The sequence below is a fragment of the Zeugodacus cucurbitae genome, chromosome 4 (genome assembly GCF_028554725.1).
Source record: "Zeugodacus cucurbitae isolate PBARC_wt_2022May chromosome 4, idZeuCucr1.2, whole genome shotgun sequence".
Taxonomy (NCBI): Eukaryota; Metazoa; Arthropoda; class Insecta; order Diptera; family Tephritidae; genus Zeugodacus; species Zeugodacus cucurbitae.
Window position 1 is genome coordinate 40,837,253 of NC_071669.1, and position 144,179 is coordinate 40,981,431.

At 34.1% G+C, this 144,179-nt stretch overlaps 3 protein-coding genes across 17 annotated transcripts in view; 2 read left to right on the plus strand and 1 right to left on the minus strand.

Annotated features, from left to right (window-relative positions):
* LOC105214858 (ras-related and estrogen-regulated growth inhibitor) overlaps positions 1-11,151 on the minus strand; it is a 15,835-nt gene extending 4,684 nt beyond the window's left edge. The window contains exons 1-3 of one of the 9 annotated variants that reach the window (XM_029042076.2): positions 11,001-11,151; positions 7,629-8,007; positions 1,634-1,690 (exon numbers count right to left, since the gene is read on the minus strand). In XM_029042076.2, the coding sequence (XP_028897909.1) occupies positions 1,634-1,690; positions 7,629-7,716 (145 nt within the window). In that variant the 5' untranslated portion in view covers positions 7,717-8,007; positions 11,001-11,151. Of the gene's footprint in view, positions 1-1,633; positions 1,691-7,628; positions 8,040-10,870; positions 10,945-10,966 lie in introns of those variants that run through there. The other 8 variants (XM_054229402.1, XM_029042078.2, XM_054229399.1 and 5 more) reach the window with 8 other exon arrangements.
* Positions 11,152-20,057: 8,906 nt separating this feature from the next.
* LOC128921772 (uncharacterized) lies at positions 20,058-23,968 on the plus strand. Its single transcript, XM_054229965.1, has 3 exons — positions 20,058-20,483; positions 20,940-23,602; positions 23,666-23,968. The coding sequence occupies exons 1-2, from the start codon at positions 20,249-20,251 to the stop codon at positions 23,552-23,554; spliced, it is 2,850 nt and encodes a 949-aa protein (XP_054085940.1). The 5' UTR covers positions 20,058-20,248; the 3' UTR covers positions 23,555-23,602; positions 23,666-23,968.
* A 1,852-nt stretch (positions 23,969-25,820) lies between these two features.
* On the plus strand, positions 25,821-79,539 carry Mfsd6a_1 (Major facilitator superfamily domain-containing protein 6-A). Of its 7 annotated transcripts, none has more exons than XM_054228642.1 (8): positions 25,821-26,202; positions 41,788-41,850; positions 49,231-49,265; positions 74,102-74,452; positions 74,518-75,357; positions 76,923-77,071; positions 77,199-77,982; positions 78,326-79,539. In XM_054228642.1, the coding sequence occupies exons 4-8, from the start codon at positions 74,374-74,376 to the stop codon at positions 78,670-78,672; spliced, it is 2,199 nt and encodes a 732-aa protein (XP_054084617.1). In that variant the 5' UTR covers positions 25,821-26,202; positions 41,788-41,850; positions 49,231-49,265; positions 74,102-74,373; the 3' UTR covers positions 78,673-79,539. The 7 variants fall into 7 exon arrangements, with proteins under 7 accessions (XP_054084617.1, XP_054084615.1, XP_054084619.1 ...); XM_054228640.1 differs by having other exon boundaries at positions 41,788-41,846; XM_054228644.1 differs by having other exon boundaries at positions 41,788-41,846; positions 74,106-74,452.
* The last annotated feature ends 64,640 nt before the right edge of the window (positions 79,540-144,179 follow it).

Genomic DNA, 144,179 nt, shown 5'->3' on the forward strand with positions numbered 1-144,179 from the left:
TCATTTATTTGCTTCAATAAAACATATGGATTTACATGAAAAACATATTTACATTTACATACATACATATGTATTTACTATGAAGAGAAAAAATCTTGAATATTCTTTTGTTTTTTTTCTTTTGCAATATATTTTCTGACCATTTTTGTACGACAATTCAAAAAGTCTGACACCTGATTTGCATCGTTTTCATTTTTAAACCAGTGGATGAAGTAGGAGAGTTTATTTACTAAAAAGACGCGATAAACAAGAGAGTAAGTGTTTTTGCAACATCGTAAAAAACGCTGCTTGCTTCGTTTCGAATTTTTTATCACACTCTCTGAAAAGTAAATTAAAAAATTTACTTTTTCGAGGTGCATGTGTAATCTTAAATGTGATTAACTTTTCCGCGATTATTTACTTTCTGAGAATTTACTTTTCGAGAGTATACTGTATAACTCTTTGCTTATTACTCAATAATTTAAGTGTGTCCATACGGACCATTCTTAATTAATTTTGATAACTATATTATCAGTCAGTTCAATTGCTTTTCAGAACATATAGTAGTTATCAAAGTTTTTTCCGCAATTATCCCATATTTCCTGATAGATTACATAACTGATATACAAGTGGCGCTAAATAACGGAAACATTTTCGAACAAATTCAGAGCTGGCTCTTAATATACTTTTAGTTTATGATAAATTAATTGTATTCATCCTACGTATTAAGAGATTTTTATTTATTTTTTATAAAAAATTTAAACTTAGTTTAAACAAATAAGAAAAGTCCAATAGAAAAATGAAAATCATCATATATTGTATATGAGGGCTGAGGTAATTCCTAAACTGGTTCTACTCATTTTCACGACCATGGTATATCCAAGACTATATGCTCCCTTAGATTTTGCTAAGATATATCACATATTATTACCGATATATGCGGTATAAGCCCACAGGAAGTTTGATAATCTACCTGATTGTAAAGTTTTATTCAATTGTTCCTAATTTATATACATATAAAGTGAAGGAATCAGATGGAATTCGAAATTGAGTTATATGGGAAGTAAGCGTGTTTCTGAACCGATTTCACCAATTTTTGATACGTGTTATCAGGGTGTAATAAAATATTATATATCGAATTTCATTGAAATTGATCGAGCAATTCCGAAGATATGGTTTTTGAACCATAAGTAGGCGACGTCACGCCCACTTTCCATTTTTTCCAAACCTGAGTGCAGCTTCTTTCTGCCATTTCTTCTGTGAAATTAGTTCAGAATTACTATTAATACTAAATCTTTTTTCATAACTGAATTAAAAACGTTCACTGAAATGGAGGGGCTTGACTTTCATATTATAAGTATTCGAGGATAATAGACACAGACATTATTATACTTATTACGGAATTTATGTCAATTGGCTGATATTATTTTGTATTTTACATGTACGGAAATCCAATTTTTCCCCTGATTTACATGGATTTCCAAAAATTGCATTTCATCTTTGAATTGTCTCATTCCTAAATCAATATTTTCAAATACATCACGGGAATTCAAATAATCACTAGAAATAAATGAAAACCACTCATGTTGTACTCGTTTAAAAGTGATTCAATTTCAAATTGCATTTGAACCTTAAATACTAAATAATCGCTTACCCGTTTGATGATCATATTCGCCGATATAACGTTTGGTGAGGAAACGCACAATTAAAGCTGAAACGGAAACGGGAAAACAATGAGTTGTTTATACTTAATTAATTAGCGCTAGTAATATATAATTAATGCAATGGCATGATATATGCATATGTACGCTCATCACCTGAATCAAAAAAAAAAATCCACACACATATATGTATGTAATACATAAAATCATGTGAGTTTAATGTAAATTAAATGAGCAATAAAACGCACAAACGCCTACAAAAGTGCCGGCATAAAGACACACCAATAACCGCTCACCTGCCTGTGGGCGCTTCATGCACTAGAGGGAACAATTTGCTTGCGGCGGAAGGTGAGAAAAGGTGGCGGCGATGAATTCAGGTCAACGAGTGTGAATTGCACAAAAAGTAAGAGTAAGATTAAAAGCGAAATGAAAAGAACAGGAGTTCGGTAAGCAAAGCCGAAATGTGAATTTGAGCGCTTGGCTTCATTATAAAGACACACAAGCATAGGTGCGTATGTATCTATGTCGAATGCATAGCTCGTAATGTATATGGACTAAAGGACAAATAAACGGTTAAACAAATAAACAAACTCCTGTTAAAGAAACAAAAAAACAGCCAAAACGAAAAGTTGCACGCGCATACACACCTGTCAACATATCCTGTAGGAAATATGAAACTAATTTCACGAATTTGTATTTAATGAATAATAGTTGTAATTATAGTACCCTAAAAATATAACATTATCATTTAATGCTTAAAATTAGTTAAACGAGTTAAGATAAGACCTTATAGGGAAATAATGCAAAGGCATCAAAGCAAGAAGTAGAAGTATATCTATACTACTATTATAAAGAGGAAAGATTTGTAAGTAATGAATAAACTCAAAAACTACTGTGCCGATTTCAAAAATTTCCTTCACCATTATAAAGCTACATTCATCCCCGGGTAACATAGGCTATATTTATTGCTATCATCTAAACTTTAATAGTTCCCAGGTGAGGGTATCAAAAAGACTCCGTGATGGAGAATCTTAATCTGAAACTGAAAGTCGTCTTGCAAGTCATTCTCTTCGCATAGCCATCGCGTGCCAGAAAGTCTAGGAACGAGCGCTCGCAGCTGTTTGCTAAACAAAAAAGTACAAATTCTTACTGGGTCTGCCTATGCTTGGGTGTGTTAACATAAAAGCGAAAGCTATTCAGCCTTTCACTGCTGCCAACAGCTGCGTTAGTTTAGCTAGCAACGACACCGACTGTGACGAGGTTGTTAAACTCACAACCTAAAAAAGGACTTCCTCTATCAATTTATGCAGCTATGCCAGGGGGAAGGTGGTGTTGCTGCTAGGCAAACGCAGATATGCATAACCACATACACGCGTAAATGTTAATACAAATGTGTGTGTGTGTATGTATGCATGCATTCTAATGTACTCCGTTCTGTTTGCAGTCAGTTGCAAAGTGTTAGTGCCGCTGAATTGCACCTTAATGTTGCGTGTTTGGCTCACACAAAGACGGACATGGCGCACAGTCGAATGAGAGACAAAGTTAGTAGTGCAAGTAAGGTTGTTGCATATTTTAGGGCGTTAGAACGTGCATTTGCACGAAAAATACAAACTCGAATGTGCAAGTACATGAATGTGTGTATGGATGTACGTGGGTGAATAGCAGTAGCACATAGTACAGTTAGTTGGTTGCATGCGAAAGTAGTATAAAGGCAACAAACTCAACTTGATAACCTGAGGTCTAGCAATAGAAAACTGAAAACCGGACAATCGAACACACACACACCAACATTGCAAGGTGTCCGTTATGTGTGTGTGTGTATGTTTCGTAGTGCAAAGCTGTGCCTCAGGCACACATACCAATGGCGTGGGCAGTTACACCACGGCAGTTCTAGCAATTGCATGATGTTGCATGCTTTTATGCAAATGACATTTTGTCCACTTGATTTGAGCAGAGCGAACAACACACCACCACCATCCACACACACTGCACCCTCTTATGCTCAGCACACATAGACTCTGGCCAAAGCCCGTGGGTGAAATTGTGTGCGGGGAAAAGCTGAAGATCGCCAGCGTAGGTAAACGCAATTTGAATGAGGCATACTATTTTGTGGGAAATTGCGAAAATTTGCAGTTGTGTACACAATAACAAGAAATACTGTAAACAATTTCATTCATAGTCTGCATTTAGCCTAATTGTGGTATTATGTCAGAGGCGAATATGAAAGGGGCAGAAAATGTTTGTCTCTAACCGCAATTTTTCCAATTTTCAATTGTTTTTGTTGTTGTGCGGAATTTTTAATGGTATTCAGCAAAACTGAATATTGTATACCGTGTGTTTTTCAAAAGATTTATTTTGTCATTGATTATGTTTCCCTTTTACAGAAAACATCTGTTGTAGTAGGTTGATTATATTGAGTTAAGAACGGTGACTATAGTGTAATGTGACATGACAATAAATTAAAAGATGATATTTAATCTAAATCTAATCGCTTCACATCGAAATAATAAACCGAAACTAGTGACGACATCTTCAACAGTAGGAGATCGTCAACGATCAAAACGCTGGCAGGACTTTATCTAAGACTTTTTTCCCAAAACATAACAGGGTTGATTGATTGACCGACCATATACATCGCTTGAAATACTGACAAAGAGTCTGAGGTGAGCGAATCGATTTGACATCCCAGGCTTGTTTTTATACTCTCGCAACAAAAGTTGCTAAAGAGAGTATTATAGTTTTGTTCACATAACAACAATTAATTACAGAAATCGGATAATAACCACGTCCCCCTCCCATACAAAGGTTAGGTTGAAAATTACTAAAAGTGGGTTAACTCACTAACGGAAAATGGAAAATGGGCGTGGCGTCCCCCACTTATGGGTCAAAATCCATATCTCAGGAACTACTCGACCGATTTCAATAGTTTTAGTTAATAGTAATAGTTTTCTTATAGTATGTTTACATATAAAAATAATCTCGTTCTAAGCTCGTTCAATAATCTAACCGTTTACATATAGCCAAATGAGATTATCAATTGTCAAATGTGTTGCATTTGTTGTTGTATTACACATATTTCTCTCGCTGTCGGCCATTGTTGTTTACATTTTAATTTGACATTTCTCCTTTTCTACGCAAAATTATCGATAAACCTAGGAATAACACCGAAAATCTAGTTGTATAAAACGAGATAATTTTATAATCTCGGATTATCCAGAGAGGAATTTTGTATAAGGAATCTCGTTTCTTAATTACAGATTATCGAGTTAAGCTCGTAAATGGAGATAATCTCGTTATATGTAAATTGTGGTTACATCCCAATGCTATGTTGTGAAAATAGGGCAAATCGCTTCAGAACCGCGCCTACTTCCTATATACCAGAATTATGAAGACTATCTGAATCGCTTACTTTACAATATATAAAGTAAGCACTAGTGAAGATATCGGTGCAGAGCTTTGCACAAATACTATGTTTATAGTGTGGCATTCTAAAAATCGCCGAAATCGGACCATAGGTTTTTAAGGCCCCATATATCGAACACGAGGACGTCGGTGTTTCTAACCTAATATTATGGTTTCCAACTTTCAATAGACTTTATGCACTATATATGACGAATATGTGGGTCAAATTGTGTATTATTAAAATAAATAAAGTTAAATAAATAAATTGCGAGAGTATAAAATGTTCGGTTACACCCGAATTTAGCCCTTCCTTACTGGTTATTATTATATTATTTAAAAAACAAAACCAACCTCAAATTAGTGACGAACTCAGAGCAAATGTTAATAACGAAGACAAGATTTTATAACTCGAAGTCTCTCTAACTCGAAGTTTTTTTTGTGAATTATGGTGATTCACCTGTAGAAACTACTAACGTATCACTAAGATCCTTATGTTTCAACGAAGCGTTTGGAATCAATAATAAAGATATTAAGTCGGCTAATTTCGATTCTAGTCACTTCGCTGGGTTCGCAGAAAATATGCCTACCGAGGTGCTTTAACCAAAGTCTGACGAATGCTGGACATTGAAGGAGGAAGTGCTTGGACGATTCCTCTTCGCCTTCCTCCAAACAGTTTTGGCAACTTGCGTCTGACATGATCCCTAGCCTCATCGCGTGTGTACCTATTGGGCAATGACTAGTAAGCACTCCAATGATGGACGGAGAGATGAGCCTTACTGAGCGACAGTGGCTGCAAAGACCGTTTTCGACCACAGTGGGCCAAAAGGATCTCCCTACTGCGCAGGTGCTGGTTGTTCTCCAGCGCTTGGCGAGCTCACTAAAGACAGTGTGTCCAGCGCTCTGGAGCAAGCGGACCACGGACTGCCCAAACGTTTCCACTACCGCGCCAATATTGCTAGGATACCCTCTCTTGCAAGCTGATCCGCTTTGCAGTTTCCAGCGATTCCGCGGTGACCGGGTACCCACACAATTCTGATTTTAAAGTAATTCGAAGCTACTGATAACGATGTTAGGCACTCCTTTACTAGCTTAGAGAGCACTGTCATCGAATCCAAGGACAGTATTACCGCTCTGCTATCGGAGTGAATACACATCTCTCTGAAGGATACTGCACTTCGAAGCAGTATATCTGCTGCTATTTTGATGGCAGTTACCTCTGCCTGAAAGACGCTGCTATGGTCTGGCAGCCGAAAACTGGAATTAATTGAGAGCTTCCGACTGAACACATTTGTAAAAAAAAACTACATAATTTTTTAACTGTCAGATTCGCTGAGTAATAAGGTTTATTTATTGTGTAAAACTACAAAAATATTAATATTATTATATTCTTTGTATAAGAATATTAATATTTACGAAGCATTAGATGCCACAAACGAGATGCTCATTAGAAAATAATAATAATAAATAATTGAAAATGGCACGGATAAACTTAGATGAACCAAATATATGAAAAATAAAATAATATAAGAATGTGCATTAGCGTATGCAATACGTAGTCGTTGTCTTGTCACGGAATTATTAAGGAAGAGTGGATAAGCAAATGGTTTTTGTCATGTTGTCGGAATAGTTTTGGGTTATCGTTATTACATACATATCATGCTCATATTTATATGGTATATGTGCGAACATTTTTAAAGCAAAAATTAAATTAATTGTCACTTATTCAAACATTTTCTTTGTTTTAAAATCTGTTTTACTTTATTAGTTAATGCAAAATTAAAAGTACAAAGAATGCGTTTACACAATTAGCAGCTGACAATAGATGAATAATACCGAAAGCAGTTAAATTAAATTTTTCATTTCCAAAATATATTATCATTTTTTTTATATATGCTTCAAGGAATGATTTTGTAAATAATAGTGCATTTTCTTGCTGAGTTTTTCAACAACATTTCGAAACATACTACAACATACTAACATGTCATTCAGAACTTTTCTGATGGTCTGCCAATTCCCTTCATTCACTGTTATCAGGATCATGTAAATGCGGTATTTATTATGAGCGGAATGGGAAGGTACGTATACTAGTTCCCGCTATTAAATATGTGATCCTAAAATGGATGAAACTTATTCATATCATACTTTATTTTCCATAGAATGAGTTTACAGATTTCTGTCAGTGCGGTTGACTTTGAAGTTATTATCTCATATAAGAGTTGACACAGACACTTCGGCGATAACTTGGTTCTAATAGGTTTATAATATAATGTTTTGGAGATATATCTAGCATATAAATGAAAACAACATGTCTAAAAAACACCCTTTACTAATTCCGATTTCTAAATGCTAATTTCGGATGAAGATGATTAATAAAATACTAAATAAATTAAATAAATATTTAATGCTTTAAAATCCGATATAACGATGAGTGCATTATTTATATTGTTACTAATAACCGCATGTATGTAGGTGCATATACCATTCATATAATTTGCAATTAATAATTAATATGTACTTGTTTACACATACGAGTCTATGAATATGCAAGTTAATCAAATAATTAACCTTTAATAATGTATAACATACCACTCTTGCCAACGCTCGGCGCTCCAACGACAGCGATTTTTAATTCTGTCAAAGTCGATTTCTTGCGACGAATACCGCGTGTTGTCATTACCGTTAAATTAATATGAACCGAGCCGAAAACCACAAAAACAAACCACAACGAAAACCGCAAACGAAAATCCGCAAACCGAGATGAGTGAATAAATTCAATGTTTATAAGTATTCACATAGAGTCGGGCAGGTGGGACGATTGCGGATGTGTATCATAAACTTGCCGCCTTTGAATGCAGGTTAAAATATTTCCTATGTATACGAGCTACGCTTTGTTTGTTTGTGCTTATTAACCGGCAAAATGTTTGAGTTAGCTAAAGAGATTTCTTTTTTTATTTTTTTCGTACTGCTTTGGTTGCAATAGAAAAGTGTTTATTAGTACTATATTATATATGTATATTGTATACGTATGGTAAATATGTATAAGCTCATTTCATTTCACAACACAACATTTCGTCGAACGTATATATGTACACATGTATTTGCATGTATTGTGGTATTTAGCAGATTTTTATTGCGTACGCTGTGCTAGGCAATACAAATAATGTGAATGAAAGTATTTTAAATGTGGCGGGCAGAAGAAACAATTTTATTGTGGCCATGTATAATTGGATACGTTTCATTTACAAATTTTCAATTTTCTTACACATTTTTGTTGTTTCATCACATTCTTAAGACATTGTGATTGATTTTGACTGCGAAGTAATAAATTCCTGATTTATGAGTAATTTTGAAACATTCTTGAAATAATTGTGTTTGTAAGTTCGTATATGTTGTTTACAAGCTCTTTTTGAATTTTATTTTATTTCGCCTCTATTTCTTATTTGCATAGGTTTGTATTATATTTTATAATAATCATAGATTTTTTTATTTTAAATATGGTTTCATTATGTGAAGCTCCAACTGTAGTATGCTGAGTAAAAATATTATTGCAAAATCACTTTATTTATCTATATCATAGACGCTATAGAAATTTATTCTGAAAATATTAAGAGCCTAAAATATTTGAGTTCATTCCAGAAATGTCCATCCCATAATTGTTAAGAAATGGCAATTCAAATGTGAATATTTCAAGTCAATACTAAATACATACATGCAGCACAACCCTGCTGTATTTTTGGTGTTAAAAAGTGTAAACTCGAACTAACATGTCAATTCTTATGGAATTAGAACGAAATTATTATCGAAAAAGATAAATTTCGGTAAGAGATCTCGCATAGATTATAGAGCGTTTCAGATTTGATATCAGGGGGCTTGAAAAGTTATAGACCGATTCTGACCATTTTTGAATGGTAATAGGGTCATTTATTAGGGTGGCTAAAATCGCAATTGAAAGAAATCCCACGGAAATTGCAATTGGTTAAATGAATAATTCTTAATGTCATATTAAGATTTGCTTTCTTACAAAGAATCTTCTATAGATTTCTACCGTGATTTAATTCGATTTTATAAATAAACCTGTCTTTCAGTCAATCATACTTATGCTTTAGATTACTGCTGTTTGTTTATCCACTTTAACCACCATTCTCCTTAAACATAATTCATTAAAGAAGATCTTTATAGACAAACATTTTTATTTTGCCATAAACTTGACCAGCCCGTTCCGAAAATAGACCCAAATAATTACGCTGCCTCTGCCATGTTCTACACTTCATTTAGAATACTGTAGATTTGACCGTTGCCATCTTTCATTTGGTTACTAGTCTCCATAAATTCGAACCTTTGATTTTAACTTTTTGAACTCTTTCAGTTGTTTAGTTGACTTCATTTTTGTTCAGATCTATCTGTTCTCAGATCTGTCAATTCGTCTTGAATATATCTGAGGTTAAGATCTATACATAATTCACTTCGAATTGATCGGACATATATATAATAATCTTTTGAAAGCGCTGGACAATAGGTTTAAACCTCTCGAGTTAAGGTTTTCCAAGGCATACGATATTTCTGCGATATGAGTGTTAATTCTTCAAGTAGTATTGGAAATTTAGTATATTTGTTTCGGACTTTTTATATATTGTTTTTTTTTTGAATTTCAACTACGCGATTTCACAAAAACACTTTGTTTTCATAACGATTTCTATCAATGAAAAGAAAGAATAAGTAGTATTTTAATGTACTTCCGTTTCGTTACAAAAAACATATGCAGTCGGCATATTTCTCAAAAATAACTCTACCATGTTCTCCTCAAAATAATAAACCAATTCAACAGTAAATATTAAATTGCTTTCCGTTTTTCAACTTTGCACATAAAAAATAAACTTCGTGTTTTGGTTTGGTGAATACTTTTTATATATATAGATATATACGAAAATATGAAGATATATACATATGTATACTATCTCCGCAGACAGTCAAAAATGTATTTAAATAATTTTTAAAAGCACAAAAAAAGTGAAATTATATTTCTATATATACATTTGTCGCCTTTCACACAAATTTCAATGTCACATTCTTGTCGTTTTTTAATACCCGAATTCGCTTTCTGTTTGTGTTATTTAATTGCATTATGGTTCCTTACTGATCGTTGTTTTTTCTACTTTGCTCTGTCATGGTAATTAGATCGCTGATCTGCGCGGTTCATGTCAGTTTGTTTGCGGTGATTTAAGATATTCGTAATACCTTGTTTAACATCAACAATGAAAACACTTTGATCTTTTTAATTTGTCGCAGCCCATATATATTGCTAAGTGGGCACATCGGCCCAATTGTGTATGTACACATGACGAAAAAAATCACTCATACGCCGTGGTGCCGCGATCGCCTGTTGCCGCCGCATGTACTACTTTGTCTGCAATTAATAATTTTCACTATTTAAAATATTTTCGAAAACAAACATTTTGCCCTATATCGGTAATGTCTGCCGCTCTGAGCTTGTCTGCAATGTGTGTACTTCGCTTATTTTGTCTGCCGATCGCTTAGTTTTCAAATTCTTCTCACATATTCTTAAATGTATACGCACACACACATACAAATACATATGTACACAGCCCATTCTAACGCGGCAACGTGTTTCGTTAGCGTGGCACTCGTTTGTTCGGTGTTTGCATATTTTCAATTTATTTTTAATTTTTGCCGACTTTTACGTGTGTTTCGTTGAAAACGAAAATAAAATTTCAAAATCAAAAACACACATAATGCATGGATTTGGAAACTTAAACACGAGCAGGTAGGCGTATAAACAAATATTCGTTCAAATTGCAACCACTGAATACCGAAAATACAAAAATCGTAATTTCCATAATAATATATTAATTATCAAATAACAAATATTATTGATTTCATTTAAACATAATTAACATTTTTTTTACAATTTGTGTTTTGGTTTTTGTTGTTTTTTCTCACTTATTCGATTTCGTCGAACCGGCAAAATTCACCGTGTCACAGTTTCGGCCCACTTTTTACTACTAAAAACATTGTTTTGAACATTGTCGATCAGTTCCTCAACATGTTGTTGCTCTGCGAGTTGATCGCTCGTTTGCTGCTGTTCGTGCGATTGTTTCAAAATGTTAGAAACATTTTTGTATCTTTTCGAAATATGTAATACATTTTGAAATGTTGTTTTAAAAATAGCTCAATGCAGTGAGAATTCAGAACAGAGCGATTTCAGATCAGAGAGAGAGAGACAGTGAGAGGGAGAGAAATCAAACTTGCCTTAACCCTTGAGTGATTGTGTACATTATTGTTTATGCTTAGATTAAAATTTATTTTGACTATAATACTCGATCTTACAATAGTTTTTCATTGCGCATTTCGTTTATTCGTTATGTTATTTATTTCCAAGTATTTCCTTGTCCAAGACGATTTTTTTTTTGGTAATTGAAAGTTTAAGAAATATTTATATTGCCAAGGAAAAGTTCTCATTTAAGTTTAATGCTTTGCACCACACATCGGTTAATAAACTCACTCAATTACGTGCTTTTAACCATGTGGAGGCTAGAAAGCGCTCTCTATAATCGACTCACGCAATTTTGCTACAAAAATGTTTGCTTTAAATATAGCAAACAATTTAGCGCTCTTCACGTATGTACATATATAAACTAACACACAAAAATAATCGGTTGCATTTAGCACATAAGATGTTTGTTACCTGGAGTTTCTAATTTAAACAAATTTTAAATGAGCGCGATAAAAGTGTGACGAGAAGCATTTCTGCCGTGATCGATGATCAAAGATTTCACGCGATCCACTCATATATATATGTATGCACATACAACTCTATATAGACTCATATACTGACATTAAGATGGAGCGATAATATCTGTAATTGTATGTAAAATATTGAAATTCTTCGGATTGAAATTTTTGGGAACAATTTATCATTTCAACTATTCCAAATAGTAGAAATTGTTATACTCTCGCAACAAAAGTTGCTAATGAAGTATTATAGTTTCGTTCACATAACGGTTGTTTTTAAGTCATAAAACTGAACGAGTTAGATATGGGGTTATATATATATAAATGAGCAGGATGACGAGTGGAGTTGAAATCCGGATGTCTGTCCGTCCGTCTATCCGTGCAAGGGATAACTTGAGTAAAAATTACGATATCTTGACGAAACTTGGTACACATATTCCTTGGGACCGTGTGTATGTTTGTATTGAAAATGGGCGAAATCGGACCATTACAACGCCCACAAACCGTAAACCTATAAAGTGTCATAACTCAGCCATAAATAAACCTAGAAAAGAATTTGGTATAAAGGATTGCACTAAGAAGGTGCATATTTGGATGTAATTTTTTTGGAAAAGTGGGCGTGGCCCCGCCCCCAAATAAGTTATTTGTATATATCTTGCAAACCAATGAAGCTATATAAACCAAACTTTCTGCAGTTGGTTCTATTACGTAACGTAATAGTAGAAATCGGATAATAACCACGCCCACCACCCATACAAAGGTTAAGTTTATTTACTAAAAGTGTGTTAATTCACTAATGTAAAAGGTCAGCAACACTAAATTTTACAAAAGAAATGGCAGAAGAGAGCTGCACACAGATTTTTTTACAAAATGGAAAATGAGCGTGGCGTCGCCCACTTATGGGTCAAACACCATATCTCAAAAACTACTCGGCCTATTTCAATGAAATTCGGTACATAATACTTTTTTGACACCCTGATAACACGGATAAAAAATCGGTTCACAACCACGACTACTTTACATATAATTCAATTTTGAATTCCATCTGATTCCTTCACTTTATAATATATACATAAGGAACCAATGAAGATAGCGAAATAAAACTTTACACAAATAGCGCATATCATCTGTGGCTTCACTTCTGGAAAAATTGTTGAAATCGGACTATAACTTTTCAAAGCCCCGAATATTGAACATGAAGTACTCAGTGCCTAAGGGTAATTTTTCTTCTAATAGTGTGTCTCTGTTCCAAAAATTATTAAAATCGGGTTATAACTTCCCCTAGTTCCCATATACCTAATTATAAGTTGTTCAGGAATTAAGTCAGCCCTCACACACTATATATGATGATTTTCGTTATGCGTTATATGCGTCAAATGTTATATGCGTCAAATTGTACGTTATCTGAATAAATTACACCAATCAATTGTGAGAGTATAAAATGAAACAAACAAAACTTTGAAAAAACTTTTTATAGCAGAGAGGTTTCCCCATAGAAAGGTATAATATAATAAGAAACAATACTCGTATATAAGAATATAATTATTTATAAAAACGTTATTATGCATCATGGTTTTTAGACTTGAAGACTATCAGAAAACCGCTACACCCTAACATACGTACAAATAAAAATAAACTAAATTCATTGCTTTAACATTAATATGCGGTTTCATGTTTACTTCTGGTGCAAACGAATCTGAAAGTGTTGATCGCAATGCAGGAGAGAAGTATTGACAGCAGATATGTGGTTGAATATGTGTAAAGGTATGTTAGATACTCGCCTCTATTATTCATTGTTCAATTCACCGACGCATTCTGCTCGACGATTACCAGAGAATTTTATTGAAAACATCTGTGCTGTTAATTACATTGCCCTGAAAGCACTGCAAGTGATTAATGTGTTGCGACTTAATAGCTCAGCGCTTCACTTCTCAATCATATATGGTGGGCGGGTGTTGGTAGACACACTTCAATAACTGTAAATTTAAATGTATACGTATATACATATTCGAGCTGCAACATTTTGTACATTATATCATTTATTGAAAATCGCTGGTTTAGATAGTAAACAAGTTTGTTTTTCATAAAATCTATGTTGATTTACCTACATATAGTTATACTCTACATATTATATATACTAAACTATACCCTGTCGGAATGAATCTGGCCTTTTGTCCTGAAATATCATATATTTTAATGTCAATAAAAAAACTGTAATGGTTTGTATTATAAAAATATTTCTTGGGATAGATTTCAAGCCAGAAAGCATGCTCTATGAAAAAATTTTGAAAAAATCGTACAAGCTAGATAAGCAAACAACAATTAAGACGACCTCTTACCCTATCATAAAGTCTAATCGAAGTGGAAGAATAAGCACAGAGACAACCGTGAGTGAGTAACTCTGAGAACATCATATATAAGGTAAGGTCACTGGTACCTATTTAGTATTTTAATAATGGATAAGAACATATTCAGAGCATAATTGCAATACAATTATTTTGTGGTAGATGACAATTTACCATGGCAACGTGACAAGTATTATTTTGGAATAATGGTAATCCCCAACCTAGCGCCTTGAAAAATCACCACGTATATTCAAAACCTTTTTCGAGAAAGTGACAAAAGAACTTAAATTTGTGCTTAATCTGTTTGGGAAACACTGTGAAAAGCTGAAGTCATTCTATAAAGAATTTATAGAGTTATGTTTCCGGCAAAGTCCCAAAAAGGTTTTTAACTCATAACATGTATTTATATTCTTATTTCTAAGGCCCTGGATAGATTTTAAGTCGAATAAATTTATTGATTGTGCTCGTATGAGATCGATTTTGGGTTTTTATAGTACACAAGAATTTCCTAGAGTTTTCCTAAAATGAAGGCTAGTAGAAGTAAGTATAAAGCTTGCAAGGTTCTTGGTGGTTTCGTGCGAGGATTCCTATTTGGTTACCAATGCCGTAGAGGCGCGCTAGTCAGTTCACATATCATTTCAAGTTTTTAATATCAGATATGAATCGCAGCGTAATCTTGCATGAAATTGTTCGGTTTTCAGATTTCAAAACAAATATTTGTTTATTACACAAAAGCAAAATAGGCCTTAAGGGTGTTCTATATTCATGTAGGTGATTATAAAGTAGATTTTCAGATAAATAAAAGTGAAATTAAAGAATTTAACTCCCGAACTGCCTATGGTGACCACATTGGCGGTACACGATATGCTGCGTTGTTGTTTTTGCTGGCGAGGTAAACATTTTTCGCAAAGTACTCGTAAATGTGGAAATCGTGCGAAGTGATATTGAACAGGCGGCAGCAATTATTACACTGCCGCTTTACACGCGCCAATGCAAAAAATTATTTATCTGTGTGAATCTCTATCTACAGTTGGGAGTTCGTGTGTGTGTATGCGTGTGATTGAGCAAGCAGCTGGACTATCGATATCCGCTGGGATTGACGGCTAGGGTCAAACAATGTGTTTTTGTTATTTTGTAGCTGACGGCTTGTGTATGCGCATATACCACATGTATGTATGAGAGAGGAAGAGCCAAACAGTTTCTGTATAAAAGGTGAGGTCATGCACAGCCGCTGGCAAATAGGTCAAGGTTGCTCGGTATCAATTAGCGTGTAAATGAAAGCAGAGGATATTACAATGCAAAAATACACATACGTACATACACACATATGCATGTATATAGGTATTTATGAAGGCTGGCAATATTATAAACTATTATAATGAAGCAAACAAACGGCAATTATTGCGGAATTATATAATTAAAATGTCGAAGTGCGCACTGCGGTCATTGCTGAACAGCAGCTCAAAGGTCATTACTTTATTTTCACCTTTGACCATACAGCAGAAGTGACAATTGCTGTGCATAAGCAAAATAGCTTTAGAAGCACACTTTCACTAAATTACTTGAATGTGTGTGTGTGTGTATGTATATTCAAATCCTACTTAATGACTTGGCATAAAATGTTGCCGATTTCATCCCTTCGATGCATATCAAAACACTGTTTAACAAACGCTAATGAACATTTTCGAAGCCAAGTGAGACTGGTGCGGGCGAGCGGTAAGCATAAGAGGCGTTACCGACATAAGTTGGGGGTGGATTAGACAAAAGAAAGAAGTGAAAGAATGCACTAATGCATTTCTGCTGCCGACAAGCCGTTATTTATAAACACACGCAGCTGACGACTTCATCTGTGGTCGCGCGCCTAGTGAGACAACAAAGCGGCGCACGCGTCACAAGCAGGAAGCAAAATAAATAAATTCAAAAATAAATTAATATTCAAAAATGAAATATGAAATATGCACATTGCCACTACCCGGAAATTGTGTACAATTAAGCGCTAAATATGTAAAAATGAAAAAATTAAACGAAAATTTTCGTGGCAATTGAAAATGTAACCTTAAAATTCCCAAATAAATTTCTGTTGGAAATAAATATTATCAGAAATTGTATCAAAAACACTTCCAACTCAATTGCGGACATGCACTCACCGCAATGCATACACTCATATATATCTACAGTGGTGGCCATATCATATGCAACTAAAACACGATTTTAGAAAAAAGTATGTTTATCTTACCATTAAACTTGGGAGACTGTTGATTGGTAATGACATTATTTTAATTTGGTATTTTTACTATTATTTAGCGCTTATAAACCAAAAGATTTGCATTCTTAAAAAAAATACGAATACCATTTTGAGATCACCTCTTAAATTACGGGGACAAAGCATAAAAATCTTTGATAACTTAATTGCCTAAATGCCAAGAAGATGTCGTGAAGTGATAAAAAAACAATGGATTTGTAAAAAAATATTAGTAAAACTTATTTTTTACTATTGCTTCCAAAAAGTTGCATATGTTTTGTCCACGTAATTTAAGAGGTGAAATCAAAATGGTATTCGTATTTTTTTTAAGAATGCAAATCTTTTGGTTTATAAGCGCTAAATAATAGTAAAAATACCAAATTAAAATAATTTCATTACCAATCAACAGTCTCCCAAGTTTAATGGTAAGATATACATACTTTTTCTAAAATCGTGTTTTAGTTGCATATGATATGGCCACCACTGTACATGCATGCAATTGCATATGCCGCACAATAAATTCAGGCACTTCACCGGCGACGCCTGCATTCACACTTCACACACAGCCGGCGCTCATCAGGCTGCACGCCCCCATCTGCTAGTTAGTCAGCCAGCCAGTCAGTCAGTCAGCCAGAGAGTAGAGGGTAGAGGCCCATTCATTTAAATAATATTTTGTGTTTTTAAACAAATTTCATACGACGTGCGCAGTGTAAACAAATAAATGCAAGTGTTATTCATTTTCGATTCCGGTCGCCGAATATTCATAAGTACCAAGTATACACCAACTCTCACAAATCGCTTGCTCTCAGCGGTAAAGGGGGAACCGCTTTAGCGGATACGAATCGGACAAGTGACACATTTGGCCACAGCTGCTCGTTCATTCGGCCCATAAAACAGAAACACTTCCTCCTATAGAATACATTCAGGCGCTGGTGAAAAATTGCTCACAGCGCTGCCGACGTTAGCGCCACCGTTGACAGCACCACATCCGCAGTTCATTGTAGTTCGAAAGCCACGAGTTTGTTTGACGTGTTAACTGTGTGTGTGTGTGTGTGTGTGTGACTTCTCTTCAGGGTGGTTTTGCATATTTAATTTGGTCGAACGCACTTTTAATCAGCGCTATTATTGTGTTTGCTGCTTGGCATGGTGGGGGAATTGATTTTAAAATTAATTAAAAATTTGAGTAAAGTTGAAAATGTATTCACTGACCAGAATAAGATTTTTAAGCTAAAGAGTGTTGCTAGTTTATGCATTTGCTTTTTTAGTAAATGGAAATGTTAGGTAGAGAATTTAAATTTTCAAATCGATCCCTATAATTCTTAAAAAATTGTTTCAAAAAATTATGGTTTAGGAAAATTGTATAAACTCCTCTGAAACTTCTTCTTCTGACAGATGGTAATTTCATTGCGTTCGGGCGCTTTGACTGAACTGACACCTGGTAACAGCCCTTCAGCAGACTTCCGATTGGACAAAAATGTGAAATTTTGTATCCATGTTCCATCCATTGTCATAAACCGGGGCACAATCTTCTTATTATTGGATTTGATTGGTGTCTAGTTGTCCATTGAACGTTTGTCTTTTTAATCGATCTTCTAATGCTTGCTAAGGTATAATTTTGAATATAGATTTATAATATTCTTTCAGGTGTCAATGGAATACAGAATTCGCCCAAAATAATTTATGGCCCCCGACAAAATTTCATAAATTGTTTGACCTTTTCTGCCATTACAGCCTCTTGTGGCCTTCTCAAACGAAGTCTAAAAAAATATACGGGCAAATACCTATCTGACGATGTGCACTGCTTAGTTCATACATCATAATAAGTTTAAAACAAGAACAACCTGCAGATTATAACGAAAACGAAACAATTTCAAAATCAATAATCTCTCGGTACATGACAGCTTATATTGTCAAAAAAGAAAAAAAATACTGTCTTATGAAATAATTCGCTTCTACAATAAGGCTATACTTTGAACTCGAATTAATAAATTGATACTCACGCTTCCGGAAGATATGAGGATTAATGTAGTAATCTATGCCACCAATTTCCCCATTCCAAACTCTATATCTCATTGAAATACATCCTTAGATCGATGACATAATTATACATATGTACATATACATATGTATCTCATATGTATTTAAGAGATATAAATTCACAAACTATAGTAGCAATGCTAACTCATGACGTTTTGTACCTAACAATCCAGTGAACACTTAGCTGGTAGCTTCAATTTCATCTAGGTCTACATTATCGAGCCGTATTCGCAAATTAAACCTTAATCACTCGTGAGTGCATATGCAAGAGTAACACTTGCTAACAGGACAACAGGGCTCCTTTGCAGCGAAATAAAAGCTGCACTCTACAGCTCTTCCACCCGCCAAACGTCTTCCGGCGCTTTCTTAAGCGACACCTTTAAACAGCTTCTTGCACTTCGCCTAAACACATCTAAAGCTATTCAAGCGAACAGCCGTTGTGTTGGCGCGCGTCGCGGTCGCTCCAAGCACTGTCGGCGCCGACACCACAAACACGTCGCTGCCGGCTGCGTGAAACAGTGGTGGCGAGCGTATAAGCACAACAGCGAACAAACCTACAAGCTTCAGCGTTTTCGCATTTTTGCCTTGCGTTGCTTTCGCTGAAATACTTGTTTTTGAAACAAACGCTTCTTACTTTGTGCTCACGCGCACTTTGTTTTGCTCTGCTTTCACATTTTGCTTCATTCCTTCCCTTTTGCTTAGCCATTCTTCACATTGGCTTTGCATTGTTTGCAGCTTTTTTGTAGCTTTTCGCTGTTTATTGTTGTTATGATTTTTTGTTGCCTGCTTGCTATTGTTGTTGTTCTTGGTGGTTGACGCGCACGTATTCTTTGCTTGGCTTGTTCGTCTGTTGCTTTTCTGTTTATATTTTCGCCTTTCCGCCGGTCGCTCCATGCGCGTCTGTGTGCGCTTCCAGAGAACTTACAACATAGAGAAGGTGCAGGTTCGACAGCGACTGAAATTCAAGTCTGAAAGAAGTGTACTAGGGAATTTACCACGCTGCTGGGAAACTCACCTCATGAAAAGTTAACAACGATTTCAGTTTTAGCATAGGGAATTCTGTAAAACGAGAAATCGCTGGCACATGAAATAATCATGTGATATTATTATTCAATTTTAATTAAATTTTCATTTCTTTTTATTTTAAGTTATTTTATAAAAATTTATAAATAAATAAAATTGTACTTATTAAAAATATATTTTGTCCGAATTATTAATAGAATGATTAAAAAAGTTATGTTACGATGGGCGTCGAACCATTGCCCTTTCTCAACTTGAACTTCACCGAAAGGGAAAGTAGGAACATATGTGTGAATGTATGTAATGATCTTTCTTTTGTTTTCGCCAATTTCAATATGATATCAATTGTCATTATTGACATATGATATTGCGCCAAAAGTCAATTGCGCGGGATGTATTTAATTACAAGTGTCAAATATGACATGGGGTGATCATTGCGCCAAAAACAAAAAAGGGAATTGCGCCAAAAACAACAAAAGTCAATTGGGCGGGATGTATGTATGTATGTAATGATCTTCCTTTTGTTTTCGCCAATTACCATATGATGTCAAGTGTCAATAATTGATGATAATTGCGCCAAAAACAACAAAAGTGGATTGGGCGGGAAGGTGTGTAATGAATGTACATACATATGGAATGTTCTTTCTTTTTCTTTTCTTTTGGCTGATTACCATATGATGACAAGTGTCAAATATGAATGGGGTGATCATTGCGCCAAAATCAAAAGTTTTTTGTGAATTGTGCGAGACGGTTGTTTTTTGCGTTTTTTGCGATTTCGTACGTTTTTCTGTATTTTTTAAATTTTAATAAAAATGCCAAAAATTAGGAAGTGTCGTGTTCGGGATTGTGAAAGTACCAGCGGGGTACTCCGGTTGTTTCGGTTTCCAAATGAAAGGGAGCTGGCTGCAAAGTGGAAGGAGAATTTACAGATTCTGCCCACTGACCACTTTTCAGCCAGTAACACTTTCATTTGCGAAAAACATTTCGCGAAAGAGGCGATCGGGCAGAGGATGCTGCGGAAGAACGCGATCCCCACTTTATGTCTGGGTAAGTGCTCTGCATTTATATATCTACAAACATATGTCTATAAAAATTGTGCTGGCGGATGTCCACATATGTATGCATGCTTGTGTATCTGTGCATACGTGCATACACATGTGTGGGTGAATGTGCAAATTCCGAACAATACCTTTTTGGTGTTATATTTGCTGTCGAGTGGCCGGCCACATACATATGTGTGCATGCGGGTGATTATATGTGTGCATACGTGCATGCATAGTATGTGTATATTTACGAGTACGTACTCACGAAATGTATGCATTAGGGGTGCACGAATAAATGGATAATTTTATGTATTAGGGGTGTATAATAAAATTAAAGTTTATTTGAAGAAAATTTTTTTTTTAAATTTTACTTTTTTAAATGAATTTATTTATATATTGTATATTTTATTCTTTATTATTGTATATTATACTGTATATTTAATTAATTACTTTTTCATAGGCATTGAGGGGAGCCCAGCCCAACAATATGTGGCAGCAAAATTGTATCGCAGTTGCTGCGTTAGCAACTGCACGGGATGGGAGTCCCGGAAGCTCTTCGAATTTCCGAAAACGGAAGTTGCTGCCAACAATTGGGCTCGGGCCTGCAATTTACAATTGCCATTACAAAAAAATAAACGATTATTTGTATGCGAACGTCATTTCTATAAGAAAGACGTTTCGGCAAAGCGAGTTTTGCACGAAGTTGTGCCGGCACTAAATATTAAAGAAAATGATGATAATAGCGATATATCATCAGAATGGGTTTTGCCGGCGGTAGTAAAAAGCTATAATATAAAAAATGAAAAAGCGGCTTCACCCTCTAGTTTTACTTTTTCCGAAATGGAAAAGATGACAAAACTATGCGAAATCGATATGAAATGTGAAAGTAGTGAAGAGATCACTACTTTTGATCATGAGCATTATGCTCGAGTAGCCAGAGGCTACCAAAAAAATGCGCTGAAGCAAAGCCAAACCATAGCGCAATTAAAAAAACAAATTTATGATTTACAAAAAAAATGTGAAGCTTTAGAAAAAAGCATTGTAATACCCAGCGGTGCAAGCGAATACGCAATAACATTCGCTAGAATGATTCTTAAAAATAAAACCTCCTATGACGAAAAGGAGAAGATAATGGCATTGAACATAAATTATATGTCAACAAAAGCCTATAATTTCATGCGCGATGACCTCTCATTTGCATTACCGCATAAAAAAACGCTTTTGCGTTGGCGGCCGATCCGGTCTGTGTCCCCCGGTATCGATGAGAAGGTATTAAACAATTTAGAGAAAATTGTGCGCAATATGAAAAGAGAAGAGCGCATTTGCCAAATAATTTTCGACGAAGTCTCAATTAAAAAAGATCTGACGTACAATAAAGTACGGGACGTTATAGATGGCTTCGTCGATAACGGAGAAGGTCACCGAGAAAGTGTGATCGGCAATAAGTGCTGTTTTTTCATGGTAAAAGGCTTAGTGTCCAAATGGAAATATATAGTTTCCTACTACGTAGCCAAGGAAGGCGTAAAAAGTGTGCAATTAGAGAAATTGCTAAAGAACAATATTGATGCCTGCGAGAACATCGGGCTCAATATAAAATCAGTAGTATGCGACCAGGGCGGTCAAAATATGAAGTTGAAAGGATTATTGGGCGCAACTTCAGACCAGCCATATTTCTTTTATAAGGAAAAGAAAATTTATTTTATGTTTGATTACTGCCATTTAATTAAATGCATCCGCAATATGTTTTTGAAATACGACTTGGAAACAAGTGATGGCATAGCAACATCCGCTGTTGTGAAACAGATATATGCCATAGACCAAGCGAATGTCAATTTTAAAATGTGCCCAAAATTGACCTATTCTCACGTGTACCCGGGCTGTTTTGAAAAAATGTCTGTGTCCAGAGCCACACAGTTACTCAGCAATTCGGTAGCCGCCGCTATAGAAATGGCTACCAGTCAAAATCTTTTGGGCTCCGATGAGCAATCCAAAGCACGAGCCAAGGCAACCCAATCATTCGTAAAAAAAATGAACGATCTATTTGATGAATTGGATTGCAAAACGCTCCACAATGCGAATCCAATAAGGCGACCAATACAGAGAGATTGTATTGAAAAAATCAATAGATTGAAAAAATATATCGCATATATAGCTGCCATTAAGAGTCCACATATCAATATCATGTGCCTCGACTCTACCAAATTAACTATTACCGCAATGATCGGAATAAGCGAAGACATTTTTAAAGAAAACGATACGATATCGTTTATACTCTTAGGGAAAATGAACCAAGACGCGCTTGAAAACTTTTTTTATAAAATCCGGGCAAATTTGGGGATCAACAGTCACCCATCAGCACACGAAATACAGTACATAGTAGCGAGACTAATCTCTATGCATGTGCTACGTCGGCAATTCTCACATACAGGGAGCAATTGTGAAGAAGATGACGACATAAACCTTGACTGGAATTATGGCCAAGAAGACGACTTGAAAGAAAATTTACAACCAGCAGAGCAACTTGCCGTGGAACAAATAGAGATTCCAGACGAGCACTTTGCTTCTGCTGAAAAACCAGCAGAAACTCAGGTACGTCGATACTACACAGGATACGCCATTTACCAGAAGGTTTTATGCCGGTTAAAATGCCAGAAATGTGTTGCTGTTATGAAGAATACGACGGGCTCACTGGAAGACTCATCGGAAGCCCTTATAAGGTCAAAAAATTATAAAAGTCCCGACGACCTAAGATTGGTAAATCCCGATGATAGAGTTTTTGAAGTATGCCGGCTTCAATTTAATTACTACAAGGAGCTATTCGCAAAACACGCGGCCAAAGTGGGTATCAAATCATTGATGATAGCTCAAATTACGAAAAAGACACAGGAGATTTATCCGCAATGGTATGAGGAGGCAGGGGAATGCCTAGGACACAGGCACACATTCCTCGATTTTTTGATAACTGTTTTGCTATACAAAAACAGTAAGTGGCTGGCTCTTCAAACCGCAGAACAGTGTAAAAAAGTCGCCAAAGCCAGCGCATACCAAAAGAAATTAAAAAAATTGACAACGTAAATTGCAGGTCGGGCTCAAAAAATAGCGGCAACTTCTGTTTTTTTATAGGTAAAATAAATTTATATTAATAAATATGTACAGTAATTAATACACTTTTCTTTTTCTTTTCAGATTATATTCCTATACATATATTAATTATTATTATTTTTTTCTTTCAGGGTAGTCAGTAGTAATTTATTTATGTACATATATGATATTAGATGTAAATTTTAATATTAGTTTTAGTTTGTAGTAAATTAGTATTATAGTTTGTAGTTTAGTTGATTAGAAAACACGAGCCAAGTTTCTATAAAATTAGATTTAATTATGTTAAATCGAGTTTTATAAAACTGGTGAAAATGAAAAAGACCTTTTCTTCATTGATTAGGTTGTGCGAGAATTTGCCATATGTTGGTAGGCAATTCTAAAAATCGTGTATTATTAAATATATATATTATTAATGAATATTTTTATTTTATTTTATTTTAATAATTTTTTCTTTATTTTTCATTTCAGATTTTTCAAATAAATATTTTCTTATTTTTAATCAAAATTAATTTTTTAATTAATATTTGATTATTTTTAAGCAATATGTATATATTAAATATTTATTTTCAATAAAAGTTTGAAATTTCTGCATATAAAAATGTTTCATCTATTTCATTTGATATCAACTTGGTTTCCATATAGAAATTTGACTGGCGTACAAGCAAATTACAAACGTGCTACATAAACACATATATATATTTCCTCATGCGCACTTTGGCAGACGGAGTTACATATGTACACTGCTGACTTCTCGCATGACGAGGGAATAAAATGAAATTGTACTACTGCTTATTCTTCTTAGAATAATCAAACCATAATTGAGAAAAGACAAATGTATCACATAGTTTGGCACGCATGGTGAGTGCTCGCCTTGTTGCCATGAGTGCTTAGGTTCGAATCTCGTGTTGGATCTTATTTTTCGATTTTTATTTTTATACTCCTTGAACAGAATTATTTCAGAAAGACAAAAATTGAAGATTTTATGAATTTTGCCAAGCTCATTACAATGTTGTCACATTTCGATTGACTTCAGCACCAGCAACGAAATATGATTTATAATTTTTGCCATCGTCGCGAGGAAGCAGTTTGTCGACACCGACGTGTGCAGCGGGGAAAAGAGTTGACATATTGTTTCTGCTTCTTGATGTTCATAGTTTTTTGTAGTGAGTTACTCATGTATGTAAGTTTGTATATGCGTTGGTTTGTTTTTTTGACGGTCATTCACATTCACATATTCTAATTGGTGCGTTTGCTGTTGCGCATATGAAGGAATGGTGTTGTTGTTCGTATGACGATTGCCAATTCGTAATATTATACATACATATGTACGTACACTTGTAAGTTTGTAGGTCATTCGCGAATATTTGGGCGTTGGTGATTGCTCATATGAAGGAATTCCCTTGTGCTTACATACAAATATATTTATGAATGAATGTAGTAGATACATACATATGTAGAAATATCGTGTACGTGGTAGGTTTTTTATGTGATCGCGCATATGACAGATAATATATACATGTGTATATGCATATCTATACATACAAATGCTCATTTATACCTATAATTTTTTTAAAATGTAGCAATTTTTTAAATTTTAACACATTTAATTTATAAAACCGAAATATTGAAAAATATTTTTCCTACAAATTCTATTCAATATTTTTCACATTTCATTTATAAATGAAACCGAAATATTGACATAAATTTTTATTTATTTGTCTACAAATTATTTTAAATATTATTTATGAGCTGAAAAAATTCTATTTATCAGTTAAAATTTATAAAAAGTCAAAATAGTTTATCATATCAAAGCATGGGCATATCACATCAAAATGCCAATCATCACTAATGTTCATTCCCCGGCAGTCAATTCTGTTAAATAATAACGAGTAACGAGCGAATGGTGAATTCCCTACTAGCCAATTATAAGCTCTGTAAATGACCGTATCGAGCATCATACAAAAATCAAAATGCTCCTTCTCTATGTTGTAAGTTCTCTGCGCTTCGTAGCTGCGTTTGGTTAGACGGTGGCTGCTTAGGTGGTGTGTGCGTGTGTGCATATGTGTATGTAGTTGTGGTGTTGTTCGTGGTGGCAGCGTTAGCAACAATAGCGTCAGCGCGCCTTTGATGATGACAGCACGCGAGCAGCGAACAGCAGCTAGCAGAGGGCGACCAGCGGCGCGGAGCACCCAACTAGACAACGCTGGCTCTTGGCTGGCTGGCTGGCACGCTAGTTGGTTTGTTCGCTGGTTGACTGGTTCAGTTTTAATTCTGACGGCTGACAGTTAAGTTGATTTCGTGCGCTGAACGCGGAACGTTAAAGCTAACAAAGCTGCCTGCTCTTCGAGTGACTTTTACTGTCTGTGAGACGGCGATTGTGTATGTGTGTGTGTGTTCAAAATAGTTTTTGTGGCTTTTGCCAAACACAGCGGATTGTTTTGCGTTGTTTGAATTAAAATCAAACGATTAACGTTAATAAAAGAGGAAAACAAATATTTGGCAAAGAGATACGCTAAATTAAACTGTGAAGCTTTTTAAATAGAAATAGTGACAGTGAATTTTGGCGAGAAACTTGTGACAAGAGGAGAAGTAGCAGCAGGAAGAAGTGCGCGAAAATTCTGGTGTGTGTTTAATTTTTTTCATTTAATATTTTAATATTAATAATAATTATTATAAATGTGTGATATAAGGAGCTCACAATTGAATTATGTGCATATGTGACTCATATATTTTTGAAAATATTTTATGTCTTTCAACTATACAATTAAAATAAAAATAATTTAAAAAAAAATTTCAAAAGTCTCGTAAAAATTTATATAAATTCTTTGTGAAACTGAAATAAGTTTCGTGTTTATATGCAGTGCATTCTGCGAATAAAAAATATTTATTTAACAATTATTTTAAAGTTATAAATATTAGGGTAAATAAGTAAAATTTACTAAAATAAAGTGAATATTATTGATTTCATTTGGAGTAATAGGAAAAGTTCATGATTTTCGTAATTCTTTCATTTAAGGCAAAAAATTATTTTTTTTTCAAGCGTAAAATAATAAAAAATAACAACATTTTTTTTAAACAAAGTGAGTTCTAATAATATTAATACCATTAAATTATTAAAGTTTTTAGTTCTAACAAAAATTTAGTTTTTGTAAATTTTTTAATAAAAAATAAATTTTTTAAATTTATATTTTTTATATTAAAAATATATCAAAAAATGTCCGAAAAAGTATAATAAAAGATTTTTTCTATAGCAATGTTTGATTTCAAATAAATAATTTGAAATAAACATTTTAATATATTAAAACCAAATTATTTTCGCATTATATTTTTAAAATTTTTATATTATTATTTTATTATTTAAAATAAGTAAAAATAATTTATTTTGAGTAAGATAATAATTTTTATTTCTTATAAACGTAATTTATGTTATAAATCTTCATTTTTTTTAATCTTGAGATTTTTGATTGGATTTTTAATATCTAAGAAAAGAATTGAACATAAAATTATATCAGTAATTTTATGCAAATGACATTATAATCTATATATTATTATAATCGCAATTAAAAAAAAAAAATATTTTTATTTATTTTAATTTTTTTTTTTAATGAATAAGAATTCTTTTATTATTTATATTAGTAAAAAATATAATTTGTATTAACTTTAGAATTAGAATTACGTTATTAAACTATAAACGCTAAGCATAATCTAACTTACGTACTTACTTACTCACGCTATATTTATTATCTCCTTATATGAGTTTGGTTTACAATTTTGCCTTCAAGTTAATCCATTCAACAATTGGCATGCTATTTTCATGCCCTCAAATTATGCAAAAGCGCGCCAAATGCTAAGAATCATGACACAGAAGTGAAAAGGCTCTCAACGAGAAATCGCAAAACAGAAAAATATAAACTCAACAACATAAACATTGTAATTAGCTTGCTCTGATATATTCACTTAGCGAATCAGTGCGGTTTTGCAAAAATTAAGCAGCATGCAGTATGCTGCCGCAAGCAGGCCATTATTTGCAGTTTTTGTTTTGCAAATTTCCTGCACTGAAATACGATAGTCCACAGGCTCGCGCACATGTTGCATCTGCAATGTGGGCTACAAACAACAACAACAACACTGCGTGTTTGGTAAATTTTGCGGTTGTCGAGGATTTGGTTCGTTTATTGATAGTTGCGCGCTCTGCGGATGGACGCTTGTCTGCCAAGCTGAATTAATAGTTACAGTCATGTGCATAATATTACAAGCCAAAAGATAAAAAAAATAAAATAGAATAGAATAAAATAAAATAAAATAAAATAAAATAAAATAAAATAAAATAAAATAAAATAAAATAAAATAAAATAAAATAAAATAAAATAAAATAAAATAAAATAAAATAAAATAAAATAAAATAAAATAAAATAAAATAAAATAAAATAAAATAAAATAAAATAAAATAAAATAAAATAAAATAAAATAAAATAAAATAAAATAAAATAAAATAAAATAAAATAAAATAAAATAAAATAAAATAAAATAAAATAAAAAAAAAATAAAATAAAATAAAATAAAATAAAATAAAATAAAATAAAATAAAATAAAATAAAATAAAATTAAATTAAATTAAATTAAATTAAATTAAATTAAATTAAATTAAATAAACTAAAAATAATAATATAAAATAAAATTAAATTAAATTAAATTAAATAAAAAAAATTTAATTAAATTAAATTTAATTTAATAAAATAAAAAATAAAACACAATAAAATAAAATAAAATAAAATACAATAAAATTAAATTAAATAAAAAAAAATATTTTCTAATTTATGATGTAGATATTTTATTGACCATAGTGTTTTGCACAACAGTGTGCATATAAGCGAGTATGTGTACAAATATGTAGCCAGTACATTAATATACTAGTGTGTGTAAAATCCATACACTACTAGGTTGCATGAATGAAACATTTGTTGCATCCACACGAGGGCAATAAGATTTGTATGCACTTAATTTAAGCGTTGAAAGAATGTTTTTTACTACTGTTTGCTCCAATTTAATTTTTTTTCGATTTAATTTTAAATGAGACTGTGTGTGGGTGTTTGTGTAGGCGGCTGGCTGATGAAGAAAACAAACGATAAAATCTTTTATTGTGGAAATAAATGCAACTATAAATAAAGCGAATCAATAACGAAGCTGCAGAAGCGCGTCAGTTCCATTAGTCCGACGATTCGACAGCATCAGTCAGCCGCTTGCAGTGTGAGCTTGTAAAAATAAACACTGTGCGAGCATAAAAGTAGCGTGCACACATACAACTACTATATAAATATATATGTAGGTGTTTGACTGCATGCTGCTGGCATTTGTTGTTATTTACATTTCTCACTATTTAATTGTTTTTATTGCCAGGACACGCGTAAGCCATGAAGTTGTGGCTCTTTGGGGATTGCTATAAGTGTGTGAAGCCAGCTATTAAATACATAAAACTCTTTATTTATTTAATCAATTGTATTTAATAACTGCATTCAACAATTTCTGGTCTAACTTGCCTACACTAAAAGCACCATGGAGCCAACATACATACAGATGTATATATGAGATTTTGGCTGTGTATGTACATAGACTCCTATGCGGGTCAAACTAAATTCAAGGACTCTCTTAATTATCTGTTGTGTAGGATGAGATCATCACACCACGCAAAATTACGTAAACAAAGAAAACACAGAAAGAAGGAAATGAAAAAGCTCGAAAAAAAACTTTGCTTCTACACTATATTTGCTGTATACGTGAGCTTCAGAACACATACACTAGCACATAAAAAAACTTCTTTTATATGTATGTATATAGTGGTTTATTCCGACTGGTTTGCCATTTCATCTCCACTCTTACGGCCCCGTCTCCTGGTGTACGTCATTACCTTTAGTTCTTATTTCGTCGCTGTTCATTTTCATCTTTAGTACGGTATGTTTTTGGTGGTTTTGTTAGTTTTGTTGGCGCGTGACTTCATTGCAGTTGTAAAGTTTGAGTCATACGCTGAACTTGAACTTTATGCATTGGCAATTGGAAAAGTAATCACGTACCGTACACAAAGAAGAACTTATTTAAATGTGTTGGTGCATTAGGCTACATATGAATGTAGGTCAGATGCTTTGTTCTTGTTTTTGCATAACTGTACTTGAGTGTGGCAATATATGACTAATCGGCAATTTAAAATAACGGAGAAAAATACTCTATATTCCGCATTTAAGCTTTAAAAGAATACTATTTTATCGACTTCAGGTACTGCTCAAGCTTCGAACATAATTGGAATGGTTAAAGGTTGGAAATATTTTAGAAGCATATTCTCTTTCTTAAAATATCAGCTATTATTCTTGAAATGCTCCATAATTATAATTGACATATGCGTTCAACAGCTCATATAATGTTCGTCTAGATAATTCGGTTCTATTGTAACTGGTCTGTACCCGACAGATATACCATGTCCTTTCTTTATGATGATCAACACTGGAAATGTACATCATTACTGTTTTAGATGACCTGGGTCTGTTTGTTTATGGAAATTTCGTAAAAAAAATACTACTTTAGTTTAGAGCTCTTATCTGAAATCATTAGAAGATATTATTATATGGTTTTTTAACCCGCTTGCAAAAAAAATAAGTCATCATAAACAGTCCATAAAAAAAATATACATAAGTTCTCTTACTCCTTAATATTATCACATAAAAAATATTAAAGCAAATTTGCTGACATCAAACAAACTTCATATTTGAATACATATTCACTTGAGAGAAATGGCTTAGTTACAATCGATTTGTCGTTGTCATAAACAAAGTACATGCGACTCTGGGTGGTAAAGTACTTGACGTCAAAAAAAGCAAGTGCATGACAGCCTTGATTTATTTTTATGGCGTTATTGTGGTGTTTGTTTCCTCTATGGTTTCGTGTTTACAATAGTAATATGAAAATTAGACAAAAAAGTACATAATAAGCAATGCGTCCCATGCAGCGCGGAAAAAAATGTCCTTAAACAAAGCTTTTAACCAAACACAATTACAATTGTATACAATTAAAGTGGGAAAATTACACAAGTAAGCCACAAAAATGCACGCAAAACAAAGTTGGTGAATAGGTAAATAAATATATATAATATATATACATATGTATACATACATGGCAGCGAAGCATAGAGAAAATAATTTTACTCCGTCCAAAATGGTGTAGTTCTAATACTTTCGGGACCATTTAACGGACTATTTACTTGTAGTTTAGTTTATTGTCTTTGTCTATCATACTAATTAAATAATATTCTTTTATGCTTTCATATATTTGTAGTTTATAATTCAGTCTAGTAGGTCCTATATATAGGAAAAATGAATTTACTACTATCTTAACCCATTGCCTTTGGACATTTTTCTATTAAAATTTAAGTTAAAATATGTAGGGAAGGCTAAGTGGGTGTGTAACCAAACAATTTATACTCGGAATTTGCATGGCTCAAAGGTATTTCAAGTCTCTCAAAGATTCAGAAGTCCCCACGTTCTGTGGTCTTAAAAGGTATATAATGTCAAAGAAGTATATTGTACCGATTTGTATTTGATGTAAATTGATGTAGTGGTTCCTGAGATATGGTTCGTGATCCTTAAGTTGTTTCTCTGTTGATTCGGTTATTCTTACACTTGATTTAGGTAAAAATTACCTGTAATAAATGGGAATAGTTCCGGTGGCGTCCACGAATTATCGCATGAGACTTTTGATCTTCTAACATGGAATAAAACGGTGCCATTCTCTATGAGCATGTTTTATGAAGACTATTTTGTATCCGAATGACAGAAAAGGGTCTTATCGAGTTTTACGGTGCTACTCTTTCCACATAAAGAAATTTAACATAAAATATATTTATTCCCAAAAATTATCCAATTATATATTATATAAATATATTATATTTATTTATATAAATATATTAATCTGGAACTAATTAATAACTAATTTTATTCTGTTGGACCCCAATTGTAAAGGGTAGTCTGGGTGTACTCTCTTCAAATATTATTCCCACATTTTTTGCAGGATTTTGAATGTTGAAGGTTAGCAGTCATTGCAGCGGTGATCTCATCTCTTTATGAAACGTTTGAATTTCTATTTTAAATATTTGAAAAATATTTTACTGTTTTATTTTGACGAGCGTTTCACAGAGTTCAAACTGACCTTACAAAAATCGAGGAACATATTCAAACAAAGTATATTTTCATTCAAACGACAATTATTTTCTATTTACCCAATGCTGACCTAATGCAAAAACTTCGACATGTTCAAATGCATAGCAACGAGTTGCAACATGCAACATGCATGTCGGCGGTCACACATGCAACACATTCGCATAAGTGAAAACTTTTCAGCGCAATTAATTTTTATTGGCGTCATCACCATTGCCACCAACGACCACCAAAAGGATGAAGTGGTGTCATGCTATTGTTGTTGTTGCCATTGTATTTGTGTTTTTGTAATGCATTTTACATTTCAGTTGAATTTGTTGCAAATGCAGTTATTGCCACTGACTAAGCGCTGCCATTTGTTTGAAATTTTGTTGCGCCAAAATATTGTCGTTACATTGTTGTTGCTGCTGCTACGGCGCTTTGATGTGGTCGCTTACATCATTGGCCATCAAAAAGCGCAACAACAAGCGCTTGCATGTGTCAACAGTTTTACGCCGTCGTCGTTGTGGCACAGTCAGCACAGTGTTGAAGTGGCAGTGTGTCGGCTTTTACGTAACATGTGACAATAACTGCATTTACTTATTCATTTGGTGCGCGTATGTGTGTCTGTGTTGGTGTGCGCATGCTTTCGTGATTAAATTTGCATTTCACACATATTTCACAGGAGTGCAGCGCTGAATTATAATGTGATAACTGTGAATTTTCTAATTATGCCAGGCAAACGCTCACACACATTCACACTTCCATAGCGTCAGCGACACCTAAAATTCTAAGCTTGTGTGCGAGTGTGAGTGTGTGTGGGCGTTCGTGCGCTCACTAGAAAACAAGTGCACTTGTGCAGCATTTAATGCAATTAGTTTGCTAAATTGCTCGTGTGCAAATCGTTCTTATAACTACACGCACATATTTATTTAAGTGTGTATTTGTACATATTTATATATGTATTTTGTATATTTTATATTGTAGTTGGAAACATAAGCGGCTATATTTGTTTAATATAATTGCATGTGTATGTTTCTAATAAAGTTGTTGCTGTGCTTTAATTGCTGCTGTTTTGCAAGGATTTTCGGCGACTGAGCTCATACACTTGGATATTAGGTTGATTCTATTTTTTGTAAAGGAATAAGGCGTAAGAAATATGCAGTATCCTTTCACGAGAGTTGGAATTATTAGAATCAAAGACATATATTTGCAGTTAGATTTAACATTCAAAAATATTTAAGAGATGTATGCTAATTGGATGTGTTAATATAACACTATTTTTTACGAAAAAAATTTAACTGATTCCAATTATTGGATGCGGGCTCTGCTAAGGCGAAGAATATCCCGTTCGCTAAATACTGTACCTACGCCATGAGCATCTAGGAGAATACATACAGTTTCAAAGAAATTGTTACAGACGAAAACGTTAAAAATTCTAAAAAAGAAATGACCAACCCTGAAATGATTCATTCATTCGTAAAGGTTAGGGTTTAGTTATGTACCAGGTGAGCCGAGAAGCGTCCAATTCAAAAATAAATGAAATCGTTGGCAAAATTTAAGAATTGGGCCTCGATTTCTTATGCATCCACCGAATTTCCCGAATCCGGATTATCAATATAATTTTCTAAATTTTCCTCTAGATGGGGTGTGGTTAAAATATTTCAACAAGTGGATCATTCTTCCAATCTATCAAAGTAATGCCAGTTGTTCGATTCGGCACACTAGTTGTTTTAGCGAATCAAACTGAGCTAATATTAAGCGTAACTTAATTTGGTACTCTAAAAGCCTTTTCGCACAAGAGCTAATTGATTAATTAAACGGCCTGTGCTCGATTAAAGCTCTGATTAAAACACGATTTACTATACAAAATAATTTCTACATTAAATTTTAATCGAACGTATTTCTACGCTATTTGTCGGCGAGTTGTTCTCCACGCTGTAAATTTGGCTTTTCAAGGTTTCAATTAAAATCATTATTATTTTGTTTCATTTCGAACCACCCTAACATAATTTACTATACTAACTACATTGCAAATATATGCATACAACTATGTAACACGCACACTGTTATTGCACATTTAACGTGCAACATTTTGTGACAATATCGTTTTGTCGATGCGGTGTCATTTGGCGTGCTATTTCAGCGCTGCTGTGTGTACCGCAACTGTATGCATAAATTTAGCAGTTTAGCAATGCAGTTGGCTGCACTACATATGCAAGTGCACAATATTCGCGGATGCGTGCTGGCAAGTGCATACATAATAGATTACTTTGTAAAGCCCCAATAGGGAAAGCTGACAATTGTGAACATATTTTGGGTGAATAGAATAAATATTAAATATGCAGCAGAAGGCTGGAATAAAATGAGGCGATTGACAATTGCTAAAGGCGGTATAGGCTGTAAAATCAAATGTTTAGTATATACAGTGGCAATCCCAGCTATTTTGGCTCCTCCAAACCCAATTCACTTTCACTTCGAGCACCATATTTTTTATTATTTCCTTATTAAAATTACGAACTAGAAATGTTTTTCGATTTAAAAACAGAACAGTTTACTTTCTAAGTAAACTAGTTCGTAATTGTTCTTAAAGCTATTCAACTCTCTACATGGTGTGGACACAAACGTCAATACATAAATATTTATGGTATATTCATATATATTTCTATATATTGCGTGTGAGCGTTGGCAGCTGATGTCATTTTGCTCTTGTTGTTCTTGTTGTATGATTGCAGTTAAACGAATTATCCTGTAATTACACGCTGATTTCATCTACTTGCTGATAATAGTTAAAGTTTTTAAAGTCAAATAGTAATGCAAGCAATTGTTGTAATTAAATAGTGAAATTTGTACATTAAAGAACATAAGTTGACTAGAAATTTAATTTTCGCTGGCTTTCATTGAAAGCTGCTGCTCGTCATATTTATGAACGATAATTTAACTTTAATCTGCTTCCCTTTCCCATATAGAATACATATATATGTAGTTAATGAAACGCCTTAAGTAGTTCAGAGGGAGTTAAAGTGAGGTGAGATAAACCTTTAAAGCAGTCAGAAATCAATAATTTTACGGAAAATAGTATTTGAAGGTATTATTTAATAATAACATATTCAAACTAAATAGAAATCATTTCTTAACATTAATCAATAAATATGTGGAAGTAGAGCATTCTGACTTTCAATATCTTAAATACTTAATTGTGGCTCCAATTGAGACTGGGTTAAACTATTGGCTGTATATCTAATTTAAATAGTGTGCCCCTATCCTTGGGTCTACTGTGTCTTCATTAAGGTGAAATATAAACGATAAATAGCTTATATATAATTTTAAATGTGGTTCTGGCAAAATTTTAAAGGTCTCTGTCGCTTTGTAAATTTATTTTAATTGTTTAAACTATTTATTTATTAGCATACCTATTCATGCTGAGTATTATTATCATACATATTATGTATATTTTAAGCAACTCGACAGAGAAAAAGCTCATTTAATACGAATTTCAAAACTTTTTGGAAATTGTTGGAAATTCACCAAACACTAATTCGAAATCTAACTTGTTTCGGTTTGACCCAAAATTTCAATTTAATTTTGAAAATTTCGCACATACAGAATGCAAATAAAGCACAATGAAAAGAAAATTAATGAAATTCATTTCGAATGGAAGTATGTATATCACTAGTAAGTGTGCGACTAAACTAAATATAAATACAGTTTTCAAATGATATAGTTTTTCATGCACACATACAGACAAAACGAACAAATAAAATAAAAAAGAGCATACATTTGTGCGTGCCTATATTTGTTTGAATATATGTTTGAGTTTGGTGCGCACATTTTATTTATGGACTATACTGACTAAAGTTTTGCTGTCGACAACATAGCCCCACAGTCGGAAGCCCAAAAAAAATAACATAAAAGCAAAAGTTTTGTGTCCCACTTTCCGCCAATAACACAGCACAGAGAAAAGTGCATAGATACACATAAATAAAAATAATGTATAATACTCGAAGTAAAATTAGATTCACAAAAAAATAAAAATAAAAGAAAATAACACGAATATGGTCTAGTAAATATTGACAATTGAGTGTGTGCACAGGAGGCGGGTGGAGTAAGTGCCGCGTTGAAAGCGCGCAGAAAGGAGGCCACATAATGTTAAATAAGAGGATCAGACAGACGCTGCACAAAAGTCAGCGTCAATAATCGTCGACCAAAATAGAAGCCTGAAATGTATACAAACAATAAAGTGTCCGCTTGTATACAAATTACTTAAATTTTGGTAATTTTATGCGTTGAGATGAGTGGTTTACTCTGTTGATACATTATCAAAATGTTACTTGTTTGGGGAGTAAATTTATTTTGATGAGTCTGAGTGTTGACAGGTCTATATATATTACATAATACTCATGGAAAGAAGAGAAAAAGATATTAAATTCGAGATTTGACCACAGCATACATGCTCCAAAAAATGTAACTGTACGAAAATATCCTAAATTTATTTCTAGTATTTTTGGAAACGAAAACTCTCTCATACCATGAAATGAAATGATGTAGATCCGACCCTCTAACTACTACCCACACATCGAGATCATTTAAAAATATCGCTTGGTCTCTATCAACCACCTACAACTATATAAAAGTTTGCAATTTTCGATCCGTTATAAATTGGCTGGATTGTGATCTAATACACTTTATTTAACCAATCAAATGAGTATACATCGCACCCCGTATATTTTTATTGGCAGCGCTGTGAAAGCGTGGCATTGTCATAAAAATAGCATTTTACTCGACACGAGTGATCTGTCGCCAACAGATTTCGAGCAATAAACATTTATGTCACACATATTTTTAGATGTTATGAGCATTTCGTGTTTTTGTCACAAACTCTTCTCTTTTCTTCTTCTATTTGGTCAATTGTTTGCTGTCATTGCTGCTGTTTAAAGGATGTTAACATATCAAGAGCTTAGAGCTCGTATACTCATAGTTTTGTTTATTGTTGCACTTATGTAGGTGTATGAACGGAACGGAACTTTGCAGAGTGCAACAAGCAGCAACCTTCAATGAAGTTGTCAAATGTGAGTATGTCAGTGCTTAGCAAAATGCTGTTAGATGCACTTAAGCTGAAGTGTGTTAGAGTGGCAAGGTCTTTGAACCTTCTTACAAGTATATTTACATATGTAAGATGAATGGAGTGCAAATATTCGACTTTGCTGTATACAATATTTGATTTTATTTTTAAATTGAGAAAATAAAATCAAAATTTTGAATTTTGTGAATTCATAAAATTTACCAACAGAAATTGTCGCAAATAGAAAAAAACATTTTCAGTTCAAATTTCTAATTAAAAATTTTAAAATTTTTCAACTTTTTTTTGTTTTTGCAAATAAACCCGTCCATTTATTTGCGTCGAAAATTTGTTTTCAGTTGAAAACTAAAAATTTTATTCGAATTTTTATGCATAGTTTATTGTATTTTTTCCGGTTATTTTTAGATATTGTAAGTTTTTATGTATCTGTAAATGAATGTGTATGTGTTTGTATGTATGTAGCTGCTAGTAATGAATTAGCATGTTTTTTTAATTGTTGTTAGTGTGTCAATGTTGCCAATGCCCGCGCTTTTGCTATGCCTCATTGACGTCGCGGCACATTTCGCAGCGGCATTCTCACTATATACCAGTGTAACATACTTATACATATACACTATACTTATATTTTACATATACTTATATTTTATATATGCTGGTGATGTCATCGGTGTTTAGGCACGCCACCAGCATTGCCATTAACATTTGATTGTATTATAATCCACAACCTTTTGTTGCTGATTTATGCGCCAACATTTGTGGTTAGTTTTGAATGTATTCTTGTTTTGTTTTTCGTTTCTCTTTCCATGCGCTGTAATTAAGTCCATATTCATTAAACAATTTGTTCTAGACCTTTAGTTTATTTTCAAAATTTCGTAATTTAATTCTCAAAAACAAGCATTATTTTATGCCTCTGACTGTGGAATATACATAAGAAGTGAATGAATTAATATCTGAAAGTATTTTAACCTTGAATGTTTAAAAGCGAATTAGTACTTTATAAACAAAAATATGGAAAAAATGAAAAGTGGAACGGTTCTAAAACTGTCTCCTTTGTAGATTAAAAACTTGACTGCGCTGGTATCCAGTATTTTTTTAACTGCTACCAGAGTCAATAAAATCCACTAAATAATCAGAGCGCGTTGTTTTGCTTAACTTAAGAACATTTTGACACTATTGGAGATACATGTTTCAATAGTTCTTCTGGAGAATACTTCAAGGCCGTTAAGCGTTACGACCGTCGTTTTGGAGGGTGGATATGTTCAAGACAATGTGCCTTATTAGATTTCTGATGAGCAAGCTTGGTTGGTCGATAGCCATATCTATTCTGACATGATACTCAACATTAAGAAAAAGCCACTTCTCTTATTTTCACTTATACCAGTTCAGTATTATTCAACTAACCAGCTGAATAGTTTCAGACCCCGATATTGTAAAGACTTGTTTCGACACAAAATAAAATTTGATTCTAACCCTAATTAGATTTTGAGTTGTTGTTATGAAATAGTTATTTTAATAGATCAACATATTTTATAACTTTTTCACATACTATTTCTGATTTCGTATTTTTTGTATCCCTTATATCATCACACTCCAAGGCAACCCTTTTAAAATGATTTAATCTGCTACATTTTAATAATTCCGTAATTATTTCTCCATTAAAATTCGTGCCTGTCGTTCTTTCTATTCCCACATGGATATTGCTCATTTAGAGAAGTTGTTCGTCAAGTTTAATTTTTTCAAACTCTTTTGTTCACAGTTCTTTTTCGCATATATATGTATGCATATACTTATATACATAATTATATACATATATTCCCGCGATTATTACGTATATTTTGTGCTACAATAAAATGTATGCGGTCACCTTTTTTCTCTTTCATCCACTGTGGCTGTTTTGATTGTTTTACATTATAGCGTTTTTGTATCGTTGTTTTGTTTGCTTTGTATTGCTTGTCTTTTGCACGCAAACCTCATCCGGCGCGTTCAAAGATCACTCTCGTACATACAAAATAAATTAATTCCAAATCTCACAGACGAATTTTATGCTCTCAAACATTCACCTTTGCCTTTCCGCAGCGCTGTTTTGTTGGCTCACACACATGCATTGATTGCCTGCTTACTCCTTCACTTCGCATTTCTACCGTTCCTTACCTTTTTTTTATGCCACCTCTTCTTCTACTTCTACTCTATCTAATATTTATCAGCATTTCTTTTGTCTGTGTTGCGTCTGGTCTATGCCGACACCGGCGTCTAACGCTATCAATTGCCCGTCAGCTTTAAGCCCCAGACGCTCGTTGCCTGCCACATCCTGTGGCACTTTTAATCGCATATCTACCATAAGTATGTTCGCCCGTTTAACGTGAATTGCTGGTACGCAATTGCAACCCCTATGGGCTTTCCGATCATTTTCCTGCAATTAAATGCTTCCTTGCAGCGTCTTTCGTTCTATCCATACACGCACCCATATTTTCCTTGCTTATTTCATTCAAATGCCATCAGTTCTGCTGGCTTTGATTGGACCTTAAGGGTGTCTAATGCCATTTGTTTAGCTCAAGTACTGCGTTATCCACTCGTTTATTTACGTTTGCAAATACCTTCGTATATGCTTAGGTGCGTGAGTTGTGCGTAGCTAGCGGGAATCGTCGCTTTGGTGGTTGTTTTCGCACATTCCAACTCAATATTCGCTACCCCAAAAAGTCACTTCGAAACTTCTATGCTTCAGCGCCGGTCTTTGATATGCGAAATAAGTGTATTTTCTAAAGTCGCATGTTTTCACTTCCTAAATGAAGGATTTGGGTACCGTATTTCCTCACCGCGACCTTTAGCACCGGCATGCATGCGAGGTTACGCAATGCACTGTGGAATTTTCAACCCTCTGTGTTGGAGTGACTCTCTTCTATCTATGCATTGTTATTTGCCCGAAATTTCTACTGCCCATTGTTTGCTTCGGTTTTTGTTTACCTTCTTGCAGTGCGTGCATAAAATATCAATTATTTTTCCACCAATTTTCCGAAAGCCGCTGAAATGTGATCCTTATGGATTTCAGAGACAAGATGTTCTGGCCAACCCGCTGTGTTATTGTCAAATATTTGTTGTGTGTTTTGTAATTCAACACTTTCTCCCTCTCTGAACTCACCCTAAGTACGTAATTTGTGTGTTGAAAGTGCGTCTAATTTATTGTTATATTGATCGCCATGGATTGGATTTATTTACGGCTTATTAAAATGGTATATTGTTTCAATATATTTGGTTGGTCTAATATGCATAGTTTATTCTGGGGAAGGGCTTGCCGCTGTCGTGTGAATTACATTCTCCGAATTTGAGATTTTAATGACAGGAAGTCAGCTGTTTGGTTATTATACTGTCTGCTTTTGCGATATACGACCGTATGACTTTTTGCAAATTATGCAATTAAGAGCGTAATTAGATGTATTGAAAGAATCATATATTCTTTAAGCCCGTACTTGGGAACTTGTACGATATTTTTTATTCTAAGCGCTTGACTTCAGTCCCTATAAATCCTAAATTGCATAGATTTTAACCAAACCAGTATTTATTCTTCTATCTATACTAAATTTCTAAATATATAATTTCCTGTTTTCTTAGCTTACAATATTTATTTATTATTTCAGTTAGTAAGCTAAATAATCTGTTGTTATGTTTTTCATAATGTAATTACAAAATTTTTAAAAACTAAGTCAATAAATACCTAATTTCAAATAATCTTACCAAAAGATCACATTCTTCCCATTGCTTTTCCTCCTCATGTCCGCCATAAGCAATACAAATGCTTTTCTTCATACTTTGCGTCAAGTGGCGTTGAGTCCACTTAAGCTACTTAGTGTCAGTATGTTCAGAAGTGTAATTACGAATTGAGTCTAATAGGATTTCAAGTGTTTATTATTATTGCAATGGATAAACATTATTTAAAGAGAACCAACTGTTTGTTTAATATTTCGATAAGTCTAAGTATAGTGGCAGAATTAAAAAAATAGCTAAAAATGCTTCTAATAAGTTCTCATATATGTATATAAAAAAATAGATTTCAAGGAATATAATATTTCGTCGATATTTTTATATTTTTTACAAGCATCAGATTACTTTAGCCTTTGAACAATTATTTTTTGGCATCTAAATATAAATTACAGGTAGTTTCAAGGGCACGGAGTACTTTAAAGAGATTTTTTTAGTAAAATTTTATTTTATCAGAAGTACAATTGCTCCTATGCTGAACTTAGTATTAAGCCACAGGTTGGTTATCTTCCATTAGAAAAAAGTCGTGGAGTTTAGATTCGTGAAATACGGTGGATTCAGGTCAGATTCAGGCCAAAGAATAGTTCTAAAAACAATCTTGCCAACAGTTTCACTGCATAGCTCAACAGAGCAGGTTGATTGCGAGCTTGTCCTGCACTTATTTTGCCAAAATTGTATGGAATGGATATGTCTAACTCATATCCACTGGCCACTGGATTCATCATCTCCGGTACTTACATGGCCTGTGAAAAACAGTGGTCTAAATTCAATATTTCTTGCAGTGTGTGGATTTAGCGGATATTTTAATAATAAAACTTATGGACCATAGGTAAACTATTTAAGAGAGGTCAGCATTTAGTTTGATCTTATAATCTATTTCTATCTACTTTGTTTTGGCGACGTAATTTAGTTTTTTCCTTATTTTCTTTTCGCCTTCTTAAAAAACTCGTTGGAGCGGTTATGTAAAGTTCAATTCTAAAATGTCCGAGAGGCTTTTAGACGATTGCTTGTTCTAACCTTAGCTAAATGAACTTCAGTATTTTAGCACACTTTTAAGCTCAAAGCATGTTAAATAAGCTTGGCAACATACATATGTGTACATATGTACATATCAAATAGTAACAATGGAGCGAGCGAACGAGAATTTGTAAACAAAAGCAAAATTTCAAAAATAAACTTCTTCTGTCTATTTGCAGGCAACAAACAGTCGCAGCAGCAGCAGCAGCAGTTAGAAGTCTAACTACCATCTGTGTATGTATGTATGTATGTATTTCTGTGCCTATGTATGCCATTGTCGATTTTGTTGTTGCGAAAAAACCAGTTGCGAGACAATAGAGGAAATGATTTTAATGCGTGACGCCGTTTCAGCTGCCAGCACAGTTGCTCAACTGCTGCGATAGATATTCGTCGCCCTTCCATTGTTATTGTTGTTGTTGTGGCTGGGCAACTTACCTTGTGTGGCTGGCAGTGCAGCTTTATTTTATTGTCATTGCAAATGTTGCCATTGTATGATTGCGATTGTCATTGTCGTCAGCGTTGTGCACTTGAAATGGTTTTTATGTGGCAAACAGCAATTTTTTCTAAACAACTCGTGTTGTTGTTGTTGCTATGGCTGTCAGCTAGATTCGTTGAATGCTGCCGTATTCGTTATATAGCGCGTGTATATGTATGTGTTAGTGATGTTGCATTGCTTTGCTAGTCAGCGCTTTGTTGCAACAATAGTTACTGTTCCTCTTCATTGCATAGCATAGCGTTGCCAATATTAATATTGCCACTAACATTTTTTACTCAGGTGCAAGTGGTGCAATATATACAAAATACATATATTTGTTGAATACTGGCAGATTGCAGGACAGCGACCACCGATTTATCGCCTCGAGCTTGCAGTGCTCTTCAGCTTAAATATCTATATTTGTATATTTGTTCTCTCTGCTTTTATTATATTCTTAGTTTTTGTCCCATTGCCTAGCCGTAGCAATGTGTAGGAAAATGTTGCTGCAAATTGCGTTGTGATTGTTATGTAGCAACATTGTTGCTGTCTTCGCTGTCGTCAATCATCAGTTTTTGTGCGCGCCCGCTTCAAAGTAACAATGCGACGGCTTCAAGTTAACAAGTTGTAGAGGATTTGTCGCTTTCTGTGCTGTGCCACAGCTGTTGAAAGCAGCAGGCAGTGCAGGCAGCAACTGACATTTGCCGAAGAAATTGCTGGCATTTAAGGCAATAAATTTCCAAGACTCTGGCAAAAAGTGGCGCCATAAATTGATTTGTGGACAGGTGTAACAGGTTGGACCATTTGTTGGATTTTAAAATTCCTCGGTGACAATTAAAGTATACGCTGCGCATTGCGATTTTGGCAAAAGGAGTTTGTAAAGTGATTATTGGAAAATACAAAAGGCGTACCTACTTATACTCAAATATGAGTTGTTGCGCTCCAAAAGCTTCGAAGCGCGTTTAAAACAATAACTATTATTCAACGAAAATAATATTATATTTTATAAAATAATTTTAGTACCTAAGCACTATTTGAAGCGGATAAGCGGATATCTAAAAAAATTACATTTGAAGAAATGAAAACATCTAACAATTTCCCGAAAGCCGCTGAAATGTGATCCTTGTGTTGAGAGACAAGATGTTCTAGCCAACCCGCTGTGTTATTGTCAAATATCTTTTGTGTGTTTTGTAATTCAACTCTCTCCCTCTCTGAACTCACCCTAAATACGTAGTGTGTTGAAAGTACGTCTAATTTATTGATATATTGATCGCCTTGGATTGGATTTATTTACGGCTTATTAAAATGGTGTATTTTTTATGATATTTGGTTGGGCTAATATGCATAGTTTATTCTGGGAAGGGCTTGCCGCTGCCGTGTGAATATCATTTGTGGAAATTGGGATCTTAAAGACAAGAAGACAGCTGTGGCGATATTATACTGTCTGCTTGTTCGATCTATGACCGTATGAACCATTCTTATTTGGAAATTATGCAATTAAGTATGTAATTAAAAACAGTATAAAAGATCTCAAATCAAAACAATTGGTTTTGAATAGGGTGCTATTAGTTTTGCTAAAAATGCTTGACTTCATTTCGTATAAATTCTTATCTGCATTAGTTGTTCGGCATAGATTCTTACACTACTATACACTAGCTCAATCCTTTGAGATTCACTGCCATATTTACTATGACTTTATTATGTTTAAATCAAAATTTTATTACCCTTTACGGCAAATATATTTTCCAGAAACTTTATGTGACAGATATTTAGATAGATAGTTTATCAAGGTATATGTATAATCCAATATTTTCGCCAGAACAATTCCGCCACCCCAAAATTATCTAATTCATTGAACAACTTTATATGTATGATTGTTTTTGTTGGTTCGCCAGAACCTCTGGTGGAGTGATCTTTTCGGTATCCTTATACTATGTTTACATATAACGAGATTATCTCCATTACGATTACGAGCTTAACTCGATAATCTGTAATTAAGAAACGAGATTTCCCATACAAAATTGCTCTCTGGATAATTCGAGATTATAAAATTATCTCGTTTTATACAACTAGATTTTCGGTGTTATTCCTAGGTTTATCGATAATTTTGCGAAGAAAAGGAGAAATGTCAAATGAAAATGTAAACAACAATGGCCGACAGCGAGAGAAATATGTGTAATACAACAACAAATGCAACACATTTGACAATTGATAATTTCATTTGGCTATATGTAAACGGTTAGATTATTGAACGAGCTTAGAACAAGATTATTTTCATATGTAAACATACTACCAGTGGCGACATTTTTTATTCTATAAACCTCCATTAGAGAGTATAAATTCTAATAAATATTGAAAAATTTATTTGAATTTTTTTTTTATATATTTAAGTTTTTCTAACCACTTTACTTTATGATCGACTTCGATGCATTTTTTATACTCCACTGTTAAATAAATTAATCTAATTGGCTAATTTGAACTCAATTGCAATAAGTTCAACGAATGCACAGCAGAAATATTTCGCAATTTCCTCTAAATTCCATTAACCTACATTCTAGAAGCGCACCTAACATTCATCAACAAAATATATCCATATACAAATGCATATATATGTATGTACATACGTATGTATGTATAGGCATATACATATACAATAAATAAAGAAGCGTACAAACACACAACGCCGCTTTCGCTTCCGTCTACTTCAATTTATTCATTTTCGTACTTCCACTGTCGAGCGGCTGCAGCCGAAATAGTTCGGCTATTTTTAATTGCAGTCTGCATACAAAACTAGGTAAGCAAAGACATACCGACACATAAATCGGCGCGTCAACCAACCTTTTTAGCTGAAATAACATTAAAGCAATTGTAATTGATTGCCAATTGTTTAATTAAATTTTAATTCGGATTTAATTGTAGACACTACGGACTGAATATGTTAAGCAATTTCGTTTTCGAAACAGCACTGCGACAAAAACGGATGTGTATTTTCACTTTTTCAAACGCCAAAAATAAATTAAAACAAAAACAATGTGCATGATATGTGAGGAAAAAATTTGATTCGATTGAATTGGATTTGGTAAAGTGCCGCTGGCGTGGAAGGCAAAAAGAAATAAAATTGCTAAACAAATTGTGTGATATCTGAGCTTTTAATTGCATTATGTATTTTAAAGCATGAAAGCTAGTAGATAATCTCATATCAACTAACGGTTAGCATAAAGTGATTTCAATAAAATTTGGTAGCCGTAGGAAGCAGCGACAGCGATTAGAATCATTCAAAAGCATTTCTCCCCAAAAAATAAAGTAAAATAAACAGGAAATTGCCGCTATAAATTTCCAATAAATGCATTGATTATCGACTGCTCTTTAACGGTAATTGCCAAGTTATCATAATCGTGTGCCTCTGCACTGCCCACTCAACTGAGACTAAATACTAAAACGTATTCAAACAAAATACTAATTTGTTGCACTCGGCTTGCATATAGACTATATATTTGTGTGTGTGTGGATCTGTTAATCGATTAGTTATGCTGCAGATCGGTAAAATTAAGAAACTTTTTTTGAGTAGGCACGAGTATGCAGTTAGTTGCTAACAACTGTCAGCTGTCTTCATTGTCAACAAGCCCTCTCCACTATCAAATTCATAGATACATATGTACAAATATTTAAATACCCATTTATGGTTAGTTTATGGTATTTGTTAATTCATTGAAAATGTCAAATTTGAGCGCTTTGTGGATAAATTAAAATCATAAGCAATAATTTGAATAGTTGCTGAGACTAAGGCCAAATTGGTTTAAGTATGAATAAAAAAAACTGTGGGCGTTGTTTAAAATGAAGTCAATGCAGTATTTGGTGGTATCATTTGTTCGAATGGCAACTCTCTAAAGCTCAGTAAACAGTTTGCAAATAGGTATATTGAATCAGTGAAACTGAATTATTGACTGTATTAAATATCACTGGAAAGTTTCACTGAAATGTTGAAAACAGTGAACGAGTTCGAAATATATATGACTGATAATAATTTTGGAAAAACGTACTTTGGTGCCCCCGGTCTATCTCTACTTAGTTCTCATTATAAAATGACATTAGCGCAATTATACTAATTTTTAACTGCATACTTCCATTGCATTAAATTTAGTCTCATTAGTTGCGAAAATCTGCCAACAACTATAATGCGATCCTCTACTAATTCAAGAGCACATCCATTGCTGGATAGTGACACTTGTTCTCGCCAACACTCATTTGCATATTCATAGATATATATATATTCAAGTAAGTAAGAGTGTACTCATAATTTTCGTACTATGAGGCGCCGGGTGTGTGTGTGCGTGGACGTCCATGGCGCACTGAAAAGTAAACAAACCTGTTGTGCTAGCGAACTGAAAAAAATAAATTCATTTTTATTTTCATATTTTAAATTTTATTTCTCTTTATGTTTTGCCATTGAGTTCGTCATCGGTGACGACCACACATCCAATGTAAGGTTAAGTAAAAGTGAATTTCATACGGTTGGCTAAGGTGGCATAAATTTAAACTAATGAGTGATCCAATGATGTCATCCAACCAGTTTGTTGTTAGCTGACATTTGCCGGCTTTTGGCTGTCGCCGTGGGCTTTCGCTGACATTCGCTGACATTAATGTGATGTAGAATTGCTGATTTTGTGAATTAACCAAAGAAATATGTGCAGTGGAAATGGGACAAATATTAAAGCGGCATCGCATTACAGTCAAACAATACACACTTGGTTAGTTTTGGTCTATTTTTAATTGTAAAAAAAAAATATTTGGAATACTGTATATTTGTTGTTGGCTTATGTAAATCATGGTTTCTCATTGATGTTTTTTTCTGAGACATCTATCGCAGTGTTCAAAAAAATCTAATGGATTTTCGCTAAAGATCTTATGAGATCAATGTTGCCACATTGTTGAATACGAAACTATTCATATTATTGGCAATATCATCAACTAAAATAACGGAATATTACATACATACTATATTAAATGTAACGTCAAGGAGTACTTCAATTTTAATTTAAGCTTCAATTTTAATTTAATTTTTTAATTTCTATATTTACCAATATTTTTTTCAAGTCTCCTTCACAAATTGTTAAATTTCTATTAATCTTTTCAAACTTTTTGTCCATGCTCTTTCTTCAGCCAATTCTACACAACCTAGTAAAAATGAAAATAATTTATTCTTCACACCATAGCGTTCTTTAGCAGCTGTGATTTGTTGTGGCAGACATCCGAAAATGAAACTAAGCAATAAATTCCTAAATTAAAGAGCAAAACAAACCGATTTTTCTGAAAATAGAATGCATAAACTAGACGAAAAAGAAATTACTTTGTGAGTAAAAGCATCGAGCGACGCTTGCCACATGTTGCATCTGTCAAGCGTTACGGCTGCTCACTCATCCAACCATACGAAACTTGTGAAACTTTGAAAGCCTAAAAATTAGCTCACACATACAAGCATACATGCATGTATAGGTGTGCCATAAATTGATGGTCTTTATTAATATCTTGTGAATTTTTTGGTAGAATAATCTTTAAAATATTTTCGCTTTTAAAATTTGAGTTTTGTTTGCCGCTTTTATTTTATTTACAGAACTATTTATTTTCAACTGAAGCGCATATTTTATCTGAACTGTAGCTTTTCAATTTCGACAAACGCAGCATACATAATCGTAAATTTATTTGACTTTGGTGGCGTTTTGAAATATTTATTCAGCATTCACCTATGGCAACTCATCTGCCAGTACATGTGTAATACATTAGTATGCGTGTGTGTGTGCTTGTGTTCTGTGTGTGGAAATCGCACAAAATGCTTTGAATACTATATGCATGCATGTGTGTATGTATGTTTTTTTATAAATTTGGGACTTGGCGCTGCTCATTTCTTTTTCTGTTTAGTCAATAATTTCGCACTTGCTTGTGACAGTCGAACTGACGGCGAGTGGATGTGGGTGCTGGTAGATATATTGTATTTACATGTGTAGCGGCAGGCATGTGTCAGCGAGTCTCTAAAAATTTTCCTATTTTTGCCTCACACCATGATTTGTTAATGTGTGTGTGTTTTAGCACAGACAAAGGCGGTCAAACGCGAAATGTGTAGTTGCGCTGCAGTGTGCTCCAAATAAACTAATTAGCTTCCTCAAAGTAATGGGCGAGTATAGAAAATTATAGTAAATATTAGTGTTATAAATATATAACCCGTGCGAGATAAATAAATATTTACTTTGCGCTTAGCCATTTAATTGCTTTCCAAAACCCGTTAGCTGGCAATAAAATGTGATTTATGGCTAATTCTTCAAATACGCTGTTAGTTCGAACAAATTTTTTTGAGTGTGTTCAACTTCGATTCCTAAATGGTGTTATTTGTATTAATTTATAGCTGCATTGAAAAAAATATATTAAAATTAATTTGTTTTGGTTGGCAATATCACTAAACCTTGGTAACCATTTTGAATAAATAAAAAAATTATTAAAATAAGATGAAAACAGAAAAAACACTTAAATAACACTAAACATACCATAACCGGTAAAGTTACTTTTTCTAACTAATTAATTATTATTTAATGTTCTATTTTAATTTTTCATATGTTTTGAAGATCTTGAGTAATATTTCTCTTATACCGATAAAAAATAAAGGGAATTTTAAAATTTCCAATTGTCTCCTAATTAGACACTTATTTTTGGGGAAATTTTACAATAGAGACACCATGTACATGTATATATTATAAATAGTCAGTATAATATTTTGCTTAATTATATATTATAATATTTCTATTTTTCTAGAAAATTGTCATAAACTCTTATTCTATAATTTTTGGTTTAAATATATGTTTAGTAGCGTTGCCACTCTTATTAAATTTCTACATAATTATTATATAAAAATATATGTGTATAAAAATACAAAATCGGAAATCTAATTTTAAAAATAAATGTAGTGGTGAAATTCTATGTTAAAAATTTTATATTTCTAAAATTTATTTAACACTTTCATATATTCTTAAGCGCGCACACGTTCGCACTATATAAAAAATTAATTATGCTAGCAATCTATTATCTATTATTAGGTGTATGTATAATCCTTGCAAGTAAAAGAGCTTCCATTAATTTTTTGTATTTTTCCTATTTTTTACAGGTCCTTGCAACGTATCCACCGAATCCACCTAGAAGGTAGTGTATCAATTTTGCTTGCATATTCGCGTGCTGATTGCTCGCATGCGTGCTTTTGATCTATAAATTTAGAAAACTTTCGTTCGCAGTTACATGCATACATACGCATGTATGTATATGTATTATGCACAAACGCATATCACGTTATAAATAAACCCATACACATGCACATGGCTCACACGATTAAAGTTAATTCTCAACCCGCGACGCGTGTCCTATTTATGTGGCATGCTTGCTGATGAGGCAAAATTTATTATTAACTAACGACGGGATACGAACACAAGCGTTTGTAATAATATTCCGTTTATTGGACTCTTGCCCGGCAGGGAAAATATGGTTTATGAGTTCTGATCCATAATATTGATAAAAAAAATCTGGTATTACTAACTTTCCTAAGACATTAAATATTAAATACATCAAATTTTCATGAGTGCTTAGTTAAAAGAGAGCATAAAAGAATAATTAGTTAGATTGAGAATGGACGACACCAGTTTTTTATTATTACACACTTTTATTCAATATTTAGCGAATTTCTGTAATTTTCGGGATATTTTTATTTGAAGACTTGATATTGCTTTCTGAGAGTTACACATTTTTTATGATTTTATAAACCAGTGGAACCTCTTTCGGAAGTTGAACCCATGTACTTCCAGCTTATATGTAACTATGTACTCAACCTCCTAAACTGCAACCTTCACCACGCCCATATTCGTAACCAATATCCAAATAGTCTTACGCCATTACTACAACAAAGGTAACAATTCCTTGGTGTGAAAGACGTTACAGACAATAGATAACAGAGTTCAATGTGCCAAACAAAACGTGTCCACTTGAACCACACTATATTATAGGCTCACTCAACCGCTGTCATATTTCATTAGAGAAAATCGAAGCCCAACCTTACTATGCACTGGCACATGCTATAGTTCTCACGAACTCATTCTCCCACTGACACTTCAATGCGTTACCCTTTGATAGACTCTGTCTCCTTTTATTGTATTTCAGCCGGCCTTCTAACTAATTGGCAACAATCTGTCAGGCATATGAATTAGATGGTCTATAAAGATAGTCAGTTGCTAGGTGGTATGAATATGTTTACAAGCTTGACTATATTTTTTATACATACACATACACTATGATAGTAAATATGTTTATAAATATGTAATATTTAGTAAGCTTCATGCAGCCCTCTATTTACAGTTGTCTACTAAGGTGTGTCGATTGTCTTCACGCATGACTAAGACATTACACATTCTTGGTATAGCAGAAACGTAGGCAGCCGAGAATGTTTCGCTTCTTATTTAGTTACTGGCATTAGTTTTGATTTATTTACTCAATACATTTGTTCATTTGTTTTGTAAATATTTTCATTAACATTGTAGGTTCACTATTTTGATTGACTGTTGACTGCCGTTGATTGGCAACACGAGATTTTTCGGAATGTTTGGTATTTAGAACAAAAATGTGTGGAAAATAAATATGTGCAGCTGTCTCACAAGAAGAAAACATTGATAACACTTGTTAACAATAGTAAATCTGATTATGTAAAGATAACCACATACTAAATTTGGTACAAGTTTATGAGCGTTTGTAATCTAGTAACTACCAAGAGTTTAGGAATTACAGAAAAGTACTAGAAAAGCAGCCGACCTTCAGAGATATCACAGCTTAGATTTAGAAGATATGTAAATTTGTTGAATGTTTTTCAGAGCAATCTTTGCAAACTAGATACACCATAAACAGTAGCTTATATAATTAGTATACAAATAATTATTATTTCGGTATAACAGTAATCCGTATTTAACTTTAGCTACATTTCCATATTATATATTTCACGGAATAACTTTGTATGCGAGTATATAAATCAGAATGATTTGAAACATCCCCGAATCTACCAAAAGTAACTCACTAATTTCCGCCACCATTCTTTTAGTGTCGAATATTGCTGACATGATTTTCAAAACTGCTCAGATCCATATACTGCACTCATTATGAACTTGAGTGGGAGAATTAAATCATTGCAAGTGTGAAACATCTTAATTTTGCCATAAATAATTACCTCATCATTGACGTGTGCTCATCTACAGTTAAGTGCGCAAATTACTACAGTAATATTCATTGAATTCCACACCAATTAGTGAGACGCTTTTGCGATTTCTAATGGAAATTATTTTATTTGTTCCCACTCAATTACACACATATTTGTTTATTAATTGAATATAGAGCAGGTCGAGTTCGTCAATTGATTGAATGATTCATTCAGAAAGTGTGCTGTGTGTGTGCTTTGTTCAAAGACTGTCGAATAATAAGACATGCATAAAGACGGGTTTACTCATAAAAATTAATAATTCCCTACAAATTGGAAGTATACATCGCGAAGTTTTCTAAGTTAATCTTTATTTGCGAGACAATTGCAATCAATTTAATGAAAATGTCTTCTACAGTTCCTTCGGTATTCATATCTTTCATATACTGAAAATGTTCATGGTGAGTTGTAGGTAGTAACCAAACCAGTATTAAACCAGTTAGGATATATTCATAATCTATATATTCATAATAATCTAATCTAATCTGTTTATATGTACTTTTCTTTGTACAATAGATTACGAATAGATCCCTGGATCAATATGCTGTTTCACCTCTGTGAACTAATTTTAATTAAACCCTAATGGGGGAAGTACTTTCCACATAGTTGGATTTCTTTATTTTTGGACAGAATTCAGAAGTTTTGGACGGGATCAGAAACCGTTGGCATCTTCGGATCACTTCTTCACTGGAAATATGAATCTCTTATAAACATGGCTATTAAATCCTTCAGCCATAGAGCGGAACGTAAAGGTACATTGCACTTCTTGCTCTTAGCAACGTTTATCTGCCCGAAATTGTAGGAGTTCTAAATGAGAACCGCTCAAGAGGCACACAAACGGTGATGCTAAAATTGAGAAAATCATCTGAAGGAATTGAATTTAAAACATATCAGATATCATTGCCTCCGGAATTGATCGATATTAGGCGCCTCAACAAATTTGTGATAGACTCAATGTCCTTCGTCAGTACGTGAGGGGTTTTTATGACTAATTAGGGGTCCATGTCATCACAAAAACCAATCTGGATGGAGTACAGTATATAACTGGTACTGAAGATCAGTCTGTCTTACTACATGGCGCCGAAGTGTTTTTGTAACTAGGCGTGTTATGATTGATGCTAACAAGCACTGAAATTACAATTTACATTCGATTTCCGCATAAACTGAAGTTAGCAGCATTTTACAAGTTAATTTTAAATGAACATAAATAACTTTTTTCGCAAACTAAAAGTGTCAAATGAATTTATTGCAGCAGTTTTTGTTTAGTGTCCATAATTGGCACATGAAATAATTGGCTGTTGCCTTTTCTATCAACAACAGCTATAACAACAACAATAATGTAATTTTTTAAGTTCCAGCACTGGCCAAACACAGCTAATGGCTCAAGTATTTCCACTAATCACTTGACAGCTAAATTAATTCAATTCAATCAAGACATGCCACCGCCGCTGCCGCTGATGTGGCAAGCGCTTCAACAAAAATTTTATAATTCAGTTGTTTGCGCGCTCTTAACGCTTAATTGGCAGCGGAGCAAGCAAACAGGCATGAAAATAAATACAAAGAAAAGGAAAAAGTAAAAAATATGTGGGGAAAAATGTGCCAACGACACGTTCGCGCGTACACAATTAAAAATTTGCGCGATTAAATCATTTAACGGTTGCCGGGGGATGGTATGTATGTGTGCGTTTGTTGTTTATTTAAATATTTTCTATTTTTGTTTTAAATGCTGCCAGGTTAATTTTGACGAAGCAATTTTCAGCGCCACAAGAGCGCCGTTTGCGCAAATCATAAAGAAATTGAATTGCTGATCAAATTTATTTTCGCAAATATTTCGAAAAAAGCGTTTATTTACCATAAATGCATGAAGGCACACACACAAACACACACACACACCTACATTCACTTGTTTGTGTTGCTGTTGCTGTGCGAATAAACACAAACGGCCAGTGACATCATGCATTCAATATGGTAATATTGTTGTTGCACTTGATTGTTGCCTCAGTGATTCAGTGCAAGCGAACAAGTGTCAGTTGCCGCAAAGCTCGTTGCATTCGCAATGCGCTTGTTCATATGTTTGCACGTGAGTGTACAAAAAAACCGTACTTTTTGCCAATACATGCTCTGCTCACGCTCTTGTCTATTCTAATTTAGCGAAAGGCTGTGAAAAAATGTAACAACTTCAACGCGCTAATCGCATTGGAAGTGCTGGAAATTGGCGCAAAGTGCAATGCAATGCAGTGCGTTCGTTCGTTTACGCAATTCCGCGGCGATTTTTTTTTCAATTCCTTGTTGTTGTTGTTTTTTGTTACCCCAATTTCTGTGCACAGTGCATGTCATTATGCACATCGGCATTTGACTTTGTGGAATTTTTTCGCGATTTTTTGTGCGATTATTGTTCGATAACAACTGTGCCTGCTCTTTGACGCTCATTTAAAAATGCATCAAAGCGTAATAGTTGCCCGGTTAAATGCTAAATGCTTTTAAATAGATGTTTGAGTATTTTTTGATTTTTTACTCAGTTTAAGATTTAACGTTTTTTAGTGACACTACCATTTTTTTCAATGACGTCGGTTTGCTTTGTTGCGAAATAGCGTTCATTTGTATGCATTCGGCCCTTTTAGCCATTTAATATAGGCGTTTGCAAAGCTAGAGTTATTCACAAATACAGCTAGTATATAAATAAGAGGCCCAATCGGAAATTAAATGAAATGTACTTTGGTATTTTGCCTTTTCTTAGAGTTCCGTATGACTTCTCCTGACTCACACAATGCACAAAATATGAATATAATCTACATTTTCTACTTAATTCAATGGTATAAAACTTTTCATTTAAGCTTTTATGACAGATGCTATGAGGGTCAAAGTTTGATCTTCGAAAAAAAAATAAATAAAAAAATGTATAGCGATAAATACTGGACCCTTTATAACATCTCACATATAATATAAGCTTGACGAAAACGTTTTATATACCATTGAATTAAGAAAAAAATTTACATAACATCCATAGTTTGGAATTTTTAGTAGCTATATTCTATAATCAAGCAAACAGTCGGCGCATTCGCGTCTTGGCTCCCACGTCACTGTTGACAGTCATAACTTCGAGGTCGTAGATAATTTCGTATACCTGGGAACCAGCATCAACAACACGAACAATGTCAGCCTCGAAATCCAGCGCAGAATAACTCTTGCCAACAGGTGCTACTTTGGACTGAGTAGGCAATTGAACAGTAAAGTCCTCTCTCGACGAACCAAAATCAAGCTCTACAAGTCGCTTATCATTCCCGTCCTGCTTTACGGTGCAGAAGCTTGGACGATGTCAACATCAGATGAGACGACACTAGGAGTTTTCGAGAGGAAAGATTTATGGTCCTCAGAACATTGGCAACGGCGAATACCGCAGACGATGGAACGATGAGCTGTACGAGTTATACGACGACATTGACATAGTTCAGCGAATAAAAACAGCGGCTACGCTGGCTAGGTCATGTTGTCCGAATGGACGAAAACACTCCAGCCCTGAAAGTGTTCGACGCAGTACCCGCCGGAGGAAGCCGAGGAAGAGGAAGGCCTCCACTCCGTTGGAGAGACCAGGTGGAGAGCGACCTGGTTACACTTGGGATCTCCAACTGGCGCCGAACTGTGAAGGAGAGAGAGAGAGGTGGCGCACTATCGTCGATTCGGCTATAACCGGCTAAACGGTTGCATCGCCAATCACATACATACATATTCTATAATTTATAATATTTTTTGAAGTATGTTTTTCGAACTTCGAATTCAAATATTTCGATTTTGGAGCCTAACTTCGAAAATCAGAGGATATATTTTTTTACTTATGACTCAATATCCCGAAAAAACTTTATTTGGTGCTAATACCAAGCCGAGTGTTGTACAGTGTTATTGCATAGTAAAATCTGTATATTCAAAAACTTTTACTGAGGAAATTTCCTACAGTGTTTATTGAGGTCTAGCTCGTTTGCACGCATTCACATGAAGTCATTTGTTTATTTGTGTAAGTTTTGACATTTGAACCGTGCGTACATTTGCGTGCGGCACTTAATTGCTCTTTTGCTCTTTACTCACTTTGCTGCTCCAGTTGTAGCACTTTATTGTATGTAGTACACTTTTAGATAGTTATGCGTACATATGTATATGTATATGTACGTTTGTTTGTTTGTATTTTGTATGCCTATCGCTGCTTTAATCGTCGACTTTGTGCTAATCAATTGACACACTTGTTTGTGCATCTTTTTATTTAATTTTTTTTCGCTTCAGTTTTTTAAGCCTATTGCTCTTTTGTTTTTGTCTTTTTGTTTCGACTGTTCGCTTAGTTTTGCTCAATTTGCAAAGTAGCTCTTGAAAACAGTCCGCAAATTGAGCGCTGAACAGTTGTGTAGTAAATATTTCAATGGTAAATAGTTGTTGACCATTTGGTTTTGATTTAGATTTTAGAGTAAGTCCTAGTAATATAATAATGTTTGAAAATTAAGTAAAAAAAACTGTACAACACAGTATATTTGACCAAACTATTTTTTCCGAATTTTGGAACATAAGTTAAAAAAGATCATTCTCCGATTTTCGAAGTTAGCCAAGAAAATCGAAATATTAGGTTTCGAAGTTCGAAAAAAGGATTTTTAAAATAATTATTATTAATTACAGGACGTACTTACCAAATACTTTGGATACAATCTTCATTTTCCTCTTAATATAACGGAGTATAAAATTTTTGGATGAAGCTTACATATATATATATATTTTTTCAATATTTCTTTATTTATTGTAGCTGCTCTTTGAAGCCTAACAATAAGTTTTAAAATCTTAAAACAATTTAAGAACTAGACAAGCTCAAGATTGAGAAGTTTTGGTGAAACGTTGCTTTTTAGTACGTGATTGATTACAGGATTGTACTAAAGCATTAGCCAATGGGTTTGGGTGACAATGTAGTTTAGATATATATTTCAATCTGCTGTCTTCTACTTCTTTATTTACCATAGGGATACCAAGATATTTATGGATGTTTTCATTGCGCATGACGATGGTGAATTGTTCTAAGTATATTCGATTGAAGCCTTTGTATTATATCACAATTAGTTGCACAGGTCGTACCCCACAGTTGAATCTCATACATCCAAATCGCCTTTATGACCGCATTGTATAACGCACTTTGTTGTCTAGGCTATGTTTAGAGTTTTTATTTAAAAGATGTGTTTTCTCCACGTGAGCCTTCTATCTAGGTGAATACCAAGATAGGTAAAGTCTTCGCTTTCAAAATTCCGAACCATCGAGGGGGAACTGACAGTTGCGAATATAAGATTTTATTACTTGTCCTTATTTATTATCAATTATTTGTGGTATTTGATGATTTTTTGGAGTAGAATAAGTTGTCTTCGTCATTTTATTAATTGTTATGGGATATTTACATACTACTTTTTATTACAAATACTCTATGTGAATATATTTACTATTTGAATTTAGTCTTAGGGTTCTTCAAAGTAGCAACAACTGATCCTAAGTCTTTATAATATGTAAAATATAAGAATGATCTCATATTACACTTTTTTCCTAATCACAGTTGTATAACTGTACTCGTGCATTATTAATACGCTTCAGTGATTCATGCAATAATTATAAATAAAAATGTTAATTTTCTATAAAAAATATAACCCATTATTTATTTGACATATATATTTTATTTTATACATATGTACGTATAATATGTAGGCTCCTCTTATCAGCGCTAATTTTAGATTAGAGCATCAGCGTGTATAGATCTTACACGAAATTTGCAAGCAGTCTATGGAAAAATAGGTTTATAGATGAGTAAAATGTGACCTTAACCTATTTTCTAAATGGAAGAAGATTAGAATGATTTGAATTCATAAGTTTATAGTTGAGATTAATTACAAGAAAATGCTGACAATGACTGAGACATAACAATCGAGCATCTTTATCAGCTGTTGCATGCGCTTACACACTTACATGTGCTTGTGTATATGTATGTATATACATTTGTTGTAATAAAAAATTAATGTCTTTAAATAAATGTCATGATCAGTGAAATAGTTTGCATTATATACGTACATACATATATGTATGTTGTCATTGTAAAGTTCCAACTAAGAAGAAGACGAAGTAAATGCGTGCTTGAAGTCACTGCAGCAATAACAACAAAGGTGTCAACAATAACAGTTTTTTTACAACAGCAATAAGCCGAACGTATTAATAAAGCACCCACAAACAAGTTATTTAATACACATACATACATAGATACATAGAATAGTAGAAGCGCAGATACAAAAGCTTTGGCAAGCAGAGTTTGAATGAAAAAGCCATTCGCTCAAAAGTGAAGAGAAAAAGGCAAACAACGTAATCGACTTATTTGCTTATTTATTTAGCTTTATATTATATTTATGTAGACATATATGCACGAATATATGAATGATACACGCTGCCGGCAACTTTAAATCCACTTTTTACATACATACAAAATACGATATGACGTAATGTTGCTATGACTACAATGGCAACAACTACAAATATTGTTGTTTTTTGTTATTGTCTGACATGGCATAAGCAACAAAAGGCAAAAACAATAATATTCTCATATACATATGTACATAAATTCATACGTGCGTATCTGTGCGTTGTTAGTGTGGTATGTGTGTGTGTGACTGACAGCGCTTGGTTAGGCGAATATTCAAATTAGCATCGAAGGTCTGCTGCTGGTCGCGCTTGGACGCTTGTTGAGCAGCTGCAAAACTTGACCAACTGGCAGTTTTGTAGGCAGGGTTGCCAATGTGATAAGTTTGGGAATAATCACATACAGTTGAACCTAACTCGAATGACAATAATCCACAACAAATCTTCGAGCTACAGAGAACTTCCTGTTATGGAAGGTAATTTGTGTGAAATTAGACTTCTTTTGTCAATTAAAGAGTTAGAGCTACAGAGAACTTCATGTTACAGAAGTTCGAATTATGGTAGTTCAACTGTATATAAAAATATTATTTTATTTAGACAAAGTAGCTTTTCATATAATTCTCAAAGTAAATTTGTAAGTCATTTGATTTGCAGTCGTTACTTATTTGCCATTCAATTAAAGTTGTCAACACTTTACATTAATTTGAATTCGTGGAGTTCTTTCAACACTTTTAACATTTTCAAAAATTTTCTATAATTTTTTTTTAATAATTACAATATTTTTTGTATGACATGGTCTCATTGCTGTATTTGTTGTTTTGTTGCGTTTTAAATTTGGGTATTTTCCCGTTAGACGCGTTTACTAGAGCATCTCACCTTTTGTTGCGTCAAATGCGTGCCCCCATATGCTAATATACAAACGTACAATCAAATTGTCATGCTACGCACACTCAAGTATGTATAAAGAATATGTATTTATATACAAAAGTATATAGAGAGGAAAAACAGTGCGCTTAAACTCAGGCACTACTGAATGAGACTTGGAGAAAATTATAATCGGACACCTAAACTGCTACTATTATAAACGCTTGCTCATGCAGTCACTTGAAAAGCCACTCAACTCAGCGGGTAGCATATACGGTACAAAATAGTTTGGTAACGGTTCTGCCTGATAATCAGTTGTATAGCACCCAAAGCGCAATTTGTTGCCTGCTAATTGAAAATTGCTCCATCTTTCGCCTCCCATCCGCTCCCGCTGTTCCGCGGCTGCTATTCGCTTGCCGCGCTTTTCTTCTTCTGCCACAGTAGTGGGTGCTGCCACCACAACTTTTCGGCTGCTCATTGTTGATTACATCAACCGGCACATGAGTACCACCAAATGCGTGGCTTTGTTCAGCCTAATATTTTTATTATTTTTGTAGTTTTTCCGCAATATTATCAGCCATCAAACTAGTTGTTGTGGCATCTGTTTCCGTGCACCGTGCCACATGCACCGCTAATTATGTACATACATACATACATACACTTCTATCAACCAACTATGACGCTGGCTTTATAAGCGTCCATTAGTCGCCGCAGACAGCGCAAGAAAGGGTGCGTGGTGTAGAAATAAAGCTTATTAAAAGCAGAATTCGTTTTTTCCCGAATATTCATTGTTAAGTGAAATTTTATTGCTAATGCTACTACCACTTTGTGTTTGTGTCTGGGGTTTTCGGTTGTTTTGCGTATCTTAAGTACACAATTTATGGCTTGTGCGTATTTATGGCTACGCAAGTACTTATGGGTTAATTGCATGTGCGTGCGTTTTATATGAGAAAGTGCCCCAAAATGAGTCGAGTTGAGCTTGCTGTTGGTCAAAAGCCAATACAGACATGATTGCTTCAATTAAGAATTTGATAAAAATATGAAATTTAAACCGAAATTGTGCAATTAAAAATTTGAAAGAACAACATTTTATGCATATAGCAAATAATTATTTTCGACAAAATTATATTTAACAACACATATGTAGTTTTTAAATTTATATATAAATCGTTTCAAGAATTCGAATCGTATTTATATGTATGTAAGTATGTATGTATGAGATATAATGGTTAGTTTGAGTATTCCATTTGGCCAATCCTTTGTAACAAATCTCAAAATTTCTATTTATGCTTCGAGATACCCTCATGTATCGACGAAGCGCTTTGAGTCTAATATAAATTTATTGGGGCGCTTAATATCGATTACAGCCAATTCACTCGGTCAAAGCTCAATTTAGCGCAGGATGGACAGTCCAAAAAAAGTGTCTAGTTATTTCCGCCAACTTCTCAACGCGGAAAAAGTCATCACATAAAAACTTTATGAAAATTTATTAAAAAAATTGTTAATAAATTGGTCTACCTTCTAATATAGGCCACAGAAGTAATAAAATATTAAAAAATACAAATTTGCAAAATATTTCCACAATTTTGTAAAAATTATTTATAATAAAAATAGTTAAATTTAAACAAAAACTGACTTCGTACACTTATAAGTACACACGAATATATAAAAACTTGAAAAAATATTGGGCAGGAACCACAACAGCTGTGGTCTTAATTCGCTAAATAGTCAATAAACAAATGTTTCAATATTTTATTTATATCCAATATATATTTATGTGCGCGTACGAATGAATATACGGTTGCATGCATTCGGATCGCATTAAAGTTGAATTTATTGAATTGGAATAATTTTATTTTAATTTTCACCCCAAATTTCAACGTGTCGGCCATTCGTAACAGTTTGTTGATATAGCTTATGCATTTTATATTTTCAGTATTATTTTTCTCAGCTTTTTTTTTGTTTTTAAACAAAACGCATATTTCGTTCCGCTCAATTATTTTGTGCTGGGTCTCAGCCCGAAATTTCTGTGATTTATTGCGTGCGGGAACGCCGAATTACGACGATGCTTTACATCAAACATTTGTTATTTTACATATACATATGTATACTTGCTGTACATAAATATGTGTGTGCGCACCCATTCGTTGAAATATGAATGGAACAGGCACAAAAGCCACATTTTTACTGGAATATATGGTTGACCCAGTTGATGGGTAGTGACAACAAAAATTATTTTGTTTAAAAACGTATGCAAATTTATCTGCCTATAGATTTTATGTCCATTCATATGTGTACATACATACACTTACTATGTGTTCTTATATCATGTGCAAACAACGAGCGAACGAAAGTTTACAGTCGGCGCTGCACGCATGCGCAGTAAAAAGCGATGCATTTTTATGATTGATATGAGAGGTGTCTGTTCAAATAAATGCACTATATATTAAAAAAATTCCATATGAAGGATTGCATAAATCTAAAAAATTAATAAAAAGGAAGTAAGCGAGGCTACTTTAGGGCGGAATAATTTGTTAACTTTGATATGTTTTAAAGGTTAAATGTTCTTATATTGAGGTGGATTATTGAACTCTTTTATATCTGAAACCTTTATTCTAAATCTAATTTTATTAGATTAATTATTAAAGTTTCCCAGACAGTTTCCTGGGAACCATATCCGCGTTTCATGGGAAGAAGATCAACCACCAGATTTCACTGAGCTATAACTCTTATTATCGTGGATATCTAACTAAAACTGGGTGCGAAAATCTGACCGATTTTTATTTGATTGAAACGTCTATTGCCAGAAGTACATATGATATGAAGACCGAAATCAAATAAAAAAACAAAAATAAGAGAAATTGTTTCAAAAATCAATAAATATGAAAATATTAGGGCTGTAGATAGAGACTTCTAAAGCTCAAAAAATTAAGTTTGTACATTTCCCCATGTGATTTTTGTAGTAGCCAGTAGCCATATTTAAAGTGTTTACAGCTTTCATGTAATTCTAAATATTTGTATTTTTTTGTTCTTTTGCGTATACTCATTATGTAATTGGAAAAAAGTTGACTCATTCTTATTCAAATAACATAATTTAATATGAATTATTTGGTGTGAACTTTCACATAAATTTTATTCATACTAGTATAAACGTTTCCTATTATTTTGGATTCGCATAAAAGCTTGCCGCGGAAGTAATAACTCAAATTATTAAAATGAATAGCCAAAATAGTTACATTCTAACAATTAATATTTTTGGCGCTTAAGTGTCTGGGTAATTTATGCGAGAACTCGAAAATTTAGTACAATAAATATAAATTTATGCGCAATGAAAATTATTCCATTTTATTGACCTTTTCGCATCAAAGCTTATGAGTCTTGTGAACAAATGAAAAATAAATTAGTAAAAAGGTTACTAGAATGATACATTCTACTTTGTGAAAGCCTTAGCCACATTTAAGTTCTATGTAAAAACTAATTCTAAATACTCCAAATTGTATGTATGTATGTTTATGTATGTATATATACATATATGCTATACAATTTTGGTATTGTTTACTTCGTATTGCCTTAATAATTTATGTATTTATTCAAAACTCGTCTGGCAATTTGGTTTTCATTTCAATGTCAAATTTCGCCCTATGCATTATAAATGAGCCACTATTAGTTCAATTCGAATTCATTAACATACTCATATGTTGCTTACTGTATATATATATTATATACATACATATGTATGTATGAGTCTACGCATGTATTTGTGGATACATTTGATCCCAAGCACCAAACTTATTGAACTGTGCGTGGACTATCGGTATAGTTTGTTTATTGTTGTATTCCTCCAAGAGCTGACCTTCTGTTGAGTTATTTGTGTTTAATTACATTTACATGTGTTTTGTTTTTTTCGGAACTTGTATCCACTTTTTTCGTTTCTAACAAATTTAATGCTTTGCACATGTTTTTTCTAAGAACTTTAGAACAACTCGTTTTATTTAAAGTTAATAAAAGTAGAATCAAATATTGCTTAATTCTTTAAATATTTGATGAACTTAGCAAAGTTGGAAAATTATTGGAAATACTAGTACATTTCTATTAATTAATTTTGACACCTTAAATAGCTGTTTACTTTATATTTAATTTGATAATAATTTCACTAAAATTCTTTAGACATGTGGCAACATACTTTTGTGGTTCCTTCATAATTTTTGATTTTTTGGTCCCAAGTCTAAAATTATTATTTTATTAGAAGAATTAAACATTTCAAATACTTAACGAAGAGCTTTCGGGGGAAAGAGTAAAGAGAAATCAGTTTCCATATATCAGAAATTATATTGAGTTCTATATGAAGTGTCTCCTATCTAAGATACCTTTACTTCAAAATAAGCAAATATTAGAAAATCAAAAGTGATCAAATAACGTTCAGGCAAATGGCTAAAACAAAAACTTCTTAACATTCAAATGAGAGAAATAAAATTCGCGCAAACTTCCGTATAAGGGCTTTGTTCGAAAATACTCAAAGTGGTTATACTTAATGAGCCGAATGAAAAACGATAAGAATAACAAATCAAATATCCATATTTCCGAGTCTGAAAAGTGAGTATATATCCTATGAGGTAACACTGCTAGTAATGAATCCATATTGTTTTTTAAATAGTTAGGCCTAACCCACAAAAGGCATGATGGCTGTTGGCCAATTTGTTCTTGGGATATATCATTGTGGGTGAAGTACGTTTCGATATTTTGAAATAACTGGAAAACATTGAAGTTCGTGTATTAATGAAAGTTTAAAAATTCGACTCTTTTAACAAATAGTTTTCAACCTGTCTGTTGGGATAAGTAGCTCGTACCGCTGGTGAGACTTCTCCACTTATGTAATATTTTCTTTATTCAAATATATTTATATATGAACATAATATGAACATATTATGTATGTTTGTGTGCATATTTATATGAGTGTACATTTGCCTTCAAACATTTATTCGCTTTTCAATTCCAATTTAATGCAATTAAACGAATTACTGTTGCTTTCGTTCATTCTGAACGGCGCTATGCCCACATTTCTATTGGAGTGTTTTCGTCTACGGCCTCATTTTATCTCACTTTATTTATTATACTCTCGCAACAAATGTTGCTAACGAGAGTATTATAGTTTTGTTCACATAACGGTTGTTTGTAACACCTAAAACTAAACGAGTTAGATATAGGGTTATACATACCAAAGTGATCAGGGTGAAGAGTAGAGTTCAAATCCGAATGTCTGTCTGTCCGTCCGTCCGTCTGTGCAAGCTGTAACTTGAGTAAAAATTAAGATATCTTGATGAAACTTGGCACACTTATTTCTTGGCGCTATAGGAAGGTTGCTTTCGAAAATGAGCAAAATCGGACCACTGCCACGCCCACAAAATGGCGAAAACCGAAAATACATAAAGTGCCATAACTAAGCCATAAATAACGCTATGGAAATAAAATTAGGTATGAAGGATCGCACTATGAAGTGGCATATTTGTATGTAATTTTTTTTGGGGAAGTGGGCGTGGCCCTGCCCCCTACTAAGTTTTTTGTACATATCTCGCAAACCAACACCCAAAACTAAATATAAAGCTATATAAACCAAACTTTCTGCAGTCGTTTTTTTTAGCCACTTCCTAATACAGTCCAAAAATGAAAGAAATATGATCATAACCACGCCCACCTCCCATACAAAAGTTAGGTTGAAAATTACTAAAAGTGGGTTAACTCACTAAGGAAAAACGTCAGAAACACTAAATTTCACATAAGAAATGGCAGATGAAAGCTGCACTCAGATTTTTTTACAAAGTGGAAAATGGACATGGCGTCGCCCACTTATGGGTCAAAAACCATATCTCAGGAACTACTCGACCGATTTCAATGAAACTTGGTTTGTAATAGTTTCCTTACATCCCAATGATATGTTGTGAAAATTGGCCAAATCGCTTCACAACCACGCCTACTTCCTATATACCAGAACTTAGAAGATGATCTGAATCGTTTACTTTACAATATATAAAGTAAGTACTAGTGAAGATATCGATGCAAAACTTTGCACAAATACTATGTTGATCGTGTGGCAGCCCCATTTTAAAAATCGCCGAAATCGGACCATAGGTTTTTAAGGCCCCATATATCGAACATGAGGCCCTCGGTGCTTCTAACCTAATATTATGGTTTCCAACTTTCAATGGACTTTATACAATATATATGACGAATATGTGGGTCAAATTGTGTATTATATAATAAAAATAAAGTTAAATAAATAAATTGCGAGAGTATAAAATGTTCGGTTACACCCGAACTTAGCCCTTCCTTACTTGTTTTTGTACAAATTTATACATACTTACCAACATATATATGTAGGTATTTATAAGAGTATCTGATGGCATTGGATTCTTACTCATTGCTCACGCTCAGCCTCCGCTATTTGTCGTACAGATGCGATCACTCTGCCATACACACATTTGTACTCGCTTATATCGCGTTTGTCTTACAAAGCATATCGTTCACGCTTATTATTTATGTATTGCCTACTGATGTTGTGGGCGTATCTATCGCTTAGTTTCTTCCGTTGATGATGTGATTTCAAAGCCAACACCAGCAAACAAACATTCACTCGAATATGATTTACTCTATGCGTATTTATGAATATTTGTGTGTCTAAACAAGAATATTTCCATGCAAACATGCATTAAGGTATTAAGCGTTTTGTTAGTGTAATTGCTATTATGACATACAAATATTTGTATGTATTTGTATTTGAGTGTGTGTATCATTGTTGCTCTATAATAGATATTGTCACGTCATTTATTATTATCACCATTGTTGTTGTTGTTTGTATAACTCATTACGCTTACTTGTGTCAGCTATTAATGATGACGTTATTGTTTTTGTTGCACACTGAGCCATTGAATACACATGTCATTATGGCTGTTGATCTTTTACAAAAGGCGTGTTGTAATTATGCTGATTACCGGTTCCATGCGCTTGATTTGCAGTTATGCGCATATTTAATGCGGATTGTTTGTTCAACGCTAACTTATTGGAAAATTCGAGTTTTAAATTTAATTTAATTTAAGTCGATTATCCATGTAAATATTATGCAAGTTTTTTCTTTTCATATTTACTCTAGCTTTATTTTGGTATATTACGGAATAGACTGAGTGGTAGATATTTAAAATATTGAAATAATATGTTATAAATTGTTAAAACTCAAAATAAAGGAAATCGCTTAGTGAAATGTTTCTAAAGAGATTTGGAAGTACAGCCAAAGTGGCAGAACCATAAACGAAACATTAATGCAATGAAATGAAAACAGCTATGTTGTGCAAGATCAGTGTGTTAAGGGGTTATATACAGTTAGACGGCCGAAAAAAAGTGAATTTTCCAGAATTTTTTCTGAGAAAACTTTTTAATTTATTGATCCAAAAATTTATACACATATTATGGTATCTTTTAACTGTATTTTAAGACTTAGTACTAGTAAAAATATTTATTTGAAAAAGAGCTACAACTGATCTCAAGGAGCTCCTCTCAAAAAAGACCATTTGCGGTGACCACTATATCTCGGAACTGGATCATCTGAAATTAAAAAACCAAACAGATTTCGTTAAAATAATGTTAAATCTAGTAATTAATCGAAGGAATAAGCAAAATAAATTTTTTTGACAAAATGGCGGTTTCTCAAAAAAAAAAAAATCGATTCTTCACCGAAATTTCGGCCTTAAATTGTTTAAAAAAAAAAAATATTTATCGGAGAGAAAAAGTCTTCGATTAATTACTAAAAAATATATTTAAGAAGGTCGTGTTAGAATTTGAGACTAATCGGTCTAGCCGTTTTCGAGTAATGTTGGTCACCGACTTTGAAAACACCAATTTGAGAAAAACGCGTTTAAAGTTTGGACCTTGTACTTCCAAGCACTCTGAAACGCCTTTTCAAATTTTTCATTTGCTTGTAACTTTGAAAATATTCACCGGAACGATATGAAATTTTCTGTGTGTATTCTTAAATATATGTACACTAGCTGACTCCGCAGTCGTTGCACTGCGTGAAATTATTTGTTTTGAAAACAAAGTTGAATTTGTATAGTGTTGGAAAACATTTATTTGCGATTTTTCTAATTTTTTTTTTCAATGTAACGCAGCTTAATAAACAACATTTTTTGTTTTCTGTTCCGGTGCGTAAATGTACAGATGATGATTTTTCAACTCGTGAATTAAATTTATGCCACACACCTCCAGCGACTGTCTTTGAGACCTGTTGATTGTCATCCCAAATGCAAGTCTCATTGGAAACTGAATACGTTTGAACTGAAATGGCAAATCGTTGGAAGTCAAAGAAATTCGTGGAATCAAGCATTCTGCCCCCTTATAAGTCCCTTTAAAAAATTCTTGCAACTATTACATTATTCGATAGCTGCTTGAAGATTGCGAAGCATAAGAAATGACAAAGCATTATAATGACAAAGAATTTAGAAATTTCACTGATCGATCGATGTGTATGAACACAAATATCCCGGAAGTTGACTTTAAGTCGTATAGATTAAGTCATCGACATCGGTATTTTTGACAGTTAAAAATCTGCGTGCACTCAACCAATCGTAGTTACGATAAATTTGGCTAATGTTCGGATTGATATCAAACCATTAGAAGTATTAACCGGAATTTGCCCAGTTCTTTGCAGATCTTCTGCGGTGCTATCCTGTTGCAGGAACACACGCATATTCATGGTCAATCATATGGTTTTCGCGTGCCGCCACAAGTACGATGACTTGAGACATGCGTTCAATTCCTCCGCCGCTGTTGGTTTCGAAATAACAGAATGTGTTTGTCAATAACAGTATCATTACGCCACCAAAGCGATGATTATTATTCCACAGATCTTTCATTGTTCTGTCAAGTGCTTCTAGAAAATTGCGCTCATCTCATAGATGTTTCATAGATTTGCAACACAAAAAGAATTATTCAATTCGAACCAGTAGTTTCGGAGATTAGCGCGTTCAAACAAACAAACAAACAAACTCTTCAGCTTTATAATATTACTATAGATTACGAAAATGAAATAAAACAAGTAAGGAAGGGCTAAGTTCGGGTGTAACCGAACATTTTATACTCTCGCAATTTATTTATTTAACTTTATTTATATTATATAATAGACAATTTGGCCCACATATTCTTCATATATATGGTATAAAGTCCATTGAAAGTTGGCAACCATAATATGAGGTTAGAAGCACCGAGGTCCTCGTGTTCGATATATGGGGCCATAAAAACCTATGGTCCGAATTCGGAGATTTTTAGAATGGGGCTGCCACACTATAAACATAGTATTTGTGCAAAGTTCTGCATCAATATCTTCGCTAGTGCTTATTTTATACATTGTAATGTAAACGATTGAGATCGTCTTCAAAGTTCTGGTACATAGGAATTAGGCGTGGTTGTGAAGCGATTTGGTCTATTTTCAGAACATATCATTGGGAGGTAAGTAAACTATTACAAACCAAGTTTCATTGAAATCGGTGGAGTAGTTCCTGGGATATGGTTTTTGACCCATAAGTGGGCGACGCCACTCCCATTTTCCATTTTGTAAAAAAATCTGAGTACAGCTTCTATCTGCCATTTCTTATGTGAAATTTAGTGTTTCTGGCGTTTTTCGTTAGTGAGTTAACCCACTTTTAGTAATTTTTAACATAACCTTTGTATGGGAGGTGGGCGTGGTTATTATCCGATTTCTTTCATTTTTGGAATGTATTAAGAAGTGGCTAAAAAAAACGACTGCAGAAAGTTTGGTTTATATAGCTCTATTGGTTTGCGAGATATGTACAAAAAACTTAGTAGGGGGCGGGGACACGCCCACTTCCTCAAAAAAATTACATCCACATATGCCCCTTCATAGTGCGATCCTTCATACCAAATTTTATTTCCATAGCTTTATTTATGGCTTAGTTATGGCACTTTATGTGTTTTCGGTTTTCGCCATTTTGTGGGCGTGGCAGTGGTCCGATTTTGCTCATTTTCGACTTAATTTTTACTCCAGTTACAGCTTGCACAGACGGACGGACAGACAGACATTCGGATTTGAACTCCACTCTTCACCCTGATCACTTTGGTATATATAACCCTATATCTAACTCGTTTAGTTTTGGGTGTTACAAACAACCGTTATGTGAACAAAGCTATAATACTCTCTTAGCAACTTTGTTGCGAGAGTATAAAAAAATAGATTTTTTGAAAATTCTAACTGTATATAACCCCTTAAGACAGTTCTTCTATATTGAAAATTGAAAAACTATGAAAAGAGCTCGTATTTTATTATTCAGATATTCAGTCAAATTAATTTCATCTATTTGCTCAGTACAAATTAATCAATAATAATTTTTTGTTGTATTATCCATTACTTGTTTGAGCACTTCATCCGGTTTAGTGATCAAATGTTGCGTTGAGCTCGCCAATCATCCGCGAATTATGGGTATGATTTTGCTTTTCAAATAAAATTATATCGATATTTCGAATGTAATGCAAGCTCTATTATATCCAAGATTTTACGTTCAATCAATTTTGCTAAGATATCTCACATATTAACATATACATTATAAAGTCCAACAGAAATCCGAATATGAAGTATATTATATATATGGGAATACATCTCCTTTGATTTACCTTAGAATTTCTGCGACATTTACCGATAATTTCATTAAAACATTAGGCGCACACTTCAATGTTCGATATCTAGAACCTTGAAAAGCTATAGTCACGCCGATTAAAATTTTGTATAAAATTTGAGTGCACCATCTTTACTATGGCATTTAAGGTTTTTAGTGTTTTTCCTTACTGAATTAAATCATTTTTTATAGTTTCAAACATATCGCACATGTACAGGGAACAAGTATAAATATTAACAATTTAATCAATATTAACAACTTTTTTAATATGAACTAAGGACTAGGTATGTTAAGTAGCCCTTTGGCTATATAAAACCAAAGTTAAACTAATATACGGTGGGACCCTTGTGTGGTGGAGACTTCAATACGCTTCACGACTATTTTAGCGTTTTTAAAGCGCAAGTGGATGCTATAAAGGTAGCAACGGTTCTATTGCTTCGACTATGCTTTCGATCTCAATAATCAAGAATTATTTGAAGGGATCATTGTCCAATTAAAAAATTTATCGGATGCTAGCTGCAGAAGTTTCCTAGAAGAAGACGAGGCAGAAGCATCTTGCTGATGGAATACCCCACCTATGCGAAATCGATACTAAAATTCCTTGAATCTCACTTTTTTTAAGCACCCTGCGAATTTGCGAATTTAGAAGTAAAAAGCTTATGCAGATTAGTAGTCGGTACACAGCGCATTTACGAGTTCTAATATCTATTTAGGTTTTTTCTGAGTTCACAAAGGACTGTAGACTGTAAGATCTTAGTGTATTCCTTCTCTTGTTGGGAAAAGGTTTTGGTAGAAATCCTAATATAGCTCCCAAAGAAAATAAGGAGAAAGTGCATTAATTTGAATAGTAACATAGTTCCCTCGATATAATGGGACCACCATCGATATCAATTGGAGAAAAGAACAAGATTGCTACCCAACGTGCGTCCGATTAAGTTCTTTCCGTGCATGATCTTTTCAAATACACCATTACAACTTCTTCCGGGGTGTAGAACGCAAGTCGGACCGGCAATGATAATTGTTATGTGGATAATTCATGTTTTTATGCTAAAAAAGTCGCATTTATAAATTGAATTTTCCTTTATAGCTCCAATAAAAAACATCAAAAAATCAAAACATAAATATGCGTGACAGAATGCCGAAATTCTAATATAATTTTTCATTCACACTAAATTCATGATACGAATTTTCCTTGAATTTGTGGAAATAAAAATTCATGGGAATGCTTTATTTACATGAAATTTACAATAAGGTTCAGCCTCATTTTTTTTAATTGTAAAGTCATTCTTATGCATTTTTTTTCATATTTATATACTTAGATTAATTTTAAACTGAATATTTGCCATATGAATGTATTGCAATTTGATGCTATATTTCTTAACTAATATTATGTAATTTCTCACCTCATCTCAGGCATAAAATTTGACATTTAGTTTTATAGACTTCTGATATTATGACGTTACACATATTTGCTATTGACATTAGTCTTTATCGTATTAATTTTGATATTTGAAGTGTATTTAATCTCTCGATGACATATTCTTTGAATAATGAGGTTAAGGTAAGCCACTCTAATAATAAACAATAAATTATAATAAACTTCCAGAACAGCAATCGCTCTAAATCTCCATTTTTGGCTTAGCACACACACTCATAAATTACAATATGCCAACATTATTATATGTTCATAAATATGTAGCTATGTACGCTTAATCCATGTCAGACACTACAAATGTTATTAAATTAAACACAAGTGGCAAAAGTTTAGCAGACCACTTAAGCGCACAATGACACTTTCCTTTTGTACGGAAGGCATTTTAATAAGTGAAGAGGCGAATGAAAAACGAAACAACAACAAAATAAGCAGCCACTATAAATATTTAAGCAGACACTCATTTTCTCTTTTGTCATTTACTTACACATGTCTGCGAGTTCATTTAAGGTATGCAACAACAACAACAACTCCCCAGTATTTCTCATTTCATTCTGCTTGCAGCACAACCAACAGACTTTCTACAATTGAGTGTTGCAATACTTCTGCTGCGCGATTGCCAACATTGGCGGGCAACAAACTTCCTCACACACACACCCAGTGGCAGCGCAGTTCTGCTGAATGTGCACATTAATTGTGTTTATTGAATTAATTTTTCAAACGACAAATGTTGCCTTTTGTGTTTTGTTGTTGTGTTGATTGTTTGTTGCACTCATAAGCTTACAAGTAATAAAATTGCATTGAGTCAGCGTCAGTGATTTATGGGCGCAAGACGACGTGTTGGTGGCTGATAGACTGATAGACATAGTGACGGACACGCCTAGAACGTGCCTACGCGCTGGCGACACCCAACAACAACAACAACAACAAGCGTAATTATTAACTATCATTATAGCAGAATACAACTCTTATCACAGACACACGCTCGAACATAGAAAGTAGAGCTAATGCATTTTGTGTTTGTTGCTTTTGTTGTTGTCCGTTGGGAGACATTCACTTCGACAATTGATTGAAATACACTGTTAAATACTTGTTAATTATTGGCAGATGAGAAAACAAAATAACAAAATGCGATCTGTTGAATTGTATTGTATAATAAATGCATAAATATCGAGCTGCTTTCGGTGCGTGTGTGTGTGTGATAGAATTTTTATTGGCGCTACATTTTCAATTAATGTTCAGTTCGCAGTTGCTCTCTGGGGTCACATTAATACTATTTTCATTTCGAATTACACACTTGTGTATGACACTGTTACCGTTACGCGTAGTTCCAATACATCAACTACTTTTTTTGTTAAATTATGTAATTAAATTGACACTGACACCCTTTCGCACATACAAATTATGTCATCATCAGTAACACCACCGTTCTAAATTATTGCAAACTCGCAATAAAAATAAATAAATAAATAATTGATGAAAAGCACACACAATAAATACTAGTGACAACTGAGTGATGCATATCGTTCGAACATATTGTCACTTTTACGACTTCCATAATTTAAACTGTCAGTTGACGGCATGCCGTTTATCGATTAAAAGGTTTTAATTGTCAATTCTAGGCAAAATGAATAGTTTGTATCGTATTAAAGAAAATCATATTTTTTAGAAAATTTGAGTTTATTATTCAACAAAGCTGTCATTGAGGACAATACCCCGATAATTGCGAGAATTAAAATATTCGATACTATAGAGTAGCCTTTGGCTTTAAGCTCGGCGATTTTCTTTTAAAGAAGTAATATTCAAGAGAACACTGGAGATAAGGGAGGAGAGTATTAATGTTAGTAATTTGTTACTTTTAGAATGAAATTATTCTTACTTCTGCATTAAAAATTATATTCTTTATTCATTTCAAACTGCAAACATTTTAGATGTATGCGACTACATATATGAATATAATTACATAAAATGCTAAATAGTGAAGCCCAACCTCTTCCGCTAAGAGCGTATAAACATATAATCCATAGAAACATAAGTGGCATAGTGAATTTGTGCAACTAAGCACATGTTCACCAGTGTAGCATTAACTTTTAGACGCATAATCCTAATAATTTTTAAAATAAACAGTCACTTAGCAAATATGAGTGATTATTAATAACCTCAAAATGTTTAGAGAGCTTGTCTAGTCAAGCGCAATTATCTCGTCATTAATATGTCATACACTAATTTTGTATATATCTACTTGTTGTTGATAACACATTTGTCTGTTGATCTGTGCAGCAAAAGCATTTACACACACACTGTATGAATTCAGCTCATTAATGTCATTAGTTATACAAAACGTATACTTCGACCACATACATATATAATATATATATGTACATATTTAGTGCATAAAACATAAACAACAACAATTGTATTGCAAATGTAGGCATAATTTCTTGTTGTAGTTAGTCTGCACCACAGCTGTTACAACAGGTGCTTGAGTAAATAATAGTTTCTGCCTGGTGTTATGAACAACCTAACCGCAACTAAGCCACTTGCTGTTAAGCTGAGATTTGGTTTAATTGCACACGTTTTAATGAAGTCTCAGATTACACACTTTGATGCGAGTCGGATATAAAGGTCATTTCCGTAATGTTGTGCTTTCAAAGCTAAGTGGGTGGTTTTGTGCAACCTTTGTGGTCGAATTGGTGATATTATACTAGCATGTGGTTTATATGTTTTCATATTAGATATACTTAGTATAAGGGTTTGTTGTAGAAAGTTGATATTGTTAAACTTAGCCATCTAGATAATTAGAATATATATGAAATGTAAAATATATGGAATTGAATCGATAACGTCGAATACTTCAAATTAGTTAAGTCTTGTGAAATTTTTTTATTAAAAATATTTTTTTCAAATATCTCCGAATTAGTCCGTCTAAGTTCGCTGTCATGAATATAAATATATTTTGTTTCAATATCTGTTTGACCAAAACGGTTATTGCGGTGTGAATTCCTTTTCAGGAACATAATTGCATAATTCAAATTAATGAGATCTAAAAAATTGATATTGTTTGATTTATAGTCACCAACATCTGCAGATACATATATACAAAAACGTAAAATTTAGCGCATGTCTAAGTCGTGCAATGTACTGACCCAATCCGTGATATACCTTATTATGTTACCAGTACTGGTCCATAATAATAACATCGGCGGCTACTTGAATGCCGCAAATTGACCGCAAGTTGTGAATAATATACTCAAATATTTCAAAATGCATATTGTTGTTGTAATCATATATTTCCTTTTTCATAAAAGCCATACCATAATTAAAAATTAAAAAGAACTTATTTAACTTTCCTTCTTTTTTCCAGCAAGTTGGTTGCAGAAAATCCGAACGATTCCGATAAAAAATACAATAAAATAATGAACGAAGTTCGTCACTAAAATTTTGCTTCCGAGGCATTTCGACTGTTGTTTGCTGAAAACAAAAACTAACGGATCCTGCCAGTCTAAAGTACTCAAAAGCACTGTTAACGCAGTCTGTCCTGTTAAACCACTAGCAACCATTTTAATTGCTGTACTTTAAGTTAAATATAAAAATAAATAATAAGTTGAAGCAAACTATAACAACAACACACTCAAAATGGGCGCAACACGCGACAAGCCGCGCATCAATAAAAGTCTCATTTCGCTCAAAGTGGTCGTGTTCTTCGTCATCAGTGGTAAGTAGAAGTCATAAATTTAAACTTTAAAATATTGCAATTTATAATTAATTTCCATGCCACAGGCATTACCGCGCTGCACGTTCTGCATGCCACCAAACCACTGTTGCTCGGCCTAAATTTCAACGAGTATCGCCGCATCAGCATTATTGCGCCATTCGTCTCCATACTTGGTCCGTTGATTGCCGGACCACTGGCTGATCGTTTGGCCGCTAAGAATGCCACAAATTTCGGTCGTATACTACGCTTCCTCACTGCCATCTTTCTGATACTAGCTGTCATTGTGTACGCTTGCCTCTTCGCCATACCCGAAGTGAAGAGGGAAGAAGCACGTCGTCCGCTTGTCAGTTTCGGTTGTGATTTGCATGGTGCAGTCATATTTCAGGAACGTTGCTCCCAAGATGCCACCTGTCACAGTTGGAAGGAGAAGGTGGGCAATGTGAATTTGACACGCTGCACCTACACTTGCCAAGATCCCACCAAATATGAGAATTTGTACACGCCATGGTTTGACGGTATACCCACACCATTGCCCTCAACTGAACAGAGCTCAGAGTTTGACTATGAAGATGAATCTGTAGCGACGTCAACGGAAAGCTTGCGTGAGCGGCGTGCAATTGGCGGTTCGGCTGAATACGGCGGTGAACTGTTGAGTGCTGAGGTTCAACTACAACAACATCAACGTGTCGAGCGTGCTGTGAATGATGTCACACCACAGAAGGTTTATGTGGAGCCACCACATTTGTGTCTCACAGAGAAGACAGACAGCGGTGAGACCGTGGTGAAGAATTGCCATGTCTACACTCATGACACCAATAATATTGTTGTAAATTCGGTACTACGCGCTGCGGATAACAGCAGAGATAACGACACACATAGCGCCGAGTGGTGCAAGTATCCTTTGGGTGAGTAGTAAATACAGACACAAATAGCAACAGTAAATTAGATACCAGAATATAACGACACAAAAATCACTTCAACAGTTCGTATGCAAGAACCAAATATTAAAAAAAAAAACATTTTTTCATAAATTTCATATAGATTAACATAGATTGAAAATTCCCGCTCTTTCAACATTACTGTTATTAACAGTACTGCTAATGCTATTAACATAAACTATGAAAAAAATTAATATTAAATTACTGTAGCATACTTTTAGGCACATGTAAATATGAAGCTTATTTTCAAAAACTTATTCTACTAGTCAACGCTGAATAGCGGGCCAAATCCCAATCCCTTGGACTATTCTTGGAATTGCGAATATTACCAAAAATTTTCGATTTTTTCAGCACAGATGAATATATTTGTAGTCTTTTCGCACACATATTGATCAATTAAACGGCCTTTGCTCGATTAAAGCGCTGATTCAAAAGGATTTACCATATAAAATAAAAATCTAATTTTTCTGCATTAATTTTTAATCGAGTTGAAAATTAATTGCAACTCTTGTAATTTCTTACACGTTATTTGTCTGCGAGTTGTTCTCCACGCTGTAAATTTAGCTTTTATTATTTTTTTTATAAAGTAGCCTTATTAATACTCGACGGTAGATGCCGCTGCTTGAAATAATGGCTGTGGTTATTGAGAAAATAGAAACCAACTGTTGAAACTTACCAACTTCTTATGAACACCAAAAACAAAAGTGTATAACAGCTGATCGATTATGGTGTAGCCAGCAGTGCGAAAGGAAAAAACTAGTTTCTCAATTAAAATTTTAATTGATCAATTAATTTGGCTGTGCGAAAGGGCATCACATCACATCACATCACAAAAAATTTCTGAGGAGTTGGTATTGACAAATGATTATTTTTTTTAACGATTTCTTCTGGATAAACAAGAAAATCGTAAGATAAACCTTGCACTAAATCTTCTTCTTTTTAGATCTGCCCACACACTAATAGACGTTTTAATACATAAATGTCAATCTGTGCTTGAAATTTAGGCACTTTGCTCCCCTTTTGTATGCAATTGTCCTTCCTTTGTACTAATAAATGCCAACCTCAACCTCAGCCCACATGAGTGTGTGGGTGTCAAATCTGGCGCAAAATGCATTGTTGTAAATAGCCAGGTCACAAGTGTTTTGCAAACACTTTCAATTAGTGACAACAAATATTCGTGTCAATTTGGTGATTTGTAAACAACTGTGTCAACCAGCAATCATGTCATCAACTACTAACTAATCACCAGCTACATCGGCACTCACCTCATCATTATCACCTTCAATGAACACAGCACACGAATAAACACTTATTTATATACACACACAGACATGTGTCTGAAAGCAAACAAATTTACGAACGTGCAAATGTAATGACAGGCAATTTGCAAGTATAAACAGCGACCAACACTTCCAACACACACAAACACAAATGGACATACATACTGTGGTGGATGAATTTTTGGCAATATCCATACATTTCCTTGGTCACGGGGCAACCAATTCACCTGTATACTGTTTATCACATTTCAGATGGCTTCCAGTGTAATATACCACTCAAACAGATTAAGCACATGAACGACATCAAGAACGGCACCGCATGCAAACCGATGATTGAATGCCAAGTGATTGATCCTTACGACAGCAAAGGCAGTGTATTGGCCGATAGTGAATGCATTAAAGTAAGTAATACGAAGAGCGCGCGCGCATACCGCTTGTCTGCAACATGTCAGTCATACTCATTTAATCTCGTTTTTCCCGTTCACTTCATTCTCTCTCTCTCACTCACTCACTCTCAACCGCAAATAGATTACTGGGGACTTGGATGCCACGTTGGGCGGTTACACTGCCATCCGTCTGTTGGGCGATATCTTTGTGATGGCCGCACTGACACTGCTCAATACTGCCATCGTTATAGCTGTACGCGAAACGTCAGAGGGACGCGGTGAGGTGTGTCGTCAATATGTCTGGGGCGCTATCGGCTATGTGCTACTCTTCTCGCCCATCGATTTGTTTGCCTTCGCCAGCGATTCACAACACGATGCTGCTCTGGTGGCACTAATACTTGTCATTGTGTGTCTACTCATCGGTGCATTAGTGTTGCTCTTTGCCTCACAAATGCCGCTCAGTCCGCCCGAGTGGTGGTGGCATACAAAGACCGGCATGTTGGTTTATCCCATGTCAGCCATACGCCGTTATAGTCCGGAAATTTTCGTACTTACATTGGTCGCCATACTGTTCGGCACATTTTGGAGCAGCATACATAGCTTCCTCAAATGGACATTCAGTGACACGTATGCGGTCACCTATTCCGGCTTGATCCTGGTGTTGGTGCTGTTCTTCAATGTGGACAAATTCATTGAATATTGTGGACATTCGAATATCTTTATCGCCGGTTTTGCGGTTTTCGTCATACGTTTCACGGCGTTGAGTGGTGAAGGCACCGAATGGTTGACCGTTGTCATGGAGGCAATTGAGCCGGTCGTCATCGGTGTTGTATGGATAACCATTATACTGTATATGCGACATGCTATGCCTAGGAAGCTAACAGCGACCGGACAGGCAGTGGCTGTGTTGGCCTTCTTCGGCATTGGTAAGTACCGTTAAGTTTTTAAGTGCAATAATAGAGATTAGCAATAAGGCGAACATGAAGACACAGTTTGACTTTGTAGTGTTAGAGAAGCTATAATTACTTCGCATGTGCTTTACGGTATATTTTTAAACAGAAGACTTTCGAACAGTAAATTTTACGAGAAAATGGCTGTTATGAGCTTTCGGTGAGTTTACAGAAGGTTCATATAAGATTGTGATTACTACCAGCTGGTACTTTTAGATCGATACGGATCGAACACGTTTGATGAGACAATTACAATCTTTCAAATCTACTTAGAATCACTTCCAAAAACTCTCATTATCCACTTATGCTATTTTTACAGGCAAGGGCTTGGGCGCTGTCATTGGTTTGGCGCGCGACGACAAGGTGCCAACAGCGGACGCACAGGCTATCCATCAGTGGTTGGCGATTGCTGCCTGCATCATTGCGCTCGTTTACTTTATCATTTACAATTTGATTTTGGCGCCGCGTTGCACAGCCAAGTCACAGCATATCGAGGAGCTGATTTCCGGTTCGGCATCGCAGAATTTCAGCAACGGCACCAATGGGGCCGGCAGCACCGGACAGGGCAGCACCAGCGCTGGTGCGGCGCTGAATGGCAATTCTAATTATTCACCGTTACGCGTGTACCACAATGAGCGAGGGAAATTGGGACAATTTAGATTTTAAATTTATGCGCTTTGATGTATACACACACACTCAGACATACATACATAGACACAGATGTGCGTATGCTTGTACACTTGTATTTGTTTAAAGAAGTTATATTTTATATAAATTTAATTGGATGTTTACACACGTAACTCTCAATTTAAATGATTTTTGTATTAAATAAAAAATATATATTATATGAAATGTAATAAAAAGTATGGAAATACCGAAAGAGAAAAATATAAAAATCGCATTGTGAACAAAATACCAATAAAATAGACGATGGAAGGAAACGAAACAGTTGTAGCACATTGGAGGTTATGTTGGCGTTTGCAAGGCAATGAAAACCTCCAGCGAGTAATGCCGTCACGCAACGGTTTCAGTATCACAAATTTCAATGCATCATTCAACCCACCTTTGCCGTTTGTGCATGCGATTTGCAATGGAGTGTAAAATTAACCAAACAGCATGACAATCCAGTAGCAACAACAACTACATAGATAATTAGTTGTTGAGTTTGTTTTAAACGCCAGCTGTTTTTTTCGCCATCAAGCTGCTAACAATGAATGTTAATTCTAGTTTTAAGTCAACCTTTTGCTAAGATTATACACTGTAAAGCGAAAAAATAATAAAAAATAGAATACATGTATTTATATATAAAACTTTTTGAACCGTCAGTTGATATTAAAATCGCAAAAAAGCTAACTAAATGGACATTAACATGCCTGCAAAATAAGATAAAATAATATTTTTAATTAAAAGCCATAAATAAAAAACCAATGCAATTATATGCACAATGATTAAATGGAAAGTGTATTTGCAGCAGTTTGCAATGTAGAAATATGATATAATTTACACACACACACACGTACATACTTAATACGTTTTTTTGTAATATTTTAATAAAAACTGAAATGATATTATATATTATATTTTTACATACAAAGTACTTCCCATAGGTGCACCATTGTCGAGTATTTTTTTCGCGAGTCGCATTAGTTGTAATATTTTTTGTAATAAATAATAATAATTAAATAAAGTTATTTATTAAGCTTTGAAATAAGAGCGCAAGTAATAAATAAAATCCACACATTTCAAATTACAGCGTTGATTTTCAGCTCATTACAGCCTAACTGTTTACAGTGGCATGCAAGCGCACTGTCAACTATTAAAACCCAATAAAAAAAAAGAAAATTTAATAAATCATACACTTCATATGTATATTTTTATTGCTTAGCAAACAGTTTTCATGACACACATTTTTTCACATTTGGACATTACTTTAATTAAATATTGACTTTGCAAATGGATTTGAAGTGTTTGCATTCGCCGAACGGTTTAATGATATTATTCAATATTTGCACAATTTTCAACAGCTGGCAGGAGAGCACTTTACTCAGCATATATGTATATATATATATATAGAAAGTAATCAGTTACTTATTTAAATTAAATGCTCATGCTTAAATAAACTAAATTCAAAAGTATAAAAAATTATAAAGTATGTATTGACTTCTGATTTTTAAAGTTATCTTAAGAATTATGTTCCAAAAGACTGTTCTTTTGTATTACGAGGGTTTGTGCCTACTTGGCTTTGTAATGGCTCAGTTCATGTTCCACAGTTTTGCGTCGTCCATTTCCGAACCGAATACACGTTTTGAAAAATATCTTTCATGTCAGAAACATGGTCGAAAATTTTTACTAAATACGAAAGAGGCTGTAATAAATTAAATATTTATTTTTCGAAAAGGGATGCATGCGTTTTTATGGCGATCTTATAAGCACGATTTAGACACTTTGAATTCATATTTAAAATTTAATTCTCCTTTCAAAATTTGTTGTAGACGTTCGCTTGGCACTTAATGACCAAATTCCGCTTTAATTTGGAGCAACTCATCATGTCCTGAGTTCCCAACTTGCGAATATGTCATTTGGTTAGGGATGCAAACGATGTATCGATGTTTTTGAAACTCGATGTTTTCGTCAAAAAGCATCGATGTTAGCCATCGATGTCTCGAATCTAAAAACATCGATGCATCGATATCACTTTCAACGATGTTTTAAGTCGATGTTTTATATCGATGTTTTATATAAAAATTTTACTTCACACCTTCACACTTTTTCGGGTATTAACCCGAAACCCTCTATTTGGATACGCTTTATTACATTGGAATTAGATTTTTGTAAAATACGGAGAATTCGTTAAGGGAATGTGCGCTTGGACCTGCGGTTACTTTTATTATTTATTTATACAATTTACATAATTCTGGCGTAAGCTACTGCGTTTGCTCAGAGATTCAAATTACTTCATTTTAAAGATGCTAGGGCTACAGGAAATACTTTTTTTTTGTTTCATAGAAAATTAATCGCGCTGATACAACGGAATCTTCGGATGAGTGTGAAACAGAATACTAGTTTGATGTTTGGAACTAGAATAAACATTTGGTCCACCAAAAGGTGAAATGTAAGCTGTCAAATTTATCTACAATTACAGGGACGGAAGGTTGAAGAGAAAGTGTGTATCGGCTGTTACCCCTACCAATCAGAAGTCAATAGAGTTTGGGAGTTGTATAAATAGGCTTATTAATATTTATACATTGTAGCCTCTTCAGTGCCGAGTAAACGACTGTTTCCTAAACCCAGGGCAACTATCTCGCAGAAGTAAAATCGAGAAGAAATGACAGTGAAAAAAATTTTCCACGTCGTTGTTTTAAAATTCTGTTATTTATTGAGAAAAAGCTTTAACAGACATGTAATGCTAAGTGAAATAAAATGTATCAACTTAAGGCGTACTACATTTCATTTATTTATGCTTCTGCTTCTGTATCTCTTAGCTTTTCACACTAAATTTAAAATAAGTTAAAAAAGTTAAAATACATCGATGTTTCGATGTATCGATGTTTTAATGGCCGATGTTTTTGATTTCGATGGGTTTTGAAGAAACATCGATACATCGAACCATCGATGTTTCATTTTACGATGTATGCATCCCTACATTTGGTACGTTCATTTATCGAAGATTTTGGTCCTTACGCTTATGTTTTTTGTATTCTACGGGATTTCTAAAAAGTTTCGTATGGTTTTTCAATGCCACATTACTTCAGCAGTATTTACATATTTTTTTTTTTAAACATCTGTGTCATAATCTCAATCTTGATCTGTTCGAAATTCGGTGCCAAGTGGTATTTTTAGCTTACATGAAAGTTAGTTGTTTTTTTATATACATATAATTATTTTTCAATTATTGCTTACATCTTCGTTAGTAATTTTTATTCCAATAGTCGAGATGTTGACACCACGACCGCGAAAAAAAAAACGTTTTGCACATATACCTATTTGCTATGAAGCGACCCGATTTGCATATTGGACTTAGACTAACGGTACTATGAGCACAGTGATGTCGTCAATTTTTTGTGCGACAAATAGAAATAAAACATTAATGAACATAACTGCATACTCCGAATAAAGCTATAGTTTTTTTTCTTTTGAGAATTAAAAAAATTGCACAAATATCAATTTTTCTAAGGTATTATTATGTCTCACCACCCTGAATTTTTTTATATGATCTGTCTAAGGTCAGCTGACGGCAAGTTGGATATTTTTAATTTGGTTAATTGGTTAGGGGGAAACACGTCAGGTACAAATATGGGTTATTTGACAAATTACAATTTAAGCCCTACTTCAAGGATATTGTGTACTGAAAATGGGAAGGGAATGCAAGCTGTCTACATTGCTAGTGTGTAGTAATTTGAAATATTTTGATTAGTGCCGTCTACTGTATAGCGGGGTATTTCTAAGTACCCCAGTGTCACAAACAATGATTGTAATGAGATTATGAGAACCACAGTAAAAATAGTAGCATACTTTCAGGCAAATATGCTATTTCAGTGGTCAAATTGTTTTTGAATTATATCGGAATGCGACAACTCTTCTTTAAAAGATGAAATTAAAAATTATTTATGCAATATATGCAATTAATTGCTTTATACAATTCAAATTACCAAACAAGGAAACAAAGAAAGTCATCAGTGAAAAATTGAATTAAACGCTTTCTTCTTTTGTAAATGATCGTAAAATTAATTTTGCACCATAGATAGCGCACTCATTAATTTGCCTCGGAGCAATTTTCAAAACATGAATATTTACAATTATATGAGACTCTTCAATGAATTTTAATTTAAAATCACAAAAGCAACCCATTATTGGAGAGAGATTAAAAAATATGCAATGAAAAGTGAGGCAGGACAGGACAAACAAAATACGAGTGGACCAAATGCATTTGTGTGGCATTTAACGGTTGTGTTTTCATTTTTAATGAATTGTATAATTAAAGTTTTGCATAAAAAGCGAAAAGCAATTAAACATTAACATTTTAAGCATTTAAACAAACAGCCGAAGTGTCAACGTGCTGATGACAGTTTGGGTATTGTGCCGTAAATACATGGAACAACCGTGCAACAAAGGGTCCTCCCTTTGACTCATTAAATGTGTCTTAACAAACATACCACAAGCACAAGTACACACACGCATGCACACCCACACATTTGCCGCACATTAAACAGTAATAAGCATTAAACAATAATTTACAAACAAATACATATGCAAATGCCTTTAATATTAACGCTTGTATGCCACACATGCGCACATACATATATGCATATGTTAATGTGATGGTATTTGTATTTGTGCTCACACACACACACAAGCGCAATTGCCGATGAGTATTTGCAAACGTAAACCTTTAAATGTTAATTTTTAAATGGCTAAGATAAATAATCGTAAATCTGCTGAATGTAAGCTCAATAAGAGCTGAATATATTTTTTCGCTATAAATTTCACGCATTCAACTTGTACTACAATGTATAGTCTTGTATACACAAGTATTTTAAATACTTAATTGAATATTAAATTTTTTGAATAAATTGACGCAGCCATAATAAATCATTAATTGTGCGAAAATGTTCACATGTGCGTTATGTAATATTAAAATCTCGATTTAAATGGAAATCAGCAATCGGGTGCATTGCACTGTGATGCTCTGACGTCGTTTATTCGGTAAACATTTATTTTATAATTGTTGAGGGCTAACATTTGTGCCACAGATGACAACAAACAAGGCTCTAGGACTCTGAGATTGGTCTTTAGAAAGATTAGATTAATCGAATTTATAGATATCACATGGTGAGGTTTGGTGAACAACTGACTAGAACATGGGAGGTTCAAAAGTGTTATTTCTTTACTGCAAGGTATCAATGTTGTAAGGACTGGTGCTAAACATTTTGCCGACTGCCAATTTGCAGAATTCTCTGAAAGAAGGTAAGGTTGAAATCTTTAAAAAACACTATCGATGACTGCTACAACCCTTGAGTTGTATAAGCGAATTGGATGGAATCGAAATCAATAGTTTCAATATATTTCTAATAGCCTTAAAGCGTTTCTTCGATTCATTTATATCTTTTTTTTCCATATCTAGCGTTATTTGGCATTATACAAGGAACCGATTCGAATAAAGTTGCTTAAAATGCTGAAAAAATTTTAATGGGAGTTACAAACACTTTCTTTCCTTCTCACACATATCACACATATAAGACGAGCGTCGTAAATGAGTCCCAAAAAACACAACTACGCATTCATTTATTTTTAATTGCGCTCCGGTATTAAAATATCCACAAATTGCTTGAATGGTTCCCACCGTGCATAGCGGTTGGGGATATGTAAAGAATGGTATGTGTGTCTCGCTTATCCTCGGGCATATTTTATCGACATTTAAACCAATTATGCATAGCTACCATAGTGCGAGAATTTCGGTGAAAATACTGATATGTTGCCTGAAATTGTTAATTACCTCGGGAAATTTAATAATGAAGGGTTTTAATGTGAAAAATATGAGTACATGTAATTTATTATATAAGAATACATACTCCGTTATAAATATTACTTTTTTAACTATTTTCAAATTATTAAAACTGTTTATTAATAAGTAAAAATTACTGTTTTTAATCTGTAAACTTGTTAACTTTTAAAAATATGGATTAGTAATAAACCTCTTGTTTTATGTTACATGTAAGCCTACATTTTAATTTAATATTTTTCATATGAATATGAATTATTTGATTCAATTTATGCGACTAACTATTCCAAACTCTAATTATTATTGAAAGAGGTAATATTTCATAAATGGTAGGTCCTTGGCAAATATTAAAAAAAATCGTTGTCTGTGGGAAATTATTGAAATTCACTACTTTGATATTTTAACTGGGTCCATGAAGTCATGAACGATATATTCGGATCGGTTTGAATTTTTGTAATTTTCTTTTGCTTTTTCTGTCTCTGTCTGAAATTTCGAGTTTAACCCTGTACGCTTTTTTGTATAAATTATAACCAATGTCAGCCGTATAGACTTCACATTTAAAAGAGGTTTTGCATAAAAGTGGTTGAAAATTATGTTCTTATAAAGTTTTCTGCTGAAGCGGTTTTCACTTCATTTTCATTGGTTATTTTATTCAGTAAAAAGCGAAATCATTACTTATGCAGGGTTAAAAAGAGAAACATCGTCGTCTTAAAGCTAAAGTTTGTTGACTCCTAGTATCACAAGCAAATAAACGAATTTATTTTTATTTGTGCCACTATAAATATTTTACGCGGCGCCATCTAACGGTTGTTAGTACATTACTGTGCTCTTTTAATTGTGTGCGTGCTTTTGTGTGTGTGTTATTTCTTTTGCGCACGTTTCTTTATTTCGTTGCAAAGCTTTTCTTCTTTTCGAAAGCTTTCTTAAATTTTACTTTGTACTTGTATAAAGTATTCAAATGCTTTCTTAGTGTGGTAATACAGCCAAAATAAATTGTTAGTATTGTTAGTTTATTATGTACAAATTTAGTTATAACTAACGGGTGATTTTTTTGAGGTTAGGATTTTCATGCATTAGTATTTGACAGATCACGTGGGATTTCAGACATGGTGTCAAAGAGAAAGATGCTCAGTATGCTTTGACATTTCATCATGAATAGACTTACTAACGAGCAACGCTTGCAAATCATTGAATTTTATTACCAAAATCAGTGTTCGGTTCGAAATGTGTTTATCGACAAATTTTGTTCAGCGATGAGGCTCATTTCTGGTTGAATGGCTACGTAAATAAGCAAAATTGCCGCATTTGGGGTGAAGAGCAACCAGAAGCCGTTCAAGAACTGCCCATGCATCCCGAAAAATGCACTGTTTGGTGTGGTTTGTACGCTGGTGGAATCATTGGACCGTATTTTTTCAAAGATGCTGTTGGACGCAACGTTACGGTGAATGGCGATCGCTATCGTTCGATGCTAACAAACTTTTTGTTGCCAAAAATGGAAGAACTGAACTTGGTTGACATGTGGTTTCAACAAGATGGCGCTACATGCCACACAGCTCGCGATTCTATGGCCATTTTGAGGGAAAACTTCGGAGAACAATTCATCTCAAGAAATGGACCCGTAAGTTGGCCACCAAGATCATGCGATTTAACGCCTTTAGACTATTTTTTGTGGGGCTACGTCAAGTCTAAAGTCTACAGAAATAAGCCAGCAACTATTCCAGCTTTGGAAGACAACATTTCCGAAGAAATTCGGGCTATTCCGGCCGAAATGCTCGAAAAAGTTGCCCAAAATTGGACTTTCCGAATGGACCACCTAAGACGCAGCCGCGGTCAACATTTAAATGAAATTATCTTCAAAAAGTAAATGTCATGAACCAATCTAACGTTTCAAATAAAGAACCGATGAGATTTTGCAAATTTTATGCGTTTTTTTTTAAAAAAAAGTTATCAAGCTCTTAAAAAATCACCCTTTATTAATTGTAATCACGTTCGTTTTAAAAATGAGCAAGTGTCCACATTCCACAGTGGTTCTGCTTGTATGAAGGCGCGGTCATAAATACTTCCCGTTGAGATATCGTTATGAAATTTTCACGAAAAATCTAGAAAAATATTTTAATTATATGATAAAAAAATTGGCCACCTCGTGCGACTATATCCTATAGCTTCCATAGGAACGATCGGGACAAGTTATAATAATTTTGTTATTTTCGGTTGGCGATTTCGCCCATTTTGAAACTGTAGCATTGGGATGCCATAAACATGTTATGAACCGAATTTCGTTCGAATTAGTCGAGTAGTTCCTGAGATATGATTTTTAACCCATAAGTGGCCGGAGCCACGACCATTGCCCAATTTTATACCAAGCTTAATGTATCTTTTTGGTACCATCTTTACAATAAAATTTAGGGTTTGTGGTGTTTTCCTTACTAAATTAAAGCACTTTTAGTAGTTTTCAATATAAAATTTGTATGGGAGCTGGGAGTGGTTATAATCCGATTTCCTCCAATTTCATGCTCCATAATCAAGTGCCTAAAGAAAATGACTCCTGAAACCTAACCCAATTTAGCTTTTATTAATATTGGAACATAAAATTACCTTTCACTTAAAAACACATTAAACATAAATCATTCAAATTCAGGAACGTAAATATTCGACAGACCACTTTGAATTTCCCCTTTAGTTGAGAAGTATTCGCTGCACTGTGAAAATGAACATGTACTCACGGCAAATTATAATTTTGATAAAGCCCTACATCGTGAACATTATGTACTGCAAATGTTATGATTACTACAAATAAGTGAAGGATGAATAATGAATGGAATGCAAACTAGTGTGATTGACTATTTTAATTGATCAATTAGCCACGGTGCAAAAGACTATTATATTCGCTTATACTTCTAGTGTTACTTTCTAAATATAGGACAAGAAACAAGAAAGTCATAGGCACTTGCACCCTCAAAATTGTAATAAATATCAGATTGACTAAGATACCAAAAAAATATTCAGTTTACTAAATCAAGGGGTCAACAGTCGGTCGGGGACATTGGTCGCCTACCAGTTTTGTGGTTTTCAATCCTGTGACAGTGATTTTCTTATTTATATAATGTGTGTATGGTCCTCCATAATCTGGGAGTTAGCAAAACACCACGCCCATACAATTATGAACAATATACCATGAAGTTAGGTAAATATTTGGTACATATAAACATACTAAATATTGAATTGTACATATGAATAGAGAGAGGTAAGAACTTAAGCATCTACTGTACACAAGTATATTAAGTGTAGCATATTGACCACAATGTGTGGCAAACAGTCACATCAAGTACATTTGTTCAAAGCTTACTATATGTCTATCAAGTGCCGTATATGTGTTTATTTGTACGGTCATCCAAAGTGACTTGGTAATTACGTACACTATCCGCCAAGCTTAAATATTATATGTAGTGTATTATGTGTGTGTGTGTGGTTAATACCAATAAACTGAAGTGAAAGCAGTAGATTGACATGTTTATATAGAACTGGCATTTAACTCGGTGTATTTGTCCTTTTAAGGTTGCGACTTTGAATGTTCTTGCAAGAATTATTTGAAGAGTCAAATATTAAAGGGATATGTGTGCTAACTGTCACAATTGTTTGCATATACATATTTCTAATCTCTTTAGATGACTTTACAGCTTTTCTATGTATTTGTGTTTATTTATTTAGAGCTGTCTCTGAAATTAAATAGTTTCCAAAGTATAAATGGACTTGTAACATTTAACAATTTACTATCACAGGCAACTGAGAAGTTGCCAGTTGCTACTTATGGCGTACTATGTGTTACTACCATCCCTTGTTTTTGTATACCAAAATGCCCAAGACCAATCACCTACATTCATATAAATAATATACAACTGAGAAGATGTAATATTATAATATATTCATTTTCCGGAGAACTGATATTTAATACCATTTACTGTCTATATATGTATTCGTATAAAAGTTAACCACTGCGACGAAAACGCAAATATTTGTGTAATGTTTTTTTTCTTGTTAATTGTTAAAAAAATTAGATTTGAAAATTAAAATTGTTAAGTTTTATTTAGCAATATTTTATGATACTATCAAATATACAGTTTTTGGAAACTCTGTAAATACAAAGCATATACAGCCTTGGCCAAAAGTATTAGGCACCCCATTAAAATACAAGTATTCTCAAATGTGGCTATCAAAGTTACCACTTCTTTTTGGAAATGTCTTACATGGGTGTTTAACTCTTGATTAAACGAATAACGAATTAAAACGAAACGAATTAAAAAAAAAACTGAATTAAGCTAAAACTCAAAATTGTCATTTTTAAGTAATTCATAAAATATTTTATAATATTTTTTTATTTTTTTTATATATATTTTTTAATGTTATTATCACTAATTCATTGTATTTTCACTGTTTTACTAATAAAACTTCATTATTTCACTTGTTAAAACAAAAAATTCAGTAATTAGTGGGGTGCCTAATACTTTTGGCCAAGGCTGTATGTAGGTACAGGTACTCTTTATTTTGTTGATATAGAAAAACATAGACCGATGTGATCTTGTTTGGATACTAAACTTCGTTAAGTAGGTTGTAGGTTTCATTGGTTGCTCTGATGTCTAATATCTTCTTCGTAAGGCCTTAAAAGGGACAAAGTTTCAACATTCAAATTCTCAGTTTATTAATTTATCAATATGAATTGATAGTCAATAGTGGCCAGTATAAGTCTGTGGGTCCACCGTCCTTTGATTGAGGTCTCCCACCGTTGCTGTCTCATTGTGATGTTCATTTTTCTCCCTTCTAACTTTTTTGTTTTGAACGGGGAGCTTATAGCTCATGCAGTCGCGTTCAATTGCTTTGCTGGATATAGTTCGGAAACCCCTCACATTCTTATTGCTGAGTGTTATACACTGCATTTTTCGACTTGACATAAGCTTTTATGTCTAGTGCTTGGATCCATATTGGAGCCGTATACAAGATTACAGGGCTCATGACTTTTGCAATTAGAAATCTGAAACGCACACAGCCTCCATTCGCCATCATTCTTGATAAGGCTTTCTAAACCTTATTTGCTTTGCCTGAAGTGTACAATAAGTGCCTTTGAATTTAAGTTTGGAGTCCAATATTATATTTGGGGTCCCCTATAGTGAGAATTATTTTTTGATAGAATTGATATTATTTTTTGCAGCTTACGAACTTCATGTAAGAGAACAATTGCATTGGCGAAGACCATTTATGCACTCATTGCTTTTGCTCCGGAGGTCGTCTAGGTGCTTCGCCACTGTAGATGTAGCCAGCATATGCGATTAGTTTCACAGTTTTCTGTTGATGTATTCCTAGCACCCTTCATACATCAGGTTCCATAAGAGGGGACATAAAAACGATCCTTGCGGTACACAAATTGAAATAAAGTAGCTCTTTGTGTCTTCGTATGTGTCGAAAAACAGCCTCCTATTTTCAAAATAACTCATTATACTTATTAGCTAAGGAGGAGCGCGTATATAATATAGAGTTTTGATTATGTTATATCCCATATCCAGGGTTATCAGCGCGTAATATTTTCTGTATCACATTTGGTGGACCTCTGAATTGCGGATATCTGACTGTCCATTCGTTTAAGAATTGAAATTGTGCAAATATTGAGCAATGTAAATTGAAAGAACACCGTTGTACTAAGAACACCGTTGTACTAAAAGTATAAGTGTTTCTTATGTAGTATGGTTAATTTTTAGTGAGTAAACTATGCTAGCAAAATGATAGAGTAACTTGAGGGATGTATGCACTTTAGATCTGTATCTGTGTTTTATTGTTTTTACAAACAACATTTTTTATATAAGCTCATTTTATAAGTAGTTGCCTCACATTTTGAAATAAGTCATCAATAAAAAAATCCATGAGTAAATTTAATACGCCATTTATTCTGAAAATTTGCTCGTATTTTATTTAACTTATATTACTTTTAACTTATATCAGATTTTTTATGTTATTCTTCAATTACTCCATTTCATTTGCCATTATTTTTGAACAAAATGTGATGAATTTAGTGCAGCTCGTAATTTCTCCTTTCACACTTCGTAAATTGCCTGCAATGAAATCATAAAAATTGATTGCATTTAATCTACGCGCACCACTGCGTATGACTAACATTAATTCAACCTTTGCTCTGCCTTTATGAAGCGTTTTCCTTTTTAATAAACTTAAAAGGGCAGGAAATGAAATTTTCCATCTACCTGCGTAACTTTTTCTAAAACAATTACCTGCTGAGCGCTTCATTTTTAATCTGATAAAAATGCCTTTCATTACGCAGCTTATCAATGGCAGCAATAAAAGCCGCAACAAAAACAGCACTAGCAAAGTAGCGAAGTTAAAAATTATGGAAGTAAAACAAAAAGAAAAAGAAACGGCGGAAAGTTGTAAAATAAAATAAACTACCATAAAGATATAAAGTAAATTTTTAAAATAACGCAGCAGCAAGCAGGCGATAGAAAAAATGGCAGCAATTCAGAATTGTCTTCACACCTTATTGCAATGTTGCACGCCGCTCCACCCACATCGCAGCCCAGATCAACCGCAGCCGCAGAGCGCAGCACAGCAAAATTTATCGCTAGAAACAAGTAAAAGAAAAAACGAGAAAAAAGAAACAACAATAATAATGTAATAAAAGTAAAAAAAGCAAAACCCCAAAGGACTGACTTTCTTATTTAACGCTGCTACTTAATTTCAGGCTTCGTTTTATACGCGAAGATGGCACCCACTTTTCACTATCGCCTTCGACCATTATTGCAAAAATTACTTTTCCGTTCCGGTCCAACAATAGCGATCAAACAACAAAAACAATGGTAATGAGAACAAAGTAATAATGAAAGGAATAAAGAAAGATACGGTAAGCGGAATCGCTGCCATCTGCAAAAGACAATAGAAGGCGAAGTAGGCGAAGCACATTGAACGTGCAACGCGAACAGCCGTTATACGGTTAGTATTTAAGCAAGCAGACAAAGTGGGCAGCTGGCACAATGAAGCAGCGCCAACAAATGTAATGAGTTTTCTTTGAATTTTCCGGCTGCAATTGTATCGTAAAATTATTCGTTCGACCATCATGCCCCAGCCGTTTGACTTGCCTGCCCTGCAGCATTCGCCACACGCTCGGCTACAAACGTTTCTACTTATAATATTTTATTGAACATTTTTCCAGAAAGTATGAAAAAAGTAAAAATTTATATTAAAAGGAAGCCAGCCAAACGAATGGCAACTAAACGAGGTAAAACAAAAGTAAAAGTCTTAAAATTTCCAAGTGAAGTTGACTGCATGGAGGTAGACTAAAAGAATGACTATATATTTGTATTAAGCGCGCTACAGAAGCGCTCGAACTACAGCAATAGACTCATTTATTGATAATACAAGTGCATAGGGAAAGAAAGACAGTGGTGAAGAAACCATAGACTCGCACACTGTACTTTCATACACGTGAGTACATGCAGTCATATACTTTTAGAATTATGTGTTTAAGGCGCTATATTTAATTGGGTTTCAAAAGATTAGGGCAGTCCCTTTCATAGAACTGAAAGTGTATCAGTTTACCGAAAACTTTGCTCCCAATTTAATTCAGCGTCCTTTGTAAATTGTAATTTCGGTTGGATTATTGTGTTACTAACTGCCTCAAGCTTGTTAAAGTTCCTATTTATATTTCTTCGATGTAGCAAAGGAAATGCTATTACATCGAGGTATCGTCCTGGATTTTTTTTCATGATAATCTGAACTCTTTGAAACTCCCAAGTTTATGAGATACGAATAAGACTAGTTAGTTTTTAACGAGTTGGAAATATAGTTAATAAAGAACAAATATCAGGTGATCCAAGTAAAGGTACTTTTTTCAATCACCTTTTTTTGATCACGCGTGAGTCGTGTTAAGTTGTTCATGGCCTATTTAACGGCGAGATCTTAAATTGAAAGAGTACAAAATACAGTTTGAGCAAGAACTGAAACCGCTCGACTTTCGCAAACGACAACGATTCGCTCTATGGGCTTTTGAAAAGTTCCCAGAAGATCTGACGTTCTCGAGCCAAATTCTGTTCAGCGATGAAGCCCATTTCTGTCTCAATGGGTTATCAAGAAAAATTGCCGCATTTGGGACGAAGAGCAATCTAAAGAGGTATAAAAGCTAACATTTCATCCAGAAAAAACAACGGTTTGAATTGGTTTGTGGGGCCGTGGAATCATTGGTCCATATTTTTTCAAAAATGATACCGGTGAGGCGACAGTTATCGCACCATAATTAGCGAGTATTTGATGCCTGCAATTGAAGCTCGTGATCTCAGCGACATTTGGTTTCAATAAGGGGGCGCCACTTCCCACACTTCGTATCAATCAATGGATTGGAGTGAGCAGATAATTTCACGTTTTTATTCTGTGGGGATATATATAGTTTAAAGTCTATGCGGGGAATCCCGCTTCGATCAAGTCCTTAGATCTCGTGTTATTAGCTAGTTACCAGTTTTAATGCTCGATCGAGTCATCCAAAATTAGACTCAACGGATGGATTATCTGATAGATCAAAGATACAAAGAGCATAGAGCTAGTGTCTTGATAAAGGAAAGGATTATTCGGAATATATTGCAGTAGATCTTGAAGAGCATATTAAGGTATGAGAAAACCAAAATTCTACAAATTTATATTTCTTCCATTTTTCTTTTAAGCTCTACATAGTATAGTTGATAGATATAAACGAAACTTTTTGCGGTATACACCACTGTCTCGATGTTGTTTCTGATACAGCAAATTTATCAAAGCTCCTTTTCAGGACTTCCGTTGGGGAAAAAAATTGTACTGAAAATATAAAAGTAATTTTTTATATGAATTTGTAAATTATACACGCTATTGAGAAGGCTATACATAAATCTTGAAAAAAATGGTGGTTTATACGCGTGTAGGGGTGTGGGAAAGGAAAGAAAAATCGTATTAGAAAGCAATCAAGTGTCGCCGCCTCTAGCTGCTTGCAACTAACTCCAGCGCACATTGCAAGCGCTTATTTATTGCGGGGTCCGTGTTAAAGTATGACCTTATGAATGTATTTCATTTTCGTTTTAAATTAGTTGGTTTTTCGTTCATTACCTACAACAACAACAACAACGAATAGCAAATATGAATCATTCAATCTCCATAGGGCAATCCATTTGCTTTGTTTGGTGTGAATTGTGTATATGCTTTGCCAGTGGCTTTCGCCAAGGGCGAGGTTAAGTCAATATAATGGTGTTAACGATCTTTGAAGTGAAATATTGGATATAATAGTACTGTAAGTAAACTTCAAAGGCACTGAAAAGCATAATTTAGATTGCAAGAGGGTGGATTGAAGAAAATGAACGGTAATTTATTAATCACTTACAATGGTTTGTATAAAAATCAATTCCTGATAATAAAGTGAAAATGAATGAACAAATAAAATTTATGACCACATTCTATATGATATAAATAATAAAATGTTATATGTTGTAGATACTGATACAACATACTGATAAATATATGGATCGTATTCGTCCGTTTTTGAGTTGCCCAATATCAGAGTTTTATTATAGGTATATTTGTTGATCGTGAGATTTTTGTTGCAATAGTAAATGGACTGTAGCCATTCAGTTGTATTGAAAAGGGATGTGGCTGTAATCAAAATTTGGAATTAAAAATCTCATTTAAGATGAGACTTCAAGAAGTTTTTGAACATATACATATATTGCTCTAAATTAATTCAAACAAATGAAGTAATATTACGAGTGCGAGTTCAATGCAATAAAGTAGCCAATACAATAATGAATGACCAAACGAAAATGAATAAGCAATGCTAAAGACAAAAATACTCATCTAATGCTTACGGGTAGGGCAAGCAGACTGTGCGCTGATGAGGACAATTTCGTATAAACTTGTTTGCCCTCCCACCTCCTTGTTCAGAAAACGCGATTGCGTTGTCCTTCGTTGCGCTTCAATTCGCCCCAAATTCAATTTCGTTCAATTCATTTCGTTTTGGTTCAGAAATATTCGATTTTTCATTTACAATATTCATTCGAATTAAAATACATTTCAGCTCAGCTATTCTCCCCTCAACTGACTTTTATGCTATTCTGCCGTCTTAGGGCACAATTTCTCAATGTAAACGTAATAAATGCAAATGAGTTTTTGCTGTGTCTGTACGTGTATGATTGTGTTTCTGTATTTATATATTTTGATATTCCAGATATACTTCGTAAGCAAAGAAAATACAAAGTCATTTACAGTAACGGTAAAAATCTAAAATAAAGACTATGAAATATTTTCTTTATTTTTTTCTATATCACAAATTTTATTCCAACGAAAAGCTCATCTTTAACCTTATATACAAATATTTTGCATATTTTATACCCGGCGAATTTTACAATTGTCATCTGGAGGATATGAAAGAATTCATTTGATTGTGATATCGTAACAAGTATTATTACGTATACATATTGACCTCAAACTTATATTATATCTCAATATAATAAATTATCCTTTGAACATAATTATGATGGACAAAGCTAAAATAAGGCTTGTATGTTAAATAAAATAAGGAAAACTTCGTGTAGAGTTCCCGACATGAAGATCGAAATTTAATATTTTTGATGTAGGTTGGAGAATTTTATATATTAATTATTTGCAAATAGTGTCTTGGAACTACTTTTTTGAATGAATGATTTTGGAGCAAAAACAGTTTCATTAGTTCATAACAGAATGTGACTATAATTTGGAATAGCACTTTTTGTTTTATCTTAAGGGGTTACATTGGTTTTATGGTTTCGAAAAATCGATTTTTTGTTTTTTGGCTAATTAATTTCTACAACATCTCAACTAATTTCGGAGATACAGCCTTTGGAAGGTGCGAGCTCCAAGTCAGGTATTATTGTTACTCACAACTTTAAACGTGTTTTTCTCGGAACCGTGTTTTCAAAGTCGGTTGTCAAATTTTCTCGAAAACTACTCAGCCGATCTTGATGAAATGTATTTTATTTTCAATTACAACTATTTAAAAAAAAAGACAATTTGTCAACGAAATTTGACCGAATTTTTTTATTTTAATGTCTGCCAAAATTCCATTTTTTACTTTTTTTGTATTTCTTTCGTTCAAGCGCGAGTTTATGGTTTTACCTAGAACACTTATTTTTGTTTTTTGATTTTTAATTATCCTCTCAGGAGTTATGCTGATAAAGCGGACGCACTTTTTTTCCGAGCGGTCACCGGAAATGACGTCACAATGGAGGAGTTTTAATTTTGTTTTGAAAATTTCAGAAATTATTCTTTAACTATGTATCTATAAGACAGAAAAATTTTTGAATTAAATAAATAATTTTTTACATAAAAAAAAATATTGAAAATAGGCGAAAACCAAAACCTCTTAAACTCGCAAATTTAAACTTAAGTTAAACACATCAGTCAACATTTGTTTCTAGAAGCTATTACTACAAATCATAGATTCTTCTTGAATTGCTATGACATGAGGTATATAAAATATTGCAGAGGGAAATTAAATATATTAAATTATTTATAATATAGTTTGTATCATTAAATTATTAATATATCTTCATAATTCCTCACTTATATCTGTAAATGAGGTAAATCGGGTTGCTCTATACCCGCAACACCAAAAGATACAATGAAATCGCTCATAATTTTTTGCTCACTGGCTTACTGGAATTCAGAAAAACCTGCTATTAGATAGCGTATCAAGGAGATAGCTGTCTTAATCCTCACATAAACGCTTGAGAAAATAGGTCAACTAATACAACCACGTACGCCCGTGGTGTGGCTTCCACTAAAGGCTTCCAGTCAAATAACGAAACAAAAAATTTACTACGCATGGCTAAAATTTTTTGCTTTAGTTGTTGTAGCTGTTGTAAACCAAAACGTTCTAAATCGCTACATGCCGTGCCTTGTTAGCTGGTTGGTTGTAAGCTTTTGAAAAATGCGCGGTGGACCAATTTTAAACCCGAGCACAGGCAGTTGCATGCGCAAAACGAGCAAGTGCAATTTAACGTATCTTTCGGAAATAAATATGCAAAATAAACGATGCGTGAAGCTTCTCATGCTCGCACACATACACACATATACGCCAAGCCAGGGCTAGGAAAGAAACGCTGCGTTGTGCTAGATCAAATTGCTTCACACCACTACAGATAAATGCTTTACTGCACCCAAAGCGACAACAACTATTACTTTTATATTTTGCAACTTTATAACTGTACTCGCAACAGAGCGGAAGCTTGGGTTTGCCTACACTTGCCACGTTTTGCAATTTTATTTTACTTTCGACACTCCATGTAACTTTTTGTGCTATTTCTCGGTCGACTTTGGTTTTTGGTAATTGTGTAAATGACAATCATTTTTCAAATAGCTCGTGGTATCCTCAAACTAATGCTGCAGTCAACGGAGGTTGTCAAGCAGAAATTTAACGCTTAAAGCATGACAGAGTTGATATATAGGGTGTCCTTGGTAGAGCATATGTTTTGTTGAATTATGCGATTTTTCCTTTTATACTTACAATGATCTAGACTATCGGTGGGTTTCAGTGAAATTATTACTTAAATATCAAATATTTATTATCTTAATAATATCATAGTTAAGTTCAGGAGGTGTGAGAATTACGCTTTTTCAGAGAAAAATCTATTCTTACCTTTATCCCGTCACACCTGATTTGTCCGATGGGAAAATCCAAACACGTAATAGTAAACAGTGCGAAATTTAAGTTAACTTGGCCCTTCACCGTTATTCGTTCTCTTAATAACTTTAATGTGTATATTCAATAAACTACTTTCGACTTAACTCTGCCTAACAGAAGATTTAAGTGAGACTAAATTTGGCAAATGTTTTCATGGGAACACCTTTTATTTTGATGATAATTCCAGCACATAAGCAGCAATTTCAGCTCTGTTTTGCAAATTGAGTTAAGCGTGAAAAAGTATGTAATTCGTAATATATGCTCGTGCTACAGAGCATGAACTGCATAGAATTTATTACAACCGCTTGTGAAGTCAAAGCGTCATTACCAGTGCATTGCCGTTGCTAACCACAGCCGCAATCTACTATAAGCGACAGTTTTTGTTGAACGGAGTGCGTGGGCTTCCGATGAAAGACGCAAAAACTCTAAAAGCCAATTGTTGTACACTTATGCGCAATCCATGCACACATGCACCAATTCATCATTTGGGTGGCTTCTCCACTTAATTGCAATCGAGCGGTTTGGCAATTTTAATGGCAAACACTTGTTTACATTGCTGCGGCAACGGCGGTCCTCCGCTGATTTATATGGTAAGTGCGCTGAGTATGCTAGAGATTGCTTGTGGTTAGCAACTAAGAATAATGACACTTCTTTTTTGCAAGAAATTAGCTTGCAACATACAATTTTGATAGCAAGTAACTGGTTTAATGCGCATTTGCTATTAGTAGGTACACGGCGTATGAGTGACTTCAGAGTTCGTTGCCCTAACCAACAGTTGTTCATATATTCACATATAAGTATCAAACGCAAATGCATTTTCAATGTCTTGCAGACCGCAAAAGTGTACACCATTAATATCATTTACGTTGATGGCTCAGTTAAGGCGAGCTTCTGTATTTCATAGACGCCCTTGCTGCTGCACTGTGCTGGTGTCTGGTTTGCTGAGCGCACAAAGCCGCAACCAAATACATTACGCTACCAGCACGCTGTAAATTTTCGGTTACCCTCAGCAGCTAAATCAACACCGTTTCCACGGCTATAAACAAAGTTTTCTTTCTTCGCCATTTAACACTTGGCCCAACGACCCTCAATACCCAACTACACAAACGCGCGCATACACACACACCCACTCTCGTGCAATTGTATTCAGCGCACTACTTAACTCACTTTTATCTTCCCTTTGTTTGCCATTTGGGCATCGAAGCGCTTATGCTTTTCCACTTCACTGGTTGCCTGATGTCTGCATTTCGTCGTCACTTTAGTCGCTTTTTGTCAGTCAGTGAGTGGGCGGGTTGAAGTTGCACAAGCCGCAATAACAGCTCATGGCGCTTGCTGCCGTTTGTCGCTTTCAGCTTGCAGCCACTAACTTGAAAATGTATTTGAAAGCTTTGTCAAGTGCACACAAAAGCAACCTTTTCAACGTTTGGGATTTATCTTTTCAACTTGCCTTCTTTCTAAGTGTTCAAAGTGTATTTTACAATACAAAAATACGCCTAAATACACACCCATTCACACATACACATTTGCTGCCTTTTTTTATTATTTTCCAATGTCACGCTTCATCATTCGAATAAATGATTTGTAAGTAATTACATTTACATATGCGTATAAGTCAATATCTATGCAAAAATATCTCTCTCTTCGCACGCCACTTTCGATCAATTCAATCGTGCAAGTAAGTATGCGTTAAGCATTTCTGCTACACTGCTAACATATTGTCACCCGGTTGTTGTTGTTGTATGCCGTTAACTTTTAACACTCCGTCAATTTGTTATCATCATTTCACGCTTCATTCTTTGTCTGTCATATTTGCGAACGGTGGATTACCAAGCCATGCACATACATACGTATTTAAGGATGTGTTGCATATTTAGATTGAATTAATGGACATTTTTCATACATTTTAAAATTATTCCACATGATTACAAATGTTTCCATATACGAAATATGTATGGAAATATAAAGAACGTTAAATCAATTATTTTTTTTATGCTTCGCCACATGTTGCACAGAGTTTAACTTTGCTTTGCATGTACTGTCTAAACCTATTCAATATACATATTGTGATATATTTAAGTCAAAAATCGTTTAAAAACGCTCAAACTTGGTAAGGAGCTGCAGTTGGAAGGAGCATTTGTGATTAAAATTGTATATGTGCGAAATAGGATCACTGCCATGCCCACAAAATGACGATGACCGAAAACTTATACTATAGGGTTATAATAAAGCCATTAATAAAGTTATGAAGGGCATATTTGGAAAAGTGGGTGTGGCTCCTACTATGTTTTTGCTTTTGTTGTTAAAACTCTATTAACAAAATTTTCTGTATTTATTTTCTTTAGGCACTTCATTATGCAGCATGAAAATGTATAAAATCGAATCCAACAAGTAAGGAAAGGCTAAGTTCGGGTGCAACCGAATATTTTATACTCTCACAATATATTGTTACATTTTTATTAAGATCACACACAATTTTACCCATATATTCGGTATAAATTCAATAGAAAAACGAAAACCGTCATATATAGTATATGAGAGTTGAGGTAATTCCTGAACCGATTTCACTAATTTTCATCACCAACATACATTATATCTGAGGGTACATGCTCACTTAATTTGGCTAAGATATTTCACATATTAACCGATTTATAAGCTATTAAGCCCATCGTATTTTTGAAAATCCTATAATTAGCTATATGAGAACTAGGTAGAGAGATATCTGAGAGATTTACCGATATTTTCGGTGAAAAATTACCATGGGGCACTGAATTCTTCATATTCGATTTTCGGGGCTATGAAAAGTTATAGTCCGATTTCGACAATTTTTTCATTCAAAAGATGGGGTTCAAAATTGAGTTCCATGGGAAGTTGTTGGAAGATTGAAATCTGTCGAGTAGTTTCTGAGATATGGTTTTTGACCCATAAGTGGGCGATGCTACGCCCATTTTCCATTTTGTAAAAAGATCTGAGTGCAGCTTCTTTCTGCTATTTCTTCTGTAAAATTTAGTGTTTCTGGCGTTTTTCGTTAGTGAGTTAACCCACTTTTACTAATTTTCAACCTAACCTTTGTATGGGAGGGGGGCGTGGTTATTATCCGATTTCTGTCATTTTTGGACTGTTTAAGGAAATGGCTAAAAAATAAACTGCAGAAAGTTTGGTTTATATAGCTACATTGGTTTGCGAGATATATACAAAAATCCTATTTGGGGGCGGGGCCAAGTCCACTTACCCAAAAAAATTAAATCCAAATATGTCCCTTACTAGTGCGATCCTTTATTCCAAATTTTACTTTTATAACTTTATTTATAGCTTAGCTATGATACTTTATGTGTTTTCGGTTTTCGCCATTTGGTGAGCGTGGCAGTGAACCGATTTTGCCCATTTTCGAAAGCAACCCTCTAACGGTCCCCAGGAACATGTGTGTCAAGTTTCGTCAAGATATCTCGATTTTTACTTAAGTCTCGTCTCGTCGCCCTAAGCATTTTGATATAAATAACACTATATCTAACTCGTTTAGTTTTATGACTTACAAACAACCGTTATGTGAACAAAACTATAATACTCTCTTAGCAACTTTTGTTGCGAGAGTATAAAAATATCGATTAAACTCTCAGACATTCTAAACAAATTTATAGGAAACGTGTTTCTAAAAAACTTGGATATGGTGTGATTGGTGCTAGAAATAGTTGAAATCGGTCCAGGGATTACGCCAGCTCCCATCTAGTATATGTGTATAGTGATTTACGTTATTGTAGTGGACTTTTTTTGTTAAATAAACGGGAAGAACTGTATATTATCTTAATCATTTTAAATAAATAAATTACGAGAGTATAAAATGTTAGATTATAACTTCTAACTTAGTCCTTCCTTAATTGTTTTTACTACTATTTGGAAGTGCGATAACTACTTAACGAGAAAACTAAATTTAAGGATGATATCTCATTTCTCAAACATATTCAACATGTTTCGTACACAACTGACTATTGACATCCTTATGTTACAGTTTAAAGTTAAACATTTCATTAGATTCTTTTACTATGCAATATATACAAAATCAAACACCAATAAAGATATTGGAATAAAACTTTTCATAAATAGTGCCTTGAAAGGGTGGACCAGAAATTTCCAAACGCTTAAATTCCGAAAGTGAGAACCTCACTAGCCATGACTTATTTTCTTCCCTGAAATAATTTAATGCAATTCCGAGGTTATCTTTTCTTATGTTCGCTTTAAGAAAAAAAATTTAAAAAGGTTTGAATACTTTCCCTAGACCACATACACCTAATAAATCGGTTGACTTTGTACCATATAATATGTATATCGGCCAATATGTTCCCATATACCAAATATACCTTCTTTCGTTAAGCTAGTTGATTTTATTTGACTATAGCGGTCAAAGTGTGAGCAATTGACATGGATAACTTTCTTTAGTATCTTTCTTTAGTTAAAGGAAGGTGATGAACACAAAGTTAATTGTGAAATTAATTCTTATACGATGCAATCATCTCTTCAAGAATGGTACAAAAGTGTACTTTCAGTAAGGTTTTATTTAAACTAAATCTTCTTTAGAAGCGTGCAAACTTTATTTCCATGATGTATCGTATCGTATTTCATGATCTAAGGCATTGAAAATATTGTTGACACTGACCTCACTTGTATGATGGTACTTATTTGAAAACATGAAAACAATAAGGATCATATTAATTTAATGAAATCAAGGTGGAGAACATTTAAGCACCACTTTAAATTTTGATTTCCATGCGCTACGAGATAATTTCAAATTAGTACTATTTGAGCATTATTTACACACAGCTAAATAATTGTGAGGTTTTTACACTTTTATCGCGAGCAAGTATTTGTGCAATTAATTAAATTTGGTGGCGCTTACACGATAAATATGCGAGCAAACAATGGAACTGCAAACAAAACAAAACCACAAGCTACAAACAAAACTGCATTGTCTATAGTGCTCATCATTGCTCATTGACCATCATATTTAGCGCAAAAATGGGATTTTAAAAGTGGCGAAGGCTGCAGCAACAAGGCAATAGCCGCATACGGTCCTTTACCATGGCATATACGCGTACATATGAGAGACCCTTGTACCATACGAGTATAATGCACTTATATGTACTTGCAATGCATGTATTTGTGAATGCACATGGGCTGGTATAAATGACTGCATGCAATTTCGTTGCAATGTTGAGCATTCATCAACATAAGAACAACAGAAAATAACAAAAGCGCCGCCATGATTGTTTACGCCCAATCACCACATATGCAATTTTTAATTGGCAATGCATGTACGCTCGGAAATATTGCAACGCTGCTGACGCTTCGGTCGTTGGCTTACACACACACACACACACACACACACGGAGTAACTAATATATCCACATGTAACCGCACCCTTTTTCATACTTTTATATGAAAAACATTTTGTTCGATTGTGCCTTTGTATTTTGCTGCATAGATTGTTGGCCATAAGCCTTTGTCGTTATATGGTCATCACCATATACATATATTATATATGTAAATACTCTGCAGTCAATTCATAAACTACTTTTCAACTAGTATCAACTACAAGCACAACTAGTTAGGTAACTGTCTTTTTCCACGAATGAAAATATACAAAAAAGATCTTGAAATAAAATTGAAAGAGACAGATATCAAAGAAACTGAAAGATGCATCTAAATCTTTTATGGATATTTTAAAGCGCTGTTGAAAGCATGGATTAAAGAAGTCACACTGTCTGAAACGTCGTTTGATATCGAACGACTCGGAGAGGTCCTTCCCGATCCTAACGGAGCTTTTGGTGTTGCTCAACGTCAGCTTATACAGCCGTATTATCTTTGCGGGGATACCAAATTCAGATATAAAAGAGATGATGTGTGTCAATGCTCTTTTCTTGGATATTTTCCAAGATTCGGCGCATGGTAAATATCTTGTCCATGGTGGATTTTCCATATCTAAATCCTTACTGATAAGATACAATCAGTTTGTTGACGGTGGGTTTTAGTCTTTCACACAGTACGCTCGATAGAACCTTATAAGCGATGTTAAGGAGGCTTATCCCACGGTGGTTGGCGCATATTGTGGGGTCTCCCTTTTTGTGAATTGTGCAGAGTACATTTAGATTCTAATCATCGGGCATACTTTCTTCCGACAATATTCTGCAAAGAAGCTGATGCATCCATCTTATCAGTTCTTCGCCGCCGTATTTGAATAGCTCAGTCGCCAATCCATTAGTGTCCCCTCCACAAATTCAATATACTCTAAGCATCAACAACTAGATCACCTCTGGGGGTCCTACAACAGCATGCATCTTGAAACATTCTGTTAGTCGCCGGATCTTGTCGAGCATTACCCCTGTCGGGCAGATTTTCAAGCTCTTCATACTCACGGATTTCGGCCTTTTTTTTGCCATTCCGCTCGTGTTGTGGTCTATCGCAACGTTGCGAGGAAGGCAGTCTGTTTTCTCTCCGCTACGAAACGACAATCTTCATCATACCACCATATTCATCACGAACTAAAGAAGATATCGGAATAAAACTTGAATTAAATACTTCCTTGACACTGTGGCAATGCTCATTCGAATATTTTCGAACTTGGACTATAATTTTTCAATGCTCCAGTCTTCTTTCTTTTAATAATGTACCTCTGTGTCAAACATTGGTAGAATCGATTATAACTTCCCTAGTTCCCATGTATGTATTTACATACCTAATATACTCTTTTTCACACATCTGTTGGGCTTTGTACCTTATATATCGATTAATATTTGAGATATCTTAGCGAAATTAAGTGAGTGAAATGATGAATTGCGAGAGTATTAAATGCTCGATTATATCCGAACTTACCCCTTCCTTACATGTAATTGATAAATTTATTCTCATAGACTGTAGTTACACAAGCACTATTTGAATAGAAAATGCTCAGAAAACCGATCGTTTAGCCCATTAATATAAGTATATAGCTATATTATGGTTTTCAATTCAATTACCACTTTTAACGACTTAAACTAAAGTCATTTGTGAAAATATATTTTATTATCCATAAATTTAAATTATCATTCGAAATATATTCACAATGTCCAGTTTAACAGAACTTCTTCTTTTTAGAAAGCACGTTAATGCCTCCTTGACTTTCGATATGCTATTCCATGTCGGACATGAGTGGAATCTAAAACTTCAATTTCGACACTTTAAGTGTTCGTAAGAATTGGTTAAGGATCGTTTATTTCCACCCCAACCACAAAGGCAGCTTCTACTGTGGATAAATGTTTGGGGAAAGCGGAAAAGGTGGAATAAAGATAAAAAAATTGTTAAAGAAACATAAAAAAGAATACTTTGGCTTATCAAAGGCGCCAGCATCAACTTAGAAGAGCGTTTGCGAATAACCACACACATCTATTTGCAATTGCGAATATCGTGCAAAGTCATGCATGCGATAAGCGAGTGAGCATACCACACATTGCTTCGAATTGCCTCAAAGCATCGCCGCAAAGGAAAAAAGTGAAAGTGAGTGAACTCTAAGCGCAAACTACATGCAAATTGTTTGAAAATTGCTTGCCACTGTTATGCAACAACAAATTGGAATGTTGGGTAGTTGCTTTAACGAACATTGAGGTTATGTGGCTGCTTGCTCTTTACAAAGAAAACTAACAAGCAGATAAGGTCTTAAAAGAGCAGAAAAGGCAAATATGCATAGGTATGTGCGTATATACATACGTATTTAGAAAATTTGATGCGCAATTGCCTAACAGTCAAACGGTATATACATATGTACATATGTACAAGTATATTTGTGTGCTGTTATAGTGGCCAGCTTTTACCAATTGGCGGCAAACCGCAACGAATGACGCCATCATCTTTTATGAGGCTGCTAAAATGTAGCTAATAGGTTCCTCACTGCCGTCATTGATGTAGAACTTAGTCGATGGTGGTAACGAAGAAGCTATACCTAAATGTATATACATAATATAAGTCGATATTTCTGACAGACAGCCCGACTGACTTATTTGGTAGGGTCGTCCGGCAGAATTGCGCTAAATATATTACTCAATGTCTCAAAATTATTTTGTTCTATGAGGAATGACCTATAGAAATAACATGGGCAATACAAAGGAACACTAGCTCTCAAGATAACTCCAAATGCACCACTCAGCCTATAGAACATTGTCCTAAAACTCGAAGTGGTTTTGAGTGATACAGTCTGTAGTAGTTCCGGACTTCAGATTATGTAGGACAAAACCAATGTAACACCTCAATAACAAATTTGTTATAACTGTAAATCGAGGGCTGACTGAAAATACACTCACTGATTTCCGTCGTTCCGTAAGGCACTAGTTCATACATCCTTAAATCTTTAATCAATTATATGTTTTATTATATGAACATATCACTCCTTATAAAAATCTGTAAAAAATAGTCAAACAGGTACTCTTTAATTGAGCATTCATCCACCATTCGATGGGGACTGAGCTATTCGTTTTAGCTTCTCGTCAAAGATAAGACATTAATATTTCCATGGTGGAGAGTTAAGATAGTTCAAGATTTGAATCTTGGTCGAAGTAGTATCAAAAATAAAATAAAAAGACGACCGTATCATCCCTAATGATGATAAGTTCTCGCAGTCATGTTTGCTTTTTATACAGTTTTGTTGCAAGTAAAAGTGTCTTAAGGAATGCTATTGCGCTTGAGTGTGTGTTCAAGCATCAAACACTCTTTTAGATGATTATGTCTTATACTTGCGTGCAAATGCTTAGCATTTCCTCCGGCTAAAACTCTCAAAGGCATGTATCTATGTATATCTATATTGCCTTGTACAATGCTCGCCACCATTTATGCATATAAATATACATGGAATCGCTGTTACGCAGGTCTGAGGTGTGAGTTACATAGTTTGCTTTTGCTGGTAAATGTACCATTTTATATGGACAATTCGCATTTATTTTTGTTTATGTTGCAGCAAGCAAATTGGCTCTTTTGCAGCCGCTGCGATTACCTCTAACTTTCCAAGCCACAAAATATACAGATCTGTGTATTTGTATGTAAATGCAAATAGGTTACCACTTTGAGTTAAATGAGGATATTAATAATATTGTTTCTCTCTTTATGTGTCTCAAGCATGCAACGTATCAGTGAAGCCAGCAGTCAGATATTATAACAAGTGTGTTAAGACTTTGTAGTGGTTATCATCCGTTTAGCCACCATCAACTATTCGACGATGCGTACCCTTGATGTGGGAAATATTATGTTCCACTCATTAATTCTTATGTTGTGCGCTGAAGAGAAAGCCACAGGAACATGTTTCTCTTATTAGTTGATTATTCTTTCTTTAAAGTTGTGTTTGTGTGAGAATAATTTTTCTAACAAAATCAGGGAAGTGTAAAGGTCTTTTATGTGGTTAGTGTTTTTATACCCAGTAATTGGGTGCAAAACTGACCGCAGTTATATTCTTTTACAGTTAGAATAAAAGTATTTTTGTCAGAGCGAGTCATTGGATTAAATTCATTCTTAGGAAAAGACATATGTACAAATTTCAGATCTATGAAATCATTAATTAGTGAGTTTTAGCACACAATAATTTTGGATAAACGTATAATGAAGTTAATGAAATTACTTGGCAACAATAAAAAAATGAATTGCGTTTAGAATTGCTTCCATCCCATTTTACGGAAATATTTTGCGGCGACTTTTTCTCAGAGAATGCTCACTGGATACATATATTTATAAATAAAAAAATTGATAAAATCAAAAAATGGGGAAATTTTTTTTGTTAAAAACGATACGAACTTTCTTCCCATGGAATAAAACATGCAAACTTTCAAATTGAACCACATGGAATGAAGGAATGGTATAAAAATCAGAATCGACTCTCATATGAAATTTTGTTATAAAATTTAAAAGTTCCATTAACTTTTTAGATTCATTGAAGTGTTAATATGAAAAAGTTTTATCCGTTTTATTAATTTACTAATAAAATTTTATGCACATGCATCCATAATTACACATACAAATGTATATTTTTTATAACTTTATCATTTTAACTAAAAACTATATATAAATTCAACGCTCGTATGAGCATGCACATGACTGCAAAATACTTGAAACAATCAACATCCTCTGTTTCCAAGTCAACAATTTTAATATGCCAAATGTGTATGTCCCTCAACAAAGGAATACTAAAATCGCTTTGGCAAGTTTTATTGCGATATTAATTTTCTTATGTTAAAATAAATATGCAGTATTTAAATACCAACTCTCATGTGGTTTCACTGGTGCTTGATCATATACACTATTTCATACATATTTATATCCTTGTACATATGGGTGTATGGGTGTGTGCTCACATTTCGTATTCAACTTTATGATTTTGTTTGTTTGAATTCCCAAATGTGCAAGAGCATACATGAATGCACATTTTAATTTTCGCCAACATCTTAAAATCAGAATGAAATGGATAAACCAAAATGAATGAAAGACTGAATGAATTGTTGAGGGGCGAGTTGTGATTGCAGTTTTTCTTTGGCGCAATCATTTTTGCAGTCCTTATAGTTGTGCGATTTTATTAATATGCAGAAAAATTGCTTAATACGTGTATGTAGTCAAGTGCCAAGTGGGGGGATCTTTGCTGTTGCTTTGGTGAATTGTAAAGCGTTAAAATTTTGACAGAACTTGTCTGACAGTTGTTATGAAATTAATTTCTGATAAATTAAATATGGTGAACAATTCTCTTGAGCTATTTATATAAATGTATGCTCATCTTATGAACCAGAAAATTAATTCATGTACCACTGGCATTTATTATCTTCAATTTATATAGAAACAATGACAGTGGCAACTGAAATTATGTGAATGCTTCAGTCTGGAATGTCGTAATAATGCAATTACCTTATTTTCATGTAGAAATGAGAAAAAAAGCATACGAATTACATAACAATTGATGACGGGTGTGGTTCACAAGATGAGAGTTCAGCGCAGTCCATTGGTGTTAAATAATTAACTCATTCTGTAAGAAAGTTTGAAATTATAATCGTAATTATTACTGTGCTTTAGTAAGAGTCATTTTTGGAGATTACCTCTTTGTTGTCTCTAAAATTCTATTCTCTGAAATCATGGTCTTTCTTCTTCCAGTGGGAGCATTTTCCTACAGTCTTATTATTAAACCATATAATGCTTTTGTGGATTTTGCTCATTTTAATCGTCGACGTGATTTATTACAAGCGTATCCAAATATTTAGACGTCAACTATTGAGAAGTTGGGATTCTTAAATTAAATATTTATTTTTAATTGCTCTTAGACATTCCCATTCCAAAAGAACTCATGCAGGGACGGTAATCTGTCTCGATGAATTTTGTTGAAAAATAATTGGTCTTCTCCAAATTAATAAGATAGCAATATATTTAGGGTGCCTAGTAAACCAATGCTAAAGTAAAAATAAATAAATAATTTTCTTAAATGGATATAGTTAATTGGTCTAAAAGCAAATACATGCAGCGAGCAAAAAAGTTTACGGACAAATGTTCTGCAAACATTCATGGAATCACCAATGAAACACCACTAAAACAAGTAAGGAAGGGCTAAGTGCGGGTGTCACCGAACATTTTATGCTCTCGCAATTTATTTATTTTATTTTATTAATATAACAAACAATTTAACGCACATATTCGGCATATATATGGTATAAAGTCTATTGACAGTGTGAAAGCCCTAATATTAGGTATATAGGAGATAGATGAAGTAATGACCCGATTTCACTCATTTTTGGCACGGAGACATATTATTAGAAGAATCATATTCCATCAAAATTTCTTCAAAATATCTGAGGGACTTAACTATAATTTCGGTAAAAAACTTTTAAGAATTACTGAGGTCTCATATTCGATATATAGGGTCTTGAAAATTTATAGACCGATTTCGACGATTTTTAGAAGGGTTAACATTCTTTAAATGCAGTATTTTTGCAAAGTTCTGTTTCGATATCTTCACTAGCGCTTACTTTATATATTGTAAAGTAAACTAATCAGACCGATTTCAGAGTTTTGGTATATGGGAAGTAGGCGTGGGTGTGAACCCATTTGAACTATTTTCATAGCAGATCATTGAGAAGTCAAACACATATTATGAACCGAATTTCGTTGAGTAGTTTCGAAGATATGGTTTTTGACCCATAAGTAGGCGATTCCACGCCCATTTAAAATTTTGTATTCCATTATGAGTGCAGCTCTTCTCTACCATCTTTATAATGAAATTTAAGGTTTCTGGTGATTTTCCTTACTGAATTAAAGCATTTTTAGTAGTTTTCAACATAACCTTTGTGTGGGGGGTGGGCGTGGTTATAATCCGATTTCCTCCATTTTTGGACTGTATGAGGTAGTACCTAAAAGAAACGACTCTAGTAAGTTTCCTTGATATAGCTTTAGTAGTTTGCGAGATGTGTACAAAAAACTTAGTAGGGGACGGGGCCACGCCCACTTCCCCAAAAAAATTACATCTACATATGCCCTTTTTTAGTGCGATCCTTCATACCAAATTTTACTTCCATAGCTTTATTTATAGCTTATTTATGGCACTTTATGTGTTTTCGGTTTTCAACATTATGAGGGCGTGGCAGTGGTCCGATTACGCCCCTCTTCGAACTTAACCTTCTTATGGTGCCAAGAAATACGTCTTCTAAGTTTCATCAAGATATCTCAATTTTTACTCAAGTTACAGCTTGCACGGACGAACGGACAGACTTCCGGATTTGAACTTCACTCGTCACCCAGATCATTTTGATATATATAACCCTATATCTAACTCGTTTAGTTTATGTGGCCAAACTAAAATACTCTCGTAGCAACTTTGTTGCGAGAGTATAAAAATGTCATCGCATTTTTTTTTCATAGAATTTCATAACAGTGCTCTTTATTACTTCTAGGATTTCAATATTGCCAAATAACTAAAAAAAGAACTGAAAATTACACCAAAATAGTTTACGTACATTCCTTGTTTTGTTTTGGAAATTTCAGAATTTTAATTTTATGTGAAACGTCAAAGTTTTAAGCCAAATAGGTTGTGGCCGTGAAATTCCATTTGAGACTCGGAAAATTATCTGAGACTTGTATTTAGAGGGAATCGAGCATGTGATGAACGTAAAATCCTGGGAGCAATCCAAACGGACCCAGAGCAATCAGCACCAGAAGGAAGTATTTCGATTTGCAGCGTTCATCCACACTCTTTCCGAAATGTGCTCCACAAGAATGGGTACAAAGCACGAACAGCACGCAAAAAACATTTCATATACGTGGTGACTCGAGAAAATAAGCTGACATTTGCAAGAGAAAACCTGACTCGTTTTGGATTAACATAGTATAGAGTGGCGAGGCAAAATTCAATAATTTTGGTTAAATGAAACGATAGATTTAATTAAGATTCTTCCAAAAAACATTATGTGAGTACACTTTTTTTGCTCACTATATGCATATGCAAACGAAGTTTCAACTAGTATTTCAAAAACTGCTTTCAATATTTTCTCCGTATTTTTCTAAGTACCGTATTACTTTATGTTCCTCCCGAATTGTCCCAACAAAACCAAATACATTTCCTCCTTTTCAAGTTAATACATATGCAAATACCGTACTCGTATGTAAGTACATATGTATGTCGATACATACAAGTGAGCGTGGCTTGTAAGAAGATTGATTAGTAACCGCCTTCACCGAAGCAAAAGTGATTACAATAAGATAAGTATCCTTTCGGAAACATACAGCATCTTGCTTAGTACGAATACAACCCCCTCAACAAGACGCTGGTATCTAAATTTAACTCTAACAAGGCGAAACCTTGGCCGCACTTAAACTTATTAACGTAAGTGATTTCTCTCCACCCCCAAAAAGGAAGATAGTGTAAATATGTACAACTGCTAATGGATGGGAGGCTAAGTCGGCGATTGTACTTGTACATCAATTTGCAATTTCCGTTGTCGCTGATTGATTAGCGTAATTTGAAATGTATAAAGCTAGTAGTGAACTCGTATTGAAGCGTTATACGCACAAGTTAGGGTTCAGAAATTAGGGAAATACGAAAGAAAACAACATAATGCGCAGCGGTCGTACTTTTGGGTTATACGCCTTATTTTTTATAAATATTTTGCAGTTTATGTCATCATTTATTTAATTTTTTATTGTCAGCTCACATGATTAAACTTTTCACAAGTAAAAATTTCACACTCTCTAACGATACTATTTTAAAAGTTTAATCCCAAGCGGGTACTTTATGTTTCTCTGTAAAACATTTTCCAAACAAATTGAATTTATTTTTTAATATTTTCTGTAAAGTAAAGTTACATTAGCATAAAGTTAACTTGAGCCATTTAATGTAAAGAAATTTTAAAACTTATTCAAAGAACTTACTCTATTATCGTATATAATTGCGAAATACTCCCACAACTGCAATTCGGCTTTGAATGAAAATGGTTTAGATGGGACTGCAATTTTAATTTTTCCTAGAACTTAATGTCTTTGGCTATTATCAGTTGTCCTTAACAATTGTATTCCCTTGTTGTTGAAGTTTCTCTTAATGCACAAAATTCTGTATTTTGAGTACGAAAAATCGTAAAGTAAGTTTTGACAAGCGTCAAATTGTCAAATTAGAGTATTTTTTATTTTGGAAAGAACATTTAGTTTTGCTACTGAACTGTTCCATAAGTATTAACATGACACACTAGACGCTGTAACAAATGCGAAACACTGTTGATTTGTCTTCCTCCTGATCCAGGTTTGAGTAGTGAGATATTAGATTTTCATAAATACATGTGTCTAAAATTAAGCCCTCTCCTCGATAATACGATTTTCTGGAATTTTAACACAAAAGTACATTTTAGCAGGAACTCTTCACCAGTTCCTCTTTCTTCCGTACAAATTTCATCCATTATTTGCAAAATGTGCTTTATTCCTATTTCCGCCTTAATTAGTTCCGTGCTATTTGTATAAGCACTTGCCCGAGCTCGCATTTAAGTTAAGTATTCCCAACCATGCCAATAAGCTGCTTAGCAATCACAGCTGCGGTACGGTTGTAAATTTTGTTGTGCGGTTGCAACTGAGATGCATTAGCCCCTCCAGCCGAGCCATGTATTTTGCAGTTAGAGCGACGCGCTTGTGGTGGCCGGTGGCTTTGGTGCCGTTCGAAATCCCAGCACGTCAATATGTGCACTACAATAACGGCTGTTGGTGTGTAGCCGTAAAGCTGTTGTCGCTACGGCTGGTCGCTGGTTCTATTGTAGCGTTTGCTCGCGCACGATGACGCAGAGATTTGTCAATGCGGCTATTGCGGTGCCGCAAAATTGTGAACAATTTCGAAAATTCAAAATTGCTGCAGCAGGTGAAATTCCGTGCACGTTCCACCAATAACGCCCATGATAATGCAGACATGTACCGCTGCTGTATGAAGGGCTACCCAGTAAAGAAAATTTGAGGGATCTTGAATATTTTTACATTTTCCCCAAGTGTTTAGTGAGCGATGGATGCTAAAGATAGGCAATTAACTAACATTCTGATAAATTTTTTACACATAAAATAGAAGTTTACTTCTTTCTTCTTTGTTTTAATTTCCAGTATTAGGCCGCTCCAGTAGCTGTTTCTCTTTGTCCCTCTGTCTGATTTCTTATGGTACATATTGCTTGGTAAAGGGAATAGCTCGGTAACAATTAGCAGATCTCTTAATTTTTGACATGAAATTTAACTTTTTTCCAGTAAAAAATTGAATGAACTGAATTCGACCTTAGTCAAGAAGTAAAAGAAATCAGTCAGAAAGTTTTAAACTTTCCTTAAAATAATTTAAGAGCAGATAATATTTCAGCTCAATGAAGCAAAGTACAAGATAATATGAGAGCTCAAAGAAATATTTGCTCAAATTGCTATGACGTCAGAAGGCTTTCATTACCTGGGTATTAGAATAATTTTATACAAGCGTGTGTTTGTTAGTACTTTACGCGATAAATAATGTTCTCTACCATTAACCGACCAAAATGTTTATTTTTAAAACGATAATGCAAATGAAATTATCGCTGATTTACACAAAAACGCCAACAAAACCCAACAAAATGCATTTTACTCGTTCAGATGTATATACCTATGTACAATTGTAAATTTACCTGGTGTTGCTGCGCTAACCAATAAAAAAGGTGTTGACAAAAATGTGCAGATAATGGTGATTACGAAAACGATTTGGCTGCGGTTTTTACGCTATTCCTGACTTTACATTTAGCATTGTTGTTGTTTTACAATAGTTGGCAACTGAATGCTTTCATTGGCAGTTTATTGGTCTGGCATTGCATTCCAATTCTATAGAATGCAGTTCTGCTGGCAGGCAGGTGAATTGTATTCGTGTGGTGTTTTGCTAGTGACACAAAACAAAAGCATTCGCAACACACGAATACGTAAATGTTATGCAAGCGAGGCAATGATTCTTTTAAGCTTTCCGTATTAAAATAAATTATTTAATATTCCCAGGCGAAATTTATGTGTTCGAAACAAACATCATGTAATAAACTATAATTTGATATATTTGCTTATTTCGGCTCATTAGATTTTTGTTTATTTATCTTCGCTTTACTTGCATTTGCATTATTTATAAATTAGCATTTGGCATTTTGAATACTAAAACGTTTTGTAATGGAAACTGAGTTAAAATAATTAATATTTAATAAATACAATTCCTTTATAAATGCTGCGGCTCTTATAAGTAAATATAAGATAAAGCCTAAATTGCATTGTGAAGGTGGTTGAAATGCAAATTACCTTATTGTAGACTGAGAAGTTCATATAAATTTAAACAAAACCACATGTTTTGACGAACTTCCATTTCCTCACTCAACCACCTTTTCGAAACAATTTTTGTTGGCATCTTGCTTCAAAACTGGTGTCAGTATTGACAATTTGCATCATCTTCGTATGTAAAAGCCGGGAACGTGGATGGTTCGAAACTACAGAATTAGGTGGATGTGAAATGAATACGAAGGCAAATATTTAAACCAAATAATTTGCCAATTCACCATATTGCATAGAATTTTCGAAACCCCCAATATGTACGATATGGATTCTATTCTAGCGGCATTTCACCAAGATACTAACAAAATTTGTAAAACTTTCAGACTGTCTTATGAGTTGGTATGTGATCTTTACCGTAAAGAGAAAATTCCATGGACTTTCAGGAAAGATGTAGGTACTCTTATAAACTATTAGTATACTTTCTTTGGTTGATGGGATATGAATATTACTTCGGAGTCAGTGGCCTCAATCTTAAGAGCGGTACGTCCAATTTGTGGTCGTCATAATTGTCCTGTCAGACCAACAATTGAGCGTCTAGTGGAATAATTTGAATCCACATCGCAGTGTAAAATGTTCCCGGGCCAGTGAGACAAAGAAGTGCCTGTAGTTCCGAGAATATTGCTGCCGCTAGCTCATCAATTGAGGAAGGCCCAAATCAGTCTCTCATACATCGATCTCAAGCGTCGAGCATCTCTGTGACGTCGTTGTCGCGAATTTTGCGAAAATATCTAGGCCTACATCCTTACAAGATCAAATTGATACAAGAACTGAAGACGCTTGACCACCAGAACCGTATGTTCAAGAATTGGGATGAGCAACAACTTGAAAATGATCCGGATTTTCATCAAAAAATCATCTTCAGCAATGTAGCTCATTCCTGGATGATTTGCTTCGTCAAAAAGCAAAATATGCGTTATTGGTCAAGTAGCAGTCCTCATATACTCCATGAGTATCCCGAAAAAAAATTCATTTTGGTGCAGTTTAGGGCCTTAATTGGGCCGTACTTCTTCCGTGATGATCAAGACCGGCACCTTACTGTGAATGGGAATTGCTTTCGCTCAATGATAACCGAATATTTTGCAATGGTGGTGGCCATGCAAAAGAAATCGAGCTCCATACATAATGCCATCGAATCTACATCCATAGGAATAAAGAATTTCATTATATCCGTAACCGTCTTTTTATTTATATCGATCTTATTGAAAACCCCTTTATTTGCTATGCTGGTCTTTCAGTTTGACTTCGCCTTTGAATTAAGGCATCGGCATAAAATTATAAAACTGATAAAAAGGAATGTCAGATATCGCAAACAAATAAACCAATTCTATCGTTCTTATATTCGAAAGATAGCAATCTAGAATAAGGGAGACTATTTTGTAATCGTGGAACTTGTATTTTAAAAACACTTCAAATTCAGTTTCCCATTAGACATTACAATTTAAAAAAGATACATGTTCTGAAGTAACTAGATTGATGTAGTTATTTAGTTATATAACCTATGCGTTCCAAGGTAACAGATAAACTTGACGATACTATTTTGATTTTTACTATTGTAACGTATTATTTATATTTCAATTGAATTGTCAAAGCAAAAAAATCGTTTTCTGTTCATGCATTGCGTTACAGTTATTGTCGTATAAATTACCGTATATTTTCACAATATTTAAAGATTGGCAGAGTTGCATTCATAACATCGACTGTGCGATCAGTTTTAGATGAAGTTGAATATGCAATTACGATAAAGTTTTATTTGTAATTCTTGCAAACAATTTTTACAAATACAAATATGGATTACTCGAAAACTAATTTCTATTTTCGCACCCTTTGGAAATTGAGTAATAAATATTCGAAAACAAAGGTGTCTGCACATGAGTGCATTTTAATGCTCTTTCCGCTTTAGCCATGTAACCATGTACGAGCAGCTAGGATTAAGTGCGCACGTGGGTGACCATGTACCTCGTATACATACATATGTATGTACATGATTTATGTGTGTCTGCATCTGGTCGCAACCACGACTACTACCATTTTGGCAAATGCACTTTCATGAAACTTAGTCAATATTAACAATTCGAAAAGAAAGCAATAAAAATGTATTTTTATGAGCAAAACTTTGGTGTACAATAAATCTTTATTGGAAACTCGTTTGCATCTTCAACAAAGCGATGCAAACAATGCAAAGCTATCCCCGGTGGATGCTTGCAAATAGGGATGGGGAGCCAAGAGAAACGACGTGTAACGGAAACTGGTAGATGAAGTGAGTGCGATATCGTATAGTACATTCTTGTAAAACATACAACAAAACACACAAACAAATAACAGAAAGATGATTCAGTGGCGAGTTACGAAGGAGGTGGGAGAGAAGGATTAAAAAAAGTCTCTTAAGTAAAGTGGCGTTGGCACAGCAGTTACCACAGCGAAGCGTGCAGCGCTAAATCTCAAGCAGTGCAGCATAGCGAAAAAAATTACAATGCTATTTTGAAAGGGGTGAGAAACGATTTATAAGTGGCGAAAGTAAGAAAAACGTCAAAAATGCGCGAAAACACCAAAAATAATGCTCAGTATGTATTCATATTTCTGAGTATTGCAGAAGTGTAATGGAGTAGTCGGTCGGTAAGGAGCAGTGGTATGCACTAAGATGCCTTAAAACTTACATAAAAACGCTCCCCAGATATGTGCTTCGTTTTTATTTTCATGGTTTCTGTACTTTTAGTACAAAAAGTTTGCAACACTCGGTATTTACTCACGACACAGATTACTCATACGCCATGGCGCGCCATAAAGGAGCAGCTGAGTGACAGCTTTGTAATTTTACCTGGCATGTACACAGATGTGTTGTCATACAACTGACGAAAAACTCTAAAAATTGGGATTTGATTAATGGAAATTCGTAGAGCGTGAATGATGGAAAAGCGCCGAATGCAGCCAAAATACGAAAAACGCAAATTACTAGTAACTCACGTGCTCTCGAATACGAACGACTTAAAAGTTAGTAAACAATACTCGGAATTTGAATATAGTTAAATGCTAAAGAATTAAGCAAATTTGTATTTATTTTTTAATTTGAGAAGTATATTAACACTCGCTACATCACGGGCTCAAACCCATTGAGAAAGACCGAAATATTTCTTAGATGTAAGTTAGTTAGTTAGTTTATTATTAAATTTATAATAACAATTTCTGGCTGTCATCTTTAAACCTCAAAAGGTTTCTAAAATCCCAAAATTTTTTTTATCTAATAATCAAATAATCTAGTAGATTGACATTTACAAGTACTTTAAACAACATTCAACGCCATACATTTCCATTCTTATAGATTTGGGCAAATCAGATTTAGAATTTTTTTGATCTAAATATTCGTCTTATTCGGAGTTTGACCCAAAAATACAAAGAGCATATGGTCCCAGATGATCGTATGCTACGAATTGCTTGTATTATGTGCAGAATAGGCATACAGGGGTTCAAGAATGATGAAAGACTTCGGAAGTCAAAGCAGCGAAAGTGATATCATTGGGGTATGCCAAATGAGATTAAACAATATTTCTCTCCATCTTCATGTCAAGAATAATGGTAGGGGAGCATATGTCTTCTGTTTTGGTACCAATTGTATTGTAATGGGAAAAGTATAATTTATTTTCATACAGAAACTCATTGTAGGGTTATCAGAAGATGAATGATAATAGTTTTGTTCACATAAAGGTAGTTTGTGTCACTCAGAAATAAAAGAGTTAGATATGGGGTTATATACAAAAAATAATAAAAAGAAATACATGATCAGGATGACGAGTGAAGTTGAAATCCGGATGTCTCTCCCTCCATCTGTCCGTGCAAGCGATAACCTGAGTAAAACCTGAGATATGTAATGAAACTTATACATATTCATTGACACCCTGGGGATGTTGGTATTGAAAATGGGCGAAATCCGACTATGCCACTAGGAAGGGGCATATTTGGACATAGTTTTTTTGGGAAAGTGGGCATGGCCCCGACCCATGCAAAGGTTATATATTAAAACTAATAAAAATTCTTTAATTGAGTAAGGAAAAACACCAGAAACCTTACATTTCATGGCAAAGAAGGTACAGAAGAGCTGCACTCAAATTGGTTTACAATATTTTAAATGGGCGTGGCTCTGCCCACTTATGGGTCAAAAACCATTTCTCAGAAACTACTCAACCAATTTCAATGAAATTCGTTACATAAAATTTTCCTGAATCGTTTGCTTTTCAATATATAATGAAAGCATTAGTGAAGATATCGGAACAGAACTTTTCACAAATACTGCATTTATAGTGTGACTTGGATATTCTAAAAATCGCCGAAATCGGACCATAAGTTTTCAAGGCCCCATGTATCGAACATTCGGACTTCGGTGCTTCTAATAAATTTGTTAACGAAAATATAGGTAAATATGTATAAAATGTAAAACTTTGCTCTTCCTTACTTGTTTATTTCTAATGTATGGTACGAGTACAAACAACCGGAAAATTCAATTAAAAATAAATTTCTAATCATGCTTGAATGCATTTATACCAATAGCGAAGAGACTTCATGGTGGAACAGAAAACATAAAGTTTAATTATTTAAATAGATCAATGTTTAAATATTTTCATAATATTATCGCACTACTCGCTAAAAATATTGTGTAGTGATCACGGCTTGCCCTTCTATTTTCTGTTTAGTATAGGGTCTTAGTTTAATTTATATTACATCTGTTTTGCGTGCTCCGCTCATTCGCGCTGCGTGGTGAAAAGTTTTTTCTGTCCTTTTTTGTACGGTGTACGGTGGTAGCGGTTTTGGCTATTTCTTTATTTCTTTGTTTAAATGTCAATTTTTTGTTAAGCTCTAGTCCTTTAAGCTGCCAGTGGTTTCAGCTCGATTGGTCACTGTCGCCACCGCTGAGGTTGTGGCACTGACAGTATCTGTAATTCACGATGCGCTGGCACTTGGGAGTGTGTTTTTCCTAAAGTTTTTTTATACATACATATGTGTTTGGGTGTCCACTTGTTTATCATTGCTCGCTGCTGCCCATTGGATTTGGGTTTGTTTTATATATTTTTTCTTTCTTTGTAGATTTTTGAGCGAGCAATGTTCTTTGCTGCAGTTAGTAACACTTTCTAATTTATTTTTATACTCTCGCAACAAAAGTTGCTAAAGAGAGTATTATAGTTTTGTTCACATAACGGTTGTTTGTAACACCCAAAACTAAACGAGTTAGAAATAGGGTTATATATACCAAAGTGATCAGGGTGAAGAGTGGAGTTCAAATCCGAATGTCTGTCTGTCCGTCCGTCTGTGCAAGCTGTAACTTGAGTAAAAATTAAGATATCTTGATGAAACTTGGCACTCTTATTTCTTAGCACCATAGGAAGGTTTCTTTCGAGCAAAATCGGACCACTGCCACGCCCACAAAATGGCGAAAACCGAAAATACATAAAGTGCCATAACTAAGCCATAAATAAAGCTATGGAAATAAAATTTGGTATGAAGGATCGTGCGACTTCTTCAATCTATTGCTGAAAAAAATAATACGAGCTGCAGAACTAAATAGAGAGGCTACAATCTTCTACAAGAGTGTACAGCTCCTGGCGTATACCGATGATATTGATATCATCGGAAGCAACAACCGCGCCGTTTGTTCTGCGTTTTCCAGACTAGATAAAGAAGCGAAGCGTATGGGTCTGGTGGTGAATGAGGACAAGACGAAATATCTCCTGTCATCAAACAAACAGTCAGCGCACTCGCGTCTTGGCTCCCACGTCAGTGTTGACAGTCATAACTTTGAAGTTGTAGATAATTTCGTTTATCTGGGAACCAGCATTAACAACACCAACAATGTCAGCCTTGAAATCCAACGCAGAATCACTCTTGCCAACAGGTGCTACTTTGGACTGAGTAGGCAATTGAAAAGTAAAGTCCTCTCTCGACGAACTAAAATCAAGCTCTACAAGTCGCTTATCATTCCCGTCCTGATGTATGGCGCTGAAGCGTGGACGATGACAACATCCGATGAGACGACTCTTGGGGTTTTCGAGAGAAAGGTTTTGCACAAGGTTTATGGTCCTCTAAACATTGGCAACGGCGAATACCGCAGACGATGGAACGATGAGCTGTACGATTTATACGACGACATTGACATAGTTCAGCGAATAAAAAGACAGCGGCTACGCTGGCTAGGTCATGTTGTACGGATGGAAGAAAACACTCCAGCTCTGAAAGTATTCGATGCAGTACCCGCTGGAGGAAGCCGCGGAAGAGGACGACCTCCACTCCGGTGGAAAGACCAAGTGCAAAGTGACCTGGCTTCACTTGGTGTTTCCAGTTGGCGCCAAAAAGCAAAAAGGAGGAATGAGTGGCGCGCTCTGGTGGATTCGGCTATAATCGCTTAAAGCGGTTCCTACGCCAAATATATATATATATATGAAGGATCGCACTATGAAGGGGCATATTTGGATGTAATTTTTTTGGGGAAGTGGGCGTGGCCCGCCTCCTACTAAGTTTTTTGTACATATCTCGCAAACCAATAGAGCTATATAAACCGAACTTCCTGCAGTCGTTTTTTTAGCCACCTCCTAATACAGTCCAAAAATGAAAGAAATCGGATCATAACCACGCCCACCTCCCATACAAATGTTAGGTTGAAAATTACTAAAAGTGGGTTAACTCACTAACGAAAAACGTCGGAAACACTTAATTTCACATAAGAAATGGCAGATGAAAGCTGCACTCAGATTTTTTTACAAAATGGAAAATAGACGTGGCGTCACCCACTTATGGGTCAAAAACAATATCTCAGGAACTACTCGACAGATTTCAATGAAACTTGGTTTGTAATAGTTTCCTTACATCCCAATGATATGTTGTGAAAATAGCTTCACAACCACGCCTACTTCCTATATACCAGAACTTTGAAGACGATCTGAATCGTTTACTTTACAATATATAAAGTAAGCACTAGTGAATATATCGATGCAGAACTTTTCACAAATACTACCTTTATAGTGTGGCAGCCCCATTCTAAAAATCGCCGAAATCGGACCATAGGTTTTTAAGGCCCCATATATCGAGCACGAGGACCTCGGTGCTTCTAACTTAATATTATGGTTTCCAACTTTCAATGGACTTGATACAATATATATGACGAATATGTGGGTCAAATTGTGTATTATATAATATAAATAAAGTTAAATAAATAAATTGCGAGAGTATAAAATGTTCGGTTACACCCGAACTTAGCCCTTCCTTACTTGTTGTTTTTATTTTTCTTATTTACACTTTCTTGGTTTAAAATCAAAATTTTAAATAGTGCGGATATATGATAAGTGCCTAGCTTAATCCAGTAAAAACATTTTGGAAAAAAATATTTACTTCTCTTTAAAATGTAAGTTTTTTTGGCTATTAGAATTTTGGTCCGACGAGTTACTTTTTCAAGCTAAGATACAATATATAGTTGTCATCTGATCTGTATGAGCAATTCGTAGCATAATGAGGTGTAAGCTGTTGCGTTATGGTGGTAGAAGAGCATTTTTTTCTTCGTCAAATGGCCTCCTGTGCAACCAACATGAGAATTCTGGCCGATAAGAAAGTTTTCATCTACCTCGAGCAGGTTCGTCGGGTGAAGTTTACTGTTTCGACAGTTCCTTGATCTTGGGAGATTTGGGTCGAATGTCACGATACGAAGGGTATCGCAGCGGCTTTTGTCACGTTATTGTCCGTGATTGCCGTTTTTGGCCCCTTGCTTGTGGATCCTTTCCCCTTGAAAATCGATAAATAAATTTTTGACGATCGACTTTGAAGGAGCAGAAGCATTGATACAGCAATGATCTCACTCCACTATTTCCTTTCCAAAAACAAGTACCGAGTCACCGATTTCCTATTTTCTAAGAAGCAAATTGCTATAGCTAGATTTATATGTTTCTACATGATAATAACTGCAAACTATCAATTCTAAGAATTGTTGTTGTTTTAAACGTTACGAAACCATTTTAAACGCTGTTAAAACCCTCCAAATGGAAAATTACAATATTTAAACTTGCATCTGGCAACTGACTGACGTTTCAGTTAAAAGCACAAAATAATTTTTAGATTCCCAAAATCTAATTTCCTTTAAAACTTTGAACGGTTTAAAAACTAAAACAAAATATCTTGATATTATATCCAACAGTAACTGCGGTCAAAGAATGCATTAGTGGGCAAAAGAATGACTATTTTAATAACAAAAGTTTTGCGTTCCTCCACTAACTCAAAATTGAAGAGTAACTCAATAAATAATTTCCACTTTTGCTTTGTATGCTTTTGCTCTGCTACGGATTTCTTCTTTCGCTAATGCAGCCGGTATTAACTCGAGGAAAGTAAGAAAATTATATCCGGCGTGGGATGGAACGATGAAAGAAAGAAACTATCAGAGATTGCCAGTTAGTGGGACAGCAGCCACTCGGAGCCATATACATATATAAAATCATCGAAACGTTAGCTCCAGCAGAAGTTGCTTCTTGAGTACTACTTCTGCAGTGAAATAGCAGGTTAATGGTGCTTCCGCTCTGGCATATTACATTTTACATCCTGGTCGTATGATCAGAAATTTTTCACATTTGCAGAGCTAGAAAATTATGAAGTCGATGCAAACAGACACACTCGCAAATATTGTTCATGCTATCGTTAAGCCACCAGTGAAAGGATGAAATGAGAAGAAGCATTGTTGAGAATAAGTGTGAATGCTTTATATCTGGTAGTTGAGGGATTTCAGCTCGAAATGTCAGAGTTAAGTGAATTACTATCTCCCCTTACATTTGTTACCTTCCATTTTAGTGTCTAGCAAAACTTATGTACATATTTAAGTTCAAACTTCGCCAGTGAAAATTGAGCAGTTTTTGCTCGTCGCAGCCAGAAAATTCTAGCGAGATTATCTTCAAGGTGAACGGAGAAAATAATTTTTCTATGGTAAAAGTTTTGCCGGCAGCCTTCCGGAACAAAGCACACATGTAAATGCACATATGTAAATAATCAATTATGGAATCCGCATATGCATATGTATATCCGCACTTACCTTAACTACATATTGACATATACATATGTAAATATTACACTGAATACAAATACCTATATACGTTCTTATGTGCATACTTTGGTTATTTTTAAGAGTGCGCTTTCCTCAAGTACTTTGCAACCACGGAGTTTACAATTCATGAAAGAGGTTACACTTTTAGTTCCAAATAACTTCGTAAATGAACTGCTGTAATGCATTTATTTCAAATTAATATTTTAAAGTTTAATGTTGACTTTAACAAAAATTATCGGTCAATTTATCAAAACTTTCACTATTGCTCACACAAATAATCTGAGAATTTTCCAAGTTTAGGTTGATTTTATACCATATATGTATATAGGATTTTCGAAAATCTAGTGGATCTAGTAGGACATTCATATGTATATGGACAATCGCGTCGAAATATTACCTCAAGTATACTTAAGTATATATTAGTTTAGACGAAATATCTCCTGTAATCAAACAAACAATCGCAGCATTCGCGTCTTGTCTCTCACCAGCATTAAGAACACCCACATTGTCAGCCTCAAAAGCCAACGCAGAATCACTCTTGCCAACAGGTGCTACCTTGGACTGAGTAGGCAATTGAAAAGTAAAGTCCTCTCTCGACGAACCTTTGTGGTGCAGAAGCGTGGACATCAGTTGAGACGACACTAGGAATTTTCGAGAGAAAGGAAGATGTATGGTTCTTTGAACATTGGCAACGGCGAATACCTCAGACGATGGAACGATGAGCTACATTGACATAGTTCAGCGAATAAAAAGACAACGGCTACACTGGCTAGGTCATGTTGTACGGAGGGATGAAAGCTCTGAAAGTGTTCGATGCAGTACCCACCGGAGGAAGCCGCGGAAGAGGACGACCTCCAATCCGTTGGAAAGATCAGATGGAGAGCGACCTGATTCCACTTGGGATTTCCAACTGGCGCCGAATTGCGAGGGAAAGAGAATAATAACGCGCTATAATTGATTGGGATATAATCGAATACACGGTTCCTACGTCAATTACATAAGTATATACATTCTCTAGTGGAATGTGAACAGTAAATACATTATTCCAGACTTTCTCTCATCACCCAATATACCGAATATATTAATTTATGAGTTTCTTGTTGCCTTTATAGAGTTTAAATAAAATTAATATATATTTTCTTGACAATAGTATAATTTAATGTTGAATATGAATAAAATCAATCTATACCTTTAACTAGTCCCAATATAATTAATAGAGATTGTTATAATTATATTATATGATTGATTTTAATAAACTTAAAATAATATAAAATACAGTAGTATAAAGAACCAAATGAAATTGAAATCTTTTCAAAAGTTCGTCGGATAACGCTACTTGAATTTGAAAATTTCTTAATAATAAAGTTTTTCCAACACCCGAAAATATGTACATATGCCTCCATGTTTGCTCATTTCAAAGTATGAGAGTAAAACCGGCTTAACCCGAACTTAGTTCTTTCTTACTCGTTATACCATAATAAATAACTGTTCGGTTAGAGTTACATAACGCAAGGTGTTTTCATTATAAAATATTTTCGACACTCTACACAATAATTGTTGCCTTTTGATTTATACATAGGTGTTGTCAATTTATAGCTAAACTTTAATATTCTAAAGAAAATGCGGTTACAATGCGTTTTCCAACTACTAGTCTTGTGAATTTAAAAGATTAGTAAAATATCTATTATTCCAAAGAAAACTCACTGTAGTGATTTAATAATGCGATAACGGGTGGACAGAAAAACCCAAGCATTGAAATGACAATGCTCCCTCGCACTCTCTTCAACACTACAATAGCAAACTAAAGCTCTTGTAAAAGCTAAAAAAGGCCAGCTAAAATCAAGTGCGACAACTTATCGCGTGTAATTAAAAACAATCTGTCCTGTCCACAGAAAATTTAATTACATCCAAATGAAAATCCATGCCATTTGTTGTCACACGCTGTGCAGCACGCGAAATTTGAGAAGGAAGCGTAGCAAAAAGCAGCGATTCACTGTGCTCTATAACCCAAACCCACATAACCCCCTTCATCCTCACGGCGTGCCAATTGTTGGTAACGAGTTATTTGCATATTTCCTTGGAAGAAATGCTAAGCGGTGGCGTTATAGTAGCGGCAAAGTTCAAATAGGCAGAATAATTGTGTTTGTTGGCAATTTTCACCAACATAACTCTAACAACTGCTCGCGAACAATTGCGCTAATGACGAATGCAGAAAACACACATACACATTTGCATAGAAATAAATTTGTATTTGTTGCAAAATTGTGTGGTTGGTATTGTGCCGTCGCTTGGATCTTGCTGTATGCGGAAAATATTTAACCGCGACACTGCGAAACTTTTTGATAAATTATACAAATATAAAGTTTTCTATTCTTCTGCGACACAAGCACAAATAAACACATTCCGACATTCAAAATTCTGGGAATAGCGCAAATTTCACCCTTATCATAAGCTTGGCTTACAAAAGAACACCTACAACGATCATTATTATCCAAGAGAAAAGCGATAAATTTACCCTTGCGCTTTTTATTAACAAATTATTATTTGTGGAAATTGAATATTCTTCCAACATTTTGAGTTTGAAAAACCTATAAGTGGGTATATGGAAGCTAGAGGTAGTGAGGACAGGATTTTAATAATTTTTGGTACAGAGACACACAATTAGATGAAAAACAGAGACACACTATTAGAAGAAAAAGATTCAATCTGAATTAAATTAAGATATCTGAGAGATTTCGATTTTGATATTTTCGGTAAAATATTACCCTTAGGCACTGAGTTCTTCTGATAATTTCGACAATTTTTCCACAAGTGAATCCACAGATGTTTTATTCCACTATATTTATCGGTTCCTAATGTTTATTTTATAAAGTGAAGGACTCAGATGGAATTCAAAATTTAGTTATATGGGAAGTAGGCGTAGTTATCGCCCATACACCGTCCGGGTCATCATGGTGTTACGAAAATATTATATATCAAAATTCATTGACAACGGTTAGTAGTTTCTGAGATATGATTTTTGACTCATAAGTGGGTGACGCCACACCTATTTTAATTTTGAAAATAATCTGAGTGCAGCTTTATTCTGCCATTTCTTTTGTAAAATTTAGTGTTTATGATCTCTTCCGTTAGTGAGTTAATGCGCTTTTAGTAACTTCCAACATAACCTTTGCATTGGAGGTAGGCGTGGTTATGATCTGACTTCTTCCATTTTTAGACTGTTTAGGGAAATGTTGATATAGATTTAATAGTTTACGAGATATGTACAAATAACTTTGTTTTCTCCCAAAAAATTACATCCAAAACTGCCTCTAATGAGATCTTTTGTACCCACCTTTACTTTCATATCTTATTTATTATGATACTTTATTGGTTTTCGGTTTTCGCCATTTTCAATAGCAACCTCATACGGTCCCAAGAAACATATGTACCAAGTTTCGTCAAGATATCATAATTTTTACTCAAGTTATCCTTTGCAATGACAGACAGACATCCTGATCATTCTGATATATAATATATAACCCTATATCTAACTAGTTTAGTTATAAGACTTACAAACAACCATTATGTGAAGAAAACTCTATTAGCAACTTCGTATAGAAACAACATATTTGTTGGTATTAGTATCTAGAAATTCAATTGCTTTCCAATAAGTCTCAATTAATTCTCGAGTACGTTTCCTTCAATTCATATCGGTTTCTTGTTACTAAGTATTTTTCGGAAATTTTCTCTAATATATATATAATATATTGCACATATCTCAAAAACTACACGAACTATTCCAACTGAACAACAAGTTTATGCTGGCTTTACAATAGATAACTAAAAGATCTAAAAATACACAAACTTTGTATGAATAGTTCTACTAGTATTTGGTATTTGCGCTATGAAAAATGTCGAATTTAATTCAATTTATTTATTACCACTGAGATTAGCCCTTTTCTCTTTATTTGGAATTAGAAAAAAAGGTATGCTTTCAATTTCCACTAACTAGATTAAAATATGTAATGTATGAATAATAACGGGTGCTTTTTTAGACGTCTGGTTTTCATTGTGGCAGTGAGCTGTCTTTTTGACAGCTGCTACCTGAAATTTAAAAAACTTTTCACTTTCATATAAAACATGTAGCAGCCTGAATGTATATCAACTTGTATTAGCACATACTAACTAATATGACATGAAACAAAGAATATTCAGAATTTGTAACTTTTATTAGTGCATACAAAGTGATATGACACGGGAATATTATACAAAGAAATATTTAGAATTTGCACTAATAAATGTTAGGTTCGAAAATATGAGAATTTTATTATATTTTTTTTTTTTTGAAGTGAGCCTATTTCTGCAGCAGAAAAAAATAGTTATTTCCGTAGTTTTTGGATATTTTATGAATTGCAATAGCAAACAATTTCAACATCTCTCTAGGCTTATTATATTAATAAATATTGAAACATTTTGATATTAAAAATTTTCAACGCACACAAATCATCATTGACACATGCCAGCAGAATAAATTGACAAATATCTATGTATACACTTACACGTTCTATATATTGTAATTCATATCCAATAAAATGCATTTGGTGCGCGTTGATTATTAATTCAGGCTGCATGTTTCTGTGAAAGTTTGTAATTTTAATCCGTTTGCTTTACGTATTATGAAATTGTTGTTGTTTTCAGCGCAGCCTGAAAAATTTAGTAAAAACCAATTGATTACAAATTTCCGCAAGCATATGTGCACACGTATTTTGTTTCTATATAACAACTAATGAAATCGCTGAAATTGCTAAATATTACGAGTTAATGGCTCGCATGCACAATTGTCCTTTGCCGGAAGGCTTTTGCTATGTATATTATAATAGGAGTATTCATCTATACAATTATATCTATTAATGCTCACGCTGTGACCGTTGTCAAGGAATATTTTGTAATAATTATTCTTATTAGTTACAAAGTCGTGGAATAATCTGGATAAACCTTGTTCTAGGCACATAAGACACAGTACAACGCAAATGGCTTACGACTGCGTTCGCCTCTGTATTGGTAATACACCTTCAACAATTCCTAAAAGTGCGATCTCCATTAAAATCTCTGTTTTTTGTTTATATCTCGTAAACTATTAAAGGTGTATCAACGAAACTCTCAAGAGTGGTTTTTTTCAGGCATTTCCAAAATTAAAGGAAATCGGATTATAACTACGCCCACCTCCCATACAAAGGTTACGTTCAAAACTACTCAAAATGCTTTAATTCGGTAAGGAAAACCAACAGAAACCTTAAATTTCATTATAAAGGAGGTACATAAGAGCTGCACTCAAAATGGTATACTAAATTTTAAATGGGCGTGTCACTTATGTGTCAAAAACCATATCTCCGAAACTACTCGACCAATTTCAATGAAATTAGGTTTGTAATATTTTCCATGCATCCTAATGATATGTTGTGAAAATATCGGTTCACAACCACGCCTACTTCCTATATACCAAAGCTTTGAAAACCTTCTGAATCGTTTACTTTATAATATATAAAGTAAGCACTAGGGAAAATATCGGAACAGAACTTTGCACAAATTCTACATTTATAGTGTGGCATCGCATATCGAATATGAGGACCTCCAAGCTTCGAATAAATTTTTTAACGAAAATATAGGTTAGTCTCTCAGATATCAGAGGGAATATTTTTCTTCTAATAATATGTATTCGTGCAATTAGTGAAATTGGGTCATGACTTCCCCTAGCTCCCATATACCTAATAATAGGGGCTTCATACTTTCAATGGATTTTATACCATATATATGCCGAATAAGTGAGTCAAATTTTGTGTTATATTGATAAAATTAAATAAATAAATTGTGAGAATATAAAATGTTCGATTACACCTGAACTTAACACTTCCTTATTTGTTCTCCATTTAGATCATTCTCTACGTGGATATTTAGTTTGAATTGATACCACTGGCGTATCAATTATTATATTTGGAGGGCCGGAAAATGAAATGTCTGGTAATAATCTCGAAATTAATGTCACTTTGATAGAAACAATCCCCTCACATGAGTGTATCTCTTAATATTTATTTATTTATATATTCAATATATGACTTTGAGCTTCCATATTCTTTTCATGAGTATAATATAAGCCGATAGACGTTTCGTGAGACAGAAATGGTAGGTTTCGAATGAAAATATGACTTTACTGTATTTACTTTGTCTATCCAACAGGACCTGCGCATTTCGCTTTTTTCATTACTTGAAATGCCTTGAAACTGATAATATTATCATTAAGGTTCGTACTCTATCTCACTACAAACTCCGATATATAATATACAAATATCGAACTATTCCTGTATTCTATGTGAAAGATATGGAGGCGGGCTCATCTCAGTTTTAGTACAACCCCCGTCTGCTAGTTTTTTTTTTCAATAATTACACTGCTGACACAGTTGTTTGCGGTTTGAAAATTACCAATAAGATCTACATATCATAGCTTTTAAAAGCAATTGAGTCTCCTCCATTAAATGAGAACATAGTCTCGCCAAAAATATCTGAATTTTAAAATACTTTAGACTCTATTTTTGTGACAAATATTTTTATCATACACAGACTTGTATAGTACTATATTCAACAATTTATTAGCTTCAATACCTAAGTTTATCTTTTCGCAAATAATGTAAGGTATTTTATGACGATTCTCCTGTACGGTACTGAAATAAATACAAACCTACAATGAAATAAGTAACGAACAGTAAACTCAAATTTCATTTTTATATGCGTACATAGGCAATTGACCATTTTCGTTTTATTTAACGATAAGAATTTGGAAGCCAAATGCAAAGTATCTAAAATTTAGGGTTCGCTACGCTCCGTATTTTATAGCAATAAAATGGCATGTTAAATTACCTAAAATAGGAATGGCGAAATAAGATATATTTACTCTATTGCCTAACGTTTTATTTAAGTACAATCTTGTTTGAGTATATGTATTTGTGTGGCACTAGAAGTGTTCTCATTATTGGCGACTCTTTGGCGTAATGGTCAGTTGTACATCTAAAACAGCGCCCACTCTGAAGCCAAAAGCAATTTTAGCGCCGCCGACAGCTGAAGTGTTTTATATTTGAAGGCCAGCGATTGCGAAATTATAGTGTCGAAGCCATTATGTTGGCCCACTCAGAAATGTTCTTTGAAATTTCTTTGTAAGCATCAATTTAGCCTTTCGGGCCAACGCTCACCAATCGATCCTGGCTGGCGGTCAAATGTGCACGTAGAATTTTGTTTGTGTTTGTATCTATTCATTTCTACCCTTTTCGCTTATATTAATATTTGTACATACTTATTTATATTTGTAGTATGCTGAGATTTCTTTCTATTGCTCATTATTTAAGTCACATTTAACCCGTCAGCTAATTTAATGTGCCATTTTCAACCATATGTATGTATATTCAGCAGAAAGTTCTTTAATTACGAAATAGAATATAGTTATTTGTGGACCGATTTGATAAATTTTCGTGACCAGTATAGCCATATATTAATAGATATATGTGCATATATACTTAATGCCAACGGGAATTTTAAAAATCCTTATAAAGGGTGTTTTTATAGACAGGTTTAAAAATGATTTCAGGGAAAGGGGCTAGCCCGAGTAAATTCCAGCAGAGAGGCCAAACATCCGACCACATTTTGTAGCAATTGAGGCCGTATTTTCAGCAATAAAGTTTCTTCCGTCCTAAATCTGTTCATTATGAAATGGAATATTAAACTAAGTAGAAATAAACTACCAGAATCAAAAAGACGAACTCCGAAAAAAATATTACCTCATTGTAAACCACACGTGAGTCACTGTGTGTTGAAAATCCTAATATTAGGTATATGGGAGCTAGCGGAAGTTATGACCCGATTTCCCTTATTTTTGGCAAGGAGACATATTATTAGAAGAAAAATATTCCCTCTGAATTTCTTCAAAATGTCTGAGAGACTTAAATATATTTTCAGTAAAAAATATATTCAAAGCTCTGAGGTCCTCATGTTCGATATATAGGGCCTTGAATACTTATAGTCCGATGTCGGCGATTTTTTGAAAGGCGATGCCACACTATAAATGCAGTATGGGAAGTAAACGTGGTTGCGAACCGATTTAGCCTATTTTCCTAACATATCATTGAGATGCCAGGAAAATATTGGGAAAATATTGGAGCCACGCCCATTTAAAATTGTGTATGCCAATTTGAGTGCAGCCTTTCGGTACCATCCTTATAATGAAATTTAAGGTTTCTGGTGTTTTTCCTACTTTAATCCAGCATTTTTAGTAGTTTTCAACATAACCTTTGTATGGGAGGTGGACGTGGTTATAAACCGATGTACTCCCTTTTTGGACTTTATAAGGAAGTGTCTGAAAAAACGACTCATAAGATTTTCGTTGATATAGCTTTAGTAGTTTACGAGATATGTACAAACGACTTAGTAAGGCGCGGCGTCACGCCCACTTTTCCACAAAAATTACATGCAGTACGATCCTTTGTACCAAATTTCAAATAGGTTTACGATTATCCCCATTTTGTGGGCGTGACAGTGGTCCGATTTTGCACATCTTCGAACTTAATCTTCTTTATGGCACCAAGAAAAACGTGTTCCAAGTTTCATCAAGATATCTAAATTTTTACTCAAGTTACAGCTTGTTCGCACGGACAGACAGACATACGGATTTCAATTCTACTCGTCACCCCGATGACTTTGGTATATATAACCCTATATCTCACTCTTTTATTTTAAGGACTTACAAATAACCGTTATGTGAACAAAACTAGTATACTCTCTTTAGCAACTTTGTTGCGATAGTATAAAAATAGTAATTTTTGAGATTTTGGAGCTTTAAACATTTAAAGTTGTTTAAGCTGAGTCTGATTATTTCTACCTTCTTCAAAATACGTTTCATGCTGCTACCAAAATTTCATTCTTTTCAGTCCACAATAATTGAAATCAATTTAACTTTTTCCCCCAACAGGTAAATTCCACACAAATATTGCATTGGATAATTACTAACACATTTGTACACACTATTTTCGTGCCACCTTGGTGGGCAATTTGAGAAATAATTGAATGCTTGATATTCCATCTTGATATATATGGTATAATACAATAAAGATATGAGTAGTATTTATAAATATTATAATACAGGTTTTAGAATTTTCATATTTAATAACTTTGTTATATGGTTGGTCTCAATAAAAGTGTGAGATGGTTGGAAATCTAAGTTTTATATTTATAAAAAAATCCCATTTCGCACACTTTTTAATGGAATGTCCCTCAAATTTACAACTACACTTAACTGCACTGTAATTATTTACAAATGTTGCTGCATTGTATTAATTGTAAAGGTGTTAATTCCCAAGTGTAGTGCTGTGCAATTGTAACTTCACCGAATTAAACTTGCAGCATAACAATGTCGTACAGCTATACTTAGCACGCAATTGTTTGCTAGTTTCTATCTGCGTTACGCTGAACACACTGCTTTACAGGTGTGCAACTACATACTTGGAACTACAAACGTGGAATGTGCGTGTTCAAGTTGAAATTGTTTGAACTCCTACACATCTCACTAACTAAGTAGTTACGAAAGGAACAAGCGATTCCGTATTTACCTTACAATCCAGCACATATGTATAGACAGAAATGTGTATGTACATATGTATATACAACTAAGAACCGTGTGCATTTACACATCAATAGTTGCACACAGAACTGTTTTCTGGCGTGTATATTAGGAGGGATCACGGATATATGTCACGGCTTTGTGCTATTTTATTGCCTGAAATCTATCAATTAATAAAGAGATATGTTAATAGCTCGTAACTCAAAATTCCAAATTTCTAGTCTTCCCTATTATGTATGACAAACGTGGCAATTATTATACTCGCGCTAGAAAACGTAGGGTGTAAGATTTCACAATGACTTCTAAGTAGGGATGCAAACATTGTGAAATGAAACATCGATGGTTCGATGTATCGATGTTTCTTCAAAACCCATCGAAATCAAAAACATCGGCCATTAAAACATCAATACATCGAAACATCGATGTATTTTTGAACTTTTTTAACTTATTTTAAATTTTGTGTGAAAAGCTAAGGGATACAGAAGCAGAAGCATAAATAAATGAAATGTAGTACGCCTTAAGTTGATACATTTTATTTCACTTAGCATTATATGTCTGTTAAAGTTTTTTCTCAATGAATAACAGCATTTCAAAACAACGACGTGGAAAATTTTTCACTGTCATTTCTTTTCGATGTTACCTCTGTTGTGATAGTTTAGAAAACGGTCGTTTACTCGGCACTGAAGTGGCCATAATGTGTAAATATTAATAAGCCTATTTATACAACTCCGGAAACACAGTATTCATGTCAACCCAAACTCTATTGGCTTCTGATTGGTAGGGGTAACAGCCGAGATACACTTTCCAACCAACCTTCCGTCCCTGTAATTGTTGATAAATTTGACTGCTTACATTTCATCTTTTGGTGGACCAAATGTTTATTCTGGTTCTAAATATCAAACGAGTATTCTCTTTCACACTCATCCGAAGATTCCGTTGTATCAGCGCGATTATTTGAATTTGTTATGAAGCAAAAAAAAAGTATTTCTTTTAGCCATACCATCATTAAAATGCAGTAATTTGAATCTCTGATATAACGCAGTAGCTTACGCCAGAATTAAATTGTTTGGGATGTTTTTAAGCTTATATTATGTCTACAACTTTGCTTCCGCCGTTTTTTTTTTTTGTAAATTTAAGGCATTTTTCACATAGTCTCACCGTACGTATCCAAAAGCATTCGAAGAGCCTTAACCGAACTTTTCGGAATTAAAAAAGAAAAGCAAAATTTACTGCAAGAATTCGGCCACCATACGGAGCAGTGCGTCCACTGCTATTTTAATCTCAACAACCTCTGCTTGGAAGACACTGCAGTGGTCAGGTAGCCTAAAGCTGGTGTTGATAGAGAGCTTTTTGCAGAAAACTCCCCCTCCCAACTTCCCCCTTAGCTTCGATCCATCCGTGAAAAAGCTTACTGCACTTCTCCTCCATTGACTTCTTCCTTCCCACATAGCCCTCGTAGGTACGTGCGCAGAGAAGAAACCTCCAGGGGACGGGGACTACCTACAATATCAACAGGTGCGACGTGTAAAATGGCATTTAGAGCCATTTTGGCGTTGTTCTTATCGCTCCGCTGATTCCAATGAGAGCCGCTCTTTGGACACGCTCCAGCTGCTTAGCTAGTATGACCTTCTCGAGTGTCTTCCACCAGACGACAACGCCGCAGAACATCATAGGTTTAATTATGGTCTCATACAGCCATAAAACCACTTTCGGGAGAACCCACCTTTTTCCAATAGCCCCTCTACAGCAGTGAAGAGCTACCGAAGCTTTTTTCACTCTCTCCTCAATGTTTGGCTTCTATGAAAGCTTCCTATCAAGAATAAGTCCCAGGTATTTCACCTTGTCCGCAAGTTGCACACTGGAGCCTCCCAGTGAGGGGAGAGTGGTATTTGGAATTTAGTACCTTCTTGTAAAAAAGACGAACTCCGTTTTACTTGGGTTTATGGCTAAGCCACTTCTATGCGCCCAGCGGGTTATCACTTCTAGGATACCTTGGGTCATATATGGTGTTAAGGAATATTCCTTTGACCAAAAAGGCGACATCATCAGCATAGGCCGTCACTCGACAGTCTTAAGTTTCAGTAGGCCGATCACCACCAGGATCCAGAGCAAAGGGGAGCAACTATGCTAAATAACACGTTAAATTTAGTGCAATAATTCATTTTACGAGAAGACTTTACAAAGTGAAAAGTGAATCCGCTCTAATGTAAATATATACATACATTACAATGTTTGATTCATATATACGCTATTGTAGCATTCACGATGCCTTCGCTCGGTAAGTACTAAAGTAAGTGAATTGAAAGAAGTTTCTTCATTAAGATTAACATTACCGCGTCAAATTGGGCGCTGAAGTCTGCATGTGTGTGTATGTATAGGTGTACAGTAAAATCTTCATTTATTCAACTTTCTTGTTGCACCTATTCGTACGCTCGTTCGTTAGTGCAGTTAATGCTGCTTTGTTGATATTCACTCACTTCTATTGTATGCGCAAATTCAAATTGAAATTGAAAACTATTACAAAACTTGAGCATACACTTTTCAACATTACACTGTGTCTAATCTTGATTATGACATCCTTTTTGTAGTTTTGATTTCATTTTGTGTTACTCGGCTGATTGTGGCATAATTTGCAATGGATTCATTTCGCATTCAAGACAAAAGTTGTCTGCATTAACGTCCATAGGTGGTTTCTGCTAATCCTTCTATGCAAATATGCATTGTTTTGTACAGTGTTTCAATGTGAAATAATATAAATTATATCAGAATTGTGGAATTTTTCGATATTATAATAATCATAAATCTAACATTGGATTGCGGCGATTTCAATTGCCAGGCATGATTAAAAACCTTAGATGACCATACCTGATTTTTCTTTCTAACTATTATGTGATTCGGTACCAAAAATTTCTAGTAATATATTTCTTATAAAAACATCAAAATGTCAAAAAATCAGGAAGGCCATGAAACTCAGCTAAATTGTGATAGTAAGAAAATATAAATACAAAGCTATTTCGCAACATAAGGTTCCTAATTTCAAATGACCTAAATACCAAATTAATTTTTAAGTTATGCAAGCATTTGTATAATAAACTTAAACTGCTATAAAGTTGATAAACAAAAGCAATAATTTCACCATCTGTTCCGCTTTTGTTATAGAAACCAGTAGCTGAAGCGGCCAATTTTTAATTACATATGTAACACTCGTAAATTAAATGTTTCCCTCTGTTGAATTCCTTTTAGTTTTTTCTTCGGTTTATCTGCAGCGTGCCATTGTTCAGCGTTGAAAGTTGACACTTTTGTTAAATGCTTAACACTCATTAAACATACCGCAAAGCTTTAAATGCTAATGAGTTTTTAATTACACACACAACTCGGATTCACAATGCAACGATATACTTTGGTTCTTATCTTGAAATGGCCTCCCATATGCATTTGTGAATGCCACATTTCATATATCCAATGGAGGGGTTTACTCTGGTAATTAAACAAAAAGCAGATGTTCTTCACTTTAGAAATATTTTCGTATGAATACGATATCTAATGTAATTAAAAAGCTTTCCATTTAAAAAATATTAAATTACATAGTGTTTATTTAGAAAAGCCGGGAAATACATGAATTTTAGTTACTTTGTCTACATATATGTAAAAATATTCATGAGGAATCTGTTAATTTAAATGCAACTTTCTTCTTTTATTCTAATTTCCAAAAGCAAGTTTACAATTAAAATTAGTTTAAAGGGACTACAACTACAATTTTAATATTTTTCTAGTTTTTTAATATCCAAATTTCAATTTAATTCAATCAAATATTAATTTGTTTTCGCGCACTAAGTCGAAAGTTCAAAAGTGCACTTAAATTGCAACGTTTTCGTGCACCAATGACCTATATTTCATTCGCGCAAGTGGCCATTCGCAATAAAGTGGATGAGAGTGGGCAACAACAATGATTCCATTAGCAAAACGAGTAGGCGAGTACGTGAGTCGCGTGTAGCAACGAACTCGCAGAAAAGTGTTTGATGTTAACGGCATATTTTCGCGAACATTTACCAATAATTCCTTTTGCAATATTGTCGTTCGTTTTTGATTTATTCGATTTCAGCTGAACGTTGCGCCCTAAGTCTGAGGTCAAACTGTTATTGTGGCACAGCGCGAAGTGCACAGACAAATGTGCAAGTAATACCTATACAAATATAACGGTGGAAAGTAACGGTACTCGAAAATTGGGTTAAGTGTCAATTTTATGTGCGCAACTCAAGTAGGTGAAGACTAATATGAAATGCATTTATATCTATTTTCCTCACTCCTTTCCTTGAATAGACCTTATAAACTGCTACATTTGGGTTTGCAGGGTTTTTCGATTAAATGTCATTAGGTACATGAATTAAAGCTGTCAGAGATGCCTATGACAAATAAAGGTAGAGTTTAATTCAGTAATTGGACCAATTCCCGCTTAAATTTATACTTATCTTGTATGTATATTTAGGCAAGTCTAGTTCATCGATTCACCATTTTTCTGCTCTCTATCTTTGAGCCCTGCTTTTATGTGAAAACGAGATTAATAATAATCCGAAAATGTGTGGGATACCTAATTGAAGTGCAATGCTATCAAGTTTTGCTCTTTAGACCAGTTTTACCATTCTGAATACTACCGACGGTGAAATACGAAGGTGGACATGTTAAGTACTTAAAACTGAAAAAATGTTGGTTTTTTAAACGCTTTTCTTTTAATTTATCAAAAAAACCGAATATTAAAGTTGTGTGAATTTTTGACAGTTTTGTATTTTTAAATTATTTTGTGGCATTATTCCAACAAAAAATGTTTGGTTATGTACATATATTCTTAGCTAAAATATAAAACTACACTTTGGCATTCAAAAATTATACTTCATTATTGATTTTAAACATTTTATCCGAACTTAAAGTGCTTGAAATAAAAAACCGAATATTAAAGTTACTCACTGTTTATTAGCGGGAGGTTGCCTCGCAATTACTGTGATTTTGTGTCAACTTCTGGTGTAAATTGTCAATTAGCTACTCTAAAACACTTGGTCGAAGACAACTAATATTAGAATCCTCAATAATATTTCTATAATAACATTTAACCAAATGTCGACGAGCCTCAGCCGCACTTTTCTTGGACTTAAAAAAGAAAAGCAAAATTTCCCAAGAGAATTCGGCTCAAAAAGAGACATTTTCAGTTGAGAATAAGTTTGGGATGCAAACAGATCTCTACAAATATTTTGTTGGGTTACTGTTGACACAAATGACCAAGATCGATTTAGAAAAAAAAAATCGATTTAATCGACCAGTACTTGACCCTAGAGACATCTATTGGAAAACGGCAGAAGCAATGTTGTAGACCTACTAATTAAATACTTATTAATGATATTCAGTTGATTAGGTTAGATTAGTTGAGGGCAAACTAATAAATTTGTTTTAAAATTAAATAAAATACTTTGAATGTATTTCCCTTAATTTTATTGATATAACTTCCATTGAGATATATGTATATGTATGATATACATTCATCAGTAATTTTATATATTCTTATAATATAATGGGTATGGGTATTAGATAAAGAATTGGACATGTCAATTTCAATAAAATAGATATCATACATATTGGCATAATTTATAAGATTAATATATTACAAACAATTTTTTTCAGGGAGATTGAGTCATAAGTAAAAAAAATGTATTCTTCGATTTTCGAAGCTGGCTTCCAAATCGAAATATTTGGTTTCGAAGTCCGAAAAATTACTTTTTTAATTATTATTAATTGCAAGATATATAAAAATCCAAAATGTAGATATAAGCTAAATGTTCTTCTAAATTCAATAGTATATACACATTTTTCGTCAATATTATATTACAGATGTTATAATGGGTCCAGTTATTTTCGAAAATTTTGTGTAATTATTTTCCGAAGATCAAACTTATTTAGAAGAATTACTCAGAAAAAAAACGATTAGTTATGAATACAGTGTCCGGTTATGAATATTAATGCTGAGGTTGTCATATTTGGTATCTGTTTGCTTGAAAAATATTCTATATGTTTTAAAGGTTTTCCCCAATTGTCTCGAAGTGGCTTTAGTCGTTTGTTCGTTAAAAATTGCATCAACATTAAAATATTTAGTAAGTATTGTAATAAGTATAAGCAATGGAAATCCCAAAGGTTTGAGCTTTAAAGTAATTTAAAAAACTGTCTTTTGAGATTTTTTTTTGCTTTGGGATTGCTAATGCACCCTTTTTCCTATTTGAGAAAAATATTTTTTTTTTGGAAAGGATTAAGAGAATTTCAGAATCTTTCAATCAATATAAGTTCTGCCATTTAATACATTTACCTCGCAATTCATATTTCTATACCTTTGGCGGATCGACTCAAAATGCCACCGGAATATGCTTTTTTTGAACATAACTGTACTCATAATGAGCCACTTCCAGCCATAAAAGCTATAGCAACTTTATTTTGACCAATTATGCATAATTGCATTAATGTACTGCAGTGAACGCGAAACTTCCTCCTCGTTGACAACATAGTTGTTTTGATGGTGACCTTCTGATTGCCCCAGGAGATGTTGCATAAAGTTGCAGCTTTAAATGAAATTATGAAACTGCAGTAAACTGACTCCGTTGTGGTTTTTTGCGCAAATACCATAATATTTGTTGAGCTCAGAAATCTCAACTTCGGGCTAAAAAATAACTACAACTTTTATTTATTTTCATAAACGAGCATTTTCTGCTTGCACTTCACGGCTGCTTTCGTTTCGATGTCGTTTTTCCATGCCTAATCTTGTTATTTGTGGCGAAAAGCAGCAGCGCAATTCAATTAGTTAACATTTTTCGAGTAGCTATAGACCCACTTCCACCCAACCGACGTCGAACACGCCATTCACCAGCAAAGCTATAGGCCTTCAATGGTTTGGCGAACGGGAAGTAACTTTGCTGCTGCAACATTGCCCTTGCGGTGCACACTGCAGTTATGGCAGCCGAAAGAGAAAAATTGTCGCAAACAGCCGGCAAAGCGCCGGCAAAAGCGCCTGTCGTATTTAATCCAATCAAGTAAATTCACTCAGGCGCTGCTTTACTGTTACCTAACGTCAATGACGTGAAGGCGAAACGGTTGGCAATAAAAACGTAATATACTTACATACGTACTCGTAACAATAAATCATTTAATCGACTACTTGACGCATTTGCATGTCGAAATAATTAAGTTAAATTTCCAATTTAAGCCCATAAAAGCTACAATGTTGCAGCACGCAGTAGCAGCAAGTTGCTGTGTGCGAGTTTTAATTGCATACTCGTATGAGTGCGTGTGTGTTTTGGAAATGAGTTCGAAAGAAAAGTTTTCCAACTCGTTTCGATTTACATTTGCTTGGTTAAACTTTTTAATGATAAATTAAGTGAATATTTGTTGTTTATCGCAAGTTGTTGCCTTAATTGAAACGAAGGGGAGTACCTTGCAGAGTATGTCGGTATAGTGAGTGTGTGTACAAGCAGTGTAGTACTTTATTGCTTACATTGCAACTTAAGGTAGAAGCTTAGAAGGAGGAAGCTTAGAAGGATCGACGTGACAAATAAATATTATTTGGAAAGCTGCAGATAACCGACTAACTAAGAGGTGTGCTGATATCTTTAAGTATATATGTGATATGTTAAATATTAAGATTACATTAGAAAATCTTCGTGCTCACAAAATAATGGTAATTTTCGTGAAATCGTTTAATATTTTTTTATTCGTCTACATTAATGTTGTCGCCATCAAAATAGTCTTCATTCGATATTATGCATTTATGGCAGCGCTTCTTAAACTGGGGTTTTGAGATAGCATATGGTGTCTTGAGCGATTTATCGTGGAATTCACGAACAAGCAAACGAAAATCGCCAGAATCATACAACCAAGTCTATCATTAGCGGATGCTACAGGAAAAGTATGCATTGAAAATAGCTGGAATTTTTATTTTACTTCAGGGCAATATGAAGACTTCAGTATCTATGGATTACTATCTTGGAAATATATTGATTAATATCTATAATATGAGGCATTCTCTGGAAAAAAAGCCATACTGTAAGGGGACAAATGTTTTTGTAAAAAAACTTTCGAACCGCCATAACTTTAAAACTAATGAACAGATTTTAAGACACCATGTGACTTTTTTCTACAGAATTTCTCAAACTTTAAAACTGTATATCGTAAAAATTTTTAAAATTAATATTTCATAGCAAAAAATGAAAAAAAATTTTTTTTGGAATTTTTAACTTAAAATTATTACGTACTTGAATCTAATCTACGTAAAATATTAAAAAATAAAAAAACAAAAAGGGATTAAATGTCTGCTATGTCCACGTCGTTAATCCTGTGTTACGCTAATTGCAGATAATAATAGTGCATAAATCAATGATTTTTCACCATGTTCTGAGTGGGTTTTTTATTTGTAACTCATACAAATATTGCTGTCCCAAAATTCCCTTTAGGGGGTAAAATGGTGATGAAATAAGGAACATTTTAAGATATTTTCGAAAAAAATCAAAGGGGGCATAAAGGGTTAAAAATTCCAAAAAAAAAATTTCATTTTTTGCTATGAAATATTAATTTTAAATTTTTTTACATTTTTACGATATACAGTTTTAAAGTTTGAGAAATTCTGTACAAAAAAGTCACATGGTGTTTTAAAATCTGTTCATTAGTTTTAAAGTTATGGCGGTTCGAAAATTTTTTTACAAAAAACCTTGGCCCCTTACAGTATGGCAACCCCGCGTTACTCAGATCTAACAGCATATGTTTTATTTTAGGTTTTACATATACTATAAGATATATCATTGCCAAAGAAAATAAAGAACTTTTTTTTCAAGTGGCTTTTTTTTCCAGAGAATGCCTCATATAGAATGTAAACAAAAAATCTATTCAGTACCTAGCCTATAATAATACAATTTTTACCGAATAAATCGGCCAATATGTGTGTGTGTTAAGTGAATACATTTATTAGCTTGCATTAGATTAGGAAAAGGGATGAAATCAGACGAAGTATATACCAGCACGCAAAAAGTATTAGTAATATATATTATGATTTTGGTTATCTTTATATATACAATACTTCTGTACGTGTGTATATCACTGAACGCTTCCTAAACGACTGGATCGATTTGAATGAAATTGTTTGTGTGCCTGCAAGTGAATTCGGTAATGATTTGTAGTCACCATTCGGTCCAATTTAAATAGTCCATTTAATTAATTTTTATGAATATGATGTTTTATATTTGGCAAAAATAGATGGTGCCATTGTATACTGTATAGAAACCTCCTAAAGGTATATACAATTTTTTTTGGAAAATTTGTTTGTGAGTATTTTATATTTGGATGTCGATACTGTCGGTCTCTATCTTCAATCCAATTATTTATTCCTTCCAATTATTTTATTATATTATGTGTGTTTAAGAGTTTGACAAGTGTCGGTTCGCTAGTTCTAGTATAAATTTGACTATGCCGAAAATATACTTCATCACTTCAAAATTAGCGCTAGACATGTGTGTTAAGTATAAGAGATACCCTATATGTTCTGGAAGCTACTATTGAGGCACTCAACTGCAAATTACGAACATAGATAAGGAAGCACTGTTTGATATTTGAGTTTGTGTTTATTTGAGTTTTCGTTGTTTACCTGGCCTCAAATTGATGATAGTATTCTAATCTAATCTAATAGCCAACGATTCAGCAGAAAGAGCGGGCAAGATGGTACAAAGATTTCAAGGTTTCATTACAATTGAAGCAATCGTACAAGAACACCTCCAAATAAATTTTTTTAGAATATTATTTTATTTATGTATAATATTAAATAGTAACATGTTTTAGGTATTATATATTAGTAATTTATTAACTATATACGCTAGAACTTCTAAAAATATTCTATATATATTATTGTACAGAAATGTGCATATACATATTTCATGTTCGGTATTAAGTCGGCACGGGTTGTCGTGCTTCGATACCAAAGAAAAAATCCATTTTCTTCCGCAGCGAAAAGACAGTTAAGCAAGCACGTTTTATTAAAGAACTTTATAAAATATTTGTACATACACCTTTGAAAAGGCCGCTGTCTCAACGTGAAGCACGCAGCGGCAATAGGAAATCAATATTTTAGAAGTATGGTAACGGGCACTTGTTGGCAAAAGGCAGCAGCAAAAGGTTAGCAACTGTGTGTGTAGGTGTAAGTGATATAAACTTCTGCCTAAAGGTGAATATAATGATTTTACCGTTACATTTTAACGGCATTTAGTCGGTTTGTTTGCTTTTCCTGTTCAAAGCTGCGGCAGCAAAAGCAAGGGCATGTGTATGCTTGCTACCATTTTGTTTGCCCATAGCTTTTGTATAAAGATTTTCCTGTCCGAATTATTCGCGTCTAGCGAAAAAAATTCTTAGAAATAACAAAACTTCTTTAATATCTTCGCCGAAAAGTTACTCATGCCAAGCAGTAACTCTAGAGGAGAATAATGTTGCAAAAGTACAAACAAGCAGTAAATAAGAGGGCATACGAAACTGAATGGTAAAATAAAGAAATTTGCAAAAATTATATTCTAAATTGATTTTGTTTGGAAAGTACTGCGTTGAAATTTTGTTCTTTTATTTTTGGGAATCGCAATATATGAAATATTGTTTATAATTTCCCTTGAATTGGTTTATCGAAGTTTACATACAATTTTGTTCCGCCTATAGTAAATTTCAGGAACACCAATTAATTCTAAAATTGATAGGAGGCGAGAGAGATTGCAAGAACAATATTATTGAACTTTATATGTTTATATTTACTTAAGGATAATATTTTAAGGAACTAAGTAACTGCCTACCTCGCAACGTTGCGATCGACCACAACACGTTCGGGGTGGGTTAGATATCGAGAACTGAAGAGGGAAGCGAGACGCATTTGCAGACGTAAAAAGAAAGAGTCCGAAATGCGTGAGTATGAAAAGCTTGAAAAGCTGGCCGACATGGGTAATGCTCGAAAATTTTATGAAAAGATGAGGCGATTTACAGAAGGTTTCAAGACCGGAGCATTATCATGTAGGGACCGAGGAGGTAATCTGGTAACGGATGTCCAGAGCACACTGGGATTATGGAGGGAACACTTCTTCGACCTGCTCAATGGCAGTGAAAGTACAACCCCAGGAGATGGCAAACCCGTTTCCCCAATCGATGACGATGGAATGGATGTTCCATTACCCGACCATGAAGAAATTCGAATAGCAATTACCCGCTTGAAGAACAACAAAGCGGCGGGGGCCGATGGATTACCGGCCGAGCTATTCAAATACGGCGGCGAAGAACTGATAAGGTGCATGCATCAGCTTCTTTGTAGAATATGGTCGGAAGAAAGCATGCCTGACGATTGGAATCTTAGTGTGCTCTGCCCAATCCATAAGAAGGGAGACCCCAC

Excerpts from the sequence above, each read along its gene's own strand:
- LOC128921772 (XM_054229965.1), top strand. The coding sequence starts at position 20,249 with ATGCCAAAAATTAGGAAGTGTCGTGTTCGGGATTGTGAAAGTACCAGC. Across the intron at positions 20,484-20,939 it reads GATCCCCACTTTATGTCTGG|GCATTGAGGGGAGCCCAGCC; the intron begins GTAAGTGCTCTG and ends ACTTTTTCATAG.
- Mfsd6a_1 (XM_054228642.1), top strand. The coding sequence starts at position 74,374 with ATGGGCGCAACACGCGACAAGCCGCGCATCAATAAAAGTCTCATTTCG. Across the intron at positions 75,358-76,922 it reads GTGGTGCAAGTATCCTTTGG|ATGGCTTCCAGTGTAATATA; the intron begins GTGAGTAGTAAA and ends ATCACATTTCAG. Across the intron at positions 77,983-78,325 it reads GTTGGCCTTCTTCGGCATTG|GCAAGGGCTTGGGCGCTGTC; the intron begins GTAAGTACCGTT and ends CTATTTTTACAG.